This window comes from Agelaius phoeniceus, chromosome 17 (assembly GCF_051311805.1).
Source record: "Agelaius phoeniceus isolate bAgePho1 chromosome 17, bAgePho1.hap1, whole genome shotgun sequence".
Taxonomy (NCBI): Eukaryota; Metazoa; Chordata; class Aves; order Passeriformes; family Icteridae; genus Agelaius; species Agelaius phoeniceus.
In genome coordinates, this window is record NC_135281.1 from 2,262,104 (window position 1) to 2,403,505 (window position 141,402).

General features: G+C 49.0%; 4 protein-coding genes across 5 annotated transcripts; 2 read left to right on the forward strand and 2 right to left on the reverse strand.

Moving 5' to 3' along the window:
* Positions 1-735: 735 nt before the first annotated feature.
* FAM83C (family with sequence similarity 83 member C) lies at positions 736-23,445 on the forward strand. Its single transcript, XM_054644669.2, has 4 exons — positions 736-1,399; positions 8,346-8,513; positions 12,778-12,902; positions 22,101-23,445. The coding sequence occupies exons 1-4, from the start codon at positions 845-847 to the stop codon at positions 23,029-23,031; spliced, it is 1,779 nt and encodes a 592-aa protein (XP_054500644.2). The 5' UTR covers positions 736-844; the 3' UTR covers positions 23,032-23,445.
* Positions 23,446-24,281: 836 nt separating this feature from the next.
* Positions 24,282-31,293, forward strand: EIF6 (eukaryotic translation initiation factor 6). The gene is made up of 6 exons (XM_054644596.2): positions 24,282-24,665; positions 24,755-24,840; positions 25,590-25,765; positions 26,984-27,160; positions 28,659-28,840; positions 29,970-31,293. The coding sequence occupies exons 1-6, from the start codon at positions 24,559-24,561 to the stop codon at positions 29,977-29,979; spliced, it is 738 nt and encodes a 245-aa protein (XP_054500571.1). The 5' UTR covers positions 24,282-24,558; the 3' UTR covers positions 29,980-31,293.
* A 2,225-nt stretch (positions 31,294-33,518) lies between these two features.
* MMP24 (matrix metallopeptidase 24) lies at positions 33,519-76,196 on the reverse strand. Of its 2 annotated transcripts, XM_054644566.2 has the most exons (9): positions 76,011-76,196; positions 72,981-73,129; positions 66,997-67,113; positions 64,689-64,993; positions 48,475-48,636; positions 39,923-40,137; positions 38,493-38,631; positions 37,317-37,583; positions 33,519-36,039 (listed from the first exon to the last, which is right to left on the reverse strand). In XM_054644566.2, exons 1-9 carry the CDS (start codon positions 76,107-76,109, stop codon positions 35,702-35,704), a joined length of 1,791 nt encoding a protein of 596 aa, XP_054500541.1. In that variant the 5' UTR covers positions 76,110-76,196; the 3' UTR covers positions 33,519-35,701. The 2 variants fall into 2 exon arrangements, with proteins under 2 accessions (XP_054500541.1, XP_077043584.1); XM_077187469.1 differs by lacking the exon at positions 72,981-73,129 and having other exon boundaries at positions 76,011-76,140.
* Positions 76,197-82,604: 6,408 nt separating this feature from the next.
* LOC143695425 (uncharacterized) lies at positions 82,605-84,993 on the reverse strand. Its single transcript, XM_077187530.1, has 4 exons — positions 84,594-84,993; positions 84,015-84,169; positions 82,724-83,059; positions 82,605-82,655 (listed from the first exon to the last, which is right to left on the reverse strand). The coding sequence occupies exons 1-4, from the start codon at positions 84,865-84,867 to the stop codon at positions 82,605-82,607; spliced, it is 816 nt and encodes a 271-aa protein (XP_077043645.1). The 5' UTR covers positions 84,868-84,993.
* Between the last annotated feature and the right edge of the window lie 56,409 nt (positions 84,994-141,402).

Consider the following 141,402-nt stretch of genomic DNA (forward strand, 5'->3'; position numbering starts at 1 on the left):
CTGTTCCTCCATAACTCCATGATGCTTTTGGGAAGCTGGAATTAACTAATCCCCAATAAGCAGCATGTGGGCAGTATCATCATTCACACAGCACCAGACCCCTAAGGCTGAATGTCCTTGAAGGATTTCCAGGGAGATGCTGAATGAGCATGTGAAATATTGCTCTTCTCGCCTGCAGCATCTAATGACCAAGATTCCTGCTGGGATTCTTACAAACACCATGACTCTGTGTGTCAAAAAATAGACTGTTCTGGTGTAGCAGAGCCAAGCTCTCAAGAAATGCTAAGGAGGAGCATTATCTGTGGCTCAGGGATGAGTAAGTTTCTCTGCTGAGTCTGATTACCCACTTGGGATATTTGTGTTTCATTATAACTGACACTAAGCAGCGTGTTTGATTTGGAACAAATTTCAAGCAGGAACAAGTTCCAGCATCTGCATTTCCACTGTGAGCACAGTGAGGGACAAAACAGGTTAGAGCCTGCTAGGCCAAGGGTGAGGACCTCTCTAGGGACGGGAAGGGAAGGGGAGAACAGCAGATTAATCAGTTACAAGGAAAAGGAAGGAGCAGCTTGAAGAGTTGATATTCTTCCTCTTGCAAAAGGAACACTCTGAGCACCGAGTATCAGGTGTGAGTCTGGGGAAGCCGGGTGAGGGAGCTGGGAAAGGCGGCTCCTCCCCCGGAGTGGGAGGCTGTACCTGGTGATTAAGGAGTTGAGCTTATGCTGAATCCTGGAGGAACCTGTTGGGAGGAGCTCAAGAGTGCAGGAGGGGCAGAAAAGACGTGAAGACGGACACAGGACTAATCCAGCAGGAGAGACACCTCTCGGCATCAGCAGCTCCAGTCATGTTCAACTACCTGGCAGTCGAGGTGAGGCCCCAGCTCCACCGCAGCTATGGGAGCCAGCAAGGGGTGTCTGGGCCACTGAAGAGCCGCCTGGAGCAGCTGAAGAAGCCGTGGTGGAGGGAGCCCACCCCGCTGGTGCTCCAGCACAGCGAGACAGCCAGGCTGGCCATCGACGCCTTCCTCGAGCAGGGCGAGCGTGGCTACCTGAGCGCCATCGCCGAGGAGAGGGAGCTGCCATTTCTTTCCACCTTGGACATGGAATACATCAGCCATCAGAGGAACCAAAGCTTCCCAGAACCCAGTGCAATGAAAGACAAAGAAGCTGACCCTGGTGATGCAGACACTGGAGACGGGTTCTCCCTCAACTCTGAACTGACATCGGGCACCTACTTCCCCCTCATGTCAGATGTGCTCCCTCCGGAGCTGGAGCTGGGGTGGCCAGGGACACCTCTCCTCACGCTGTCTGGCCAGACTCAGGCCACTGTGATTTTCCAAAGAAACAAAACCAACAGCATTAAGGATCTGGTCCGGTCTCTGATCAGCCGGGCACGGACGGTACGTACAGAGCTGTGTCCCTGAGGGGAGCCTTGTGCCACAGTGCCCGGGGCTGCTGCTGCTCCCACACCTGTGACCACACGCTCCACGCTGTCGCTGCTCTCTCCATGTCTGGCATGATGTGATTGCTTTTCCTGCAGCCGACCTGTAGCTGCTCCTGCTCCTTTCCTTCCTTGTCATTTCTTTCTGCCTGGGATTTCACACCATGCAGGCAGTGCCCTCGCAGGCTCTCTGTGTCCATGGCTGCAGGGATGCACAGCAGTCCCAGAGCCCAGTGGGGTGTTTGGCAGGGCCTGCGTGCCCCTGTGTGTCCCAGCCAGCTCTGTGCCCCTGGCTCTGCAGTGTCCCTGCCTCTGTGTGTCCTCCCAGCTCTGCTCCCTCTGCATGGCCAGGGCTCTTCTCCAGCCCTGGACATCATTTTAAGCTGGACGAGACAATACCACTGGTGAGCTGCTGTCACAGAGAAAATCTCAGAATGGTTTGTGTTGGAAGGAACCTTAAGGACCATCTCATTCCATGCCCTGCCATGGGCAGGGACACCTTCCACTATCCCAGGTTGCTCCAAGCCCTGTCCAACCTGGCCTTGGACATTACCAGGGATGGAGCAGCCACAGCTTCTCTGAGCAACCTAGGCCAGGACCTCACCACATATGACCTGAGTAAATTTGTGGGACTGAAAATCCCTGCCAGTGGTTTGAATTAAGTTAGAATCCTGTCTCCTAGGTTTGATGTCTGTTCCTCCCCAGGGATGAGTAAGATCAGCCCATTTTGCCTCATTGCACAGTTTCTGGTGTGTTATTACAACCCTTGGATATAATAAAAACTGGATGATTACAGTGCCTGCCTACCAAGCACAATGCTGGCATGAATTTATTCACTCAATTATGCTGCTTGTTGTTTCTTTCGCTTTGCCACTGTACTCTGTGTGAAAGCAGCAGCTCAGACAACTATCTCAGACACATTTTCAGCTTTTTGTCCTCTTCATGGTTCTTTTCAGCTGTTTCACATCAATCTTCTTTTGTAGTATTTGTGTTGAGTTATTGAAGAAACATTTAGAGCAAAGTTCACTTTAACCAGTCCACTTCTGGCAGCTTCTCTTATCACTCCAGTAGTTTCCTATTTAACTTCAGTCACTCCTCAGTCACTCCTTATATTCATTGTTGCTTGTGTAAAAGCTGGAGATAAGGAATCACCTGGATGACTGCAGCTCAAGTGTGTTCTTCTGTAACCCTCAGCTGAGCTGAGCAAATGAATTTATGTATTCCCAGCAGCTCAGATTGCTGCACACCATTAAAACATCCTCAAAGAGCCAGATATCAGTGAAGTTTGGGTGTGATATGAAGTGAATGGGGATCTTTTTTCTTTTGCCCAAAAGACCATTTTGCCACATGAACTGCTGCTCAGTTGTAAGCAGCCCTTGCTTAATGCCTGAACTTCCACTGCATCTTATAGGCAACTACAGGAAGTTTTGGTCCAGGAAATAAGCGACAAAAAGCTTTGTTTGTCCTTGCAGGCAGGTGATTTATGGTAGCTTAAATGATCTGAAAAGTTCTGTGATACTGACCCCATCCTTGTCAGGAGTGGGGATTAAGGCACAGTCATGGTTGAATGCACAGAGTAAATGACTACCAAGAAGTGTCCTCCCCTCACTCAGCACGTGTCCCGGATCTTCAGTGATATAATGATCTTTTAAGCCACAGGAAAAACATCTTGCTGCTTTCTCAGTTCACAGGAACTTCTCAGTTTCTATGGGCAAGTTGCCTGGGCAGTGGCTGCTTTATTGTACTTTCAGTACATTCTGAGCTTTTTGCTTTCTTTGCTTGGGTTGACAAAGCCCTGACAATCTTCTGCCCTTCATGTTTGAGTTGGAGGTTTCCCACAGTGCTTTTTACTGTTGTGTAAAATTTGAGAATGAGTTTTTAAGTATCTTACTGATTTATTGCTGGTGTTCTACTGGCTTCTGGATTAGCAGCTCTGGCCAGTGCTTCCCATGATTAACTCTATGATTGATGACAACTCCAGCTCATTCACAATCTCAGTTATACATATTTAAGTACTTACTGAGTCATTTTGCTCAACAAACCATCCAAAAGGATGTTACTTATGTGTCTAATTGACAAAAGAGCTACTACCAGAGGTAAAAAATTCCTTTGCTTGAAGTGCCAGTATGAACCATTTGGAGAACCACCTGGTTTTTGGTTTGCAGCTGCTCTTTCTACGTTTCCAATATTTTTGCCACTAGACTTTTTGCTGTTGTCATAGATCCCTCTTTTAGGGAGTTTCTCCTCCCATGGGGGATACAGTGCTGGTGTGATGTGGGAAAGATGTTGAGATCCCCAACTGCTCTTCCCAGGTCCTGCAGACAGGGAGGTGTGTGTCTTGAAATGCTGTTTGCTTCTTCCCGGTAGAGTCATCAGAACAACATCAGAACAGAACAACATCAGCTGACATCTCTTGCAACAGCATGTTTGTGCTGACAAATTAGCAAAAGGAGCATTTGTTTCATGGGTATCTTTGGCTGGTGAGGTTGGTCTTTTGCCTTCGCTGTGTTTAACCAGCTCTCTTTGAAGACTGATGTTCAGATTTGAGCTTTTCTCTTTGCAGACATAAGAAGATGCAGCACAGCCACACCTTTGCCTTCATTTGATAATACTGTTAAAATTTTGTTCTTGCTGGATGAGCTCCAATCTGGTTTGAACTGTCCATGCTGCTTCTTTCACCCCTCTTGTGCCCCTTGGACTCTGTCTGTGCCTGGTGGGAGAAGGGTCCCTGATGGTCCCCAGGGAAGCAAGAGATCAAATGGCACCACTGCAGTAATGACCCAAACCACACTGCTATTGGCAAATACCAGTAAAACCAGCTGTGCTGGTTAGAAACCAGACAGATGGCAAACCCCAGTGGGGATCTGGTAAGTGCTGTAATTCCTAAAGTGATGACTCCAGTAATTGCTGAATTGTGAGTTTCCAGAAGTTCGTTTGGAAATGTCATGGTTTAACCCTACAATGGCAAGGTGTGAGTTTTTTTAAAGCCTGTGGGGCAGCTGTGTTTCTAACATCCTGACCTGCCAAGGCCAAGCCATGGGCTCAGAGGTTGGGGTGGGCATGGTGAGGAGCAGGGATGCCCCGAGCCAGCCTTGCAGCCCCCACCACTGAAACAGAGGGGCTGGAGGCACTGACACAGGCATAGGTTTGTATGGCCCAATTGACTGGAATGCCCACAAAGCTTTAAATGTGAGACATGAGCTGTTGGGAACCTGAATTGCAGATGGTACTTGGATACTCAACTCCCACTTCTTTAGGGGGTTTAAGGGGAAAAGTCTTCCAGGGTCTTCTTCCCCCAAAATTTCTTGGCTTTGGGGTTGATCTGATGTTATTATAAGAGCTGCCTGCTTTGATTTCCAAAAGGGTGTGCTGATCTCAGTGCCCTTATGGATACCCACAGTCATAAAGAGCAGCCCCACATGGGCATCTCCGCCTGCAGGGAGGGCACAGCCTCCCCTCTGTGCCCACTGCAGCACACACGGGGTCTGTCCTTCCTGCCAGCACTGGCTGTGCTGCACACTGGGAGCACTGGGAAGGAAGATGTGAGCAGAGCTGCAGCCTGCTCCACCTCCAGACCAAGCCAAGACCCGCTTTGGAAAGCCTGAGTGTGACTATCAGGGCTCCACCCAGCTTGCACAAGCTGGCCCTGCTGCCTGGGGCTCTGGCTGCATCCAGCCTGGCATTGGCTGCCACGGGTGACTCTGGGCTGTGTGTGCTGCCTGCTCAGCCCCATCCCTCTCACAGGGAGCACTGAGGCCCCAGCAGTGCTGGTCTGGGGCAAGGATCAGCCTGAATTGTGGCAACCAGCCCTGCCAAAGCCTGCAAGCACTGGTAGAGGAAAGCAAGTGGCGTGGATCTCCTGCGCACCCCGGGTACAGGCCTTGCCCCTCAACATGTGGATCTGGGGACAAAGGAGCTTTGGTCTTCCTTGACTCCATCCCGCTGACTTCCCAAGCAGACAGACTTCCCCAGGACAAACCTGCCTCAAACCTAAGCTTGAGGTGAGCTCAAATATCATGAGGTGAAGTCTGGCTGAGAGGGACTTGCCTGAGGCTTTACACAAGGTCTGGGCTATCGTTTTTTCATGGTCTTCATCATCAGAGGATGTGTGACCCATCAAAGAAATTTGGCCTTTGGCTGGAGGACAGTGTGGAGAGATGTGGCAAAGTCCTTCCATACCGTGGGTCTCAGTGGTACCTTGTGCTGATAGACCAACAGCAACATTAATTTGGGAAGTTGAAGATGCTTCTCAGTGCTTGCAGAGCTCCTCCTGGACTGACTCTGCTCTCTATGAGACATGGGCATGTTTCAAGAGGGGAGAAGTTTGCCAAACCCTTGTAAGGCTTCTGGGAAGACAACACTGACAAGGGCTACAGAAGAGGTGCCCTTTGGAGTCAGGTTCTAGAGCCTGTATCTCCCAGGGCCAGGGTGAGAGCGTGGAGATGTGGTTTTGGCCTGGACAGCAGGAATGATTTTTAGCTCTTGACAGCTGCCTCGTGTCCCACGTGGATATCTGGGATTGCACCATCCTCTGGGAAGGTTCTTCCCCAAACCCTATTTGTGGTGAGCTGGGCCTGGGGTCTCCTGCAAGATGTTGAGGACCACTGACAGTGTGTTGGGCATCATCACAGGGATGGGTTTTGAGGACAAAACCCATAGTATCTTTGTCCATCTGCAAAAGGGTCAATCCCCAAGGGAGTAGGAATCAGCCTTCTGACATTGTTGTCCTCTCCACTTTGGCCTCTGTGCAAAGGTCTCTCCATGGCCTGTACAGGGTGAGAGCAGCCAGCCCCCAAGCAGAAGACTGGGCTGGAGAGCACAGGGAATGCTCAGGGGCCCTGCTCTGCCTGTGACTGCTCTGAGGCCATGAGTGTGAGGCTGGAAAGAGGCAGTTTATTAATGAAAACGGAGCAGAGGAGCTGCTGGGCAGGGAGCAATCTGGGCCAGTGTGGCAGTCTGGAGCACAAATCCAAGGACAGTTAAAGCTGGAGCTCCTCTCCTCTTTTCTGAAGCTATTCCAGATCAGCCCCATGCCATGATCGCAATTTCCCCTGTTCCTATTTACAGCTTGAACCACTGCACATTTAAAATCTGACCTCACTGCCATCTGCTGCATTTAGCTCTTGGTTTGAAGGTGAGCAGCAGGTGAGCAGCAGTGGCAGAGGAAGGCTCACCCTGCAGGGGTGAGATCCATGGGGTGATTTGGATTATGGAGAGTTGCATTTGTGGCCATGCACATAACACAGGCAGCGGAGGTGCTGGAGCACAGGCTCCCTCCTCATGGGGGCACGATGGCAGCAGGGCTGATTGGGTTTTCTGTGCCAGGTGTGGTGCAGGGCATGAGCACTGAGAAGCAAGAATAGGTTATTGGAGCTTCACTCCCAAATTTAGTGAGTTTTGAGTCATCTTTATTTGGGCATTCTCTGGCAGGTGCAGAAACACAAATCAGGGTTATACACCCAACTTACCAGCACCAGTTACCTTATTCACTATGATATGGTAAAGACTGGGACTAAAGTACTTGGGCAGTAGTTTCACTGGTTTTTTTTAGCTTTTGAAAAGAAGTTTGGCTGATGGTAAATCCTCCCATACACTTTTCCATTATGCAGTGTGTTCCCATCTGCCATGAGTTCTCAGTGTTAACTGCTGATGCTTCAAGGTCTGAGTCACCAGGTGCTCTGCACCCTCAGGTGCAGTGACAAATTATCCTGCTCAGCAAGTGCTCTCCTGTCTGTTCCTTCCTTGTCCAAGGTGTCCCCCTTGACCCTGACAGTGACAGCCAACAGATGGATCCCAACAGTCACTTCCTCATACAAATAAAGGCCCCCTCAGTGTTGTCTGTTGGCAGCTTCATTCCATGAGGAACAGAGCAACAGGGTCTCCAATCCCATGTGAATCTATTTATGCCTGATTTCCCTTGATGCATTGTTCTTGTTGCAGGTCATTCCGTACTTTGGATTGTCTGGTCCTGGGTCAACTCACTTGTAGTAGCTGCTTGTCATGACTTACCTTCTGTTTTCTGTATTTTCATTCCAGTTTCTGTAGAATTCATGTAGCCATTACATTCTTCTGCCTACCACTCTATCTCCACAGTGGGATGGATTGCCATGGTCTTTTTCAACCTCATTCTTTAAAGAACTGCCAGTTCTCTTTAAAATTCTTTTCCTATTTAAAACCCCTTCCTCGAAGACCTTATCTTCACTTTATTGAGATACATATATTTTTATTTTTTAATAATCTTAGCGTTATTCCTTCTTCCTCCTGTCAGGTTTCATACCCATCACTTGCATCCCTGGCTGCATGAGCAGGAGTTCTGCCAGCAGGGAAAGGGGAGGGATCCTTTCCACACACATTATTCTCAGATTTTGTCTAGGCACCCCTAGGATCTAATCTTGACACGAGGATTTGCACATACTTTATCACAATACCTTCTCCCTCACCTGGTAGTGTGTCCATCCTGAAAAAAATTTGTACTTTTTTGTATTAATCTGCCAGTCATGTAGAGTCACTCTTGCTGATTCAACAATGATTTTGCTCAGTCTCAGCTCTTGTTTATATTCTTTATTCTTGGCATATTTTCTTAAGGCAACACATACTTATTGGACCACTGAAATTCAGATTTTGTGCATGTGTTACCCTTTCTGTGAATAGCAGATGAGACAGGAGGTACCCAGGTGGGAATTGTCTTCACAGTTATTAAAATTTGATTTTAGCTGTGAGAGCAGGGTAAGGGCTGTTAAACACAAAGATCCAGAATCTTCTCCATTCACGTGCCCACGGCATCTCAGTAACTCAGGAGGTTTGAATAGTTTATAGCACATAGTTTAAAGCACAATTCACTTGGACATGAGATTTCAACAGTCTCTTGTGTTTCTTTCCCCCCACACCTCTTTTCTCCTGGCCAGGTGATAGCAATTGTGATGGATCTGTTTACAGACATGGAAATTCTGTGTGACCTGCTGGAGGCCTCAAGCAGACGGCACATCCCCGTTTACCTGATCCTGGATGAAGAGTACTTGAAGCATTTTGTGGAAATGTGCAATAAGATGGCTCTTACTCAGGACAGCTTCCCGGTAAGTTTTCAGTCACACACTGGATATGATAAACAGGTCTTGGAACTGATAAAAATGATGTACCCTGTGTTCTGTTCCCCCTGCCTGGTCCCTAGGACTCATCCCTTCTCCCCAGAATCTATCCCTTCCCTCCCTGTCCCAGGCTAAGGAGCCAAGGCTGTTTGCTCTAGGAAATTGAGATCTGTCTGGAAGCACAGAGGAAGGCATGCAGGAGCCTCCTAGTCCCATATATTGATGTTTTATGGTCCTCATTTCAGTTTTCCATGCAGGGAGTGTGAATCTGAAGCCAATGAGATGCAGTGAGTTGCTGAACACTTTGCTGGGCTGGTGCAGAGATGCAGGGGGATGCCTGGAAATTTGGTTTAAGTGAACCTGTATCATCTGGACATGGGGGAGAAAGAACACAGCCCCTGCTCTAGGACATAGAATTGCAAGACTAAAATTGCTCATAGTTCAGATCCCTGAGCTCAGGGATTTAAATTCTGCCCAGAGCTGCTGCAGAGCAATAGCTGGGAGGGCAAGGGAAGCAGTGAGTCCCCTCAGATGTCCTGCTGCAAACCCCATCGCTTCCTTCTGCTGAACGCACAGGTTAAAAATCTCATGTTAAGATCTGCTTTTAGGCTTTGCAATTCATTTGTGGGCCCATGATTTGGATTTATGAAAAACCTGATTCCTGCTCAGTGGGTGCCCATCACCCAGCATGTGGTGCCCAGAGCAGATAAAATGTAAAAATGAATGTGATAGTGCCACAAGCTCTCTTGGAAACTTGCAGACTCAGAGACACACCCCTGTATCCTGCTGATCCCCATTTCTGGCCACCACCTCTCAATGGAAGTTGTTTTTTTTGTTGTCATTTGTTATTCCTGTAAGGCCAGCAGTGCTGGCTGTGCTTCTTCCCTAGGTGTGCAGGATTCCCTGGAGCACTGACTCCACTCCAGCCTCCAGTTTCATGGGTTTTCCCTTCATTTTTGTGGGGAACACTTGGAAATTTTCCAGTTAGCTCAAAGGTATTCCTAGCTAAAAACAAGCTAGGGACAATGCAAAACCAATGTTTTACAGGATATTCCAAATAGATGCAGCTAGGATGTCTTAATTTTCCCTATTTTTAACCTGTCTACAAAAAGGTTAAATTACAGAGGCCTCTTTAGAGAAGCACTCAGTGCTCTGGTCCAGTTGACAAGGTTGGACTTGATGATCTTGGATGTATTTTCCAATCTAAATGATTCTGTGATTCTTCCACCGTGCTGGTGAAGCTCTGCCCTGTCTTGTTTCTTACAAGCCAGACCCATTTCATCCTGACCCTTGAGATGGCAGCTCTTGGGGAAAACTCCTCCATGTTGGAGCATGTTGGCTTCCATAAATAGCTTCCACACTGAAGTGACCTGGTGCATTCAGATGAATTCCATCTCTCAAAAATATATTTTATTCCTTCTTGTCTAAGAGGTGGCCATTGTTAAAAATTAAAATTAGAATGAGTTTATATCCGTGGAGATGTCTGTGTCTCTTTGTTATGCCTGATGTCATGTCGTGTGCTTGAATGGGTAATTAACACCTGCCTCCCCATTCCATGACTCACTAGCAGCTCTCCATCTGAAGTGTCTCTTACCTGATGCACCTGTGCAGTCCATCACCTGCAGGCTGAATACACATCTGAGTGGAATGAGGGTACATATTTTATTCCTGCCTCTAAGTTGTGACAGGATGTGGCAGTAAATCTCCATTTGGAATAATTGGTGACAATTTGGGCTTGAATGGGGAATTTGGGGTAATTGCTCCTCCAGCATCTTAGTTCTGAAAACAACATGTGAGTCTGCTGGTGGCAAATTCCAGTGCTGAGCATCAGAAAATCCTGTGTGGAGCACTGGCAGCAGGGACAGCAGAAGCCTTAACTTGGAGTTTTCAAACATCTGTTTGCTGAACCTGGAGCTACTGTTTGGATGGAGCAGGAGTAGTACCAGGGTGTCTTTCCTGCAAGACTGCAGGATTCTCATCTGTTGGGATTATTCAGGGTCTGGATTGAAAAGAGGAAGAAGATGATGATGAAAATGAACCAGATATCAAAAACTCACCCAGCCTTGGAAAGGATAAAGGGAGTGAAGAAATACTGTGGTGACAAATTTATGGAATTTACCTGAAGTTGTTTTATTTTCCCCAGGAAGGAGGTGGGGGGGAGGAAGCTCCTCCCAGTGAAAACCAGTATTACTGAAACTTTGCCACTGGAAGAAAAAATCCCTGTGCTGACTGGCCACAGGATAAGGTGAAGACCTCACTAAGTATCCAGTGTTATCTTGGTCTGAATCAGCAATTTGTGGTGTCATTTCAGAGGATCACAGGTTAATGCAAGTTGGCAGGGACCTTAGGATGTCATCAGCCCAGCCTCCCACTCAAAACAGTGTCACCTGTGAGGTCACTTTACCTGGTCTCATCTGGCAGATCTCCAAGTGAGGAGACCTCACAGTCTCTCTGGGTAAATTGTTCCAGTGCACGACTGTCATTATGGGGAAAAGATTTCTCCCTTCTCATACGTGGCAGATGAGGACATGTTCTGGGACATAAAAAGCCAACAAGTGAAAGCCACAATGTCAAAATTCTGAAGCTTCAGCTCTGTAACTCTGTAACCTTGCTAGATGTTTCCATGAATTCAAGAGAGGACTGGACCAGCACTTGGAGAAGAGATCACAGTGGGCTTCCCATTGAGACAAACCACAAGAAGCTCAGGAAATCCCCTGAGCAGAAAACAGGGGCAATATTAGGGGCAGCATCATAAATGATTGCCCTCTCCCTGCTGTCCCCAGCTGCCATTGCCCACTGCAAGAGAGAGCCTGGATGGGCTCTGGGCAGGAGCAGATTTGCTGCTGCTGCTGCTTGTGCCTTTCTCACCTGGAGACCCTCACTGCAATGTGGGAGCCGGGCCTTTCCCGCCTGGCGGTGTCCCCGGGGAAAGCTCAGCTCCTGCCCGCAGGGACTCTGACAGCAGAGGAAGCTGCAGGGTCCCTGCCCCACTCCTCACCCCGAGGGTCCCTGCCCTGAGCCCCATGGGAGGAAGGCGAAGGGGGCACTGGGGTGCCCAGGGATAGCTCTGGAAGGCTGGAAGGGGCGTGGGACGCGCTCTGGGGTGAACATCTGCAGGCAAAGCCCTGCTGGTGCTTGTCTCTTGCCTGGCCTGGCCAGAAATCTGCTGGGGGGCGGAGGGGCAGCGCCACATTCCCTGAGCACCCAGCTCTGCCAGGAGCAAATCGGCCCCACCAGCTGCTCTAGGGCTTTGTCTGTAGCTGGGCTGATGCTCGGCAGGAATGGGCTGCCCACAGAGGGGTCTGCCCAATCCAGTGCAGGTGGTGACAGCTTGTGACAGCTCCTGCTGTACCAGAGATGTGACAGGTGTCAGGGGAGCTGGCCTGGAGGGCAGGAAGGGATGACCTGGCAGCCCCATGGAGGTGTAGCCTTGGGGATGTTTATTTACGTGCCAGATGTTTTGTTTGGCACTGTATCACACAGAGCAGGTCACTAACAACTTCTAGTGATTGTTCTGCTCTTCTGCCTTCCTCACCTGAGGTGCAAATAACTTCTATTATGGGCAAACATCTTGCATTATGACAGAGGCTCCCAATGGATACCAAGAGCCATATTCCCCAGTTTATTCTGGGCAGTTGGTTTTACAGGTCAAGGTTGTATCAGAGAAGTATTTGCAGTGGAGCATCAGGTCTGCTTCAATTGAGTATAGCAGCTGAAAATGTTAATATAATTTTTAAATGTATTGGTAAAAGGAATTCCTTAAAATGTAGATATTCCTCTAAGTCTTTTTTCATTGAGTGATGTTTTAGTTTTAAGCCTGTAATTGTATAAAATCAGAGCAGCACACTCTAGTGATTAGAAACTAGCTAGTTGTTATGCATCAAAATTTACTTAATGCAGAGCCATCAGCGAGTGGGGTGCTGAATATCATTAATAATCTGGAAGAAATTGGATAGTTTTACATACGTCAGAGATTATCTGTAGGCTCATAGGATTCTCCAAAGTTTTTTTTCAAACCAGAATTTGCACTCAAGTGCAACTTGTTAATTTTTGCTGGTTTTTTATCCTGTAGAAGCAGGCAGTGTCACAAAATATTTGGTATGTAGGAGCCAAGAAATACTTAATGCCTTGCTGAGTTCTACCTCTCAGAGCAGAGCATGAGCTTGAGGGAGTCCAGCAGTGATGCACAAGGGAACACCTCAGTTTAGGTCAGTATATGGCCCCTGACCAACTCTCCCTGCTTTGGTTTCAGAACATGCGCATAAGGTGCCTGAGTGGAGACACGTACTACAGCAAAGCAGGCAAGAAATTTGCAGGCCAGGTTCTGGAGAAGTTTGTCCTGGTTGATTGTGACCAAGTTCTTGCTGGTACATACAGGTAAGAAAACACAGCAACTACTGTGGCAGAGACTGGTGACACTGAGGAAATATTCTTTACCAAAATACTGAATAATGTAACTCCTGGTGCTGCATGGTGGTTCAACAGCTACCCTGCATTCACCTCAGTCAGGGCTTTCAGAGTTTTCCAAACCTCCACCTTACCCACCCTCCCTGCCCTTTTCTTACCTGAAGTGAAGACCTCAAACTTTTCAGAAATCTCTCCTCATACAGTGGCTGCTGCATCCCTCAGCCTTTTTAATTCTGTTTTTCTGCACCCTCTGTGACCTCACTACCTCCTTCTTGAAGTGCAGAGACAAGAACTGCATGTGGCCCCCCTGATATGCCGCACCTAGGTGTTCAAGAGGGATCAAAGATGCTCAGACCCTGGATTGTGACTGTGGCCCTTGCTGGCAGGGGCCAACACTCACTGCATGTTTTAGTTGCCATGGCACTCTGAGCTGATGTCAGACAACTTCCTGAGCTGTTCCAGGTTCAGCATCATACAGATAATTTTCCCCAATGGGTACACAACATTTTTCTTTACTGAAGTTCATCTGCCACATATTTGTCCACTTGCTCAGTTCTTCTGGATTTGCTCACCTTCAGTGAGGTATCCAACCACCTGAAGGACCTGAGGATCACCTGAAAGCCTGGGAATTTCACTGCACCCCTCCATGCCCGAGGGCATCCATGTGCTCATTGGCTCCCTCACCAAACTCCAGCAGGTTGGTGAGCTGAGCATGCCTTTGCCTTCTTGTCCTTTTCCAAGAGGCTGTGATTCTCCATGCTAGCAGGAATCTTGTTCTTCTCAGCATGCTCTGCATGCCCCAGGGTAGAGGGCAGCTCCAGGGGTGTGTGGGCCTCAAGACTGCACTCAGAGCCCTCTCTGTAGGTGGGATCAGAGGGGAAACCTCTCAGCCCTTGGCCTTTCTGGTGGTGCTGATACAAGGAGTGAAGCACATCTCAATGTCACCAGCACCAGCGATGGATGCAGGAAGTTCATTGAGGTTCTCAGCTATGGCCTTGCCATCACTCTTGTGACACCCAGGCCTCAAATGAGCCCACGATTCCTTGACTGCCAGTACAGCATTTGTGAACAACCTACAGCCCCAGTCATCCTGGGGATTTTTGGTCTGGTCCCTTTCAGCTCTTTTTGACAGATTGCTGCATTTTTACATAGTTACCTTTCTTGAAATTGAACCTCCACATGCTGCATTTATTTAGTTTGCTCTCCACTAAAGAGTTAAAATTGTGTTGTGATCATTCATACAAACGGGTTCTTCCACTTCTGCCCCTGGAACCAAGTCTTATGCCCCATTCCAGACCACATCCTGAATCACATCTTTTCTTGTGGGTCAAACAATTTAGACTAGTTAATTCTGGCATGTAATCATTTATTGCTTCCAAAAAGTTTTTCTGCATGGTTCATCCCAGTGAAGCATTAACCTGTATGTGTATGAATGGATGAAATCTCCCCCTGTTGCTGCCCATCCTAATTTTGCAGCCTCTGTGATCTCAGTTAACATTTTCTCCAGAGTTCTGATCAAAGAGTCAGAACTACTGTTCATGTCCTATATTTTTATTACTAGACTCTATTTAGTTACTTTGCCACTTGCAAATCCTTCCCACAGTATTTTCACACTGTTGAACATTATATGATCCTTCACAAACAGTGCAGCTCCTCAGGACTGCCTGCTCTGTGAATTTGTTGTCCTGGCAACACTTTTATCCTCCTTCCACCAGATCTCCTTGATCACTGCTCTCCCTCTCCCTTTCCCTCAGTTTCCATCTCTCTGTGAGCCCATGCTGGACCCTCAGGCTACCAGTGTCTTCATCAGTGCTGTAGCTTTAAGCTGCACCTTCTCCTCTGGTGATGACTTCATCAACTCCAAGAGTGGAGGTCTCACCTCATCAAACTCAGGCAAAATGAATGAAAAATGGGAGTATATGGTTGAAACTGGTTGTGTCAAATCTCAAAACATCATGGAGAGCAGTGTCTGGTGGCATTTTTACCATCCTAAGACACTGAAAAACAATGGAGTGAATCACAGGTGGAAAAGCCCTTTAAGAGCCTTGAGTCCAACTGTTCCCTCAGCACTGCTGAGCCCACAACTAACCCATGTCACATATACTTGTCTTTTAAATACCTCTATCCATCTCCATTGGCTGCAGGGGCAGGGATTACGTAACTCATCAGGATCACTCATTTTTGGATGACTAAAGTTGAGCATGTGTCAGCTGGATTGAACTGCACAGCTGGAGGAACATCTGATTTCCCTGTGGCCCAGAGTCAGGGTATTGCTTAAAATGCAGGTGCAGCTCTCTGGGTCAGTTCCTCCCTGTGCTGTTAAGGGCAGGGACTGGGGGTTCTCATGTGCTCCCTTTCTACAGAGCTCTGCAGAGCTGAAACTTCTGGAATTCTGGAAGATAGTATTTCAGTTGAATAGGGTTTTACATCTGATTCTGTGCTGTGCCAGTAAGCACAGGATGTTCTGTACTAACAGAAAGAGTCTCTTCTTGAGGAGTTTGTTCACTTGTCAGAAACACTTTCACAGCAGAAAATCAGGATGTCTGCTTCTGGTATAGTGCAACCTGTATAGGAGATATTTAGATTACTGTCTCTGCAGATGGGAAAGCCAGATGCAAAGGATGAGAATAGTTACTGAGTAAAGCCAAAGATCCAGAGTGGAACCAGGGGTGTCTCAGGATGATACAGGGACAAGGGTAAGAGTGTTCTTACCCAGCAGCAGGTTTTACAGTTCAGCAATGCTGTGTGCAAGGATCAGAGGTTTCAGGACTCTGGGATCTTATGTTGTATGTGCTTCTCTATGTTCAGTTTGCTGTAGGACACTCTTTCCCACCATGTCTGGCCTCCATGATACCCTCTGGCAATGGGTTATGCAGTTTAATTTATGTTTTGTGTGAAGAAGTGGTCTGTGGTGTTTACAGTAGACCTACTGCCAGATAATTATACTTGATGTCCTTAAATTCCCACAACCTGGGCACAGAAAATCAGTGTTTCCTATTTACTTTTTTGACTGCATCCATGATTTTGTCCTCCTCCATTATAATGCCTCATGTGAATCATCTCTTCTCCAGGTGAAGTATCCTTGGCTTTTCAGTCATTTCTTGTATCCAGAGTTTGAATTTATTGACATTTAATTGTCCATCATTGTGTCACATATTCCTCCCCTTACCATAAAATCCTCTTGCAGCTTCTGTTTATCCAGTTTTCTTTTGATCCACAATAATTTTGTCATGAGCTCTGACATGGACAGTTTCTACAGTTCTTTAGTACCTTCCTCAACATGTTGAACAGCATTGATCCCAGTACAAAACTTGTGGGTTTTCAGTGGGTAAATGGAACCCACTGCTAGTGTTTGTATTTTTAATCAGCTGCTACTTGTTGGGAAGACCTTCCTTTGTATGTATTTCTTGATCACTTAATTTTTCCAACAACAAAAATTGTGTTTGCTGAGTGACCATGTCAAAATCTGTGAAAGTTCAAGTTTGATACATCAAGCACATCTGTGTGTTTGCTGCCTCCCTCAAAGATCTGCTCTGCAAGAGGCTTTTGAGGCATGGCTTCCTTCCACAAAAACATGCTGAGTCTTCAGCATCATGATTATAGTTATTTATGCATCTAATCATTTTACTCTCTATTTGCTTCTACCAGTTTGTTCAGTATGGAAATAGGACTGGCTGGTTTGTAGTTTTCCAGGAGCTCTTTAAAAGGTTCACATTTAAAACTTTCCATTCCTCTGCTGCTATGTTTAATATTAAATGATAGGTTATTCTCTGGTTTATAATTGGAAAATCGCTGACTTACAGTTTATGAAGGCTTTTTGCTTTAATATTTTCATTTAATGCACTTTTCTAACTATGGTGAGATTTTCTGATGATTTAAAATGTCTTTATTTTTATAGGTACGTTTTCTCTGAGACTCTAACATAGCATCTTTAAACAATCTTCTTGCCACCTCAAGCATTTAACCTTTTTGATTGCTCTTTTAAATTTCTTTTAAATAGCATTCCTCACTTTCTCTTTGAAGTTAAACATTACTGTTGTGGATTATTTTGGTCCTGAAAGAATATTTGATATGGCTAGGTCATGGTTATTTTTGCTGAGTGAACTTTCCAACGAAACTCTCTGAACTGGTAATGTTGTTTCTCCTTTTGTTGGCTTTCTGGTTAGTTTTTCCAACAAGTGGTCATTTATAGTGTCTAAAATGCAGTTTTGGCAACTCTCCTCGTTGTGGCCCCCACTCATCCTGGCAGGATCTCCCTTTATCCCTCTGCTTTCTGCCTTCTTAGTCTCTCAGCACCCCCTCAACATGGCTTATTTACCATCAGCACTCTGCTCAGAAAGTTCCCAGTACAGCCACCGTGCACTTTTCTAAACACAGCTTTATTTGTTCAGATGTTCTCCATTGATTCTAATTCCTTACCCAAGTGTCACTGATTTCCATCCTGTCCTTTTATCAGAATACAGTTTTCTTGCATTTGCTTTTAAAGTGAAGTGGGTGATCCCTAACTGTGTGACCTTCTACACATCCCAGCTTTGGTCTGTAGCAATCCACTGCTCCCTGCTATCCATCACTCCAGCCTGGCAGCTCTGCAACGAGATGAGCAATGAAGAAAAGGATCCAACTATGCAGAAACAGTGTAACTGTCCCTCTGCTCTCACAGGTTTATTCATTGCTACAATAAGAACCACATGGAGCTCTGTCAGGGGGTTTAGGCTGGATACCAGGGAAAGGCTCTTCCCCAGAGGGTGCTGGCACTGCCCAGGCTCCCCAGGGAATGGGCACGGCCCCGAGGCTGCCAGAGCTGCAGGAGCTGCCAGGGATGCCCAGAGTGGGGCTGTTGGGGGGTCTGGGCAGGGCCAGGGGTTGGATTGCATGATCCCAGTGGGTCCCTTCCCACTCAGGATGTTCTGTGATTCCATGATTCTTTAATTTATTCTGATAAATATATCAGGATAAATTAAAGAATGCTGCCTCTTGGTACAGATCAAGCACATTTTTGCAGCACTCTCTAAATATGGAAGCCAAGCTCACAGCTCTTATCTTAAACAAATGTAGGCAAATTAGTTTAGACCCTTCAACTCTTATGTGTACACTGACTAACATTATATTTCTTCTAAATAAAGGAAAAAAACCCCTAGATTGAGGTATCTAGGCAAAGCAATAATCTAAAATCTTAAATGTAATTAAGTATATAGCTATTTAGGTTTATTGTGGGTAACAGAAGAAATAGGGTGTTTATTTGAGCACTTAAGATATTTACTGTTTCAGCAGGTGAGAAGAACCCAAGGGCCAATAGGGGCTAGAGCTAAACAGGATCTTGAACAGGAAATACAGACTAGAACCAGACTGGTATTGTCAGCCTGAAAGAGAGTTATGTGCTGAGTTGCCTTAGAGGAGATTAAATTTCTCTGCTGAAAATGACAGATGGTCACGGTATGGTTGTGTCCTGCCACGGGCACAGAGAGGAAGGAGCCCAGTGTTTGCTGTAGGGAGAAACTCAAGATCTGGGGTTGAAGCTGACGCAGCAGCTGAAACTGAAAAATGAGAGGCGAAAGTTTACAAGAGTGCAAAAGCTTCCACACATGGCTTCAGGAGAAATAAAACTGAAGTACAGAAGTATTTGGCAATGGACAGATAAAGTTCCATGGGTTTGAAGTTAAAGGAAGCCTGGAATTTCTTTCAAAGAAAGGTGCTTATACTCACAGGTATCCATGGCCCAAGCAAGAGGAAAGTGCTTTGAAGAGGGATTTTCAGATCTAGCTTGATGAGGACTCACCTCAAGAAAGAAATTCTAATTAAGCAGAAAGGGAGTGTGTAAGGAGTGGGAAGCACAGTGCATCAGCAAGGGAACCCCAGGTGACACATGCAGCAATGCAGTGACATTGCCAGGAAATGAGTGATGTGCAGCCTTGCTGGGCACACCTGAGCAGGGAAGAGCAAGTCCTTGGGTGTGTAAATAAAAAGTGAATCCAGAAGAAAGAGACAAGGTCTGCTGCTGGAAGGATGAATAAGAAGTAAGAGATAACAGACATGCGTGCCCAAATTAGTGAGTACATTGCACTGGTTTGGATCAAAACAAAGATGAGAATCAAGGAATGGAAATTATTTCAAGTGTGTTGGGAGCAAGCTAAAAGAGGTTGCTGCAATAAAGGCAGGTTGTTGTTACCTTATCAAAGAAAATGTCACTTGAAATCAAAGGTCTAGTAATGAGTGTTATGTGGTACATGCATTTTGCCATGAGCAAAAACAAAACACAAGTTTGTGTTGGCATATGGAAAGAAAAGAATGGCTTTGTGAAATAAAAATGAGTTTGAGAAACTATTGAAAGAAGCAAAAAATCTTCTGCTGCAGATTGGTATCCCGTCTGTTGGAAAGAGCTAAAGCAGAGAGGCTGAGTGTGGAGATGTGGAGTCACCTGTTCAAACAGCTGAGGAAAGGCAAAGGCCACCGTGAGCCCAGAGCAGAGCACGGCTGCACAGGGGGGCACGCAGGGAACTAATCCGGGTGTCGAAAATGCTGCTGAGACGGAGACTTGTGGAACACCGCAGGTGCTCTTGGCGCTCCCGCCCGGCCCGCGGCAGAGCCCCGCGCAGGGGGTGATGCTGCACCTCCATCTCCCGGCCAAGGGCTGAGCTGCACCGCTCCCGCAGAGTGGAAAGCAGGGCACGGAGGGGATCCGATCCTGCAGCCATCCTCTGTGAGTCTTTGTGTCCCAGGGTGATCTAGAACGGCTGTGAGCAGCAGTTTGTTATAGGGAAAAAATAATGTCAGGAAAATCCTACCACTTTTAGAAGCTCCTATGATCTTTTAGCATCCAGGGTGGCCTGCGGCAGGAGGAGCTGCAAAGCCCACGTGGGTGTTGGGTTGTGCAAGGCACAACACCTCTTCCTGTCTGCATTAGATTTTTAACTTGTGCCTCATTTTTATACCAGAAATCATTCCCTGGCTATGCCAGTCAGGGAAGAAAATGTTCTTTATCAGTTTGTAGAGATGGGAATAGCCACGGCTGCAAGACCACATTGTCCCATCCTGGAAACCTGTGCTGTGGCAAGGAGGGCTGTGCCACCAGGGGACTTGGATAATTCCTTCCCCATCCTGTCATGACACAGAGTGAGCAGGTCCTCATTGGACTGGCATGGGAAACTGGGACACAGGAATGCCCAAACTGGGGCAAGAGGCATCAGTGGAGCCAGGAAGTGCCCTGGGACAGACGCCCTTGACAGTGTCAGACCATGAAATCTCTCCTGTCTGTACTCCTGGATTTCCTCAAAGAACTCTCAGGGCTTTCTGAGAGATAACATTCCTTTGCCAAAGTTGCCTTTCCTGTTATCTCCTATTTCCTATATGGCCATTAATTGTATTCTTTAGAAGAGTCTCTACTAATTTGTCTATCTACACAATTTATGTCTATCTAATTTGTGAGACTTAACTGTCTATAACATAAAATCATTATATCACATTAGCACCCTGGCAGTCTCCTGATAGCCAGAGCCCTTTCAAGTGGGAGATAGCAGAGCCTGGTTAGGAGCTGAGCTATTTCATCCTGGCATTCCCTGGCTTCTCTTATGTTGATGATCCCTGCTCCTGCCCAGGAGCTGATATCTGCTCTGTTGATGTTTTCTTATCTCTTCTACAGAGATCTCAACAGGAGACTGATCTTCCCTTGAGTTCTGTGCCAAGGGGGCTCAGGGCAGCCCAAGCTCCTGTACAGTAAATGGATGCAGAGGAATTATCTGAACTTTCCTGTTGCACATGGACCATGTGCCTCAAAAAAAGCTGAATATTTCTTCTTTCCCCTTTTGCAAAATGTGACCCAACCTTTTTCAAAGATGATCTCTCTGGAGCTTTTCCTCTGTCATTTAGCAATCCTAGGTAGTTTCTGGTTTGATTTTTTCACCCTAATACCTCTGTGAAGGGGTGCATTTGCTTTGAGCCTCCAGGATGGTATTTCTGAGTTCTCTTCATGCCACCCACAAAGATCTTTTCATTCTTTTACTACTTTTGCATTCTTACCTAATTTACCTGGTTTGATATGAAGCAGCAGAGTATTTTTGTCCATATTATGTTTCTCTTTGGTGTGTGATTGCTGAATGTAAACATACCAAACACCAGTCTGACTTAAAACAACTGCAGAGTGTGCTCAGGGACTGGCCAGGAGCTGTGTTTCCTACTAGAAATTCCCAAATAGCTTTCTTGTGAGCTAAGCATTGATGAGGTCGCAAAACACAGTGCCAGTATCTTGTCCTGAAATGACATTTACTTGAGAATGTAATGTCTCACAACAATTGCTCTCCTGGAGCTCCTGTAATTTTACCCTGCTCTTCAGAATCAGTGTCTTGCTTTAGCAGCCAATAACACAGCCCTCAGCTGGTACTGCCACCTCTGAAAATTCTGGTTTATTTGACACATTTAGTGTGCTCGTCTGGTTTGACTATAGCAAGAATAAAAAATCAGCTGATGACTGGGATGACCAGGAGCCTGGGGATCCCACTCTGGAGAGGAACTTCCCTGCTTAATCAGAAAAAGGAAGATGAAGAGAATGTGGTTACCATCTGTACCTTATTGGGGAAGAGCTAATTAGGTTACAGTTTGGGCACAAACAAGAGGTAGGGTTAAACAGATAAGGAAAATTTGCAGAGTGCAATTAATGGAAGTTTTCACCCAGCTAGGGCAAAGTTTGGTTTTAGGGTAGAATATGATGAGCTCCCAGAAAAAAATCCCAAAACACTTAACTGTGAGGGCAGGGACTGGACTCGTTGAGCCAAGAATTAACTTCTATTGCATTTGGGAATCCCACAGCAATACTTACAGCAAACATCATCATCCTTCCTGTCCTGAGTATTCCTGTAGTCTCTGGAGACCTCCACTGCTCAAGGCAGTTCCTACAAGCCCATCAGGGATGTCAGGACATGAGAACACAGCTCCTGCCAAGGAGAGGGAAGAGCAGGGGACCCCAAGCAGAAATCAAACAACCACTTTAGGGTTGTTCTTTTGTACTTATTGATGAGCACATTCATTTCCATGAGCAATCTCACAGCTGCCTACTTAGAGGAAGTTGTAACAACACAAATCAGATAGGAATCCATCACTGGAATGTGAAAATCCATGCTAGGCATTTTGGCACTCTGTGAACTGAAGTTAACGTGTGTTTTGTTTCTTTTCCTGCAGTTTCACCTGGCTTTGCAGCCAAGTCCACACTGGCCTGGTGACCCACTTCCGTGGGCAAATTGTTGCAGAGTTTGAAAAGGAATTCCGGTACTTGTACGCAGAGTCCAGAGCAGTGACCAGCTTCTGTGTGCCAGATCCCGGGACGTGTCTCTCCTCTTGGAATACCTCAAAAGTTGACAACTGTCTTCTAAAACCCACTCAGGGGAATGATACTGAGACCCTGAGCCCCTCCAGCAGCCTTTCCAATGTGAGCATCAGGAGCATAAAAGTGTCTCCCTTTATGAAAAACTCCAACTGCAGTGCACACCAGGAAAAGCAAGATTCCAGCTCTGATTCTAGCAATAAGAAGGGGAAGGAGGACACATTCCTGAAACCTACTTGCCCTAAACAGCAAGAAGAACCACCAGACTCAGCGAACAGTCCTCCAAATAAACCTACCCCAGCCTTGTATCCCAAATCAAACCTCATAATAGCAAGGACATTCCTGCAGCCAGAGCCTTACTCCAATAAACCTGGGGACCAGGGGGACACTAAGGCCAGCAGCAGCCACTGCTCCCCGCCGAGAGTGGGGCAGCCGCTGCAGTCCCTGTCAGAGGGCACCAGCAGCAACGGGACCAGCCTGAAGCAGAGAGGTCCCATGGCCACTTCTGGAGAGCTGCCAGCTGAAAATGAGAACATGGTTTATGGGGTGGAAAAGAGACAGAGCCCTGGACATGGCCATTTTGACCTTTTCTCCCCATACAACCACCTCAAACGGGATAAAAAGTCCGTAGTGCCTTGCTATGACAAGTTCCCAGAGGATGTGCTGCTGGAAAAGAACAGCGCGTACGGGGCGGAGAAGAGAATGACTCTGGGGCACAGCAAGCTGGACCTGATCACCAAGTACAACAAACTAAAATCCAAACACATACACAGTCGGTTCGAACTCTGACCTGGGCCTCCAGCTGGCCTCTGCTCTGATTTTCCAGGGGTTGCTCTTCCCCGCCAATCATCATGCCTGGGGCTCAGAATCAAAACATTAGTCTTGTTCCTGTTAAAAGGTGTCTAATCTATGTAGATGACTGATTCAGACGAGATTAGCAACTGCAGCTCAAATTTTCAATTACATGATTGTGGCAGGAGGGAGAAAAGCACGTAAAGATAATCCACATTCTTTTTACCCATTTGGGAAAGAACCATTTCCCTTCAAACTTACAGCAAAGCCATTGCTACACCTGGAAACTGGCCACTGAGGTCTTCAGGGTGAGCCCTGGTTCTCTCCATGCTGAGCAATTCCTCTCCCTGTATCCATATGGTGAAAATGAAATGGCCAAAGGCAGGGGGATGTGAAAAATAAAGGAGTTGTTCTGCTGGAAAAAGCTGTGTTGGGTCCTGCTGGAGGGGGTGAGCACTGAGTGTGGCCAGCACCCTGCTGTGCTAAGCCGTGCCAGGCCAGGAGGGGACAGGGACGTGTTTGGGCACATGTTTGGCATCCGCACACGGCTGACACTGGCACGGCAGTGGTGTCAGCACACGGGTGGGGTCACACCTGAACACAGGTGGCCCCTACACACGAGGGAGGCACTCAGGTGGCAGCTGGGTCGCGGGTGGCCTGTCAGCTTACAGGTGACATGGCTGCTGTCCTACACCACAGGTGTCAGCAGGGAGGGGGTGCCCAGGCATGGCTCCTGTTGGGACAGGGATAGTGCCAGCACCGGGGGAGCACCAGGGCATGGGCCGGGCTGCACACAGAGGGGGTGGCCCACAGTGGCCAGGGACAGCCATGGCACAGGGACAGAGGCAAGCACAGCACGCCCGGCAGCGGCACAAGGACAGGGACAGCCATGGCACACCTGGTACGGGCACAGGGACAGTGATGGACACCAGGGACAAGGACAGCGATGCCGCCCCTGGGACGGGTTGTGTCCCACAGGGCCGTGGCGGGGCCCGAGCTGGCGAGCGGTGCCCGGGGCGGTGCTGCCGCCACGGGACGGTCCCTCCAGGCCCGGTGCCGGTCCCGCTCGGTCCCTCCTGGCCCGGTCCCGGTCCCGGTCCCGGTCCCGGTCCCGGTCCTTCAGCGGGTCCCGCCCTGCTCCCCCTCACGGCGGCGCGCCCTGGGCGCTCTCACCTCCCGGGCGCTTGGGGGCGCTGTCCCCAACAAGAGCGACCGGCGCCGCTCGGCCCCGCGTGCGCCCCGCCGGAAGCGGAAGCGGCGGCGCCTCGTGGTTCCGGCGGAGGCGCTCGGAGCCGCCGCGGCCCGGCCCTGTTCCCGTCCCTGTTCCTGTTCCCGTTCCCGCTTCAGCTCCTTCCCAGCCCCGGCCCCGCCCAGTTCCCGTTCTCGCCCCAAGCTTGGTCCTGTTCCGGCTTCCTTCCCGGAGGCAGCTCCGTTCCCATTCCCGTTCTCAGCCCCCTTCTTAGTCCCGTTCCCGGCTCCATTCCCGCTCCTATTCCCGGCCCCTCTCGCATTCCCGTTCCTGCCATGGCGGTCCGCGCCAGCTTCGAGAACAACAACGAGCTGGGCTGCTTCGCCAAGCTCACCAACGCCTATTGCCTCGTGGCCATCGGCGGCTCCGAGAACTTCTACAGGTGAGGCGGGCCCGGCCCGGGCGGGCCCGGCCCGGCCCGGCCCTGCCCGCGGCCCCGCGCGGCCCTGACGCGGCGCTTTCTCCTTGCAGCGTGTTCGAGGGGGAGCTCTTCGGGACCATCCCGGTGGTTCACGCCTCCATCGCCGGCTGCCGCATCATCGGCAGGATGTGTGTGGGTACGTGAGCCGGGGGGAGCCTCGGGGGTGACGGGGAGGGGTCGCGGTTCGGTCGGAGCCGCAGCGGGGCTGAGCCGTGCCGGGGAGCCTGTGGGGCAGCGCCCCTCGCCCTCGAGGGTTGTTTGAATACCTCGAGTGTGTGAGCAGAGGGAAGGATGATCTCAAAGGTCTTTTCCAACCTGGCTGGTTCTGTGAAGGACGGAGGGAAACAGAGACTCGCCCGGAGCCGGAGTGGGGGAGTGTTGGCTCTCGGGGCCAGGTAAGCTCGGCTGCTCCTCGGTGCCCAGGGAGGGGGAGGCATTACCGAATGTGAGAGTCAGGGAAAAGCCTTTCACGTGTCTGTGCCTGGTGAGACCTATTAGGTCTGATCAGGTTCTTGCTTGTTCTTTAACCATTCAGTCGTGCTGCCACAATCACACAAACAGTAGCCCTGGGCCTTTTGTAGGGCAAGTGGCATCTGCACGGAGAGTTCCTTGTTAAATGTCTCACTGAGAGCCTCGGGGCTCCTTTTGTCCTGTTGGGAGAGAGAAGGGGGTAAAGATGTGCCATTCACCCACACTCTGTGCTTCAGCCTGGATTTTCATTTCCTGAGGTGCTGGTTATTTTCACATCTCCTGGGCTGAATTCTGGGCTTGGAAGAAATGCACAGAGCACGAGCAGCTCAAGCCATGTCTGAACAGCAGGGCAGTGCTAACACACCCTGTGGGAACATTATTTTCATTCTGTCCTGTTTCCTTTTGTCCTGTTAGGGAACAGGCACGGGCTGCTGGTGCCGAGCAGCACGACAGACCAGGAGCTGCAGCACATCCGGAACAGCCTCCCTGACTCCGTGCGCATCCAGCGCGTGGAGGAGCGGCTCTCGGCCCTGGGCAACGTCACCACCTGCAACGACTACGTGGCTCTGGTGCACCCGGACCTGGACAGGGTACAGGGCTCTGGGACGCTCCCACATGCAGAGCGGGGCTGGGAAATGCTGCCCAGGCTGAGGCTGGAGTGGTGGATGTGCTTTGGACAAGGGAGGGAGTGGGTGGTGGGGGGTGGAGTCCTGTGTAGGGCAGGGCAAGGGGGAACAGCTCCCCACTGACTGAGGGCAGGGCTAGATGGGAGAGTGGGAAGAAATTCTTCCCTAACAGGGTAGTGAGGTTCTGGCACAGGGTGCCCAGAGAAGCTCCAAGCCCCATCCGTGGAAGTGCCCAAGGCCAGGTTGGAACAGGGCTTGGAGCAACCTGGTGTGGTGGAAGGTGTCCCTGCCCATGGCAGGGGGTGGAATAAGATGAGTTTTAAGGTCGCTCCAACCCAAAGCGTTCTGTGAATCAATGATCTTTGGGTGCATAAAATTGGATGAGGTAGAGTGTGCATGGGTCTAATCAGGAGCATAAGGAGGAGTGCAGCGAGGAACACAGGAGGAGTTACAAGCTACAGCTGAGTGAGCCAGAGCATGTCATAGCTGAAAGAGACCATGAATGTGCATCATTACAGGGGTCTGAAAGAAAAATAGAAGGTTCTTGTATGAGGGTTTAAAATAAGGGCAGAGGAGACAATGTCACTCCCATTTTATGTGTGAGAACAGGTACCTTTATAGCACTGAGAGAGATGTGTTGTGTGGCTGCAGGTCCTGACAGTGTTTGCTTCCAGATTGTGCTAAAGGTGATGAAGGAATGGGACTTAGTGGCAGGAGTGCAAAAAGAAAAATAAGGGGATGGGAGAAGGCTTTGTACTATATGTTTTAAAAAAGTGTAAAAAGTAATGTAAGATGGCCAAAGAGAGAGAAATCAAAGTAATTCACAGTGAAATCAAGAGAGGAAAAGAGTTGTTAGAGTTATGAGGAGCATAAGACCATTTTGTCCCAGTGGTTTGGGAGCAAAGAGGACTGGTTTGCTGAGAATTGATACAAGTGATGTACTGCCAACAGAGAGAGGGGATTTGGGCACTTTCCAGCAAAGGCAGGAGGTTGTGTTTACAATGACACAGGAAGCTGGGAAGACGTGGAGTGTGGAGCTTGGCTGTGTGTGTTATTGTGGCTGGGTTGCACTGGGCTGTGCAGTGTGGGAGGCTGCCAGCTGAGGGCTGGGTGCAGGAATAGCTTGACTTCCCACTCCACAACTCCATTTGGCTGAAGGCTTTATCCTCCTTCCATTTGCAGGAGACAGAAGAGATCCTGGCAGATGTGCTGAAGGTGGAGGTGTTCAGACAAACAGTAGCAGACCAGGTGCTGGTTGGAAGTTACTGTGTGTTCAGTAACCAGGGAGGAATCGTGCACCCCAAGACTTCGATCGATGACCAGGATGAGCTCTCTTCTTTGCTGCAGGTCCCACTCGTGGTAAGGCCTTTGTGGAGTGTTTGCTCCTCCCGTTCCCTCCCAGCTCAGGGGATGCAATGTTTCTCCAGCTCAGGGGCTCCCAGATACAGTTTTTCTGTGAAGTGATTTTGGGTGGGAGGTGAGGAGAAGACTTGAACCAAGTCTTCCATACAGTTTCTTGTCCTTCCTGAGTCTGAATAAGCTGCTCAGTACTTTTAGCTGCCCTCTGAAACGTTGCTCTGCTGGGATCATGCACATTGTGCAGATACAGAATGTGGGGCTGTTTGTGGTTTGGCTGAAGCCAGTTGTAGCATCCCATGAACTCTCTCCCTTTGGTCAATCCCCAAGCCCTCAACCCTGGAAACATCATTAACTACTTACCATAGAGTTAGGCCTCCCAAAGGGAAAAACAGACTCCCCCACGGACTTGGTGTCACAGCTTCCTCTGGTTTCTCCTTCCCCTGTCACTGGCTGGGCACCCTGGTGGCCACCCCCCTTCCCCTGGGGGCCAGGCCCCTCTGCCCAGCCCTTGGCTTGGCCCCCCACCCCTTCCCCTCTATAAGCTGACTGCTCCACGTGGTTCATCCTCTTTTCCCGAGGTTTACCCTTCAGCTACTGTGTTACCCTGCTGGAATAAAACCTTGCAAAAGAGCCTTTCTTGCCACTATCACTGTGCCAGTTGTGGTGAGTGTTGAGTGGAGGTTTGGCTGCATTGCCTGAATGTTCACTCAGCTTGCCTTTCGACAGGAAAGGCTTGTTGGGGACAAAAATAGGCAGCAGCACCTGCCATTCTAACACCTGCATTTTTAGCCAGTGTTTAAAAAGATTAAGTAAGAAACTCCTTTGCCTGCTCAGTTGGATGTGTGAATGCTGTTATCCTTCCCGCTCCTTGGATTCTCTGTCACTGAATGCCACACTAGTTTCTCGCCAGAAAGTAAAGGCTGTTCATTAATCATTTTGTCTGACACCTTCAGAACTTTGCTGGTGGCAGAGTTGCTCTCTTCAGCAGTGTGAGCTGAGCCCCCCAACAAAGAGCTGTGCCAGGACAGTGTGAGGAGGAGCCATGTAGGAGCTGTGCCAGGGCAGTGTGAGGAGGAGCTGTGCCAGGGCAGTGTGGCAGTGTGAGGAGGAGCTGTGCCAGGGCAGTGTGAGGAGGAGCTGTGCCAGGGCAGTGTGAGGAGCTGTGCCAGGGCAGTGTGGCAGTGTGAGGAGCTGTGCCAGGGCAGTGTGGCAGTGAGGAGGAGCTGTGCCAGGCAGTGTGAGGAGGAGCTGTGCCAGGGCAGTGTGAGGAGCTGTGCCAGGGCAGTGTGAGGAGCTGTGCCAGGCAGTGTGAGGAGCTGTGCCAGGGCAGTGTGGCAGTGTGAGGAGCTGTGCCAGGGCAGTGTGGCAGTGTGAGGAGGAGCTGTGCCAGGGCAGTGTGGCAGTGTGAGGAGCTGTGCCAGGGCAGTGTGAGGAGCTGTGCCAGGCAGTGTGAGGAGGAGCTGTGCCAGCCCCGTCTCACGGCTGCTGTGTCCGGCAGGCGGGCACGGTGAACCGCGGCAGCGAGGTGATCGCCGCGGGGATGGTGGTCAACGACTGGTGCGCCTTCTGCGGGCTGGACACCACCAGCACCGAGCTCTCCGTCATCGAGAGCATCTTCAGGCTCAACGAGGCTCAGCCCAGCACTATCGCCACCAACATGAGGGATTCCCTCATTGACAGGTAGGAGGATCCACCTTTGGGCAGAGTCGTGGGCAGAACAGGCAAGATTTTGTTATAAAAGCAGCTGGTTTCACAGTTGATCTGTCTGCTTTAATTATCATTTTTTCACTTCTACTCCCCTTTTGTTGGTTACTGGCAGCAATTACTCATTGGGTTATGAAATGTGCTGTTGTAATGAGAATCCTTTTTGTGAGAACTAACATCTGTTTCAGCCAGCAGATTTTCTTTCCTAACTGTTCAGTGCTCAGCTATGGCATGAATGGGTTTTTTTGAAACAAATCTTGTTTTAAAAGTTAAAATACCAGTGACTTTGCTTGTCATCTTGGCTTTTGATCACTGTAGTTATTCAACTGTTATTTCAAATGCTAGCTGTAACCATTTCTGGAGCTAAAAAGACTGTGGAACTTGTCAGCTGCTGCTGCCATAAACCTCTTACATTTAAAACTGCTAACTTGAATTTTTTTTAAGCCTTTTTGCTAAAGGCTTTGTTCAAGTTACTTTTTAATGTGAGGCAGGTGTTGTTTTCCATCTGGAGTGATAATGGTATGGGACCTTCCCCATTCATTAATGTATGTAAATATTTTTCATAAGCAAATGTTTTTACATTTAGGCAGAAACATAGATGAATGTCCTGTGGGAACTGATTTTGGGCCCTGAGTTACAACCCTGAGCACCAGTGATGTGGTGCTGAAAGTGTGTTCCTGAACTTCCTGAGCATTGTAACTTGGTTGCTGAGTTCTCAGCCACAATCTGGGAATTGTTTATGGCATAATGAGTTCCTTCAGTGGAAAACCCTTTAAATTATTCTTTGCCCTGTTACACTTTGGGTACAAAGTCTTGATGTCTGTGAGCATATCAGAGCTGTAATTAAACCTGCTCTGAGCTGTAGATCATTACCTGGGCCAGGCTGAATGTGCATTTTGCCTTTGCCAGCCTGAGAGGTCTGATCCTGTGGCTGGCTCTTAGCAACCAAAACATCTTGCTTCCCTCTTATCATAGGTCCTTTCCTAGGAAGGGAAATTTCTTCTGGGGCTTTGTAGTGGGAAGGTGAGAACTGACTGAAGCTGGTATTTTGAAATACCTTCTGCATTCTGGCACAACTAAACCTTCTTTCTGTTTTGTCTTTTAGCCTGACATGAGCAGTGTTGGTTCCTACTACCCAGAAAGCTCCTAAGGAGTGAAGTGTTGAGCTGCACTTTGGATCACAGACATCCAGAACTTCTGATGATGTTTCTGCAGGCCTGGCCCAAAGGAGAGGCTACAAAACCAAATTTTTGTCATCTTTTGTAAACTGTTACCACAAAAACTGACAAATAACATGCATAAGATACAAATAAGGAATGCTCTCTATCCCTTTGCTCAGTTCTTCAGCTCTGCTTTCTGGTTCTGTGATGCCAACTGAGCCTCTCAAATTACCCCACAATATTTACTCTTGTGGCTCTTGGATGTTGATCACTAGAGATTATTTTGCCTTAAGTCTTGCACCAGTGTCCTGCTGCACAGAGTTTGTTTTGGCACTACATGTGCTGTCCTCTCTTTCCACACTCCTGCTTGAGTGGTGTTTCTGCTCTAGGTACATGTAAGACTCCTTTGTATGTCCAGCACCAAAATACAGTAGTTTACTTGCCACAAAATAATTCAAAAATCATCACCTGCTCTTTTGCCCTGACTTGCAGCTGTTCCCATGGGATGGTGATTCTGAAGTGATCAGCTTGGATAAAAACTGGAGTTTTTCAGTGTCAATCCAAGGGCTTTTAACAATAACAGTGTGGGAGTCCCTGGACCTCCAGGGTCAGTGTTTGACCTGGTGTCACCTGTGCTGCTTCTGAGGCACCTGCAGGAGAGGGCCCAAAAGGCACACTTGCCAGTGGGCTTCATTTGTCCTGCAGGAGTTCACCTCCTACAATGGGAAACTCTTAGGAATCAGCAAATCCCAATAGATTTGGACCACCTTATCTGGAGTTACCTTGGAGACAAAGGTTAAATAGCATGGTTCTGAGCAGTCAGTCAGTCAAGGGCTACAGTTTTGGGAGCTTCCTCATGAAGAGCTCTGCCTGTGTCAGATGAAAGTAACTGTAGGTGCTACTTTCAGGCAGAAGATTGTAATTTCTTTCTACACAGCTGTTAGTCAGGATATCTCATTTCAGTTGCTTTCCTGCTTGTCCATTAAGGGTGCACTGAAGGCATAGAAATGCCTCCATTTCCCATCCTGAGGGGAAGAGGAAGCTCTCACTTGTCTCCACACTGGAGCAAGCTGCCTTGCTCTCAGCTGAGTTCTCTCTCTCTGTATGGGCAGAGCTCTTTTCAGCCCAGGTGCTTTGGGCTTTGTAGGAAATTGAGTAAATTTCCATTTTTGTTTTACTGTCGGATGTTCAGGAAAGACTTTGTAAGATTTGGCTGATAAAAGGTTACCCCTTAAACTTCAAAATAAAGATTGCCATGATCATCTGTGATCAGATAGCAGCCCTTTAATATGCACCACCTGTCTTGGCCCTGACTCCAGGTCTCCTCTCAGCCTGCCTCAGTATTTAGAGTGAGAAGCTGCTTCTCTTGGGCCATCTCACAGGGCTCAGCTCTTGGGTGGAACAAATGTGATACCTGTTTTAAATGTGGCTCTGTGGGTATCCTGAGCTAGTGAGATGGAGCTGTGTACAAGGAAAACACACTATAATAAAGAGTGGGTTTAGAAACATAGATCATGAGAGAGGATGAATGTGGTGTTTCAATGGCAAATTGTGTCCCATGAGACCTGTGCAGCTCTTTAAAGAGTCCACAGGGATAGGGAGAAGGTCCCTTGTTCTGTTGTATTTTCAAAAAGCATTTGGGGACCTTGGGTCAGTGATCCCAAGGAATGAGGGAAGTCCTCTTGCCTGGTTTAGGAAAGGCAGTGGATTAGGGCAGGGGATTTTGGCCATACTGACTTACTCAGACTAGCGAGGATAAGGACTGGATAGAAAGGGAAACTGCAGCTGAGTGTGAAGTGAAGCACGTTGTGGTTAAGAATCCAAATTTCACCCAGTAGTGGTGAACTCTGAGCAGTGCAAGAGCACACTCCTGACTGAAGCTCCACATTGGAACAGACATGCTCTAGGTTCAGTAATGGTCAAGAAAGCAAACAATGTCTGGAGTTAATGAGGAAAACAAAACCCAAAGAGCCCAAAGCAGCATTAGCTGGAAATCCATGATGCATCTTTATCCTAAGCTCTGTGTGTAGATGAGATGCAAGTGTTGCACAGTGGTTGCCAAGTGTTTCTGCAAATAGATATTCTGGAGTAATGCTCATCTACATTAAATTTTGGGTCTCAAACTCCAAAAGAGGCTGGGGAAAGAATGGATGGAATTCTCATGCTGCTGCCCATTGCTTGCCCTGAGATTGCTCTGCAGTGCCAGAGCTGGCAGGAGCGGGGTGCTGAGGAGGAGGCTGAGTGCAGCACTGAGTCACAGCAAGGGTGACATGAGAGCCCAGGTGAAGGGCTCCAGAATGGCAGGATTCCAGGTGACAGCACAAGCACAGCGCAGCCCCTGACTGCCCCTTTTCCATGTGCTTTCATCTCCAAGGCAGCAGAGCATGTGTGCTCATGATGCCAACAGGTGTTAAGGAATAGTCAATAAAATCAAATTGTATGTTCAATAGTCAATCAAATCAAATGTTCCCAGAGCTGGGTTCCTATGGGTTCTTGGGATTCTTAAATATTGAGCTACAAAGGTGTGAGTTACATAGCATGACTAAAGCCACCTGGTACCTTTGCCATCAGGCAAAGGCAACGTGTGACTTCAGGTGCTGGGAAGGGTTGCAGGAATGATCAGAGGAACTAAAGGAGTGCTGGACAAATAGGTGATGCTATGAGAAGGGCTGGAATCTAGCCTTGGGGTGAATGTGACAGGAGGGAGAAATGAAAGTCTCATAACTGGGTTCAGTGGGAAGGTCTTGAACTGTGTAGCTGTGTGTGCTTTAATGGCCAAAAACTTGTTAGAGGATGTTAGAGGAGTGTGGCTGGCAGCTTGTCCAGGGTGTTCCAAGGTCCCTGGGCTGTCCAAATCCCCATGCTGCAGAGCAGGATCACAGGAACACAAAACAGCCTTTTGCTTGTTAGAGTCGAATTAGCAGTGCTGATCCCTGCTCCCGTGTGGGAACAATGTGTCCTGCATTTCTGGACAGGAGCTGGAATGCAGCCCCTGCCCACAGAGAGCTTTGGCCAGGCTGATGGGCAGTGAGCCCAGTGCTCCTGTAGGATCCCAGCAAAGAGCTCAGGGGTGGGAACTGTCCCTTACACAAAAAACTTGGATCTGTGCCCAGATCCAAGTTACCCCAGGACTGCCCATGGGCTGATCTTAGCAAAACAGAGGTGATAATGAATGGGATTGTGCTGGAGGAAAGCTGCCTCCCCTCCTGCAGCCCCCCGTGGCTGCAGAGGGCTGTTCTCACCTCCTGGAAACTCCCATATGTAACACCTGCCCCAGGAGGGGGCACAGGGCAGGTAGAAAAGGCCCTGGGGTATTTCTGTGGCTTTGGAGGAGCAGCTGAGGCTGGGTTTTGGCAGCCCAGGGCAGCAGCTCACCTTGCTGCAGCCACCCCAGGCACAGGGCACTGCGCTGCCCGATCAGCTCCTTCCTTGGGCAGCCCAAAACCCTAACTGGGGTGAGGGGGAGAAAATACAAACAAACCCAGACACTGCACTCCGTTGTAAATTTTTTTTTTTTAATAATTTTTTTTTAATGATGGCTGTTGGAAGTTGCTCAAAGGTTTGGGCTGTCGCAGTCCCGGCGAGATGGCAGCGTACAGATGAGACCGAGGTGCCAGGTGGCCGTGGTGTGTCCCACCACACCTCTGGTGCACAGAGCAACGCGGAGTAGCGTGGGGCTGTCTGATCAGGAGCTCTGGTTTCCTTTGGTCCTTCGCACTCCTTCACTCACCATGAGACGTTAGCACGTTTTGTCACTACAGTTCAAAGTTTTGCATCTACGAGCTTCTCACTTACTTTGTAATATGTTGGTAATAGTTTATGTTTAAACACAATAAACAGCTTGGCTATGGAAATCAGTTATGAAGGACAAAATACAGTTTGAGACCACATATTAATGCAGTCCTAGTGGGCTTCACCAGACGAATCTAAGTGTCTATCCTGCTTCACCAGAGCAATATTTGAGCACTAATCAGCAATCCAAATGCTAACGATCTCTCTGCTGCTTTGTTCCTCATTGTAATTAGGAATAGTTTTAGCATGTTTGTTGTCCTTGGGGGTTTTTTTCAGAGCTGACATTACAAATCTGTAATTTTCTATACTAAGTGGACATTCTGTGCATTGCACTTCATTGCACTCAATAAAATTCAGTTATAGGCAGGGGGTTTAGGTTAATCACCTGTTCCCCATGGTGAGCGGGCAAAGCAATTCCTGTGCTGACATGGATGGCACTTCTGTACAGTGCTGGGCTTCACCATTACACTGCACTGCAAAAGGCTCTTCCACTCTTATTCAACATGGTAAAAATATCAGCATCAACATGAAAATCAAAAGTTTGTGGCTAGGGCACAATGTCCTGAACCATTCACAACTGTAAGAGGGACAAGCAGAAGCTACTGTTGTAGGAAGAGATCTGTGGAAAGTCACTAGCTGAAAGTTAAGGTATTTTTCTTGCCTTTACCTGATTTTTATGGCTCTGTCAAACATGGTAAACTCATTCTACTGTGTGGCATGCTTCCTTTGGTCCTTGCCAAATATTTGCCTGTGAAGAAGTGGGCAAAACAAACCCCCAAATTCTGAAGGCATACAATATTTGTAACATCTACAGGGGTTAGATTTAGTTTTATAAACAGGCCTAATTCTTACCGAACCTTGATTATTTCACCAAAATATAATGACGACCTCACTCCAAACAAACATTTCCATTCTTCTGAAACCCAACATACAAATTCCACAATCTAGTTACACATGCCACGGAACAACAACTCATCTTTTCCCAGCGTCTGAACGGGCAGAGTGCAGTCTGTCTATACCCATTCCCCATATTTTGGTAACCATTGGTTCCTGGGTTCTTGCTGGCGGGAGCTTAAACCAACTTACATGACATTTAAATATTTCTTTCATGAGTGGCTCCCAAAACAAAAACCATGATTGGTTTGGTTGTTTTTTAAGACCCAATTACTTTGTCTTCAGATTGTCCCAGTCTAGGGCTTGATGTTGCCAGGTGTCTGGTTTGGTGCTTCTTGAGCTTCTGCTCCGCACTCCGGTACCTCTTTGAGTGCTTGGTGGTTCCTCGTGCACTGTGCTGAGTGGCAGCATTGATTAGTTATGAATGTACAAAACATCTGACCAGCAGGTATTGGAAAATCGTATCCAGGTAGATCCCTGGATTTTTTAATAAACTAAGAAGATTTTTTAGAATGATTCAGCATCAGAATGTCTTCTGCTTATGACACTGAAATTGTTCTTGTTCATAGATTTCATGATCTTAATTCGTTTATGAGACAGCTATTAAAAAAATGGTTCTGTTCAGAGGTGGTTTAGCTACACTGGAGAATGCTGGGTTTAACAGGGAGCACTGGTGCAGGGAACTGAAGGAAGTTTCCCAGATCAGTTGAAACCTGTCTCGAAGACTCTGGTGCTGGCAGAGCGAGCCGGTGGATGGCACCGCGGCTGGCAGGTGACCAAAGCAGTACAAAGGAAAGAGGCTCCACACTGCAAGGCTGCCTGCCTGTATTTTTTCCAGTTTTCCTGCTTATTTCCATCCCAGGGTGTCCAAAACTTGTAGGTCACTGAAGTAGTTTTGTTTGGTAGGCTTTTCAATGCATTTTTTTCCACTTTTTTGTGTGTGTCCATAGTCCTCATCAGCTCAATGAGTTGAAATGTGCAGCAGGCTGTGTCATACCCATTCCTGGACAGGTCTTTTGTAGTACACAACATTTTGCTGCACCTCTTTGTTTTTAAACTGGAAGATTGTGTATACCAGGACAAGGATACACAGAGACAGGATGCAGGGGATCACCACTGCGATGGCATTGACAGTGCTGGGCATGTCATTTATTGTCACCATGATATCCACGTCGTCGTGCGGGAGGCGCCGGTCCTTGCTCCGCTCAACTTCCTTCTGGTTACAGCCCATCCAGTCCTTGAGGATCGACCTGGGGTAGCCTGGCTCCACACTCAGCCTCTGGTTATCGAACTTCCAGTACTCCTTCCCTTTGTAAAAGTAGGTGTAAACTAGGAGACAAAACAGAGAGTATTTCTCACTATTTCCCATTGGTGAGCTGTGCTTGTGGGAGGACATTAGGAGAGCCTGAAGATGGACACTACCTAAGTCAATAAAACACATTTATCCACAACATTCCCAAGCTATTGGAAAGTGAAAGTGGTTTTGGAGGTGGGATTTAAAGGAGAAGCTGTAACCCTGGCCAGCATGTTCAACATTGCCTATGGAACACCATTCCCCTTGGCCAAGACAAGCCGGGAATTAAAAAAGAAAACCTACTATCTTTAAAGGAAGGGTTCTGCAGTGAGGTATTTTTTAACTAAGGCATTTGTAAATATGTGCTCATCATTGCTAAGTGATTAATATCTTCTGCAGGGTGCCAGCATGTGCCTGGGTATGACAGTGTTTGGAAGAACATCCTGTTTCTGTTCATTCAGCCTGAGGGAGCAAATGCTGAGTAAGATGAATCCTTTTGCCACAGAATCCCAAAGATTTGGCCTGTGTTAAGGAGCAGTGTTGTTCTGCTGCTAATAAAAGGGTGATGCTTTATGGTACATGTTGTTTGAAGCACCTCCCTCTCCCCTGATGACCCATTTTCTAATGACTCTCAAGTTATTAGAAAAAAAAGTGAACAGGAGAAGGGAGCTGTGCTGAAAGTGTTGGTCTCCTGCACTGTTCCCCAACTTAGCTGACTCTCACTGCCATCCCTCCAGCCTGGCCCAGCCCCACAGCCCTCCTCTCACACCACAGCTCCAAATTTGAACACAGCCTCAATGGCACAAACCCCTTCTGTTGGCTCTTTCCCTTACTGGAGGAGGAAATCTTCAAATCAGAGAAAGAAATGTGTTGGAAGGAGCCTCTGGAGCTCCAAGCCCCTACTCAGAGCATAACTTCAAGGCTAACTACTGACATCAGACAGGCTGGAGCCTTTAGCAGAGAGCCAGAGCTCACTACAGGTAGATTAGGAGGAAATGTAAGTTCCAGCACCCCCAGAACCCTTCCAGGGCCCAGGAAAAGTTGTGTAGAGTCTGTTGTGGCAGAAAAAGTCCCATTCCCACAGAGCTGGATTGTCACAATGTGGTTTAGCAGCTGAGGAGGTGTGTGGGTTGGGATGAGGGTCAGGAAGAATCTCAGACTGCCGCTGCTCACAAAGCCCACGTGACCCCAGGGCTTCTGAGACTTGATTCCTGGATCAGATACACTCAAAACACTCCACATCCAACCACCCAGCTCCCAGCACAGACCAGCTCTTCCCGATCTAACAGGTGCAATGTCTGCAGACACATACAGCCTTCCTTGCTGATGAAAGCCCCCTGAGGAGCCTGAGGGATTCCTCTCCACACGGTGATGGGCTTGGGGTAGCCTGGGTCCGTTGCTCTCTTGTCCTCGTTGTACCTCCAGTACCTGTCCCCTTTGAAGAAGTAGGTTTTGCCCACGGGCTCCCAGCGCAGCGCGGTGTCGATGCCCTCCCGGGGCAGGCAGCTCCCCAGCTCCACCAGGCTGTGAGGGTAGCCTGGCTCTGCCGTCACCTCCTTAAAAACCCAGTACTTATCTCCTAGAGGTGAGTGGGGACACAACAACAAACACATTGGCCTGTTAGGAGTCAGATTGATATGAACCTAAACCAACCAGCGGACTGCAGCATCTTGAGGGCTTCCAGGCTTAACTGCAATCTGTGAAAAAGCTGCTCCTCCGCTTCATTTTGAATCTGAAACCTCATTTCAACTGCTGCTTCTCAGCTCTTGTTTTGGGAGAGCTCTTGAACAGCTCTTTCTCATTTACCTTCTCATGCCAGTCATGATTTCAGACTTGTCTCATCCCCTGTCTGCCATCCTTTGCTCAGGCTGAGCTGTTGATCAGCCCAAGCTTTTCACACATTTCTGTTGCCTTTCCCTGAGCCTCTCAAGTTTTAGCACAGTTTAGAAAGGTGAGGTACTGGAGCTGCAGACACAAATGCAGAAGCCCAGGTACTGTGGTTTTGTACCAGCCATGCTTTCCAGCCACCCTTCCTTGCTCACCACTTGCTCTCAAGTTACAGGATCCTGTTCAGGCACTGCCACCATACAAGGAGCTAAAGTGGGCCCCAGCACAAGGTTGGTCATTTTGTCTCTTTAGGAGACAATTGTCCAGAAATGAGGTTTGGGAGTGCCCTGCACCTGGAGAGGGCTCAATGCCCTGGCAAAAGGTGTTCAAGGAGATAAGCAGAGCACTGGCACTTGCTGGGAAATAGGAGCTGTTTCTTGTCACATGAAAGCCAACTTCCCCTAATTGATATTAACTCTATACAGAGATGGTCCTGGCAAGGCCAGCCCACACTGAACTGTATTTTAAGGATCAGCGGCTGCTTGAAGTGCCCCCTCGGAAAAGGGCAAGGGTGCAGCGTATCTGTTTTCCCCATTTTCATGCCACAGAAGCAGCCTGAGCTGAGGCAGGAGTGTCTGGCTCGTGCTGAACTGTACTGTACCTTTGAAGAAAACGAATTTGCCATCAGAGCGCTCATAGGCAGCGTCGATCTTGGCAGGGAGGCCCTTCCAGAACTGCTCAATCTGCATGGGGTACCCCTCCTGCACGCGGTTGTTGCGCAGACGCCAGAACCAGCGATCCTGAGGAAACCAGAAGCCTCTTGAGACTGAGCACTCTTGTCCTGCAGTCAGACTTGGCTGGGTCCAGCATCCAGCACTGCTAATCCTTGCCTAGGCCCCACAACCATTACAGATACAATTCCTGCTTCAGGTGACAGCTCCAACCCAGCCCAACACTGTCTCCAGTGTGGGAAGTGCTGTGGGGGGAAGATGGCAGGACAAAGGGGGAGATGTTGATTGATGGGGCTGTGAAAAAGGGTGGAAAGAAGGAGAGGGGAAAGGAGCAGGGGGGAGCGAGTCCACAGCTGTAAGCATTGTGACCTCTCCAAGTCTTGTCACTGAGGTGCCATGCTTGTCCTGGTTCAGCTGAAGCTTAGCTCCTGGAGCCCAGGAGAGCCAGACAGCCTGAACATCACCTGGTGACTGTGTGAAACACACAAGGTTTAAAGGCACAAAGGAGGTATGAAATATCCCTTTAGATATTCTATCATTACTTAAAGCTGCAGGGGATGCTCAGGGATGAGCATGAGCAGGACAGAAGCTTTGACACTTCTCCAAGATACCATCCCAACCTTCAACTAGTTTCATTTCAGGAATCTTCTGCAACTGATGTGGTTTGTCCATTTAATAACCTTCAATATGTCCCTTTCCACACTTCACACCCATTGGGCAGAAATAAAACTGCTGGTATTTTGGGAATGGGATCATGGATGTCCATATTCTGTTGGTACTCTAATGGGTTATTGAGCAAGGGCTGTAGTTTACAAGAAAGGTTGACTCCAACTCCCCAGGTAGGCTGAGTGCTCCCGGAGTCTCCGTTCCATGGAGGTCACCTCTGAGACAATGAGGCCTGCTCCCAGAGAAGCTGTGGCTGCCCCATCCCTGGAAGTGTTTCAGGCCAGCTTGGACAGGGCTTGGTCTGGTGTCCCTGTCCATGGCAGGGGGTGGGACAAGGTGATCTTTAATGTCCCTCCCAACCCAACCCACTCTAATGGTTACCCGTGGTACTGGTATTGCTTCCTGGCTTTACAGGGGGCTCCTCTCAGGCTTGGTGGCATCTGAATTCTCTGCCAATGCACCCAGTTCACATTTTGGAGCACAGGATGCCTGGGCATTCTGTAAATCCCATCAGGCATTGTTTCCAAATATTACAGAACCAATCTGCTCACACTTCCTTCCAATATTTCTCAGTCATCACCCTCAGAGGAACAGAGCTATTTTCACAGACATTTCAAATCTCACTACCAAATACTTCTGTAACCTTTTCCAGCAATAAAATGAAGACTCAGGGGTGAGTGGGAATTCTCAGTACCTTGAAAACAAACATTTCTCCTCTAAAGAGAGCCACAGTGTTAAAGTTGCCATCACAGATGTTTGGTTTGGAGCCAGGGAGGGCTGGCCTGTCACCCAGGGGAGGACTGGGGGGTCGTGGCTGCCTCTCGTGTTTTCTTTCTGAAGTGGAGTGAATTCTGCGAACAGGAAGAGTTGGTAAAGGCCTGGTTGGCTCCAGGGGCTCTATAGGAGGACCTAGAAGTGAAAAGGAATATATTTAGCAAAGTGGACAAGCTTGTTTTTTCTGTAAGCTTTAAAAGGCTCCAGGCTAGATGGACAGCACTGCCAGGGATTTATGTACTCCTGATGCAGAGCTCATTCCCTAGAAATGGGGAGCAGAACAAGATGCACCCACATGTGAAAACTATCCCAAAACACACAAGTGATAAGAACTGAAGAAGAGCCAGAATGTTTTTGTAGGTCTTCCCAAGGAGGCTGGAGCTAAAAGGAAGAAAGAGCCACACCAGTCATGTTCCCAACTGAAATGAAAGGTGGTAACCCTTGAATAGAACTGTTTAGTAGACCATAAAAAAAGGCAACAAAAAACCCTAGAAACCAAAGCAAAACTAGGAAAAAAAAAAGAGGGTGTGAAAACCAATGCTACATTGTAGGGAGAACTGCAGGGAACACTTCATTATACAGCAGTGACCAACCTGTGCTGTCCCTGGCGAGCAGCTGTGACAAGGGACCTCACCCCACTCAACTGACAACCTCCAGCACAGCTCTCCCTTTCCATCCTTCCCAAACTCAGCTCTGGGATCTGACAAGGCCAGACAAATAAAAATACAAGTGAGATAGACTGGAGCAGAGGTCTTAAACAGCCTCTTGCCATAGGATGTTTTCATGAACTGTTAGTGGTAAATCTGGATCAAATCTCACTCAGAGAGTCACGATTCTTGTTGCTTCCCAGAGAAGGCCATGAGTTAAGATGGCAATAAACAGAAGGCCACCAGAGGAAGGGATTTGAGTGGGCTTGAGATGTGAAGATGGTTTATTTGCAAGGATCATGGTTTCAATTTCACTTTGACCCTGTAGGATAAACCCCCACCTGTGGGGGCTGGTGTCATGGGTGCTGTTTCAGTGTCACAGACTGGGGCCAAGGTGCTGCACCCCAGCTGGAGGTGAACACTGGCCCTGGACAAGGCTCATCCTCACAGCCTGGAAGAGTCACAGCACCTGCAACCCAGGGCACCAAGGTAAAGGTTTTACTTAGCCCTAAAATGCCACTGAAGAACTGGCATGGCAGAAGCAGTTGTACACACCGTGGTCAGGATGATGCCAAGCAGCAAAGATTCAGATAAACCAGGGATTTGCTTTAAGGAAAACGTTTGCTAGCTCAGTGGAGAGAGATCTCAAGTCAGGTCCAACAAGGGAAGCTGGCCCTGTATGTACTCACTGCTGGCCATGGCCAAACCAGCCCTGGCAAGGCTTCCCACACATACTTCAGGTGGTCTGCAACCTGCTTGGATGTAGACTTTGCCATTTCACTTCAAATATTCCTCTTACTGTCCTTCTCTGCTTGCCACGGATGTTTCCTTGCTACATTTCACTCATTTTTGTTTTCATAACCTAGGCCTTCTAATTTATTCTGATTGAAGAATTGTCTCTCTAGACTGCCTTTTCATTTTTAGCTGCTGCCTCCACTTAGTCCCCGAGTGTGGCTTAGGGTGGGAGGTGATCCTGCAGCTGTGCACATGCGAAGAGCAGAGGAGTACACTGAAAACATGGAAATCCTCAGATCCAAGTGCTACTCAGGCAGAATTTGGTGTACAGCTATGGGGATGGGAAGCAGAAGCACAGCCTGTCCATTGTAGAGAAGGTGCTCCCTCATAAGGGAGGCACTGCAGAGTCCAACCTGGCACAAAAGCAGAATGAGCAGACCCCATCCATTGGGAAAGGCCACTGGTCATTCCTGTTTCCAGACTCCATCACAGTAACCTGCCTCCAAAACAGCTCAAGGCTGGATGGAACAGGTTCACCTGAGTGTGTGAACAAAGAGCCACTTAAGATGGGCTGGCACTGTGGTAATTAATGCAGAGACTGATCACATCCACCAGCCTGAGCAGGCAGCAGAGCACACAAACCACATCCTCTGCCACCACACTTCTGAGCAGCTTTAAAGAATCAAATAGAGGAGAAGTATCTAATTAGAAAAATCTGAGAGTGGTTATTGCATGGGACTGCAAATGGGCCTGAACACAGTCACCTAGTTATCATGTGTGATCCCAGCACCAGAGCCAAGTCCATCCCTGGGACTGATCCTGCAGCCACTTCCCCAAGGGAAGCAGGTAAGAAATCTCCTGGAGCTGGAAACCTCCGTTCTGGAGGGAAGCAGCTTGCTGGGACTCTACAGACACTGTGTGGAGAAGAAGAGTTTCTTCCTCTCTATCAGAAGCAAGGCAAAGAATGTCAGAAAGCTTTTGGGTCACAGCAGATCACCTTTAGAGTGTGACTTCCACCACTGGCACTTAGCCTCCTCCCTTCATGCTTCCTCTGTTGCAGCCCATCTGAATACCAAGGTGACCTGTGAAGATAACACAGAGAGAGGAGGCATTTAGGAGCCACTGTGTCGATAGTTGAGGACAAAATATAATTGTACTGTCCTCCTGGCTATTGACAGAGTGTTCCCTCAACTGCACAGCACCTGCCTGGAGGCTCAGCACCTGCCTGGCTCAGCCAGTCCCAGCCAGCAGCTCCCCAAGCCTGCCAGCACAGAGGAGGCTTTGGGTCAGCTCAAGGGAGAGAACCACTTGCAAACAAAGGCCTGTCCTTGTCTTATTAATCTTCACTCTGAGAAGAAAACTATCCTCCAAACTACTGTTATCGTTTGAATAACTCAAGGGAGGTTTTGGTTTGAAAAAGCTGAGCTGCCAGTGTGTTTCTGCAGCTGTCCAGGGACACAGGCAAGGCTCCTCAGCCTTCTTCCAAACAAAGCCTATGATCCAAGGGAGCCAGGGAGAGCAAGAGAAACCACCTGGAGCTGCTCTGCAGGCTCCAGGGCAGTGCAGAGAGGCCCCTGTTCACACTACATGATGTAGCTGCCAACAAGCTACCTCAGGGGCCAGAGATTGTCCACAGAACTCCAAGTGCAGGAAGGACTCCTTGTCACTTGACAAATTCACCCACAGAGCACTTCTGGGTTCAGCCTTCAGGGCTGAAGTGAGTTAAGAGGTGCCAGTTAGCCTGGGACCATGCCACAGTGCAGAACAAGCCCCAGCACCCACAGAACAAGGAGTGGACAGTCAAGGCCCCATGAACATCACTGGGTGGCAGGAAGGGTTTCTCAAGCCCTTCTCACACAGACATTCTCCTCTGAATGATGGCTGGCAGCCAGGTGACAGAGCATTCACCTGGGAGACAATAGTCCAGAGCAGACATCCTTGCTCTAAGCCAAAGGAATGCTTTCCTGGGCTCTGGAACGAGGTGATTCACCTTGCACTTGGGTTCTCTGCTTTGGGTGCCAGAAAACTGGGTCAGAAATTCCCAGGCTTAGACAGGCAAATGATGAGAGCTTAGGGCTCTGCAAGATGCTCCAGTTTCCTTCTGGAAAAGCTTTCAGAAGCCTGACATCTGCTCCACAGAAAAACAGAACATTTTTCTATACTCAGAAGAATCTGTAGGATGAGAAAAGTATTTTCTGCCCAGCCATAACACACACCAGTGTTTTTCCATCAGCTGAGAAACCTCCCAAGAGAGATGGGCTCCCTCTCAGCCTCCCCTTTGGAAGAGTCACCCAGGTGGAGCCCAAGGACAGCACTGGGAACCAGGCAGTTGCTCCCTGTGTTTCAGAGGAGTGGGAACGAAGATCTGGCATTCAGCAGGTGAGGCTCTGTGGATGCACCAGAGGTGGAGTCTGGTGTTTCCTGCTGGGTCCAACAGAGTCTGTGGACAGGAGGAAAGGTGCAAATGAAGTGATGCAACATAGAGATGGTGTCTGGTATCTCTGCAATGTGCCAGAGATGTGGCACCAGGGCGCATCCCTCCAGATTCCTGGCTGCCAAGCATTTTCCTTCTTCTCTCCTCCTACGAGCACAGGACCAGGGGCACAGATCCACAAGTCCCAAATCCTGCAGCTTCTACAGATGAGGTCTTGGATGTTACGCTGTTTCCTCCCCATGTCCAAGAGGACATTTTCAGAGAACATTTCCAGGTCCCACATGACAGCAAAGCTTGTTCTGATGGTCCCACTCACAGTGCAGTGTCACCACATGGAAATTCTCCACCAGGTCTTTCTGCTGTTCCCTCACAAGCCATCTCACACATGGGTGCAGCTCACAAGTGCCCTGGGATGGTCACAAGGGTCTGTAGGTTACAAGAATCTCCATGGCTGCCACTGGAAAAGGGGGGGAGGTGATGGAAGTGCTGCACGGAGGGGGTGAGGCCGGCAGAAGGCCCTGGCTGCTCACGGACACTGTGCCCTGCTGATCTCCTGTTCCTGGATGTCAGAGCTGGTGCTGTCCAGTTCCTCAGCCAGGGCCTGGAGTGGTTTCATGCCCACTCTGGACCTCAGCCCTCAGGGGTGCAGCATGTGCCATGACTGGGATCTCTTCTCCTGAAGATGTGTGAGGCTGAGAGTTCCTCAGTGAGGTTTGGGATGTCCCAGATCTTTGAGGCTGTCTCCAGGGTTAATGGCCAGGTCTACCTTTGAGTGATTAGGAGACCTCCCCTTTGTGACCTCAGGCTCTGACAGGCCCTGGAAGGCTGGCCTGGCCAACCAGCCCTGTGCACATGAGCTTTCCCTGTACCTCAGGTCAAGCCCTCAGACAGGGCCACAGGAGCCACTCCCATGGGAGGCTGCCTCATCACCCACTGCAGACCAGTACAGAGAGCAGGATGTGAAGAATCATGGAATCACAGGATCATTCAGGTTGGAAAAGCCCTCTGAGGTGATCAAGTCCAACCCTTAACCCAGCACTGCCAAGCCCACCACCAAATCATGTCACCAAGTGCCACATCCACACATTTTCTGAATGGGATGTGACTCCACCACTGCCCTGGGCAGCTGTTCCCATGCCTGACTATTGTAAATCAAAGGCGACTCCGACAAAGGGGAGAATGATGCATCTGACTCCATCATCAGAAGGCTAAAGAATTACTTTATTATACTATACTATGTACATTGTATCTAAACTGAATCTGCCCTGCACTCACTCTTGCTCACACCTGCACAGAACTGCACTCATCTCTGATTCTCTGGTGCTGTCCCATGACAGTCCCACACACACACACCTGGCCCTGATAGGCCAAGGGAACAAAACACCCTCACTCTGGGTAAACAATCTCCATATTGCATTCTACTTTAGCACAACACAGGCACAGCAAATGGTAAGAATTGTGTTTTCCTTCTTCTCTGCTTGTCTCACAGCTTCCCTCTGTTCAGAGGGCTTGTGAATACCACACCTGACCACCCTCCTAGTGAAGAAATTCTCCCTAATACCCAGCCTAAAACTCCCCTGACACAACCTGAGGCTGTTTCCTTTTGTCCTGTCAGCTGTTACCTGGGAGAAGCCTGAGCCCCTCCTGTCAGGACAGGGGCCAGGGCTGCAGAGTGACCAGCTCTGTGACACAGCCACAGCTGAGCCGCTCTCCCCTCTCCACCTGCAGCCCCAGCGCCAGCAAAGCTAAGAGGCAGCTCAGCAGGACATCCAGGGGACCTGCAAACTGGTGTCACTTCCAGTTTAACTCCTTCCTGGGCATGTCACTTGTGACACAGGCACATAAATACAGAGGGGGAAACCCTTCTGAAAAACACACATAAAGTAGAGCCCTGCTATTTCCTTGTTTTATCAAGGAATGTGCTGCAGGAAGCAGCTCTCAGGAGATGGGAATGTTGCTGACTGGTGTTACAGCTGGCCTTGCCCTCAGTAACTCAAAATGGAAGTAATGTTTTAAACATTGACCTTATACTTATCCAGCATGAAGCACAAACAAGAGTTCACATCACCTACTGTCTCTGAGAGTGAGTTTTGAAATAAATTCAGCAGAAAATAAATTAAAAATTCAACAAGTCATTATATGACAGATCTGGACATGTTTCTTTTCTAATGGATAAACACACACACAATATAAACCACATTTGAAATGCATCATTCTCAAAAGGCAACAAAATGGACTTCAGCTTTAGTAGAGCCTCTGTTCTTTGTTCTAGCAACTTCAGTGGAATTAAAAATTGGAAGTTTTGATTATAACTATTTTTTAAAAAGGACCCTACAGGCAAGACAGTGGCTCTGTGTTTGACTTTGCAGAGTAGGTTACTAAATAATACATATTGAGCACATGCTGCTGTTGTAGAGAATGTCAAAGCAGCAGGAAAGCAGGAGATTTTGGTTTTTGGAGAGGTTCTCTGGTAGATGGGCTTTTGGTATTCCCAAGGCACAACAAAGCAGAGTGGCACTGTGGAAATAAAATACATTAGTTGAATGTTCCTGCTAAAGCTACAAGAAGGATACTTCAGCAGGCTACAAGAAGGATATTTCTCAATTTTGAAATCAGATGAAGGGTTCTGTTCTTTCACCATTAGTTCCAGGGAGAAACATCACATTTTCCATAATTTGTTTGTGAACCATAAGTGTAAAACCTAATTTTAAACTCAACTTTGTTTTTTGGACTGTAACTCTGTACCAAGGGCTGAAATCTCTACCTGGGGAAGGAAAGCTCCTGCTGCAGAAGCTGCTCCTTCTTCTCCCCACAGGATGAGTTCCCTCTACAACCCCTAACACCACCCCCAGCCCATCCCAGCTCGAGGGCCTCAGAGCCCCATTCTGGGGAGTGCTGGTCCCAGCTCAGCCCCTGCTGATCTTGGTTTGAATCCCAGAAGTGAAGCAGGAAGGCTGTCAGCTCCTTATCTGCTCCCTTTCCAAAAGCATGTCTGAAAACAGAGAAACCAGTCATTTTTTCTTGATTGTACTTCCACTGTCTGCAATAAATTACAGGTTTTTTTCTTTCTGATTAATCAAAGTTCACAGGAACTAAATCAACATTTCAAAATAGAAACAGCATAATGGCATTTTGGCAGCTTTCAAAAATTAACACTTATAGATCTATTACTTAATGAAAGTTTAACACTGACTACCCCAGCACTTTATTTCAAAACCCTCCATAGTCTCTGCTATCCTGAGCACCAGAACATGTAACTACTTTAAACTGTGTTAAAGTATTCATAATTAAACAATACCACGGGACAATTAACATGCAACTTCACCTGGTAATGATCAATAAGAAGATGCAGCAATGAGATGAGATAGTTCCCCTGGGTGTATTTTAAGTCATCTTATTTTAGATGTAGGACCTTTCTTGGATATATGTCTCACAGTGAGGCTGGACTGCTCTCTACAAATGCCTGGTTTTCCCCATTGCTCTCACAAGTCAGAGAAATTAGCCCAGAAAAAGACTTTTCCAGGCATCTGCACTTAAACAATGAATCTCAATCCAGTCACAAGAAACAAACACCAAATTTGACTCAAACAGCTGAGATGCAATTTAGACATCGAAATTCTTGCTATGCTACTTTAGAGTCTCACAGGTCTTGGCACACATTTTATTAGCAGCAATTTCAAATTCACTGGCAGACCATGGGCAGAAACATTGAGTGTCAGGCCTGCCACCAATCTCTGCAGCAAGCCCTGAGAAACACCAGCTTTCCCAGTGACCACCATCTTACAAGTATTTTTTCTCACCTTTAATTCATACCATATCTGCTCTGCTGCTTCTGGGAGCTAATGTTTGACTCCAGCTGCACAGTTACACAGCACAACTGCTCTGTGCTGCATTTATTAGGTAACCTCTCTGTCAAAGTTGTACTTTCCACTAAGAATGAAATCAGGGTTGTTTGATGAAACCTATTTATCACAGGTTGCCACAGACTGGCCATTAGTCTCAGTCACCCCTTGTGGTCCTAAAACCTGGATTTCTCTTTGCTCTCAGAGTCTCCTTCAGCTAATAATTCTGTGAATTCCTGTCCTCACACCCTGGTATCCATGATCCCATCACATGGCACCACATCACATGCAGCCTCTAGGTCTTCTCCCATAATCTCTCTGCCCCTTTTCTATTTCCCTTGAGCCCATTATCTTTGTGGCACATGCTGTACAACATGTTCAGCTGGAGATTAAAAGAAGCAAAGTGTTCCCTAAGCAGATCCAAACTTTCTTTCCCTTACCTGATAAATAATGAGAAAAAAAGAAGAGTAAAAATACTTTTTACCTTTCCTTGATGTTCCAGGCTCTTTGCATTCTTTTCCTGTATTTGCACTGGTTGTTCCTAATGGACAAACTTTGGGTACAGCAAAGCCTCTGCAGTACTCCTTGATTTGGGGACACAGTGAGGGAGGGAGCAGCAGAGGGATCACAGAGGTTTGGTTATCCTGGCTTGTGCAGTCACCTGGCACTTAGTCCTGGATGAAGGGCTTTAAGCAGTTCCCCACTCAGCTCTGGCAGGAAATGCAGCCCCCATCTGCAGCACACGGAGGGGAATTGCAAAGCACTCCCTAGGCTCAAAGCTGGTGTAAGTAAAGAAGTAGGTAGGGTTGCTCACCATAGATTTTCTGAATTCCTTGGAGGTCATCCTGGGGCAGTTTGAAGTTGTGTGTCTCCATGTACTGGTAGAAAGGAGCCATGATAGCACTGGGATCATTGGAGTGCTCCAGCCCCAGCGCATGCCCCAGCTCGTGGACAGCAACCAGGAAAAGATCATTCCCTGTGGGGGGAAGGCACAGCCAGGTCAGCACCACACAGCCATGGCCTCAGCCCATCCCAAGCCCCTCTTGCCCATAAAGCCAGAAGCAAATGCTTTGCTCTCCTACTGCACAGCAGGTCACAGTGGCAGGGTCAGCTCCTGGAGATGGGTTTAGTCCCAAAAGCCTGCACAGCCTTTAGCCATTGTCAAAGAATGGGCCAGAGGCTGCCAGCCCCAGAGCAGGTAAAACAGGCAGTGCCTGGAGTGAAAGGATAGTGACTGTAGACTCCTTTGTAGAGAGTTTACAGAAAATGGCCAACAAAATGGTCACTGACACCACTGGCACCTTATCAGAGTGCTGCCAGGAGAGGTGAGAGCACGGACAGTCTGCTAATCAGTGGTGGGGTGAGTGCTTTGTGCCCCCTCTGGGTCCTCTGGTGCCATTCTCTGACCAGCTCTGGACCAACAAATGGTAGGGGAGGTCTGCAGGCACCTGGCAAGGCAGGAAGAAGGACAGAGAAGACCAGGGTAACACCCACTGTCCCTCATGGGCAGCTCCATCTCCTCCAGCAAGGGCTTTTACTCTGCTAGACCCCTGGCACTGCCATGTGTGCAGGAGCTGAGCACAGGCAGCTCCATCCTGCCCCACTCCCACACAGGGAAAAGGTTGGGTTGGATCCCAGTGGCAGGAGACAGAAGGAAGAAGGAGGAAAGAAGGGTCAGGACTCTTCCTGGCAGGAGGAAGAAGGGCTGAGGAGCCCTGTCTGGGGCAGAAGCTGGGAGCAGTGCCAAGTAGGGGTACCTTCAACTCTACAGGCACACATTCCTCTTCAGTCCCACGGGCCTGGGACCCTCATCCCTTTGATCTAGAGTGGTCCCTGGAGGTCCTACTCCATAAGGGCACTGGAAAGTGGCCCAGGCAGTGCTATGTAGGGATGAAGACACAGCCAACAAGGATGGATGTAAGGGTCTCCTCACGGCAGTAAAATGTCTGAGCTGTCAATTCTGCCTGAATTTGGGCTCCTCTGGTTTTGGGTTTTTATGGCAAGGCAGAAACCAAGAGCGCTTGCAATCAGACATTTGCAATCAGTTGTCAGTATCTCCAATGAGCTTCCTCAGGCCTCCAGCTGAACGAAGCTCAGTTCTGTGCTGAGCTCTACCTGAGACAGGAGTTGCAACAGTGACTCACACAGAACCATCCCCACTTTTAAAATAGCTACTGCTTCACTGTTACCCATAAAAAAATGACAAAGCATGTTTTTATGGGTAACAGTGAGTCTGTGAGCCTCCTCAGCAGGGAGCTTTGCCAGCATCTGAAGATACCTGAAGTCAGTACCAAACAGTGCTCCCCCAGCCACAGAAACCACCCCAAAATGGTTAAATGCTCTAAACATTTGAGTTGGATGGTGAAAGCATCTGAATATGCAAGACATGTTAAAATACACAAATGCATTTCAAATAAATTTTCAAATACAATTGTCCAAAAATATATAAAGCCTAAAATTTAGCCACATATTTATGGAAAATTTTAGAATTTCTGTATTTGGGAAATTCAAATAAATACCTACTTAGTAATTTTTTCTCATCTGTTGCTGAAAACTCTGGTGTGTGCAGAACAGGTTAATACAATGCCCAACAGCACAGTACAAAATCCATGAAATAGTTTTATGGTAAAGTTCAGAGGACTGATCATTCTTCACAGGTTTTCAAAAACACTCAGGCTTAGAAGATGACCCAGATTCCAAATGGGATTCAGAGAATCAATGTCCTTTTGCAAAATTGAATGGACTTAGTCTCCTGTATCAGCTAAATGCCAATGAAAGCATAATTTTCACTGCTACCACAACTACTCACACGTGGAAGTCCACAGTAAAGGTCACTCAGTACAGAGCTGACCTCATGAGACTCTGCTCAGCACAGGCTCACAGTCTGTGCCCGTGCTCAGGGACATCTTCCTTCACCTTCCCTTGGTGGCATTTTCCTCCTTGCTAAAGTACCCGCAGTATTGGTGCTGCCAGCAGATCTAGAATGTGTCTCTGTGTAACTCTACATATAAATCTATGGACGTGACTTGACTCTATGAGCTAATCCTTCACCAGGAGCATAAGATCAGACACTATCTTAAGTTAAATTAGTTTAAAATAGCTTTCAATCATTTGTTTCTGCCCAAAGTAAATGCCAGCCCCTTTACAGGTGGAAAATGAATCCCACAGACTCACAGGATGGTTGAGGCTGGAAGGCACCTCTGGAGATTGTCTGGTCCAATGCCCAGCTCAAGCAAGCTCAGGTAAAGTCAATTGTCTGGTCAGGTTTGAATGTCAAGTTTCTCATACTGTGGAGCCGTGCACAGGGCACTCCAGGTGGAAAGGTAGGATCATCTCCTTGCTCATGACTCATGTTCAACTTGCTGCCAACCAGGAGCCCCAGGTCCTTCTCTGCAAAGCTGCTTCCAGTCCCTGGGCCACCACCAGTCCAGGGGCAGGGCTGTGCATTTCCCCTTCCTCACCTTCCCATGGCTCCTGTCAGGCTGTTCCTCCAGCCTCTTGAGGTCTCTGAACAACAGCATCACTGGGCAGTGTTATCAAACACTCCTCCAAATTTCCTGTCATCTTCTCTGGTAGTTTCTGGGGTCCTCCGTCGCAGGAAGGAAGTGATGAATGACTCCATGTTCTTAGAAGGCTAATTTATTATTTTATGAAATTATATTAAAGAATGCTATACTAAACTATACTAAAGAACAGAGAAAGGATACTTACAGAAGGTTTAAGAAGATACTAATGAAAAAACCATGACTCTACAGAGTCCCAACACAGCTGGACCATGATTGCTCATTAAGTCAAAATAATTCACTTGTGGGATAAACAATTTCCAAACCACATTCCAAACAGCAAACACAGGAGAAGCAAATGAGTTAATATTGTTTTTCTTTTTCTCTGAGGCTTCTCAGCTTCCCATGAGAAGAAATCCTGGCGAAGGGATTTTTCAGAAAATATGACAGTGACAATCTTCAAACTCACTGAATGTGCACTCTGCTGCATCACTGATGTCATTTCATCAAGGTATTAGTCAGCACTGATCTCATGCAACTCCTCTGACACAAATCCTGAACTCGTCCATCTCGCAGTTACCGCAGCCCAGGATGCAACTGATCTTCACACTACCCACATTGCTTCAGCTGTCAGGTCCAGCAGATCATCGTTGTTTGTTTTTGATCCCCAGTGAGATAACCAGTAAGAGTTCTGTGATGATCAGCAAGATGAAGGCTCATTCCTGAAGAAGTACCTCAACCACCATGGTCAGGCCAGCCAGCTCTTCCCCCATGGAACAGATACACACCTTTTCCCAGCTATGCTTAGGAAATACTTGTTCCTGGAAAAACAGCTGTGGAGAACAGCTGCTGCTGTCCACTTTTAAACCACCATTCTGGCTGGCAGTTGTGTGTGAGGATGTCACAGAGCACAGAAAATGTTGGCTGGGAAGTTTTGTAGCAACTAGAGATAAGAAACTCAAAGAAATGAACTGTCCGAGTTCCAGCACAGCCACAGCAGGCAGGTCAGCAGTGAAGTGGAAAAGTTCTGCTCCTCCATGGCCAGGAGACCACTCAAACCAAAGCAGGGATAAACCATGGGCAATGGCTGGAGCAGACGAAGTAGAACTCAAGAGAATTCCTAGGAAGTGAACTGATCTCCACAGAAAGCAGGACAAGAAGCTCCTCTTAGTTCTCTCCAAGTGCCCTGATTCTCACTGCTGTGGTTGCTTCTCATCTACTTTTGCTGAAAGGCATCCATGGCAGAAGCACACACAGCTCCCTCTCCTTCTGCTCCCTGCCCTGGCCAAAAATTTCTCACCTCTGTTTAATCCCCTCATATTTCTATTCTGGCCTCCTCCCAGACACATCTGTTGACCTTTTCCTTCCAGCATGTCCCTGTTGTCTCCTTTCTCCATCATGCTGCACACTCTAAGGAGGTCCCAGGTCTGAAACAACTACATCATTCTCAGAGAACACGTGAAACAGCATTTCATGGGAGGAGGAGATGGGAGAAAGAAGTCTTAAGACCATTTCAGAAGCCCAGAGTTCTCAAAAATCCAGCTCTGGATTCATCATCCTGTTTTCTCTTGAAGGGTAACTCAATCAATAATATTGTTAAGCAACAAGTTCCCTTTGATTTGCTAATGGGAGTAAATTCCATAGCATGGAAGAGAACACATTGTTCCTTTTGAAGGGATAGGCTAGGATTTGCTCTGAAAAGAAAATATTGAGGTATAAAACCACCAGTGTGGTTCTCTCCTTCCACAGAACTCGGCCTGGGGCTCTGAGGACTGTGTGTTCTCACCCACTGCTGAGCTGGAGAAGTCTGGAAAGGAGCTTGTACCTCCCACATTGTTTCTGTTGGTTCTTGAACATACAGGAAGGTCTCTGACCTCCCAGTTCTCCACATTTCTTATCCAAAAGCATAGTGTCCATCTTCTTGGAGAAAGATTCAGATGGATGCTAGGCTAGCATCAGCCTAGCTTGATGCTTTGCCATGGAAACATGGTCAAGCAATGGGATACAGCTCCCTAATTTCCTGCTCAACCCACTCAAGTAACAAGAAAAACTTGCACTCAGAGTATCTGAGGACCTGGGTAAAACAGTAGGGTTAGGAAGGATCTGTACTTGGAGGAAACAGTCCCAAGAAGAATACAACTTTTGCTCATTTGCACCATCTGTACAAAACGAACAGGTCTGGTCAGAGACCTCCCTGAGCTTCCTCCTTCCCAGTTCTCAGGAGGCAGCCAAAAGTCCACCAGCCAGCACCAGAGAGAGGATGACCCTGTAAAACTGGAGGGAGTAAGTTGGCTCATTGAATGAAATAGTTTGACCTGCTATACTAAACACAAAGAAACACAGTTAATTTAGCTTTGAAGTTGCTGATGCGTTTTCCTTTCCAGCACGTTATCACCACAGCAAATGACAACTGAGGACACACCTATAGCACTATAAAAGCATCCTGGGATGACGCATAGGTGAATACACTGCTTACCTTACATCCAGCTCAATGGTTCTATACAACTTGAAACATAGGTTTAAGTTTAATTTTCTTAATTAAAAACAGTATGTGTTCAGGATAAACCTCATTAGCTGGTGTGCTCCCAGATGAGCTACCTTACTTTAGATAAACTGCAATATAATCCCACATTAAACCCAGATCTTTGGTGAAAGGCCTCTCAAATTGTTTGTAACATTCTACTTTTCCCTGCAGAATAAAGACATGGTTTTATTACAACAGAGAACACTGGAATCATAGATAAACTATTTATGTATGAACTTCCTGCAACTCTCAAACTCCACCCCTCCTGATTCTTTGATTTTAATCTTCCTCTGGAAAAACCATTCAATAGGTAACAGACACCTTGAGACAGCTTTTCTTCGTGAAGTTGCCAGCACATGCCTTCCTGTACAGCGTAATTCCTTTAAACTATGGAAATCCACACCAAAACAATTCATTTGGCTACGTAACTCACTGAAAAATTCCTGTAGGCTGCTGAAATGCCTGTCAGCACACAGCAGCAGGTCACAGACTCCACTAGGGCAGTGCTATCAGTCACTGCCATCAGTGTTTATCCCTCAGCACAGCTGTGCATGTGGGTAGGCTCTGGAGAGCACACAGCACTGGGGAATGTAAATCCAGGACACAGCTTCTAAGACAACAGAAGTACAAATAATATTGCATTCTGATTAACAGCAGAAAAGAGACTGAATCTCTGCTCTTTGTCATGTTAGTTTTATACTTTATGAACTGTATCACTCTGCCAACAAATCTACATATTGCAGTGTACTCAGACACAAAAAGACATATGAGGGTGATATTTTGAAATTTTATTAAAGTAAGAATGATACTTAAGAAGTCAGATGATTGATTGTGTGTGACAATAGCATGCCTCAGGTAATTACAGAAGAGATGGTGTGAACTAAACATGCTTATGTTCCTTCCACCCCTACAGCCACGTAGAGACAACTGTTTCCCAAGCACAACTTAAAGAAGCTTTAGGGCTACTCTAAGCTATGCCTTGGTTCTTGCATCTTCAGACCTGGCAGGTCTGACCTGTCCAACAGAAGAACATGTGTTTTGTCCGTGCTCCTCCATTCACCTCCACGACATGCTCTGCTCAAGGAAAGCTTTCCAATCTTCTGAAACCCTGAAGAAGGGGTGATACTGCTCTGTGGAATTCTGTGGAAAACAGCTTTTCTATCTAGAAAGGAAGAAAATGCATATTAAAAAGAAATACAGGTGTTCCTCTGTTCATAAGCAATTACTGTTACATGTTGCTTCTTAAGGAATTACTGAAAACTCTGAAAAGTGTCAGAATAGCTTCCCTGCAGAAAGAAGGAATGATGTGCAGTTTTAACAGCAATTGCACCACAGCCATATTAAACTGATCCCCAGGAGACCAAGGGACTGCAGAAGGACAAGAACCACATCATGTTACCAACGTGAAAGGTAATTTGCCTTTATTGCCCAAAAGGCAGTGTGCAAATCAGGGCTGCTAGCTGTGCTATACACCTTACTAATGGTGCAAGCTGTGCTTGATTTGACATGCACAGAGGGGATTATGAGGACAACCTCCTGTAGAAACTCAAGAGGAAAAATACAAACTAATGGTCTGGAATGGTGAGACCAAACCTGACAGAGGGAGCAGCCAGAGGGAGGGGCAGTTGTGCCATTTCTGCTGCTCAGCAGCCTGGCAGTTCAGTGGAGCAAGCGTGTTCTGCTGAAAAATTAAACCCATCATGTACAATTCAGTATCAAAGAATTACTAATCCCAAATTGAAAATTCCTATTTGCCTATACCAGCAGAGAATTTGGTAGAACAGATGATAAAGCAGTAAAGAAAAAAAAAATCATAGAAACACAAAAAAATGTAGGGATGACCTTCATTCCATCAGTCTTGAAAATGAGCTACTGTTGTTATTTTAGAAGTATTTAAATAGCAGAGTCTACTGACAGAATTTAGTTCTGACCCAGCTGTGGAAAAGTAACTACACTGGAAAGTAACTAAAAAACCCCAGGCCTTGGCATAGGCAGTGTGGACAATCCAGTCTGTGACATCTGGAATCCTTTTTTGCCCATCAGGTTGAAATGATATTTAATTCCTGATGCTGGCAACAGAGCAAGTGTTGCTCTGGAAGCTGTAAGAGCAGCTCTGTGCCACAGCCAGGGTGTTCTCTAGAGCAGGAGACTTTCTGTCTTTGTCCTCCCCTAACACAGAAGTTCCTGATGGGGCTGTGAGACTGAGTAGGACTGAGACACAAGAGCTGGATGGAAGAGATCTCCACTCTCAGAGTCATATTCTTGGTGGATTTGGGTAGAGAAGGCAATACTAGTCAAACTGTTTTCAAACTGTGAGCTCTCCTTCAGAAACAGCAAAGAAATAAAGTAATTTAAGCACCTCCCAAGTTTGCTGCTTACGTGTGATGTCAAAATCCAGAGTACTGGGTGTCATTTCCCTGCTGATGCTACAATCTGCCTGTGATGACTTGCAAACTCTTTTCAAGAATTCCTCTATTTTTATTTTCTTTTCTTCCTGATGGCCTGTTGTTTTTCTCCTCTGCCCTTCAGCAAGTGGAATGACACAACTTTATTAAAGATACAGCTCTGTTTTGGCTCATTTCACATCATCAGTTTCTGCTTTACAAAAGGAAAGTGATAAAAAGAGAATTTTTGGCTCACCTTGATTCTTGTGACCTGTTTTTTTTTCACACAGTATTTTTTTTTCTTCTTCTTTTTTAAGGGAAGACACACCATTTTGGTCCTTACTGGCTCTTTCCTGTGAATCCCAGAGTATTTCGTTATCTGTGAAAAGAAGTAAAGTACTTAATTTTGATTATAGGTATATAAATTAATTGGTACATAACTATATTCATACTCTGTGTATTGAAAGACAAATGCAACGGGCTAACATTTTTCTATAAAGAACACTGTGGACTTCAGGTATTGACAAGTACCATCAGGTATATTTACAAGTAGAGTGTTTTGAAAATTTGGAATTTGGAGGTGACCCTTATTAATGAATCTCAGCTGTAATCAATAACTAGCACTGCCAAGCTTTAAAATCCAGCCTGCATTGTGAAGCCACTGCCATGTTTGTTAAATGACAGCAAACACACCAAAAGAAAGCATTACTTACAGAGAAGCTGTCCAGGGGTGGAGAGGAGAATCTGAAGACAGAAATCTTCCCCATGTGCTGATGGGCTTCCTCTCTTCTCCTTCAGGGTGACAGGACAGGGGTGTAATCTCAAACTGCTGCTGATTTAAGCTGCCTGATTTGATTTCTTTTTACTGTGGCTGGCTGCCTTGAAATCATGTGTCTATATCCTTGCTCAAATCTGTTCAACATTAGCATAGGATGTGAGAGAGCTCTGGCTTATGGGAAGGAGTCTCTCTCCAAGCAGCTACAGGATGAAACCAATGCTAAATAGGCATGTCCTGGAGATTAAACACTGAACTGGTCTTCAGTGAACAAAATACCAAGCAACAGCATGACCTGGTGATGTATCATCAAAAGGCCTGAGAGAATAAACTGAAATTTTAATACAATTTATGCCCCACTTGACTTCCAACGTGTACATGAAAGTCTTCCAGGTCTTCTGTGTTAAGGGACACGTGAGTAACTTCAAAGCAGCTCTGGTTTTTGCTCTGGAAAACGCTGATGCTCATTTTCAACAACAGTGTCAAAAGCCTGAAAAATAATGATGGATTCAAAATGCCATTTGTTAGAACAAAACTCTTTAGATGTGAACATGCTGTGTATCTGAGAAATCAAAGAAAGAAAATTAAAAGTCTACTTAGCAGCCAAACAGCACAAAAATTACACATGTTCTCTGTTGTGAGTTACTCATTGTGTTCACACTCTGTAGATTGCCAACCTCAGTACCTCCGTAGAAAATGAACATGAGAAAAAGTGGTAAAGTAAGTAAGAAATGAGACAAAGCAAGGGAAGACGCAGAGGAAACAGGAATTAATCAAGGAGAAAAGACTGCCAAGTTCTGTCAATTTGCTGGGTGCAGGTACAGGGGTTAAGGTGCATTTTCTTTTTCTAGCAGGCACTGCACTTGCACAGGTCAGGTAAGTGGGGAGTAAGCAGAGAGTAGAGAGTCAATCTAGGAAAATGGATGCCAATACGAATCTCAAACACAACAAGAAAGCTACAGCTGGATACTCTGCATTCCTCTTAGTTCCCTCCCGCCACATAAAATATCACAACTGTAATCAAACAAAACAAAGAGGATAAATCGTGTTTAGCCAGCAGTGTTTCCAAAGTGACTGGAAATACCTGGAAGTCTTTGATAAAAAAAATATTCTATGATTAGTTTTTACCTAGAAAAAGCCAAACCTACTGATACATCTCCCCTTAATACCAGGGAATCTGCTGGATATTCTAACATACATTCTATGTTTATAGGATTAGTCTAGTCAATGCTCCAGAAACCTTGTACATTCAGGCATGGAAAAAAAAAAAAGAAAAAGGAACATTCAGAGGTGTTTCTTTAAAAGGATCAAGCAGCTGGCAAAAAATATTGCCAGCTACCTTTTCATGCACCTGTGAGCATCACTAGTCCTCCCTCATGAACAATTTCAATGTTAAACAGTCCTGTTTTTAGAAGGGAACTAGCTGATAGAAACAGAGAATTTTATGAGCTGAATACCTTGTTATGGCTCAGAGCTGCCATGAGAAGTAACTACAATTTGCTTTCAAGTTCTAGGAACTCAAATTCTGTCTATGGCAGTGCTAAAGAATTATGGAAAAATGTAGATTGAAAGGCATGGCTGGAAGCCACCAAGTTTATCTTTCTGCTTCAAGCAGGACTAATCTCAAAACTATATCAGGTTGCTCAGGACATCATCCAGCCATGCTCCAAGTCTCAAAGGATGGAGTCCCCACAACCTCTCCAGGTGCAGCCTCTGAGGAGTTCTACCACTCTGCACCTGAAGAAGTTTTTACCTTACACCCCAGGTGGAGATTTTCTTGTTGCAGCTTGTGCCCCTTGCCTTTTGTTCCTTTTTCTATTCCTCCACCTCCAAGAGAGTGTGCCTCCCTCCTCTCCCTAATATCTCCTCAGGTAGAAGACTTTTATTAGATGCTTCCTCCCCATCCTCCTTCTCCTCACTAGGCTGACCAAGCCCAGCTCCCCTGGTTTCATCTTGCTTACAGGAATACAAATGTCCAAAGAATCAAGGAGGTCTGTGATGTTAATACTGCCAGGACAGAAAACAGTAAACCTCTAGTGAAGACAGTGCTTTGAACACACTGATCAGCAAATGTTGGCTTAAAGCTCTGCATTCCCCCAAACAGGCATGTCATGATCACTGGCTGTCAGTAAGCTCCAAAATTAGCTACCCTAATCAAAATTTTCTCCTTCAGATCCTTGCTGAATATTCACATTCGTCAGCCTAGACAATATTTGGCTGTCCTGAAAAACCTGGTCAGGTTCCTGAACATATGCCACGTCCAGATGGTGACTCCAGGAGTGCTTGCTCTGCGGTGTCCACTGAAACAATGCTACTCCTTGTGGCAGAATCACAGGGAAAAAGCTGTCCAGTTCCTCTGCTCTGTGGCTGACAGAACCTTCCCAAAGGTGCTTCAGGCCCTTTTCCTCCAGAGCTTCTGCAGAAGCTCCTGTGCTGAATTAGCGCTGAATTAACTGAAGGTGACCTGTGAAATCTCATCTCCTGTACTGCTTCTGCCAGTGCCTTGCAAACTCTGGCAGTATTTTTGGTTGGCTTTCTCTCAGAAGCCAAGAACAGGAAGCTTTCCAAAGAAGTCTCTGCAGGAACCCACTGGGATCTGTGGGGGACACAATCAGTTGGAACAATTATAAGATTTGTTTACTTGCTGTTAGCAAAGCTCAGCATTTCTTGCCAACATCTAAAAAGCTGCCACAGTGGTCATCCAACATTTACAGAGAAAACTTGGTACACATGTGGAAGAGGGGCACTGAAAGATGAACCCTGTGGTCTGTACAGTGACCACACGATGTGAAGCTGAGCCACACTGGAGTTGGTACAGAAATAATTCATCAGCTGCAGGTGTTTCCCAAAGGAGCTGAAGTGGCTGCCCTGGGCACACTCCCACCCACAATGCCACATGACAACAGATGACAGGGAGGCTCTTAGAGGCCAACTCTGGGCATGGAGAAAGAATTAAAATCTGGTGATCCCTGGCAGAGTATGGATACCCCAGGTCCTACCTCACCTTAATATTAAAAAGATTCTCTAATCTACCTGCAGGGGGTTGACAGACACCACAGATTTAGTGGTATGGTGTTAGTGACATGCATAACAGCAATGTATTTTTGTTTTTAAGACACCAGGAGGGAGATTTACCTGGGATTATTATTAATACTATTTGTAATGTTAAACTGGAGATAAAAATTTACTTTCTGTAATTAATCTAGATTAAAATAATGTTTGAGTTGTCAGAGGTGTGTAAGAGCTCTATGTGTCATGTGGATATTTAAACTGACAGAACTAACTTTCAGTCACTCAGGATTCCTTTTCAACTCTGGAGTTACATACATCTATAATTATTATTTCCATATAAAGGCTAGCAAGTATTCAATTTGGCCAGTTAATAATGTATTTCATGCATCTCCTCTGTGCTTGAGCCAAGTTAGGAGCCAAGGGAGACAGACCCCAGCACTGCCAAGTCTGTTCATCCCCTTTCAGGCTTTTGCTGCCTGAGCAACATGTCGGTGTTGTGAGTCTTGAGGTGGGCAATTCAAAGACTGCTTGGCTGTTTCTACAGCACATTTCAAGTAAAAAAATGCCCAAAATCTCAAGAAAGGAGAGGAAAGTCTGGTGTTCCTTCTGATAAAACCAGTACTTGGGAACTGAGCCTGTGCTGACATGTGCAGGTGACCAAATGCTGCATCTGAGCAGCCAAGAGGGGCCCCATGGCCAGAGAGCAGCTACACCCCAGGTCCTGCTGAAGGACAGGGGCTTCAAACACAGCTTCACCTGCCTCCACCTGCCAGGCACCAAAGCCTAACAGGGCTGGGACTAGCTAAGCAGCCAACAGCTGCTTTCATCCCTATTGAAGAGCACATTCCAGGAAAACCACGAGGTCAGCCCCCACCACTGTGACCATGCCAGCTGCTCCTCACGTGGGGTTGTGTAGATGATTTATCTCTAAATGTGCCCTCTCTTTTTCAGTTGCATCTTGTTTGCTGCATCACTTCTCTGATTTCCCTTGTTTCCTCTAAATTCCAACGTTCTGCTTCATGCTTCCAGCTGCTCTCATCAACACTTTCATGGGAAAACAAACAAATTCTTTATCCCATGGTCCCAGTTAATAAGAGCCGCTCCAGGAGTTCAACCTCCTTCCTACCTGGTTTTGCCCATCTTCATCATAAGATTATATAAATTAAGCTTCCAGAGCTTACTTATGAGAATGCCAGAGAAGGCAGTACAATTATGAAGATAAATCAGCAACCATAAATTGGAAGTACAGTCTTACTCGGCTAAAGAAACTGAATGTCTGAGTGGAACTGTAACTAATATCCAGGGGGAAGGAAACTTTGCATTCACTTTGAAAGCCTATGCAGGAGTCATTCTTCACAGCAGAAGAAAACAGAAGGGTTGGTGCATGTGCCCCTGTTACCAAGGGCTCAAGAGGACAAGCAACAGCATCACAGCTATTATGATTACACCAATAATTTTAAGGGATGTGGTAGTGGACATGCTGCCCACAAGGGCTAAATCAGCATGATAATAACAATGCAAAATGATAATGAGTACATAAATCCCAACTAACTATATCCTAGCTGGGATGATAAAGTTGTCAATAACCCCAGTGGATTACCACAAGGCCTCTTTACAAGACAGAAGCTTTCATCAACAGGATATATCACATTCTCCACGTACAAATTGGAGATGGCTGTTTGCATAGAAAGATCTGCTCAAATAATTCTTATTTTTCCTGAGTGGATGAAATTTCATGTGAAACATTTCACTTCTATCCATATAATTTGTACTGCTAGTGAAGACTGCAAAGCAGCTCTTCTGTGGGGTGACAGCTGCTCCCAAACACAGATACTCTGGACCTCTGCAGGTGCCACAATACAGTGAAACAGATGCAGGCCCACAAAAGCAAGGATTCAGACTGGAGTAATTGTAATAAAACTGTATGGGTGAGAGAGGTCAGCAAAATGTTCTAAGGATCTATGGCACCAGTTTCAGGATTCTGCTCTGCTGACAGGAGATTTACCTTCGTAACTGCAAGGCTAAGAGAGCTCTAAGGTAGAGGGCTCAACTTTTCCCTTCAACTAAGACGCATTCTTGTCAGGAGTGGAACATTTTACACTGTGGTATTTTGTGGGTTGATGAAAAGATACCATTGTTACTTCAATCTTATTTCAAGACTCTTATAATCATTGAACAGATACTGAATGGTGAAACCAGTTCCTTTTTTGCATGTGAATAAATGAGAGCTTTGCTAATGATTATTCATAGGGCTTTTTTTGTTCTTTTACTGAGGTTTCTTCAATTCCAGACTGATCAACCCTGTTGCCAGAAAATACATATCTTAAGGACAAGCAAGATCACATTTGAAGAAACACTTCCTGTTAAACAGATTATATCGTCCCCTCTAATAACTTATTTTCAATGAAAATTGGCAGTGAACTGAGCAGGAAACCTCTGACCAAGAAGAAACTCTTCAAAGCCCTCCTAAAAGCATTTCAAATAGAACACATCAGAGGTGAGAACCTGAAGCTAGTGAGTACTCCAGCAACAAGGAATAGTGAAACAGAAGGAAACTCCTCCCTAAAGAGGCCTGGATCACCCAGGGAGGAAGCAGGACACCTTCACAATTGCACACCAAAGATAAGGATGCAGGCAAAACCAAATTCCTCACACAACATGTCTATAATGCTCTGACTACAGCCTTACCCCTGTCACCCTCAAAACATCAAACTCTCCTTCTACCACCAACACTTCCCCCACATGGAAGGGTCAAATACAACCCCACCATTCTCAACTTCCTCACTGGTGACTTTTGAAAAGAGCCTGTGCAGCCCAGTCTGTGCAGCACAGTAATCTGAAAGCAAATGCACAGGTGACATCCTCTGAAAAGAAAATCTCAATTCCTCTATCAATTCTTACACAAAGAGCACACCAGCCCCTCAAATACCAATTCATGAACTTTGAGGACACCACTCATGACGGTCATTCAGAACAGCAGAGAAATACATCATGTTTTTGAAAGAGCCACATGGATAAGAATAGCATTAAAAAGCTTTTATAGAAAGAGAGACACTCTACTCATTGTATGCATTGAACTCAAACACCATCCTAAAAACTGCACCAAAAAAAATCCTCAAAGAAGTGTCCACCTATGGTGGAACATTCTACCAAGGGATGGAATATTTTCTGCAGAGCCATCCCTGCCAGCCTTTAAGCTGACTCCCAACCTTGCTAAGCTTATCTCAGAAGGAAGCATTTTGTGCAGAAAATGAGAATAGAAAAAAGCAAGTACAACTTGTCAAAACCTTCCCTTCCACCTTCCTGCAAGGACCTTCTACCCCAGACACCAGCACCCCCAGGTCTCATACATGAGCTTTCCTGGGAAGTCATATCCAATACCTGGGCCTCCCACACTCCCACAGCTGAGCTCAAATAACTGCTGAGACCAGACTGAAGTGGCACAGAGCACTGACACACACAAACACACCTCACTGCTGCAGCTCTCACGTGGTAACCACTCAGTCTCTGACTGTCTCTCACTCCTGATCCTGGAGGGAGCCCTCCAGCCACAAACCTAGGAATAAAACTTGCTAACATTTCAAGACAGCAAAACACTGCTTCTCAGTCACATTATAATTTCCCACAGTCTCCACACTCTCCCCCTCAGCACACCCCACCTCCCTTTCTCAGCCTACACCTCCTGTAATCATTTGCACATGCCAGGAAACATTGCTCCTCTTTCCCTACAAAGACAAGTATTGTCTCATTTCTGCTTTCCTACAAATCAGCACTCCCTCGCTGAACCTGACAGCTCCATTTCCTGTCAGAGATGATCTGATACCAACTCACAGCTCTGAGGGATTTTCCCCATTTGCAATCCAGTCTGAAAGCAAGCTGTCATCTTTAAGCCAGGCCTGAAGGTGGCTTGTGTGCCTGAAAGCTTTTTCTTTTAAAACAACGCTCTTTGGTCTAATGAAAGACATCACCTCTGCATATGTCCTTAGGCATCATGGGCACAACGATACTGCTGCTTTTATATAGTTTAAAAATCAAGACATATTTACAGTCCAAGTAAACTTTTAGTCCTTATCAAAATTTAAAACATGATTTTGAATCCCTAAAGGCCTAAAGACACCTCGTTCTTCCCAAACCATTAGGACTGTGGAAATTGGAGAGATATTTTGTGAGGCCACTGTGAAATTCTGATTATCAGCCTAAACTTTTTACAAGACATCACTATCCTCAATCAAAGGTTTGAAAATAGAACAGAAAGAGCTCATTGCCTTTAGAGAGTAAGATAAAGCTAGAAAGATGCAGAAACTCTTCATGCTTAATAAGATAAAAAGAGTTGTCCCAATCATCAGTCTCCCTTAACTATCAGCCAGCCCCAAACTCTGACAGAATAAGGAATTCCAGAGTGTGAGAAAACAAATATGGATCAAAACAAATGGGCAACTCAAATGTCTTCACTCTCAACGTTCTATTCACCTTTACAACTAACTTTATTTGCCCTTGGAAAGTATTCCATTTGATACAATTTCAACACTATTTTATTCATCTTTTCCCTCCCAGAGTTCTGGTTTTTGTAGCAATTAAGGCCCAAATCTTGATAGACTAAGAAGCCAGCAGACACACTCTTCTCTTCACTCCTAAAATTCACACCATGCACAGCCACAAACAAATAAATACTATTATTTTCCCATTTAAGATAGAATATGTATTTAGAAAGCATCTGAACCACTGTATGGGAGGTGAAAGCTCCACCAAGCAAATACTTTCTAGTTGAAAGCCTGTCAGTGTGTCTGCATCCAACTTATCCTTGCTGGGAAAAATGACCTGCACTCTTACCATCATGATTAGAATTTCCCAGGGTCCATGGCTCATCTGAGTCAAAGTGAGTGTCTCCTCCAATTCCTGGTCCAGGAAAGTATGCATGAGCCAGGAATCCACCTTCTCCATCAAACGGAGAACTGTCTCCATGGAAACCAGAAGCAAAAAAGATCATAATATCTGCCTCCTTTCTGTCATTTTTAATTTCATGGTAAGGGACCTCTTCAAAGGTAAGTGGTGTCACTCTCTGCCAAACATCAAAGGCCTGACGAATGGCTCTCCTTGTATCAATCTCGCCAACCTTGGGGGTGTAGTTGTGTACACTGTGGGAATGAGAAAGAAGGGATGTTTCAATTTGCAGAATACATTTGAGACTTATCAATACATAACCACTCAGTTTCAACTCCCAACAGGAAGTTTTTTGCAGATGCTACTCTGTGCATGCAAAGTTTGGCTGTTACAAAAGAAAGTTACCAACAGAACTACCACCCTGATCTGAATTCTACATTTATTAACAAGAACCTTCATAATGCTTTGGTTGATTTTGGATCATTTCCTAAAAACCTTTCAAATCTGGGTGTAGACAGCTGAGTAACTTGTTTTTAAAATGTAAATTACTTCAGATTTTGTCTGAAGTTATGCTAAGATGGAATCTACTACATGAAAAAAAAACGGATCACTAAAATTCGTTTTGAGAAACAAACTTGCAGTAAACTACACAACCTTACTTATATGACCTGCTTCATTCTCCAAACTACTTAAAATATTCTAGAGGTCATAAGGGTGATGGATCTGCCAGTTTTGTGCAGCCCAGTCCATGAGAGCTAAAGATACAGAGTTTGGGGAGAGTAAGAGGCATTTAACTGCACCTAAATGTCCCATAGTTCTAAACCTTATGTTAAAAATACTGTTCATGAGATGTTTTGTGCATGTGCACATAATAGCCTCATGATCTATTAAACTTGACTTGGGGAATATAAAGTATCTATGTCATGGGAACAATTTTCAGTCTTTTAATGAAGCTGGCTCAATTTAATATAAACGCACTGTAACACATTCAGTGGTGAATCAAGACACCCATCATTTGAATGTACACAACAAACACTGAAATTGGAAAGCTAAACAACTACTGGTTTGACAAGGGCAGCAGTGCAGTCATCTGCAAAGCTCTTTCTCTTGCTCACGCATATGCTCAAGACTTATTTTATTTATATGACTCCATACCACCTTCCCCTACGGCCCAGAAAAAGGTTAGAAGAAGGATCTGATTCTCAGACCTTTGCATACAGAAGGTGTCCCTTTATAATTTGAGTTAAAACAATTATTATTGGTGGAAGCTTTGAACTAGTGCCCAGAACTAGTCCTTCCTCCCCGTCTCTGTAGCCCCTCACTGTAACTTGAAGCATCCTGCTCCTTTCTCAGAATTCTTGGCAGAAGAGACAGAGGGCCCCAGTCCCTGATCCTCTTTCCCCTTCATACCATCATGTTCTTTCCTACACATTCTGGTACTTTTCCCATGCTGGTCACTCGCATTTCTACCTCTTCACCACACACCTTCTTTCTGTCTTAGTCTTACCCAACTCTTCTCCTTAATGACTACATCCCTAATTTTCACTCCTTTGCAATCTCCTTTCCCCCTCCAAAAAATTTAAAAGGCTGCAATTTCAACTACAGGGTGGGTTAATTTTAATTTGAAGTGACATTCCTATTGCCAGGAACATCCACTGACCATCTTTCAGAAACTGCCTTCCAAAAGCTTTCAGCCTGACTGACTCAGAACACCTCTCTGGGAAACAACTGCCCCTCTGCAACATGCCCTTGACACCTGTAGCTCACCCCAGCTGGCCTAAGTCTGGATAAAAACAAGAGTTCTACTACAGGGGCAAAAGTAAAACCTCTGCAAAAATAAATGTTGCAAATCAGTAGAAGGAGAAAGCATCTCATCCCCAAACAGTGATGGTCCTTTTGCTTTAATGGTTTGTTAAAGGTGACACATGATGTAAAGACTAGAGCCTTAGATTTCTAACAGAAGAAAAAAGGCCTTTTACGAAGATTTTTCTACCAAAATTACACAACTGATGGCTGCAATTCAGGTGCCTTTACTGATCAGTTATTTTCTAATAAATAATAACAGACTTGATAACACTCTTCAGTTACTCCAGTGCTCTGACAGTATTCCCCCCCCATCATATTCTGAGAACGAAAGCCCAGACTAGATATTACAGGGAGGATCCAGTTTCAATTTAAAAGTACTTACAAATTATGCATGCCAAACCAGTACAGACCATTTTTTCCCCATCAAAAAGGGGGAGGGAGGGGGCTGTACCTGTAGGTTATGTGCTTCTGTCTCCACTTCTGCCCAGTGAGTGCATACCGCTTTTTCCTCCGGCTGCGACGCAGGTGGGGATGATCCGGAACTCCACATCGAGGCTTCTTCATCCACCTGCAAGTAAAGGGAAAAAAGCAACAAGCTACACTAAGAGTTTGGAAAAGAGATTCCAAACAGCTCAGGGGGTGACTGGAAGACCTCTGAGAGATGGCCAGTGCTGACACCAAGAAGGGTTCAGTCCTCCCTTTGTCAGGTTTATCCTCTGGGTTCTGCTACCCACCTCTGCTGGCAATCCACACACCAAAACCATTTCACTTCTCCGTGTAGAAACACAGAGTCCAGATCAGGTAGTCCCTATGCTCAACAAGAGCTTAATCACGATAATGCCACAAGAGACCCAAATCAAAATTGCAGGTGGGTGTCCCCTGGGATCAAACTCACCTATCACCTACTGGATCCACTCTCCATTTGGTAAAGTGGTCCTGTGTCACTGAAAAAAATCCAGTTCATACCTCACTAGGCAAAACTGAACAAGTGCAAACACAGCCCTCCCAGATAATAACCAAGGCTTTCATCTGGAATGACCAGAACAGATCCCTCCAGTCTCTGGGTCACACACACCAAATTCCATTAGGTTCGCCCCATAACCCCTGACTCTTGATGTCACTCATGATGTAGGAAACTCTAGTCTCTACTGCCAAGTGAACTGCAAGAGCAAAGTCCTTTGCACAGGGATCTAGGCAGTATTATCACAGAACTTCACTCTCCTTCCCTACCCCCTTTACCTCCAGCCTTGACAGATCTTTTGTTTCTTTCTTACTGCAGCTTCGGGGTGGTCAAACACTCGCAGAGGTTGCCCAGAGAAGTGGCAGAATCTCCATCCTTGAAGATATTAAAAACCCAACTGGAAATAGTCCTGGGCAGCCTGCTCTAAATGTCCCTGTTTTAGCAGAGTGTCAGAGTAGATGAACTCAAGATGCTCCTTCAATGATTCTCTGACAGAATCAAGGAGAAATAGACTGTTCCTCAAATTACACTTGCTCATGTGGACACACTCCAGAGAAGCCAGAAGTGGCTTATGGAGGAACAAATCTGCCCATCACTGCATGTGGCAGCTGGGGAAAAAGGAGACCAGGGCAGAGGCTGAGGAACTACAGGTACTAGTCTCCACAGGTGCCCAGTCACATCCTTTGAGACTTCGCAGTGCATCCCAGGAGAGCAGAGCCCAGGAATAACACAAGCAATCTCTGGCCACAGCCTCCTCCTAAGCAGACTGGCACTGCCTCAGCCACTGGACTTCTTCAGACATTTCATGCATTTGATCCACTCACTCTGATGGCAAAGGCAAGTGACACAAAGCCCCTAAGAACACTTTGCAGGACATGCCACTGAAGAGCATTCTAGCCAGTGCTGGCCCATTTCTCATAGGACACCAAATTCTCTCCCCCCTCCGCAGTAAGGTTTCTCCCACATCCTTGGCTATCCAGAGGACAACTTTTGGCCTCCAAATGCAGACATTCCTCCATCAACTGCAGCCAGCCAATGGCAAGTAGTCCACACTTGTGCCTAAACAATGTACATTTTATTCACCAAAAAATATTAACCCCAGACCTTCAGGAAGGGAGAGTCTCCCATCACCAGTAGATGGTTTACAGGACTTTTGGACACCTTTTAAATTAAAACCAACCAGACACACAGACACTGTGCCTCAGCAGAAAATTCTTTCAGAACACACACACCTGCTCCCTATTCAGGCAGCCATGCAGCCCTTTCCTGATTCTGCTTCCTGTATGTAATTCTGGTTGCTTATAAATTTCAATGCAGTCATCTGTTATCATCTCCCCACCAAGAACAGAGCAAATGAGAGCTGTTATACACATTGCACTGTACCTGACAAGAACCCAAGCTGTGTATATAAAGCCAGCACAGATCTTCCCCACTTACATCACCTCACATTTATCAGCACTGTACATCTTTCAGAAATCCAGGCAACCTGTGGAAATTGAATCTGTCTTGCCCACACAACTGCTGCCACCTTCAAATAAAATCAGTACATCTGAGATTTGCTTTCAGAAATATCAATTCAACCTGAACACACTGTGTTTTTCCAAGTGTCCTTTATTTGTGCTCTTTTGCATTGCTTCTAGCACTTTCCGAAAGAGACCTCAAGCTTACTGTCACTTGTATTCTCCCAGATTATTTCCTGAGTTGTCAGGGTTTTTTTCAGTTCCACTCATATGTTATGATACAATGTTTTCACCATAACCTTACACAAGTCATAGTCTGAATCAGGTTTTCACCTCTTGAGCTTCATGGGAACTCCAGTAGCCTGAACATCAGCATCATCAGGCCCTGACTATAGTCAGAAAATGACCTTCTGTTTTATCCTTACCATTATCATCTAGAAGATAAAGAATTAACAGAGCAGTAGTGCTGACACACCAGCAGGACCTCACACCTCAGCATCTGTTTCCTGTAAGAACACCTTGCCAAGTTCACAACACTTGCCCTATGCCCAGTTGGCCACATGAATTCACCCACACACAGCTCCGCCCATTGTTATCAAAGCCAGAACTGCAGAGACCCCACAGAAAGTGAATTCCCTCCAACAGCCAAATTCCCTGCCGGTTTGCCAGCTCCAGGTACAGGCACAGGAGCATGGGGCTGTTCCAGAGGAAGGTGCAATACCAACCCCTGGGCCTTCAAGGACTTCTTGAGCCAAAGCTTCCAAGGCAGAGCTGCTGAGACTCATGCTGCCCATGGCCCCTAACTCCTCATTTAAACTATATAAATACCCCATTTAACTTAGGCCTGTCTGAACCCCCATATTCTTCCACAGTTTGTTCCAGAGCTCAGATACTGCCTGTCTGAAGCCAAGGAACAGAGCTCAGCTACCTGGTTGGAGCTCAGCAGCACTCGAGCTGTCGTCAGCCTGAGCTAATGTCAAGCTGAGAATGTTTATCTGGATCAGTTCCCTGCTTCAACTTACTTCCCAGACATATGGGCCCTGCTCTAATCACATGGTACAAATCCAGCCATCTCCCCTCCTCTCAGCAGAGCAGGTCTGTGGCAAAATATCCACAAAGCTGTAGCTTGCTGCTGCTAATCATCTGTAGCTGAGCTTTATGATAGTCATTCTCTACTGAGTAGTTTGGATACCCCACTCTATTTCCAGGGGAAATCATCACATCAGAAACAACAAAAGACAATTACTTGAAGCAAGATTCAGATACTTATGGTTGATTCCCCCCTCCTTATTTTTTTTAATGGGAACACCAGTAACACTGGATCATCAAAATTTATACTTAGCACTCTTGAGGCACAGACTATTGCATTCCTCCAGCTGCTTGGCATCAAGAAACAAGCAATTTCCAAAAGCAGTGACATCCAGTTCTTGTCCAGATACAGCTGCTCTCCCCAGCTCAGGCTCCAAGCCCTTCACAAGACTCTCCTAAAGAGAGGGAGCTGTCACTCTCAATCCCCTACTCTTGAGCTGGTGGGAGTGGTATCTTTAAACAGCTGTGGTACACCCCAGGGTGAGAGACCCGCACAACAGGCTCAAGACAAAGCACAAGATGCTTCCAACAGAGTAAGATCATTTCTTGGTTCCTTCCAAGGCCATGTGATTGACCATGACAGAGACAAATCACCACTTTTGTTCAGCACTATTGTGCCTTCTCTCCAGCATGCTCCAGGATTATATCCTTGCCCAGTTGCTCACAAAACCACAGTTCAGGCACCAGCTAAAGGCAGACACAAAATTTGCTGAGGCACCATCAGTTGCAGGGTCTGAGGAGGCTGTTTTATGTATTCTCCTTGCTCTCTTTACAGGAAATTGCATATCTTCTACTGAATGGACCCCCACCCAAACTTCCTTTTGGGTACTAAAAAGCATCACCTGTGATGATGCTTCTTTTCATCTCCCACTAGCAGCACCTGCATTGTGCCTTCCACATGCTTGGGTACCAATCTTGGAGGAAAAAACAAGCTCCAGATTTGAGGGCATGTGGGAAAGGAGATGGGAAACTTTAGGCTTCCATACTAAGTGTAAATAACTCTGATTCTTAAAGTCACTTTAAAGAGACAGAACTTATGATACTGACAGAAGTGACAGAAAAATTCCTAATTGCAATCTCAAAACTCCTAACATAGACTGAAACAATGGCTTAGTAAATGCTTGAGTAATTCAGAGCCCTTGGAGGCAGGCTGCCTTGCCAGCTCTCTTCCTTCTGCTCAGCTTCCACAACCAGGTCTGAGGAAGTGACAGCCCAACACAGCCCAGGCAGATGCCCCTCCAGCTCAAACGACAGGCTCACTGCTAATAGCAATCTGAACCTCTTTCTCCCTTCATCCAAATTCTAGGCAAATTCCACCCTGCCATACAACATATGGACCCACTGACTCAGGACAGACGGAGGCAGAGCAACCCAACATGCCTCCAAAGCACACCAGTGTTTGGTTGGAGCTGAGGTCTCAAGCTTTTGAGACTTGAGTTTCAGAAGAGGGAACTATTTGGGTTTTCCAAACATCAGCCTTTGGGTGTTCATGCACTGATCAAGCCCTGCCCACAAATACAAAGTCATAAAATATGGGCAATACCTTCCTTTCTTTCAGAAAAACTTATTAAAGCAGGGACTCCCATTCGCAGTTTGCACCGTTCCCCTGTCAGCCACAAGGCAGAAGAAGCAGCTCCTTAACTTTCCAAACTAGCACCCCAGTATCACAGCCGCTTCTTTCCCCATCCCTTTCCAAATCATCAGCATCCCAAATCCAAGCTTCTACACACCAACTGCACACACAGAGCATTGCTCGATGGCTCTGCTTCAGCATTCACCTACAAACCATGTTATTAATGGCAAACATCTCAGATGGAAAATCCCCACCTTTAAAAAGCACTTTGTTTTCAAGTCATTTGAAAATCATACAGGATTCTCTCTGTCCCTCAATGGAGAACAAGGGGCTTTTCCTGTGAGCCAAAGGAGGGAATGCTACATTCACTGGAGAGATAGTCCCAGCCCAAGGATGATCTCCTCCTGTCCAATTCACTAATTTCTTCTATTTCTCCCTCTTCTTGCAGTCTGGAAGGCATAAAACCAAGCCACTTTGTTCTTTACATTATTTGGTTACTTCATGGCCCTTCCTTTTGGGCTACCACGTCCCTTTTGCCAGCAGTGTGCCCTCTGAGGGGAGATGAAGAACCAGGCAGAGCATGCTCTGAAAGGGTCTCCTAATGTAGCAAGGCAGGGCCCAAGCAAGTTCCATCGGGCTTTCTCTTTTTGCTCAGCATGAGATGCTTTTTTCCTCAGAAAGCCTTAGTAAGACCTTCTCTGCATTCTGCTGTAGTTAGCAGATGCTCCCCAGACCAACAGCAGATGGATCCAGCCACTACACGACACCCGGCAGCAGACAAGGAGCCACTTCCACACCACCCTTTGGAGCCCACATTGAAGAGAAGATGAAAAAACAAAGTCCCTGCCAGTCCCAGGCAATTTACACCAATGCATCTGAGCTATCAAAACCCTGATCACAAACAACAACACATGGCCAACATACAGCAGAGAACATCTAATGTCCAACCAATGGCAACTATGGGCAGCTAAGTAGCCTTGACTACCATCATCAGACTACAATAACTCCCTTCAGTTCAAACTATGGATCTCCACAAATAACATCTATAGAGATGCACAAATCCATTAATTAGGAAATAGATTAGAAGCCATTTCTGGAGCCAGAAATTCAACCTAAATTCAGACAGAGATGGAAGTAAATTAAACCCTTGATGTCTTCCACTTTGAAAAGCTCACAGGATTCACGCTTTGACTGTGCACCAGCAATGGGAATCTGTGCTCAAAGAACGACAGTAACAAGAGCTTCTCCTCACACTCACAAAAAATACTGTCAGTATGAAATACATATTTCATACTGAAATATGACAGTGCATTAAGAAAGAGAAAGACAAAAGTAGCCTATATTAATCTTACTCAATAGTTGTCTGGTCCAAAACTCCTGTTACTGGGATTCCATAAAACTGTTGCATAGTGGCAACTGCAGACTGCACAGCTTTTCCTGACTGCAAGGGAGACATTTGGCTGTCAGATGGAAGTAAGTAGCCATAAGTTTTTAACCAACCCTGAAAAAGAAAGAAACAGATGGTAAGATGCCACAGTAAGTTTTCAACATAACAGTTCAGAACATTTCCTCAAAAGAAAAAGTGACAAACTAGCCCAAAATATTCAGCCATCTCTCTTTTTTTGGTTAGGTTTGGTAATATCAGATGATTCCTAGGAAGGGCTGAAGACCCAGCTTAATATCATCACCTGTCCTGATAGGACAGGCAGACCTGCCACTTAAAAATGAGCATCATCTCTACTGAGCAACTGGGGCAGACTTAAGTCTTTGGAGCACCAGAAATGCCCAAGAAGCTTTGTTGTTGTTCCAGGGACTTCCTGTGCACCCTGTCCTCTTGCCATCACGAGACTCCTCAGTCCCCACAGCAGCAAGCTCCCAAGAGCCCACTACACACTGCTGTCTCTGGACCATCATTCCAAGAAAACAGCTTAACAGTTCTGAGAAATCCCTGGAAAAACAAATTCACCTTTGCATTTGCAATGAACACAGGAGTAATTCTAAAAAAACCCAAATGAACCCAAACAAACTAACAAACAAACAACAGCAACAAAATCCCCAAAAAACCTAAAACACAAACAAAAAATCGAACAACCTGTTTAGGTGGGTGTTTCCTCGACTAATAGCTAATACCAGCCAACTGTCAGAACAGGAAAATAGCCAACTCTCCTCAAGGAGTTCTGTCCCTTTTCCCTGCCTCCACCCTAGAATGTAGCCTTAGATAAAACTGCATATCAAACTTGTCAAAATGCTACGGACAGCATTTTCAAAAACAAAAAATTTTTCAGAATTTTTTCCTCTCCTGTCTTCCCCTCCCTCTAATAAAGCCTCTTATTTGGCCCTATCATAAAGCAGAGCACTAGGGCTCAGGAGCTCAGTCCCTGGGTAGGGACCGGGTGCCCGAGGTAGCTCGCTCATGCCAAGGCCGCAGGGCTACCATCTAGCAAGCATGGTGATTATCAGCTCTATAGTGATTGCAAGCTCTCAGGATTTCAGCTCTGCTTGCTAGGTAGTGGTGCCCTGGGCTGGAGGCTGCAGCAGACGGAGAGAGAGGAGAAGGAGAAGGCGCAGGCTGTTCCACGGAGATGGCTTTATTTGGGGAGGTCCGTGAAGGGTCTCTGCTCTTCTTCTTTCTCCCCTAATGGAGTACAGTATGCTTCTTTTATAGGGTTGGAAAGGATCCAAGCTTGACCAATGGTAAGGGGTTAACATGACATTGCCTTATAGGGTTACAGAGATAGGTTAAGGGGTGGAGGACAGGAAAACAGGAATTTTCTTTTGCTGTTTCAGCATTCCTATTGTTCATATCCTCCACGGTGCTTTTCCTAAATCTATGGGGTTTACTACATCCCTCACTATTTCCTCATATCACATTTGATATGAGTAGAAATCAGAATATTAAGTAACAATAACAATAGCAACAACAATAGCAGTAGTAGAATAAAAACTTGTTTTTATGAACTTTTCCCCATAACTTTTCATGCACACTCCCTAGTGCTTCATTCTTCTGGTTGATTCAATTCTTAGACCAGGATAATTATGAGACCAGCATATATCCTATAAGCTTTTCCCCAATCAATCTGACCCACAGGACAGTCCTCACCACATCAGCACTGATAAATCATCTGCATGATCTGCTCTCCCACTGACAGCATGATCACTCAGGGAAGGGGGAGGGAAGATGCTTGCTCTCCCTTAACATAACATAGCAGCAGGAAAGGGGCTCAAGTCAGGAGAAGCAAAAGTGGGAGAACAATCCCTGTTTCTTTGTGGCAATAAGAAGATGCCAGAAGCTATTAGGGAGAGGGAAGGGCCCTGTTTCCAAAGCAGGAGAAAGAATCATAGAAGGGCTAGAAGCCCATCTCATTCCACTCCCCTGCTATAGGCAGGGACATCCGCCACCTTGGTCTTGGTTGCTCCAAGCCCTGTCCAACCTGGCCTTGGACATTTCCAGGGATGGGGCAGCCACAGCTGCTCTGGGCACTCTGTACCTCCCCACGCTCACGTTCCTTCCCAATATCCCATCTAACCCTGCCTGCTAGCAGTAGGAAGCCAGTCACTGTGTCTGTCCCTCCAGACCCTCCAAAGTCCCTCTCCAGCTCTCTTGGAGCCCCTTTGGGCACTGGAAGGGGCTGTACTGTCTCCTCGGAGCCTTTTCATCTCCAGGTGAACATCCTCAGCTCTCCCGGCCTGGCTCAGAGCAGTGGAGCTCCAGCTCTCGGAACATCTCCATGGCCTCCTCTGGCCTTGCACCAGCAGCTCCTTAATGGTCTTGTGTTAGGAGCCCCAGAGCCGGAGGCAGTGCTCCAGGTGGGGCATGGACGGGCATGCCAAAGTCCACCAAGGGCACAGACAATCACCAGTGGCTTCAGACAAGGCCAAGCTGCAAAACTGCTCCGAGACCATCTGCTATCCCTGCCTTGGCCTCTGACAAGCACAACAATGCTGGGACATTCCATAATAACCAACATTAGCTCCCCTCGATCAGCGAGAGCACAGTAACCAAAACAGCTCGGAGTGGGGCTGCCCTCGCGTATACCCCCTTCGCTCCCGGCCGCACTCGGAGCGGGAACGGGGCACCACACGATGGCCACCCGGTCACCCCGAGAAGCTGCTCCCGGAGACTGAAGCTTATGATCACACAGGAGGAGCACGGCTGCTTCTCCGGCCGGTCCCAACCTGCCAAGGCGCGGCCGGAGGAGCTGTGCTCGCACACTCGAGCTCAGCCCGGCCCTGCGGGAGGTGATGGAAGGTTTCTGGCGGAGGAGGCGGAGGAACCGCTGCCCGCCCAGCTTTCCGGCCCACCCCGAGACACCCAGCGCACATCGCGGCCCCGGGACGCCGGTGGCAGCGGCGGCCCCGCCCGGCCCCGCTCGCGGACCTACCCGGCCGGTGCTGGTGTCGGCGGCGGCGCGGAGCAGCGCGCAGAGCAGCGGCAGCAGCGGCCCCGCCGCGCCCAGCGCCCGGCGCGGGCAGCGCGCCATGGCCCCGGCGGGGCCCGGCCCGGGTCGGCACCAGCGGGGCTCGGAGCGCTCCGGCCCCGGCGCCGCGGCTGCGGCTGCGCGGCTGCCCGGAAGGAGAAGGGGGAAGGGGGACGGCGAAAGAGGAAAGGGAAAGGGAAGGCGGGCAGCGGAATCCGCTGCTTCCTCTGCCGGTCGGCCCGGGGCTGCCCCGCGGGGAGTGCGGCCGCGGGTCGCCGTGACCGGCCGGCGTGTTGCAAGGAATATGCAAAGTTTTCTTAAGAAAGGCTGTTATTCGGTGTGACCATCTCCGGAGAGAATGTGATACCAGCTGCGGGTAGCCGACAGCAGGACAGCTGGAGGGGCAGTCAGCAGGGACATTCCTCAGGGAATGAGGGCTGTGTCGTGCAGATATTTACTAGCTCTAGCTTGTGGAAGGCCTTCCCAGATGAACTGCTATGTACCAGAGGTAGCGGGCGGCGGATCAAGCCACGAACTTCACCAGTCTCTCTCCTTCCAATTGCACCCCATTTCCCAAGACACTTCCAGCACATCAGGATCAGCAGGACTCCCCATGACAACTGCACAACCAGCCCCATCTCTCATATACTACAAGAGCCCTTTTGTCCTGTCAGGCCAAATCATAGCTCCCTCCTGTTCCCCTGCAATTCGGTCTGCTTGCAGGGAGGGTATTGCTTGCTGCAGGCACCCAGTTCTGCCCCTGAGCAGCTTGGCACCTTGGAGCCTCTTCTCAGCCAGGTAAGCACTGAAAAGTACCCGCAGTCAGAAGAACTTCCCTCTGCTGCTTCAGCCCGGCAAGATCACTCCTGGTTCTGTTCTGCATTTTTTTTTTTTCATGCCCTGTCCTGGAATAGGAATGACAAGCCCACGTTCCATTTGGGGCATACTGTGTAACCAGAGGGGCTGTGAGGACGGAGGCAGGCAGCAGTCTGTTCCTCTGTCCCCTCTGATCATCAGCCCCTGCCAGGACTTTGGGCAGAGAACTCCTTCCTCCCACTCTCCCTGAGCTCCTACAATTCTGCTCTGTAAACTTCAGTGTATTTCTCTGCAGGGACAACCCTATGCTCTCAACAACACAGTCTATGCCAGCTGACATGGAGCTATCAGATGCTTCTGAGAATCCTTACTGTGACTCAAATGCACTACAAAGCTGAACTGATCTTTTTTTTTTCAAAATGATAGAACTACAGAGGTCTGGTTAAACCTTCCTGGGGGTGTGAGTTAAACTCATTTCTTCTCAGCAAGAAACGAGTGTGCTCTGCAGGGACTTCTCACAGCACCACTCTGTCCTGTCTGCAAAAAAAAATCAAGGTGTTGGCAACACAAGGGACAGTTGTTCCCAGCTCGATGGGCCCATGGTGCCTCAGGCCATCGGGGCTGAGATGCCACCTCTAGGTGGGCACGAGAGCCAGGGCTGGATGTAACCATGGGCAGCATCTCCCGGGTTATCCATGATTGTGAGACGTGAGCTGCCATCAAGCAAGCTTAGCAGATGAAGCCCCCCTGGTATGGGGGCCATGGTTCAAACAGAATATGGCGAGGCCTGGCAGATTGACTACATCACGCTGCCTCAAGCCCGCCAAGGCAAGTGCTACATGCTCCCAATGGTAGAAGCCACCACTGGAAGGTTGGAGACCTACCCTGTGCCTCATGGCACTGCCCAGAACACCATGCTGGGCCTTGAAAAGCAGGTCCTTTGGAGGCACGGTACCTGTGAGAGAATTGAGTCCAACAAAGGGACTCATCTCAAGGACAGCCTGATCACCTGGGCTAGAGAACCTGGCACTGAGTGGGTATATCACATTCCCTACCGTGCACCAGCTGCCAGGAAAGGTCAGCAGTGCAATGAACTCTTCACAAACACATTGAAGGCAATGGGGGGATGGGACCCTCAAGCAGTGGGAGCTGCATTTGGCAAAGGCTGCATGGTTAGTTAATAGCAGAGATTCCACCAACCAAGCTGGCCATGCCCAAGGCGAAGCCCTGTGCACAGCGGGTGGAGACAAAGTTCTGGTGGTGCACATGAGAGGAGTGCTAGGAAAGACTGTTGGGATTAATTCTGCCTCGAGCAAAGACAAACCCACCTGTAGGATTGGACTTGGTGGGTGATGCAGAAAGATGGATCAACACAATGGACATCTCCAGGGGACCTTGTTTTTGGGGTGAATTGCCCAAGACACTGTGCCTGTATCCGTATCTGCATCTGTGTATCTATGTATGTATATAATTGGGATAATGTATGGATGTTTATAGTTTAAAAGTCAAAGTTTGATGTAACATGTTGGTATGGGAAAAATTCAGGGTGGAAAATGTTGTGTGTTTGGGGTGGTTTTTTGGGGAATTTTCTCTCCTTTGTTACCTGAAAAGGGGGACGTGGCAAGGAGAGGGCAGTTGATGCCTGTGGGGAATGAATTGCCTGTGGGGCAACTGAGATTCAAAAGAACTGGCCAATGACTCTCCCATTCCACTGGAAGCTTCCAGGGAGGGAAGGCAGGGTTGGGCACTGGCCTGCCCAGGGAAGAACCAGCTGGCCATGCTAGGAGCAGGGCACTTTGGGCAGTTTTTGGTGATGGACCTGGCACTGCTTCAGGATTCTCCTTGCCATCCATAGGTGAGCCCATTAGTTGCTGCAGCTGCTGGTTGACGGGGACTTTTCCACACTCGCCATCACCAAGGAAGATCCTCACCATCTGCGTGGGTGCTTGAGGGGAAACGGGACCACCCCACCTATTCTCTCTCTCTCTGGAGAGAGGGAGCCCCAGGGGCTGCTTGGCTGGAACCAGAGCAGAGCTGGCATGGCCAGGATACTGCAAGAGCCAGGTGAGAAGCTGGGAAAAGCAGAGCCCCAGCTTCCCTGTGTCCCCGAGGCTGCCGTTAACCCCTGGGCTGGCTCAGGGCTCGCAGCCGTGGCCCCTGAAGCCGCCTGGGCCGACAGCGCCCCCTGGAGCCAGGGCAGAGTCACTGCAGCCACTCTGCCTGGCCTCAGCTCACAGCGCCCTCTGCCGGCTGTGGTCAGAACTACAGCAAAGGCAGAACTGCTCAACGGGTGGGAAGAGTCTGGTATTGCTTTGGGGGCGCTGCTGCTTCTCTCCCTTCTTCACCTATATATATATATATGTGTGTGTGTGTATTCTAGTGAAGAAGTGATATTTCTCTTCCCATATCTTTGCCTGGAAGCCCTGTAATTTCAAGTTATAATGATTTGGAGGGAGGGGGCTATCTCTCCATTCCAGGAAGATTCCCAGCTCCCTTGGAAGACACCTGTCTTTTAAACCAGGACAATCTGCTATCATTAATGGAGAAATTGACCTAGGAGGTAAAGGAACTCACAGATATTAGGCTTCAGCCCTTGCCTAGGAATTGTTCCTGATCTTCACAAAACAGGGGCTTCCATGGCTTGAAGAATAGTCTTTGAATGATCTCTACAGCCCAGCTTTTACCTGCCTCAGAGTGCTCCTTCCCACAGTATGTCACACCAGTCTGGCACAGTTCCCGTGCAGGTGACATCCACTGCCACCAACAAAAGGACCACTTTACCCACCACCACTGAAAGGGAGCATGGATCATTCCATTTTTTCCCACATAAGATATGGAGCAGAAATCTCTGTTGTAAATCCTGCCAAATCTTTCTGAATAAGTACATACAAGCCAAGATGCCTTGTGCAGACTCTACCTTCTTGGATCCCTGGTGATCAGTGGCACAGAGTCTAGCGGTGGACCCTGGAAGGACAATGCTGAGCCCAGTCCTTCCTGAGTCCTTTGTCAGTAAACTGGGTGAGGGGGCCAGGCTGTGCCCTCCCACAAACCAGGAGCAGTGGCTGATCTGCCAGAGACAAGTGCTGCCATGCAGAGGGACAGTTCAGCAAGGGGGACGGTCCAATGACAAGTTCTGAGTCCTGTCCTTGGCAAGGAACAACCACAGGCAGTGGTGACTGCTGGGGGCCACCCAGTTGGAAAACTGAAGTTTGTCCGGGTTCTGCTGGACACCAGGATGCCCATGGGCCAGCAATGTGCTCCTGCAGCAATGCAGAACAGCGTCCTGGGCTGCACTGGGAGCTGTGTCACAGCTGGCAGAGGGAGGGGATCCTTTCCCTCTGCTCCACACCAGTGAGGCCAGCCCTGGAGTGCTGGGCCCAGAGCTGGGCTGCCCAGGACAGGACACAGGGGCAGACTGGACAGAGTCCAGCACAGGGCCATGAAGCTGATGGAGGGACTGGAGCGTCTCTGCCATGAGCAGAGGCTGAGAGAGCTGGCACTGCCCAGCCTGGAGCAGAGCAGGCTCAGGGCATCTCATCCCTGTGGATGAAAAGCCAGGGGGAGGCTGCAGAGGGGACAGGGCCAGGGACAGCCCCGGGGGCCTCGGGCACAAAGTGACCCACAGGAGGGGCCCTCCGAGCTCAGGAGACACTTCTGCACTGGGAGGGTGGCCGAGCACTGCCGCAGGTGCCCGGGGAGCTGGGGGAGTCTCCATCCCTGCAGAGACTCAAAAGCCACCTGGACACTTCCTGGGCAGCCGGCTCTGGGTGGCCCTGATGGAGCAGGGGCTGGGCCAGGTGACCTCCAGAGGTGCCTCCAGCCTCCCCCAGCCTGAGATTCTGTGACTCTGAGAACAAACAGGCTGCAGCTTCCTGAGGACAAATGAAAAAGCTCCACACATGGCAGGTTTCTCCTGCCCTCACCAAAGTGGTTCATGGCACATGTCTGCCTTCTGCAGCTTCCTCCCTGGAGTCAGGATGCTCCTCAAGGTCACGCCTTGAGGCTGAGAGAAATGTTTGCCCATTATCATTGGTTTGGGTGAGTAGCATCAATCTTTAAGAATTGGTTATTGCTGGCTTGACAGGAATTGCTTCAATGTTGCTTCAAAATATAATGCACTATACTGGAAGTTAGAGGTCTCTGCACTGGGTAGTAAATAAGCCTGATACAGATTTATTAGTTTAATGGCGATCATAAGAAACTCTTTATTTTTCTATAAATATATCTTTCATCCTATGGAACACAGTTGTATAAAAGTTCAATTACACCTATACCATACTTTAAACATAAACTACTGACTAAATCTAAAACTACATCTAGCTGCAGCCTGGCTCCTCTCTGAGACGTTCAGGAAGCAAGGAGGTCCCTTCTGCACCTTGTGTCTCCTGCCTGCTCCCTGCACAGCTCTCCAGGTGGTGCTGTCGCTCCTGGGCCAGCTGTGACTGCAGCAGGGCCACCTGAAAGAGGCACAAGGCCCGGCTCAGACAAGCCCACGCTGGCAGGAGCACCTGCAGCCCCACGGTACCGGCTCTCGGGGCAGACACAGCCTCCAACTCCAGCCCTCACCAACACTCTGCCCTTGGGCAAGGGCAAAGGAACAGGCTCCCAGACACAACAGAGCTCAGAGCATCAACAAGTCCACTTCCAGGCTGCCAAACCCTTCCCACGTACATCCCTCAGCCACCACAGGTCTATTACAGACACTTCCAATGGGATTTAGGAACCCAGCTCTGATTTCCAGAGCACACATTTGGGCCACTGACCCCTTTCTCCACAGGCTGTGCCTCAGCACGAGGGCTGCTGCTCCCCTGAGCTCCTGGAGGACTCTTCTATTTCAGACTCGTGGACCGGTAAGTTAAAGTAGTCTGGAGGGAACACTCTCCTAAAAGTTCTGATTCTTCTCCTTTCAGGGTCCACCTGCACATTGGATGGGAGAGAGGGTCACAGAAACCTGTCAGCAAACATGGAGCAAAAGGACCTCTGGACATCAAGGCAAGGAGATCCCTGCTCTGAGACCCTGAAGTGCACCAGACAACAGTGGGGGCAAAAAGTTCTCGCTGGAGGCTGTGCAAGAGAGGCCAGTGTGTGTGTGCAGGGACACGGGGCCAGGGAGGGAGGCAGCGCAGTGAAGGTGCCCTTGTGAAAGCCATGGGCTGCCACAAGAGAGAGAACAAACAAAGGGGTGTGCCACAGCAGGGACAGGGAGAGGCAAGGCAACAAGCAGAGGTCTCCAAAGCACTGCCTGGCCTAAGGTGCCAAGTTCCAGAGGAGCCTGAGGCTCTGCAGAGGCAGCCAACACCCAATTTACCTGCTCACCACTTCTGGGCACAGTGGATAATTCAGGCCTCTCTCCCTTCTCCTTCTCTGCTGATGCAAGTGGTGTCTTAGATTCCAGACTGGTCCTTGAGCCACCTAACAGCTGCTCCTCTTGTGCTCCAACAGCCTGCTGGGTGTTCAGAGAGGAGATGATTCCCATATTTCAAACACCACAGAAGCTGTCCCTCAGAAATCTCAGTCTCAGGCAGCATCCTCAAAGCACCAGCAATGCAGCTGCTGTTCAGCCCTCTCAGTAGAAAACTCATCTGGGTTTAGTTCATCACTCTGCTCACCTGCTCCATTCCCTCCCATACTCAATTCCAAACCCCCAAGTGTTGCCTCCCCTTTTGTGGGCACAGGAGAAGCAGCTCCCCATGCCCGGCTTTTGGCCTGGAGCTGCTTTGAACAGCAAGCTCCAGAGCTGGATCAGTCATTCTGGGTGTGCCAGGAATCAATCTGGCAGTCAGTGGCCTCTGGCTGGAGCCAGGCAGACAGACAAGGCTCTTTACCCAAGCAGGCCTGCACTGACAGGGATAGAGACCCACCTCTTCATGGGAAACATCTCTGGAATAATTCAGGCATGTTGCAGTGGACTGAAGATCAATGTCAGTGCCTGCCTGGATACAAGTCTTTCCCTTCAGGGAGCCCAGGCGTTTCTGCAGAGCCCCTCTGGCAATTTTACACTTGTTCAGTGCAGCACTCAGAGTGCTCCCTCTTCCTTCCTTCAAAGCAGCAGTCCCATGCTTCAACTCTTCCTGCATGGTTTCCTTTTCACTGTCCAATTGCTGCATTCTTTCCTGCTGACTTTGCAGGTTGAGTGTATCCATTTGATTCTTCTTTTCCAGATATCTCATCTGCTGCTGGTACAATTCCCTTTCATGCTGCCAAAACAGGGAGAAAAAGGGTCACTCATTCCCTCTCTCACTTTGCTTTTCATACCAGATCTGCACTCCTGCTGCAGGGGCAGGCACAGGCTGCCCCTCTCTCTCTGCCTCTCAGGATGCTGCAGAGCTTTGCTGGGCCCCCCTCCCCTTGATGCTGCATCTTTCCCAGCTCACTCAGCCCATCCCAGCTTCCCTTCTGCCCTTGCCTGACCTCCTGCAGCTCCACTCCAGGGCTCCTTTGGGGAGGAGCTGCCAGAACTGCAGCCAGGATTTCAAGTGCCCGCTAAGCAGGATTCAGGCAGTGCCATGAGGATGTGCTCTCCATCAGGGAGGAAGGGAAGAGCAAACAGCCGCAGCCTTTCATTCCCTGGGGCTGGGCTGACAGCAGTGCTTTTCCACCTCTCCTGTGTAGAGTTCCCATGGCTCCATGCCCCAGAGCCCCACTGCCCTCTCTGGGAGCAGCAATGGCCAGATCAGTCTGTCATTCTCTGCTGCCACTCAGGACCAGTTCTCCCCTTGCAGGCACACGTCCTGCTGGGGATCAGACCTTGGCTTTCCTCTCCTCTCTCCCCACTGGCTGCTCTCCCATGGCCAAGGCCAAACACCTTTCTATTAACAGCAAACTTGGGACTCTCCCCCCTCCTTCCACATCCAGATATTTAGAAAGCTGAACATGGCATTGGACACCAGGAATTCCCCAAACCATGCAATGTCAATAGGGACACTGAGGACATTGAGAACTAAAGGTTCAAGGGCACAGAAGCCGAGCAGGGAGGAAAATCAGCAGCCTCAGCATTAACTGGCTATGCCATGACTACAACATCTTCTCCTCCTTACTCAGAAGAATGCAATTAGAAAAGTTTAACTGGGGAAAGGTGCTCTTTAGAACTATTAACACAAGGCCCAAACACATAGCTAGGAAATGGCCCTTTGTGGCATCTGCCAATCTCACCAGCACATCCTTCCTTTGCTTCTCCAGGATTTCTAATTTCTTCTTCAGAGATGCCACCTCCTGACGAAGAGCCACAGCCTCTTCCTGCCTTTTAGTGGCCTCTTTCTCCAGGGCAGTTTCTTGAGAAATGTGCTTGACTTCCTCCTTCCACCAATCTGCAGCAGGAAAGGGGAAAGGAGAAGGAGAAAGGACAAACAAAGTCAAGCTAAACTGATGTGCATCCTGCAGAGACAACAGCACTGTCTTCTCTACCTGCCTGTGTTTGCCAGGCCCTAAGCCCACAAAGGCTCCAAAGCTGACAGAAATGAAGGAAACTTCCGGGCAGAGAAAAAGGCAGGAATGAAAGGGGCAGGGTTCAGAGGGACAGAAAAGTGTGTTTGCTCTTGGCCTTGTGCAGAGTGAGCAATCTAAGAGAGACAAAGCACAGGGGATGCCTGTGCAGCCCTGCTCCAGAGAGGCCAATAGCCTGGAGGCTCTGGCAGGGCCTGGAGTTTGGGGGAATGGAGCTGAGGCATCCAGCTACAGCTCCTCAGCTGGTGAGACAGCATGGGGCAGTGAGTGGCAGAGGAGAAGCTGTACCTTGCTCAATTTCCTCCAACTCCTTCTGCAGCTCCAGGTTGCGGGCTCTGAGGTTGTCTCTCTGAGCTTGTGTCTTCCTCAGCTCCAGCTCCACAGCCTCACACTGTATGGCCAAGGCAAGAGCTTTGTCATCAGAGCTCTGGAGCTTCACACGCAGCTCAGACACCTCAGCCTGCAGCACGTGCACAGAGTCCCTCAAAGAGCGTTCTCCTGCTTGAGACTCCTCCAGCTCCTTCAGCAGCTGCTTCTGTTGAGTTGCCTGGGAAGCCTCCATCTGCAGCACTGCGTCCTGCAGGGCCCGGATCTGGAAGATGGATGCACAGAGCCTCAGGGACAGGGCTACTCCTGAGGCAGCAGAGTGGGCCGCAGGGAGAGCAACAAAGAAGAAATTACTTCAGGCAAAAAACATGCCAAACGCAGAAGGCACAGAAGCAAGGATGCCAATGGAGACAAATGGAGAGAAAACAGGGAAAGGGAGGCAATGGGCATCCTTGGGCTGCAGCTCTGAACAGCAGCTGAACTGGCTGTGCTGGAAGTGCCCTGCCCAGCCTGCCACAGCCACCTCTGTGTCCCCACATTGCTCAGTGCCTGGCACAGGCACCAACTCTGTCTGGGACAACACTGCCAACAGAGGGACAGAGAAGCTCCAGAGGAGTCTGCTGCTGCTTCTCCTCCCACATTTCCTGCTGGGACCCGGGAGAAAATGGGGGAAAACTTCTGCAGCAGAGACCAGATTCAGGCTCAGCCTCAGGGTGCAGCAGCAGCCCTGGGCAGAACACGGCAACTGTGGATGCTGCCGGCAGGGGAAAGAGGTTGGGGCCTCCAAGGCAAAGGTGCTGTTGTGTGTCCCTGGAGAAGAGGATGCCACTGCACAGCTTACCTGTGTGTTGAGCTCCCGCAGTTGTCCAGCGCGGTTTGAGGAGAGCTGTTTGGCCTGCTGAAGAGCAGATTGACACTGAGACACCTGATTGTTCAGTGCCAGGTTCTGTTCTTCCAGCGTTCTGAGGCACACATTCTTTTCCTCCAGAGACAGAATCAGCCTAGAAGGAAAGCAAGCAACTCATTACTAAATGGTATCACATTTTATCAACTCTTAGGACTCACACCACCTCAGGGGGAAACTGCTCTGCCTGATGAGGTTTCTCTAGACAACTTGGCTGTTTAGACTTGACTGTTCCCCCTGCAGTCCCAGACCAGCATGTGCCTACTCTGCCTTTGTCCCTGAAAGAACAGCGAGTTCCTGCCTGCATGCCATACGTTCTTTCTGAGCTGGGAATGTGAATACAAACCTAACAAAGTCTTACAATGAAGACATTAGGGGAGAGGAACAATTTTCTTCTGACTAACCAGGCTCCAAAGCAGGGAGGCTTGGTCAGCATGGAAGAGACATTTCCTTTCCCCATCTTACACATCCAGGTAGGAGGAGCAGCACCCTAGAGCCAGGGAATCTCTGGCAAGTTCCCGAAGATTTACCAGCACCCATCCTACTTTCAGCTGGAGAAACAAAGGCCAAAGTGGCAACTGAGACTTGGAGCACAACCTGATGGAAGACGCAGAAGGCTCCAGGCAAGCAGGAGTGCCCTGCCTTTGCTTTGTCTTCTTCTTGGAGGAAGAATCCTGTGGCACTTAAACCTGGCAGGATTTGATCGGCTACATGAGCCCCCCATACCTTGGTCCTGTTCCTTGCATTCTTTGCACAGTCAGAAATGCCTGTGACTGTGCAGGGTGGCAGGGACCCTGCTTGACCCCCTGCAGGCAGCGGGGGACATTGGATGAGGAACCATGCAACAGAGACATTCTTGTTTCTGGGCTGCCTCCAAGGCCCAGCTGGCCTAGAGCAGCACTCAGGGCCTTAAGATGGTTCTGCCCAGAAAAAGCATCAGATGCCAGGCTGATCCAGATCCCAAAGGCTTCAAGTTACAGGCCCCAAGGTGGAGCTGATGGATGTATGCAGCTCCTTACAGTGCACCTCAGGCAGTGTCAACACACCCACCTAACAACACAATAACCCCTAGAGGGAAAGGGCTACCCCCAAAGCCTTTGTCTTCAGAAAAACTCTATCTGAAGGCTTAAAAGAAAAGAAAGTGAAACTCAGCATTCAGATAATGAGACGTGTCTGCACGGGGAGTGCAGAACCTGCCATGTAGGAAATGCTGCCAGAGCCCCTGGCAGGTGCAAAGATGGCAAAGAGGGAATCCATTCAGCACAATGCAGAGTCCCACAGGCTTTCATTTACCTGGCCTTTTCCTTCTCTAGGGCATTGACAGAAGCCTGCAATTCTGAATTTTGCTGTGCCACTTCTTCCCATTGAATCCATTCTCTCTCCAAGTAGTCCAGATGCACTTGCAGCTCCTTGTTCTGATGTTGTGCCTCCTCCAGCATCTTCTGGATCTTCTCAAGCTCCAACAGCTTCTGCCTGGACTCTTCCTGGGCCTCCCTCACATCTTGCTGGGCTCTCTGTGCAGTCCTTTCCTGGCACTCTTGGGAGGCTGCCAGCTGAGATGTCAACTCTGCCACCTCCAGTCAAACAGAACAAAGCAGTCAGAGGCTACAGCCACAGCTTCTCACACTCAGCCACAGCACAGGCTGTGAGCAAAGGTAAAGGACAACTTTCCACTCCTCCCTGTCCTGAGAGCACCAGATTCACAAAGGATATGGGCAACTTGTTTCAGTCTCTAAGTGGCCCACCAGCAAGGGCACCTGAGAAAGCACCTGCCAAAGCAAGGCCAGCAAGAAGAGGCCAGCAGGAATCCATGCTGCTGCTTGCTGGCCAGCAGCACAGAGGACTAGCCCAGCTGTCCAGAGCAGCAGCTGACATTCAGCAGAGCCCCGAGTGTCCTTCAGAGCAGCTGCCATGGAGCCCCCAGAGCACGAGACAGCCCCAGGGCTCACCCCAGCAGCTGCTGCTCTGCCATGGAAAAGCAAGAAGGCCACAGACCCCTCGCTGCATGACTGCAGTGCCACTGCTCTTTCCCTCACCTGCTTTTCTAGAGCCTCCCTCTGCTCAAGGAGGAGATTCCTTTCCTCTTTGAGGCCTTGTAGCTCTTCCTCATGCCTCCTCTGTGCTGCCTGGGCTTCACTGTGTGCTTCCTGCAGCTCATCTTGCAGATTTGCCTTGATGGTCTGGCAACAAATTACAGAGCAACTTCCTGGGACCTGCCCTCAGGCTCAGCTTTTTCCACTTGCTGCCTCAAAATGCCATTTCCTCAGCTGCTTCTTTTGGCTGCTCTACCCAGCTCTGCTTCCACTGCAAGCCTTCCTTCCTGGGGCTGAGCTCTGGAGCTTACCAGGCTCTGTGCTCCCAGGGCCTGAAGCAGCCCTTGCTTCCTCAGTCCCAGGAGCTGCCTTTTGTGCCCTTGTCACTGCCCTGCCCTCTGTTGCCTGCCTACTCACACTTACCTGCCCCTTCTCCTGCTGCTCTGTCACCTCCTGCCTGAGCTGCTGCACCTGCTGGCGGGCTCGGCTGAGCTCTCCCTGAGTTTGGAGCAGTGCCTCTGATAAAGCACTCTTCTCCTTCTGCTCTTCCAGCAGGACCTGCACAGGAGGAAAGAGCAGAGGGCTTCACGCTCCTCCTGCAGCATCCGTGTGGCAATGGGCAAAGACTGATGGGCTCACGTGCTCTCAGAGCACTTGGCTGCTGCTCCCCTGGGCCACTGCCTGCCCTGGGGGAGACACAGCTTCCCAGGAAGTGACTTAAAACACAGCCCAGAAGACATCTCTGTGTTACTGTTCAGAAATACTCCAGGCAAGCCTTTTAAAAGATTTTTCTCTTGTCAGCATTCCTGCTGCATGCTCCCTATGCCCACAAAAGAAAAGTCCTACAAACTCACCTTGGCCATGAACATCTACCAGTACACACCAAAAGGGGAGCAGAAGGAGAACAGTGAAGATACCCTGAGGTGCATCTTAGAACAACAGAGCACAAGAGCAGCACAAAAATCTCAGCTGACAGCTGATGTTTCTGCCTGGCTTCCTATGAGAGGGCTCATTCCTGGGGCCAAAGACAGCCCCGTTCAGCTTTCACCTCCCCTAATTCAATGCAGGAGACACGGAGGGCATGTTCCACACAGCCCCATATCCTGCCATCTCCCACAGCTCCAGCCTTGCAAAAAATCACACCAGCTCTCCTCTCACAATCATTACCTCTTGCTTGGCATTCTCAGATCTCTTTAGTTCTTCTTGTTGGGCCAGCAGGGTGGCAACTTTCTGCCTCATCTCAAACAGCACCTTCTTGTGCTCCTGCTCTCTCTCTGCCTTCTCTTTTTCCCATTGCTCCAGCGTCTCCTGCATCTCTGCACGGTGCCTTTCACGCTCACTTGCCTGAGGAGGGGAGGAAAAATTTGCAAGATGAAGCCCCAGGCAAGCTCCTGGCTGAAAGATGTGAAGCTCCATCCCTCCCACAACCCCCAACTGGAAAAGACAACAGCACTGGCTTTCTGCACTCCAGAAGCTGTGTCCTGTCAGGGAATTCAAAAGGAGGCTCAGCAGGTGCAAGAATCAGAGACATGTGGAATCTCTTCTGCTGGCAAAGACCTTCCCAAGCACCGAGTCCAAGCACTCAGAGGAGGAGGTGTCACCTTCCCCTCTCTGATGCCCCAGTCACAAGGACTGAAGGACCAGGAACAAGGGGCCTGTTCCATTTGCTTCCAGCCCAAAGCTAATCCCTCTGTCCACCATGGAAGCACAGGGAGAAAGGAAACGAGTTCCCACGCTTGCAGCCAGCAGCACTGTTGGCATCTGCTCCATGCTGGCATCTGCTCTGTGGCAGGTGGCACTCGGGGATGATCCTGCCCTGGGCTGCCACGCTTTGGGTGGGCACTGCCCAACCTGCTCTGGAACTCCTCTTACACCCTCACTGAAGCCATGGCTGCATTTACTGTCCCAGCACCATCCTGGGGCCTTCACGCTCCTCCAAGTCTCAGCTGCTGGCTCTGCTGCCCGGCCCAGCAGCGGGAGGCCTCTGGCAGAGGATTGCTGCCCTTTCACACCCTCAGCCTCTGCTTGTGCGGCACCAACCCACAGGGCTGGCTTGGACAATTCAGAAGCATATTGTCCCCTACCAGGTCCTGCAGGAGCTTCTTTATTTCCAGTTGCTGAGCAGTTCCCTGAAGCCTGAGGCTTTCCTGATGCTGCTGCTCTGCCTGCAGGAGCTGTTGAGCTGTGTCTTCCTGTTCCTGCCTCCTGAGAGCTCTCTCTGCTTCCAGCTCACCTTGCAGGCACTTCACTTCTCCTGCAAACATGACCAACAGCAAGATTCACGTTCTTGCCTGACTTTACTGACCTCAGGCCCTTTCAGTGCCTCCAGCCCCACCACTCCTCAGAAGTTCTGTGGACAGAGACACCTTTACAGGGTGCTCAGCTTGTCTAGTCAGGGGCAGCAGCACAAACAAAGCACACGAGGTTCTCACCTTCTATCACCTCTTTGTCCTGTGTGACTGTGAGCACTTGAGCTTCCAGATGGTTCCTGGTGATCTCCAGCTGTGATATCTGCTGCTGAGCAGCAAACAGCCTGGATTGCAGGCTCTCCTTTGCTGACCTACAAGTTGCAAAGATGGACAGACGTGAGTTGCTTGCTCCAGACACCCACAGCCGGTTATTCCAGGACGACGTGGCTCAAGATCCCCACGCCTGAGGATGGAAAATGGGTCAGCTGGAAACTCCTCCTGAGAAGGCACATCTGGGCCATTTCCAGAGCAGAGCAGGGCCTGTGAGGGACTGCCCAGGCCTTCCTTATGGCCTGCCCTAGCACAGGCAGCCCAGCCCAACTTGGCCTCAACAGCCAAACCTTCACTTGCTGTTTCTGACCCATGACTCTGGGTAGCTGTGCCCAAACAGGCTGGAGCAACAAGCAAAAGCCCAGCCCCTGCTCACAGCCCTTCTCTCATCAGCACTTCCAAGCTGCTCTGCAGGGGGACAGAACAGACTCTTGTCCTGGCTGACTCCTGACTTTTTAATGCTCTTGATAATGGACAGAAAGGTACATCATCTTCCAGACACCCGGTATTTAACGAGGCTTCAGAACTACTTTGCAGATACAGTAAAATCTCATGGTCATGGCAGCACCTGTGAAAAATCAGATCACCCTTTTGTCTGAACAACAACTACCTGAATGCAGAGACTGCAGTTTCAACTCTTGCAAGGTCCAGGAGTAGACTTGCTGCCTTTATTTGAGTGTTGCTGAACAAGCAGGCAGTAGCCCAAGGGACTTGTCCTTCTTTACACAGTGAGAGGGACCATGCAAAGGCACCTTGGCAGGTTTGGCAGCTGGGTGCCCACCAACAATCAGCAAGAATGCCCAGAGGCTGTTGAGAATTCCAGAGAGCTTTCCCTGCTGCTCTCTAACCAGCTCTACATCCTGTCCCACATTTCTCAAGAGTGTGCTTGGAAGCAGAAATGTCTCAAGATTGTCAGCAGGAGCCTCTGGCTTCACCCTGAATGGCAGCGTGCTACTCCCAACGTGCCAAGGTAAGAGCCTGGAATGCTGAAGATGAAGCTTCCTGGTCTGAAGATCAGGATCATGTCAAGCGACTCAGAAAGGAACGAGGGATGTTCAATGCCCAGAACGAGGAACCAAACCCAAGAGAAACTTGAGGTTTCACTCAGCATCTGCATGGTTCAACTACTCCTCAGTTTAGGGCTGGCTGGATTGCTTTTGACATCCCACAGGAGTGTGCTCGGTGGCACAAACAGGAGCCCAAGGCTCACGAGAGCTTTGCTGGCTTTTGGTGCCAGAAAAATAACCATCACATTGTGGCTTTTTTTTTTTTTTTCTTGAGACGCTTCCATATTGTGTCCACGGAATGTAAAACCATCTGAAAAGTTTCAACTCCCTGCCTTTACCTGGTCTCCTCCAGCTGCCTGGCAAGGTCTTGTCGGAGCCACTCGGTGGCTGCCAGTCGGCTCTCAAGGTCAGCCTTCTGGGCCAGCAGCTCCTCCTCTCGCCACACCTGGGCCACTTCATGTCCTTGGCCAGAGGATTCCTGGCTCAGCAGCTCCAGACACCAGCTCGATGACTCTTGCTCCTGGGAAACCTGCAAGTGGGACAAGGTACAGCTGGAGCCCTTCCTCGGGAGCCCTGTGCAGAGCCAGCCAGTGCCACCTCTCAGGCAGCCAGAGGACAAGGAGCACCTGTGCCCTGGCCTCAAAGATTCACAGCATCTGCCCCATGCAGCTCTGATAGCCTGGCCTGCCAAAAGCCTCTGGCACTGTTCCCTTGGGAGTGCTGTGGCAGGCCCTGCTGCCTTGCCTGGGCCCAGACAGCTCCTTCCCAACAAACATCCCTACTCCAAACTGAGTTGCCACCCTAAAAGACTGCATCTTCCACAACTGCCGCTTGGCTATGAAAATTTCTCTCTGGATCTATTTCAGTGCTGGACATTTTCAGGAAGGTTGGGGAAAACAAATTTGCTTGCTGAATCAAGGGAAAATATACAGAATTTCCCCTTTCAAGAACAAAACGTACATCAATGTGTCACCTCCTCACATATTCCAAGTAACTCTCTGGAAGGAGAGCATGCCTGTGGCACAAGTGGCTCTTGTGCTCAGCAGACATTTAGTGACTGATGAATGTCTGGCTGATGTGGCCAAAGCAAAACCTCTGATGTGCATTTGCCAAACCTACCACATTGCCCAGACCTGAGAGTGTCTGACAGAGACCCTCTGCAACACAGCCTTCTCTTGCAGCTATCCGTAACACCCAATCCAAACCTCCCCTGCCACAGCTTGGGACTGTTTCCTCTTCTCCTGTCCCTTGTTCCCTGGGAGCAGAGCCTGATCCTCACCTGGCTGCAGCTTCCTGTCACAGGGACTTGTAGAGAGCAAGAAGGTGCCCCCTGAGCCTTCTTTTCTCCAGGCTGAGCCCCCCCAGCTCCCTCAGCTGCTCCTGGTCACACCTGTGCTCCAGACCCTTCCCCAGCTCCCTTCCCTCTTTTAGAGGCTCTGTGGCTGCCCAAAGCAACACATTTTGCAGAAGCATGCCACACTTTGCTGATGAACATGCATATCCCTGGCTAAGAAATGCGTGTGCCCTCTTGAGCCAGGTGTGCACAGCAGTGTGCCTGTCTTCTAGTGCCAGAAAGAGCATGTGGCTGATCTGGCTGCCACAACTCCCACTGCCACAGGTGCTGCCTAGCAATAAGGTGTTCAGAGCCCTGCTACCATCATCCCTCCCTTGCTCCAGCACATCCCTCTGAAGCTGCAATTCCTCCAAAGTCTGCCTCTTGACTTCCAGCTGCCTCTGCAAGGATGGCCCTTCTCCCTCGAGTGCAGCCAAGTCCTCCACTGTACAAGAAGGGGCAAGACGAGTTTTCAAGGGAAAACCATCTCATTTCCAAAACCAACCTCCATCCAGTCCTGCTGCTCTGCCTCTTCTGCCTGGGCTGACACTTCCTTCTGCTGCTTGGTGTTCTGCTGCTGCAGACAAAAGGCTCCTGTCTCCGGGATTCCAGTGCATTGCAGCAGCATTTCCTTGGACTTCTCAAACTTTGCACAGTCACTGCGGAGACAAGGCCCAGTCAGAAGAAGCAAGAGGCCTGTAGAGTCAGCAATGCCATTTTCAGCACTCCAGGATGGAGCTGGGGGCAGTGGGCTAAGGAAGACCTTGCTCTTTCCCTCCCAAGGAAACCTCCAGAGGCAAAGGGAAAGGAAGGCAGGATTTTGCCTTCCTTCAGTGACAAGCAGTGGCTGGGCAGGGGCATGCAAGGAACAGAATTCAGGAAGCAGCACGGCAAGAAGAAGGAGTATTCTATTCCAACATGTCTCTGCATCTCGCAGACAGCCTTGGGAGTCCCAGTAGAGCATGAAAAACTCAGACAATGCTCGAGAGCCACACTGAGGCCTACACATGGTAGGCAGGTGATTTCTTCACCCAGGACACCTCTGACCTCCCAGACCTGGAAGCAGATTGCCTCTGGAATGTAGGAGGAGGAGGAGGAGGAAATGCTCACTTTCTGATTTCTTCTAGCAGAGAGTCTATGCTCTGGTATTGGCTTCTGATCCTCTGGGTTCTCTCCTCTACTTGATCAAACTGTTGCCACATGCGCTCACAATTCTCTGTAGCTTCCCGAGCCAATTCAAAGGGATGCTGTTCGTCAGTGGATGTCAGAGTTGAGAGGATGTTCCCAGGATTGTCGGTGCAGATGATGGAATTGGCCATGCTGTCACCGTCGTCTACCAGCACCTGAAAGGCCACATCCAGCTGTTAGTGAGGTATTCTGTTCCTGTTCCAAAGTAGCACTGAGATGCCTCTTCTGATCCCACAAGAACCAGTGTCCATTCATGGAGAACCAGTTTCAAAAGGCCAGCCAGCTCAGCATAGTTTACTCACCTGAGGGGCTCTGGAGGAATGTCCCTGGTAAGAAAGCCCTCGAGCTCCCTGCAAGTGCACAGGCAAGAGCACACTCAGACTGCATGGCTGCCCCTCAGGCAGTTGCCTCTAAGTGCTTCCCAGCCTGTCCCAGAGCACAGCACTTCCAGCTGAGCTCCTCCTCCCCTCCTTGGCAATATTTTCAGCCCAGGAGTTTGAGAGCAGCGCAAACCAACATGCTGCAAGGTGTCTGATCACTTCTAAGAACACCAGAAGGGGAGCTGCCCAGAGCCCAATCCAACCTGGCCATGAACACTCCCAGGGATCCAGGGGCAGCCAATGATTCTCTGGGCAACCTGTGCCACGGCCTCAGCACCCTCAGAGGGCAGAATCCCCTCCCAATATCCCATCCATCCTTGCCATGTCTCACTGGGAAGCCTTGTCCTGTCCCTGCAGGCCCCTGGCTTAAGTCCCTCTCCAGCTCTCTTGCAGCCCTTTCATGCATTGGAAGGGACTCTAAGGTCACCCTGGAACCTTCTCTAGCCAGGACAACCCCAACTCTTGCATCCTTTTCCCTTGGCACAGGTGCTCCAGCCCTTGCAGCATCTTCCTATCATCCTTGTGACCTCCTCTGGGCCACTGGGGATCATTTTGGAGATGTCTGGGAGCAACTCATTCTTGACTCTGGGAAGCGCTGAGGCTGCGCTGTAATTTGGGTGAGGGGAAGGCAATGAAAAGCTGCTCCCTTGTTTGTGCCCACGGCCTCCAGTGGGACAAGGAGAGTGGAGGAGATGTGGCTGTGCTCTGGGATAGCCAGGAGCCCCCCATTCCCTCCCAGGCCTGTCCCCAGGGCAAGCACCACAGCTGCTGCCAGCTCTGGAACAGCCAACTGTTAATCCCTTGCTAATCCCAAAGGGAACTGTTCCCCGAGGCACAGCCCAGGCCCACCCAGGTCCCTGCTGGGCTTGGCACAAGGAGAGCAGCGGCTTTGTCACTCACCCTCCGGGTCTCCATCCGCCCCTCGCACGAAGAGACAGATAATATCAGAGACAGATAATATCAGTGACCAAAGGCCCTTGGTCTTTGCAGGGTCGAAACCCCAGTGCCCAAAGGCCCTTGGCCTTTGCAGGGTCTAAACCCTAAATATCCAAAGGCCCTTGGCAATTGCAGGGTCTAAACCCTGATATCCAAGTGCCCTTGGCCTTTGCAGGGTCTAAAGCCCAGTGCCCAAAGGCCCTTGACCTTTGCAGGGTCTAAACCCCAAAAACCCAAACGCCCTTGGCCTTTGCAGGGTGTAAACACCAATATCCAAAGGCCCTTGGCCTTTGCAGGGTGTAAACACCAATATCCAAAGGCCCTTGGCCTTTGCAGGGTGTAAACACCAATATCCAAAGGCCCTTGGCCTTTGCAGGATGTAAACACCAATATTCAAAGGTTCTTGGCCTTTGCAGGGTCAATAGCACACAATCTAAGTGCCATTGGCCTTTGCAAGGTCCAAGCCCCAAAGTTCACAAGCTGTTGACAGCTCCAGGGTCCAAACCCCAATAGCCAGGAGCTGTTGATTGTTGCCAGGATCCAACCCCCAGCATTCCATGGCCTTTGTGACACTTGCCAGGGTCATACCCCCAATGTTCCATGGCCTTTGTGATGGCTGCCAGGGCCCAAAGCCCAGCATTCCAGGGGCTGTTGGGAGTCCCTCCCTGGCTCTCCCCCCATCCCTGCTCCCTGCTGGTCCTGGCACTGGCCCTGCTTCCCTTGGCTCCCCAGAGCCCTCCTGGGCAGCTGGGCAGGGACCTGGCTCAGAAGTCAGTTTTAAGGCTCAGCATTCTCAAGACTTGCAGGCTCTTTAGGGATGCACTTCATTCCTGAGTCACAGGAATTCTTCTGTCTTCCCTGACAAAGGGCACATGAAAGAAAAAGCCTAAAAAGGTTCTTGGTGCCTACAAATATTCATGGAAAATAAAGCTTTGCCTTTAGAACAGCCATATGAGGAGGAAGAATGGTGTTTCAGGGGCTTTTCAAATTTCTACAGAGAAATGCTGAGAGCTGCAGTGTTTAAGGCTCATAAAATGAGACAACCACAAGTACATTTTTTTCTCTGCTCTCTGTTTGGCAATATATCACTAGGTCTTGTAGGCAGAAGAAAATCTTGCTGCTTCCATCAAAGATTCCTCACTAGGAACAGATCTTCAAGAACCAAATGGGTCTGCTTGCAGAAACTTTGGCAGGTATTTTTGCCCTCATTTTCGGTTGCATTCATCTGTGTCCTAGGGGGGATTTTTGTGCCCGCGTTGACAGGAATTGGCTTCTGAGCAGGGCACAAATCCTGTGTGGAAGAGCAGAGCTGCAGCTGCCTTCTGTAAGGCCTCTCTCTCCAGAGAGAGAGATGTCACTGCCCAAGGATGTCACTGCCAAGTTAAGGTTCAGAGAGTGATGCAGCTTCAAGTCTCTGCTTCCACAAGAGCAGCTTTGGGCTCCTTGCACAGCTGCAAAGGAGCAGCACAGCTCCTGGTGAAGGTCTGACAGCTCCTGCCTGGTCCTTGCGCAGCTCTCAGTGGAGTTCTGCCGCTGCTGTCGCTCTTGGGCCAGCTGTGACTGCAGCAGGGCCACCTGAAAGAGGCACAAGGCCCGGCTCAGACAAGCCCACGCTGGCAGGAGCACCTGCAGCCCCACGGTACCGGCTCTCGGGGCAGACACAGCCTCCAACTCCAGCCCTCACCAACACTCTGCCCTTGGGCAAGGGCAAAGGAACAGGCTCCCAGACACAACAGAGCTCAGAGCACCAACAAGTCCACTTCCAGGCTGCCAAACCATTCCCACGTACATCCCTCAGCCACCACAGGTCTATTACAGACACTTCCAATGGGATTTAGGAACCCAGCTCAGATTTCCAAAGCACGCATTTGGGCCACCGACCCCTTTCTCCACAGGCCGTGCCTCAGTATGAGGGCTGCTGCTCCCCTGAGCTCCTGGAGGCCTCTTCTACTTGAGCTGCTGGACCGTCAGCCCAGCCATGAGGGGAATGTGGTGCTTGGGTGTTTTTTGTGCTTTCTTGAGGCATTTGAGCACCCCAAGCCCCATTTTACACATCCTCATTGTGAAAAACAAGGTTCACTCTCCAGTAAAAATTTAAAAGTTGAATAAAGGACAATAAGAGACAAAGAGAATAAAGCAATGTTTTTGTGGCCAGGTGCTTGGCATTCAGCCAAGAGCACACCTGCTGTTTCAGAGATGTCCCTTACATACACTTTCTATTGCATCAGCCTACTGCATAGTCATAAGCAATTATGCATATTTAAACTTTTCCCCAAATTACTTTACATGTTCTAAGAATTGTTTAGCATGTCTCCTCCTTGGGCCCACCTTTTCAGAGCATGTGCATTTCGTGGCGGTGATTCGAGTTCGCCCTTGTTATCACCTCCTGTTTGGGCTTTGGTCCATTTTTTCTAGAGATGGTGGGCGCTGATAATTGGCATGTCAGCAGCAGGGGTCTCCATCATATGTTTATTGAATGTTATCCCAGCCAAGCAGGCAGTTTAACACAAACATGCTATATCAGCTATTTAACTACTATGTCTAGGTTTAGTTAACAACAGAAAAAAACCCTATGTTTTTATAGCAAAGTTACTCTAATACACATATAGAATCCATCTTAATATTTGCAAAAAGCCAATATTGTAATATGTATTTATAACAAAACTTTCCCCAACAGCACCCATATCTGCACCCCTGATTGGTGAACAGAGTGCTGGGGGTTGGTTCCACAGGGGTCCGGCAGAAATTTTGGACACAACGTATTACATATCAGTGCCCCACATGCCAATGCAAAGTGACTCTGAAAGGCAAAGACATCGTCTGAACAGGACTCAGTGACACTGGTGATAAGTGTGACCGTGTGACATAGACAAGGAGCGTGTGTGCCAGGGCACAAATGCTGCTCTGAGCCCTGGGGCCCAGGGAGCCCTGATATCAGCAGGTGTGGCAGAGTCCCTGCCAAAGCAGAGTCCCCCTGAGGCCCCGGCAGCGCTGGTGCCCATCTCCTGCCCCAGAGACCTGTGCCTCCAGAGGGCTTCTCTGCCAGAGGGCAGCCAAAGCCGACTTTGTGCACTGGGGCCTGGGCTCCATCCTCCAGGGGCTCTTGGTAGGAGCACCTGGAGCAACTGGTGGCAACACTTGGTACGTGTCAGATGATGTTGCTCCTTCCTGGAATGATCTTTTCAAGGAAGGGATTAGCAGTAGCACAGAAAGACCAGTAGCTACAGAATTTCACAGGAGAAAGAGACTCCACCAAAACACTCTCATGTTTCCTTGTGCTTTTCTGTCTTTCTTTCACTCGGAAAGGGAAAGAATTGGCCCAGCCTCTGCTATTCAATGCTCCACTTACTGTGTGTCTTCCTGTGGCAGCTCACGTGCAAACACAACTGGCTGCCTGCTGAGCATGGCAAAGGATGGCCACAAACAGGGAGGTCCCCGGTGAACATCAAGACAGACACCTGGGGAAGTGCAGAGGATAGGGATAACTCTGGCAGGAGAAGCTGTTCTGTGTCTCTGATGATGCTGCCAGCCCCCTGAAGGCACGGCCAAGACAAGTGCTGGAAGCAGCCATGTCCTCTCTTTTCTGCTCTCAGATGCACACGGGACAGACTTGTTGCCCACAGGTCCACCAGACTTGATCCAGGAAAAAATGGAAGCCCCTGCATTGGTAGGGAATGGGCTCCAGCAAGAGCAAAGCAGGATCTTCCAGCAGCAAAGCCTGAGCTTGTGAAGAGGGCCATGTCCTCAGCAGACACCAAAGTGCTTCCCTCCATCCCTGAATGTTGGCCACAAGTGCCTGCCTTTCTTCAGCGCCTGCTGCTGCTTCCTTTGTTCCAAGCCCATCCAGGATTTAGGTTGGAAGCTCATGGACGTGTTTTTAAGGTGCCTGCACAGAGGAGAGGGACGGCAGCTGCAGTGCAGGGCTCGTGCTGCCTCTCACGATGGCATCAATGCCGCTGCCTTGGGACGCCTGCCAGTGGAAGGCGAGTCTGCCCTCAAGCACAGTCACTGTAGTCAGTCAGGGGCACAGGCTGCAGCAGCAGCTGCCAAGCATTGCTGTGAGGCTGGCAAGCCAAGAGAAAGCCATTGTGGCCGAGTGCGCTGAAGGCTTTTGCTAAATCACACGCAATAGTGCCCAGAGTATGGCCCCTTTGGAATGGCAGCTGGTGCATACGCCTCCTGGAGCAGGTGCCGGCGTTGGGGCTGCTGCTGTTCCTGTGCGCGCTCTGGTGCTGTTTCTGTGGCGTCCAGAGCCGCTTTGGCAGCAGCGACTCAGCAGCCCTGCTTGAGGAGACATTGCCGCCCTGGCCACAGAGGCAGAAGCTCTGTGGGCCCAGAGCTCTGTGTCAGCAGGGCCTCATCCTCAGCACCATGGCCTGGGCAGCTGCGGGGGCCCGGGCTGGCCACCAGCCCTGCTCTGCCCACTGCCCTGGCAGCAAGCAGTGACCGTGCCCCGGCAGGGCCCCCTTGCCCTCCTTGTCCCCAGCCAGGCCAGTCTGGGCACCTCGGGGGGTCCCCACCCTCCTGCTGAGGCCCAGCCTCCAGGGCTTCTGCCCCAGGCGTGGGAGCCTCTCTGGGGAAGCGCCCGGCTGTCAGGAACAAGGCTTGTAATGAGTTAATGTCTTAGTTTGTTCATCAAGACTATAGAAGGGGGAAAAGCCAATAATAGAAAACCCGCAAGAATAGATGTGACCAACTAATATGTTGCAAGATGAATATAACGGGCTAATATATTGCAAAATAACTGTCATAAGGCTTAAACCACAAACTGTCAGAAGCTAATATGTTGAAAGGCTAACTAAGCAAATGTGTAACTATATGTAGCTATGTGCCTATATATGGTAAAGGCTATTGTAAGACCTCAAGGAAGAGGACGGGAGCCTTTGTCCAGACGACCACCAGAAGGCAGAATAAGACCCCCTAGCAACTATCGGCACAGACGCAGAGAATGCCGGAAGGACACCCAACAACAACAGATAAAAAGGAGGACTGAACTGCCAAGTGCTGTGGGCCGTTGGTTGGAGCTGTGACTCCCTGGCTACACCCAGCGCTCCCGGATGGGTGCAAGCCTTTTGTTGGCTTCACTCAGTGCTGTAATTTGCCTATAATCGCTTGCTTTATCAATTAATAAATTACACTTTATTTGGACTCACTTGTCGGTGATTGGTTCCTCACCGCAACTTATAACAAGGCTGACACCCAATTCCTCAGGGCTTCCCAGCAGCCCGGCCCCTCAGGGGCCTCCTGTCCCTTTGGAGCCTCCTGCCAGCCACTCCCTCCCACAGGGCCCTTGTGCCTTCCCAGCTCCTTGTCCCATCAGGGCCTCCGCAGCACCTCATCCCTTCACGGCCTCCCAGTGCCCCATCGTCCCCTCAGGCTCTCCCCCAGCCCGGCCAAGCTGCCCGGCAGCGGCGCAGGCCCGAGGGAGCTCCAGAGGAGCCACATCGAGAGGCACCTCAGAGGCGTCAGCAATGCAGCCAGCAAGACACGGGCAGGAGGACACACATGGCCCTTCCTGGCTGGGCAGGAGGGCTTGTGGCCATCTCCAGGCACCAGTCCAGCAGGGATCCCTGCAGCTCCGGCCCCTGCCCGGCCGCTCTGTCGCCAGCACAAAGGCTTCAGCAGAACCACCCAAGGCCAAGGGGCTTCTGGCCATTTCTCCTTCCCCACTCCACACCTGGGCTGCTCGCTTGGCACAAGGACCCCTTTTCCCCTCTTCCCCCGTGCCCTGCAGACATTGGGCACCAAAGAGAGCTCCTGGGAGTCTGGGTATTAGAACACATTCTATATTTATATCCTAAAGAACAACAAAAAAGAAGGAATAAAACAATCTTAAAGAAAAGAAAAGAAAAATCCCCCCTGGGGCTCAGAAGGCCCCAGCAGACAGAGAGCCTCTCAAATCAGCTCTCCTCAGAGCTCCAGTAGCACAGCCAGCTGTGGCCCCAGAGACAAGGCCGTTTCTTGTGGGCCTTGTGAAACTGATCTTGCAGCTTCTGCAAGATGGAGCCTGGAGCTCGGAGCTCTCTCCACAGCCCAGAGGACAAAGGCTGTTTCGAGAGCCAGGCTTCTGGTGGCAGGGCTGATGTCCTCTGCCTTGTCTTCAAGGGCTGTGAGAGAGAGGAACAGAGGCACGGTCAGATCCCGGATCTTTGGGGAGTCGAGGAGACCCCCGAGGCAGGGCCATGCCAGCCGGCTCTGGCCATGGCCAGGAGGGAGCAGGGAGCAAGGGGATGAGCCCGAAGCTAGCGGACACTATTGCCCCACGTGGGCCTGAAATGGGAGCGTGTGCTGTGGCCACGGCAGCCCTGCTGCGCACAGGGAGCAGAGCCATGGGCTGCGGGGCAGGGATTGCAGGGCAGAGTGGGGAGGGGCAAGGTGGGGTTTGGTTGCGTGGAGTAGGACAGGGCAGAACAGGGCAGGGCAGGATAGGGCAGGCTTAGATGGGGTTGGGTTGGGGAGGGAGTTTTGGGGCAGGGCACAGGAGGGCAGGGCTGGGTGGGGCGGATAATGAAGGGGATCTTTGGCTTGTGGTTTCCTGATGAACCTGATGCCTTCCTGTTGCACGATCTCCTGTGGGCTGTCCAAGTATGGCAGGGCTTGGTGCAAGTGCTCAGCCCTTCGGCTCCTCTGCCAGCTGGAGAGAGCTCCAGGAGGGTGCATGTTGCAGTGTGGGCTGATGGTTGGTTGCTGCAGTCTTCCTAAAGTGTCCCCACAAGGAGAGCACACCACCAAGCACACAGCAAATACCACGCTCACACACAGCAGCTTAATATCGACGATGGCAGAGGCAGGAAGGGTCATTGTTTAGGTTTCCAGTGCTGGTTTATTTCACCTATGCTCTGAAAGGGTCCAGGAACAAAGACAGTGAGATACAGAGGTCCAGGGTTATATACTGCTATAAAGGGGCAGAGCCAACAGCAACAACCAATTGAATCATCATTTTAAATGGTTAAGATTTCAGCTGAGGGTTAGAGCCAATTCATATTGAAGTTAGATACACCAGCGATAGGTTAATGATTATTAGATTCTTAAGCTAAAGCTAATTGTTATATTATGAGCTCATTTGTAAAAGAAAGTGGAGCAAGTGAACCATTATAGGAGCCATTATTGAAACCAGGAGGACAATGCCCATCACTTGGACTCTATGTCAATCCATCATGAAGCAGAGGGACTTGGATCATGCCAGAGGGTCCCAGAGACCTGACAAAGACTTTCCTGACTTAATCCCTGGGACCACTGACCCAATTTGAGATCACCCACCCAATTCAAGGGAAGAATTGTGGAGGCATGAAGGACTAATAAACTCATTTTAATACAGAGAGGGGATTGGAGGTGCTGGGGGTATGCATATGTATTATTTTGGGAAATAATGGAAGGCAAAAATCCTTGTGTGGCACAATCACACATTTGGGGACGATCCCCACGGTGCCACCCTCCGGCGTAATAAACATAGCACTTTCTAACTTTGACAAGTTAGAGAGTCTTTGTCTGTGATTTTTGCTTTTAACGATTCAATTGGCGAGCCAAGGCAGGAGGAGACACTGCTCAGCTGTGAGAGCAGCTCAGGACATGGACGTCCTCGGGGTAAGCCCAGGGATATTCCTGGAAGAGCAGCCTCTGCTGCCCAGCCTGTTCATCCAGCAGGAGATAAGGACCCCTGACTACTAAAACTCTGGACAAAACAGTATGTTTAAAAATTTAAACAGTTTTGAGTAGTGATCTCTAAGGCGTACATGTGGTCAGGAAAGGCCATTTGGTAAGCTGTGGGAGACGTTCCATGCGCAACTTGTGCCTCTGTAGTGTGCTTGCAGGCTGAAGTTGCAGTTGAAATCTGGTTGTCAGCAGAAAGAGTTGTTGAACCATTGTACTGAGCTTGGGCTTTTGTTGCTGACAGAAGGGGATTTTGCCATTTGTTTCATCGTAGAAGGCCCACTTGGGTAGCAATTGGGGCTACCAGTCATAAGGGCAAATCCTGGTCTAAAGTGGTTCTGTTGTTGTGAATGTGTCCTGACAGTGAGAATGATTGTGAGAGCATTTGTTGAGACATGCTGTTAGCATGATGCAAGTTTGGACCCACGGTTCCCTTTTTGGGTGACTGAAACAGCTGGGGAAAAACAAAGTGAGTGGGGTGCATGATCCTTAATAAAATCCCCTCCCCACTGTGACAGTGTGTGTGTCTGCGTTTTAGTTATGGGGGACAGAATTTATGGTAACAGGTGGAGTTCATGGTAAAAGGGTGTTTATGTTTGTGGAATTTGAAATATACAAATTGAGTGCTTCAGTGTAATGTATTTCTATATTGTTAGATTGTATGAAGTGTTTCCTGCGGGAATAAGAAGATTGTGTTGTTGTAGTCGCATTTGGAGCTGTGATGTATTTTTGAGGCAACGTTGCCAACTTGTGTCAAAAGTTGTAAGTGTAGCACACGTTGAGTGTGAAGTTGTTCAACTGGTTTGTTTGGAGCCTTTGCTAAGGGCTCACTTGTGGTTTTAGGTACAGGGTTTGTGTTTGTAATTATAATAGGGGTAGTTTTGGTCTGAGAATCCAATCTGGCCAGACAGACAGGAGGAACTCCTTTGCTTCATTGGTTTGGGCTCGATGGGAAGCAACCAGAGTAAAGAGATCCCCAAAAGTAGTCCTTTAGGGTGTATTTGACACACTGGAAGGAACTAGTAGGGTATGGAGGGATAGAAAATAAAAGGACCCTTGTGAAATTTTCCACACAGTGGTGGCCACTCTATAGGCTCGAAGAGGGGGTCAGGTGGCCCCCAACTGGAACCCTACATTATGAGACTTTGTTACAGCATATGTTGTTTTTGAGGCGGGAGCAAGAATGGGAAGAGGTGATGTATGCTGACATGTTTTTCTCCCTCTGGAATTACCCTGAGTGGCAGAGGGATTTTGGACTCAGGCCTCCCTCTAACCCCTTTGTGTTGGCTCTGGAAAAAGATAATGAAGCTAACAGGGGAAGGCTGAAATGGTGTTGTAATGCATGCTCCATAAATCAGTGCTGCACACACCCAGACGAGGTATACCCAGCTGACTCACTGAAGCAAGAGTTGGGGGATCTGTTTGAACCACCCCCTAGGAAGCAAGGGGGACAGAGAGAGGCAGCAAATTTGGGAACAACCTCAACCTCAATTCCAACTCTTGTTCTACCTTGTGAGACTACACCTTCAACTCCAACTCCAACTTTTGTTTCACCCCCTGACATCCCTGTCCGGACTTCAGCTTTTGTTCCACCTGCTCAGACTTCACCCTCAAGTCCAACTCCAGCTCTTGCTCCACCCTCTAACACCTCTGTCCAAACTCCAGCTCATATTCCATCCCCCACTCCAATTAAAGCCACTACTATTTCAGCCCCAGCTCCAGCTTTAAACAAAGCTATTACTATTTCAACTCCATCTCTGATTTTAAGCCCAGCTGGACCAGCTCCGGCTTCTATGTCAAGTTCAACTCCCGTTTCTATTCTATCCCCCACCTCAACTACTCCTCAAGTTTTCCAACTACCCAGCAGAGACAGCGAACGAGAGGAGTCCCCTCCAGAGGGTCCTATAGCCTCCTGGACTTGGAAACACACTAAGAAAATGATACAAGCACCTTTGAGGGAGGCACTAAGCCCTGAAGGGAAGACAATCTTAGTGAAAATTCCTTTTTCTACACTGGATTTAGAGGGTTGAGGAAAGCTTGCTAAACGTTATCGGAGTGACCCGATAGGTGTTGCAAAGGAATTAAAGTTTATGATTCAACAGCATTGACTTGATTGGTCAGATCTCCAGTTGTTATTGGATGCCTTAACTGAAACAGAAAAACAATTGATGTTAAAGGTAGCAGGGGGCTTAGCAGAAGAGGCTTGTAGAATATACAGAGTGATAGAAGAGATGACATTCCTCTTCAGGATCCACATTGGAATGCTAATGATGGTAGTGATGTTGAAAGACTAGAGGATTATCAAGACTTCATAGTAAGGGGGTTAGAAAGGGCAATTCCTAGAACAATGAAGTGGTCAGCCTTATATACAATTAAGCCAGGTCCCTCCAAAACACCTTCTGAATTTCTAGAACATTTGTGGGCTGCAATGTGTCATTCTACAACCTTAGATCCTGAATCTGAGGAAGGGATACAACATCTAGTGAGTTTATTCTTAGGACAATCTGCAGGGGACATTAGACGCAAACTTCAGAAGATACAGGGTCTGACAGCATAAGATTTAGAGACTTTGCTAGAGGAGGCATGGAGAGTATTTAGTAACCAGGAAGAAAAGTGCAAAGAAGGGATGAAAAAATTATTAGCAGTAGTAAGGGAAGAAGAAAAAGGGAAATGTGGACAAAGGCTACAAAGGCAGGGAGCACCTTGGCTAAGGAGAGATCAACGTGCATTCTGCAAGAGAGTTGGACACTGGAAGAACCAGTGCCCAGAACGAAGAAAAGGTGATGAACAAAGAAGAGATCAAAAAGGGGGGTGGAGGTTGCCCATGTTAAGGAAGACTGATGTGGACCCGAGGATCTTACCCTAGGAGACCCTCTGGTTATAATGAAACTTGGGAACAAAGAAAAGGAAATGGATTTCCTGATGGACACAGGGGCAACATCTTTGGTGCTAAATAAAGCTTTAATGCCAGTAACAGATGATGATGTCAAGGTAAAGGGGGAAACTGGCCGATTTGAAAGAGCTTATTTTTTGTAGGTCATTGAAATATAAACTTGGGAAACAGTGGGGAATTCACAAGTTCTTATATTTACCCAATACTCCATCAGCACTTTTGGGTAGAGATCTATTGGAACAATTAGAAGCAAATGGAGAGATTACTGTGGAGGTTAAGGAGGTTAAGTGATGCTGTTGAGTCAGGGACGGAATGAAAGACTCCAGTCTTCAGAAGGTGAATCAGAAGGCAATTTAATGAAGGCAGCAGGTCTTTTATAATGTGACTCACTAAGGTGAGACTTGATTGGTCTCAAAGTAAAAACCTCTCACACTATTGGTGAACTGTGAAGAGCACACTCTGGAGAACCATATCTATAAACAATGGTTACAGAGAGAGAGAGAATAATTGTTTTAAATCTTTTCTCTAAGTTTCCCAGGCTCAGCCTGGGAGAATTTATCTCTGTTCTTTCTTTGACTGAACTGAGAATATCCACAGTTAAGGACCAACAATATGTTAAGCCTGATGCTAATAACCAATGAGGCTAAAGTTGAAAGTGAAGATGAGATTCATAGGAAAATTCTGGATCAGGTATTTCCTAGGGTGTGGGCTTCTAACATACCAGGGAGAGCAAAGAATGCACCCCCAGTGCAAATTAGGCTTAAAGAAGGAAGACAACCGGTTAGGGTCAAGCAGTACCCTTTGAGAAAGGAAGACAGAGAAGGGATTAGCCCAGTAACTGAACACTTTTCACAGATAGGGCTATTGAAAGAGTGTCAGTCTGAGTTCCACACTCCTATTTTACCTGTTAAAAAGCCTGATGGATCATACCAAATAGTTCAAGATTCAAGAGCTGTTAATAAGATAACTGAGGATTTATACCTGACCCCTACACTCTGTTAACTCGTTTAACATCTGAACTAACATAGTTTACTGGTTTTGAGTTGAACGATGGTTTCTTTTGCCTTCCTCTCCATAAGGGAAGCCAGAAAATTTTTGCATTTGACTGGGAAAATCCCAAAACTGGACACAAAACCCAGCTCACATGGTTAGTTTTGCCTCACGGCTTCAAGAACTCCTCTACGACATCTGGGGAACAACTTGCAAAAGATCTGGAATCCTGGGAAGCTCCATCAGAAGAAGGAGAGCTGTTACAGAATGTGGACAACCTTCTGGTAGCTACCAAAACTCAAGAGCCATGTATAGAGTGGGTGGAAAGTCTCTTAAACTTTTTGGGCCTACAGGGGTATTGAGTATCCCAGAAGAAAGCCCAAATGGTGAAGCAAACAGTTGTTTATTTGGGCTACGAGGTTTCAGTGCTGGACAAAGAACTTTAGGACAGGATCTCAAGGAAGCAATATGCCAGACCCCAAAAGCCCCAGACAGTAAAGAACTGAGAACCATTTTAAGCATGACCGGGTGGTGCAGGCTGTGGGTTTATAATTACCGACTGTTAGTCAAACCCCTGTATGCCTTGATCACGGAAGGAATCAGAGATCTCCAATGGACAAAAGAAGCAACACAAGCCTTCAGCCAACTGAAGAAGGCCTCGTGTCAGCTCCAGCCCTAGGACTTCCAGATGTGAGCAAACCATTCTTTTTTGTTTTCTCACAAAATGCAGGGAATTGCTTTGGGAATGCTGGCACAAGATCTGGGCCTGTACCACAGGGCAGTCGCCTTCCTCTCTAAGCAACTGGATGCAGTGGCTAAGGGATGGCCAGGATGCCTCAGAGCGGTTGTAGCAGTGGCAGTGAACATCCAGGAAGCACGTAAACTCACCCTGGGCCAGAAGAGGACTGTGCTAGTGTCCCACACAGTGTCTGCAATGCTGGAAGTAAATGGGGGACATTGGGTCTCCCCACAGAGATTCTTGAAATACCAAGCCATAATGGTAGAACAAGATGATGTAGAAACTGTGGAATCTAACATTGTGATACCCAGCTTCTTTCCTCAGTGGTAGTATGGGAGAACCAGTGATCCATGATTGCCTGGAGGCTATGGAAGCTACCAACTCCAGTCACCCAGATCTGATGGACACCCCTCTCAAGGACACTGAGACCTGGTTTTCTGATGGAAGCAGCTACGTTGTCAGCGGAAAAAGGCACGCTGGGTATGCAGTTACCACAAGCCAAGAGGTAATAGAGTCTGGATCCTTACCAACCAACACCGTGGCACAGAAGGCTGAAATAATTGCCTTAACCTGGGCTTTAGAGGTGGCAAAAGGAAAGAAAATCAATATTTACACAGACTCGAGGTATGCGTTTGGGGTAGTCCATGCGCATGGAGCCATCTGGAAGGAAAGAGGACTTGAACTCACAAGGAAAGAGCATTAAACATGCACAAGAGATAATAAAACTGTTAGAGACAGTCCAGTTACCTGAAAAGGTAGCCATCAGGCCCATCAAGGCACACCAAAAAGTGAGCTCTGAATTCAGGGAAGGAAATGAGCTGGCTGACAGAGAGGCAAAAGAAGCAGCTAAAGATGAGGTTGTTGAGACACATGAGGCAGCCTTAATCATAGATGGACAAAATTCTATTGAAGGTAAGCCAAGGCAGAGTAAAAAAGAAAAAAGGCTGATTGAGAAAGAGAATGGAAGTTATAATCAAGAGGGATGGGCTGTTACAGATGAAGGGAAAGGAAGGCTTGTGATCCCCTCTTCCATGCTTTGGTCATTAGTCAAAGACGAACATGAGAAAATACACTGGGGAATAGATGCCTTGTATAATTACTGGAAAGACAGAATCCTAGCCAGAAACTTGCAAAGTACACTGATTCAGATGACTCGTCAATGTACCCTTTGACTCCAAACTAATCCCAGAAATATTCCTGAACCAAAACTTGGGCAAACTGGGGAAGGCTATGGACCTGAGGGCAGCAATGGCAAATTGATTTTTCAGAAGTACCCAGGAAAGGGGGGTACCGATACCCATTGGTGTTAACAGATACCTTCTTAGGGTGGCCAGAAGGTTTCCCTACGAGAACTGCCAAAGCGCGGGAGGTAACCAAAGCATTGTTACAAGAAATAATACCGCATTTTGGAGTCCCAGCCACAATGTCTTCAGCTAGAAAGCCACATTGTATTTCAAAAATTGTGCAGCAAACTAGCCACCATTTAGGCATAGACTGGGAACTTCATACTCCATATCATGCTCAGTCAAGCGGTCAAGTGGAAAAAATGAATCACTTGATAAAGCAGCAAATAATAATACTGAGACAAGAGGTGCAGTTACCTTGGCCTCAGGTTCTTCCATTGATGGGGTCTCTGAGGTCGAGATGACCCCGAGGTGTTAGAATGTCTCTTTTTCCCAGCCCCGAGACTGAAGAAGAAGAAGGGATTCCTTGGCTCTCGTTCTCAAGGTTGTTCATTTTTTCTTATCTCTAACACTCTTTCTCTGACCCGCTGAGGTCTGTCTAGCGGGTCGGGTTCAGGCACACTGACCGCCCTCAGGGTGGTGCTATCTTATTATACTAAAAACTAGGTGCACTTTATTTACAATAATTTTCCAATACCTGTCACCTATGTTAGACAGTTTGTCTCTACTCTAATAAAGCAATGCAAAAGTGCCACCATCACAGCAGAAGATGGAGGCTAAGAAGAAGAAGAAGGAGAAAGACAGAACACGCCCAGATTCCTCCATCTTGCTTCTTGAACCCCCATTCTAAAAACCCCCAAATTCTACATTTTTATCTGGTGTTAAATTCACTATCATTCTATTCAAACTCTTGTGGCTTGTACATCTTTGCACAAAGTTGGTAATTGTTTCCATGGGTTAAAGTTGAAGGCATGGGTGTCTTTGACTTCATGCCAAGGTCTCTGAGCCCCCTGCCAGGGTCTCGAGTCCTTCAGGGCAGTCAGAGGAATATCCTGGGTTCTGACATTCCATTAGCATTATTATGAATCCAGACCAAAGCAAGAGTAAAGGAGAAACTGAGTGCCTTTGAAATACTGTATGGAAGGCCATATGGAATTCAAGAAGGGACAACACCCACTCAAGCAGGGGAAGAAACCCTACACAAATATGCGGTGGCCCTAAACAAACAACTTAGAGAAATTGAGAAACATGTGGCTGGGGCTCGAAGCAGAGAATTAGATGGACCAGTACATGATGTACAGCCTGGGGATTATGTATATGTGTCCCAGGGTGACGTTATGATGCTTGTATCCCCATTCATGTGTTCTGTTAATGTTGGATATTATGTTCTGTACCTTTAAGACTGGCTCTGAAGAGGGAAAGTTTTGTTTTGGTTTTCTTATCAGCCTGGCGGGACACAGAGACTGCAGCTCTTGCTTTTTCTGCTTTTGCTTTTCACTTTGCTCTCTCTTGCTCTTGCTTGCTTCGCTTCTGCTTGCTTCTGCTCATTAGCTAGTTTAGCTAAACTGTCCAATTTCTTCCTGGACTGTTTCTCCTTTCCTTTTTCTGACCATTTCGAACCTGCTCCGGACTGGGACCTGGGAAACGCCAAGATTCTGCATCTTGTGGCCTGCAGCAGCTGCCCCAGCGCCGGAGGAACTGAGAACAGAGTGACCACCCCCCCAAGAAAGACTTTCTGAATTTGTCATCTCTTTTCAGAGCGGTGTCATCTAGTATTGTTCATTTTGTGTGCTGGGTGTTCTGTGCCTATTACATAAACAGGTTCTTTCCACTCCTCTCCGAGGAATCCTTCCCGAACCGGTTGGGGGGAGGGGCTGTGTGGGTTTGCTTAATGGAAGGGCCCTAATTTGGAAATTCTCCTCCAAATTTGCCCTAAACCACGACAATATGTTAAGTCTTTTGCAGAGAAGACTCTGGAACTGCAGTGGGAAGGACCATTCCAAGTGCTTCTCATCATCTTTACTGCAATCAAGTATAAGGAACAGAGTGCCTGGATCCATCATTCCCAAGGGAAGAAGGCTCCCGAGGGACTCTGGAAAGTTACACCGGGTGACAGCAAACTGAAATGAAAACTTTCTCGGGAGAATAAATAAGGTATGAGTAATATGATAAGCATAGTTTAAGAATAAAAGTTTGTAGTTATAATGGATAATCAGGGGAGTGTAGCCTGGAGAGTTGGGGCATATGTGATTATTATTATAGCCACAGCTAATGCAGTATCACTTTTATATAATGTGACTGGTATAGATAAGTGCCACGTGAAAGACTATGGCTCTGACTCCTGTAAGTCTCTGCATCAGATGCTAAAAGTTACAAATACAAGTGTGTGGGAAAGGAGAAATATTTGGGGATGGGAATATGTGTTTGTCCAGGATGGGTTCCATGAATTTCATCAAAAATCCATGAAACTTATTCAGATTGGCCCTGGATGCTGTGACAAATGCTTAACCAATTGCCCAAAATTTAGACACAAAATAGAAGGTTGTGCAATCAAGGATTTTAAGATTGATTATATTATAACTCAGTTTTGTACTGCTTCCCAAATGCATAGGGTTAAAATTACTCAACCAGTACCAACACTGAGAGAAACCATGACTACTCAAATCACCCTAGATCCCATGGTTCCCATAATGACCAAAACTGGACCGCATACTGTTAAGAAGGCTGGAATTCAAAAATTGCTGATTAAAATAGGGTAGAGATGGCAATGCAAGTAAATGCCTCTGCCATTTGGCCTGAGTGTGCTCCATTTTTAAGAACTGATTTTATGGACTGGACTATGTGGCTGCAGAAGTGTATGCTTTATATATCCAGACAGAAGAAAGACCTTACCGGATTATTGGGAACGGGACTAGGGCTTCTAAATACAATGGATTCTGAAGTATTAATGAAGAAATTGACAGCACCTGGTAGTGATATGCTTAAGTTGCAACAACCTTTGCAATCTTCCTTGTGGGCATTAGGTACCAGCCAGGGGAAATTATCCAAAATATTGCCAGAATGGGAAAATACAGAAAGGACAAGATCATCAATTGATAATTGATACTTTAGGCACAGCTATTTTATGTTTTGGTAAATGAATTGAAATTTGCCCTGGGTAGCTGTCAAGGGTGAACTGGAGGTGTTCGTTGGTCTGGAGCAAAGTGTCCAGACTACATAAAGTTGCGTTCTAAGTTGCAAGGCAAGATGTATTCTATTACTATCCGTGTGGGAGTTGTCTTTTGTCAAGTGGGCAGTTTGTCTTATCTCTCTCTCTGAGTGATGACAACCACTACTCCCTTGGGAGGAGACATCTGCTGATAACAGGCTTTTGAATGGCACTGCATGACTGATAAAAACCATAGCATCCCATTGTGAGATGCTCCACCCAGAGGGAGGAGCCAAGCATTGCTACACAGATATAATCCAGAAGTTCTGAAACACCAGCACAGCTTCTCCACTAAATTTCCCAGAAGAACAGCAGCTGCCTCTTCTTCCACTAGATCTTCAGAAAAAGCATACACCCTTTTCTACAAGATCTCCTGCTCCAACAGAACCACACCTGACACTTCAAGAAGTCTGCAGCCACATTTCCAATTAGACTGCTACCAACACCCTGACCAACAGGGTGTCGAGTTCTGACACTGTCAGTGTTGTTCTAGTGCATTGCATTGTTTTATATTATCCTTTTATTTTTTCTTCCCTATTAAAGAACTGCGTTTTCCTGCTCCCATATTTTTTGCCTGAGAGCCCCTTAATTTAAAATTCATAGCAATTCAGAGAAATTAAGAAGATTTCCATTCTCCATTTCAGGGGAGGCTCCTGCCTTCCTTAGCAGGCACCTGTCTTTCGAAACCAAGACAAGTAGCCAATGGGATGTAGATGCATGTAAAGTCACATCCCGCTAGGGTCCAGAGATGAGCTCTAGCTCTTATAATGGGTTGAGCCATCACTTCTTGTGCTGTTGTTATACTTTTGATTGGCTGATGGGACCTCAACACCCAATCAGTGATTAAGAGTTGATCTTTTAGGGTGCGATCCCATTGAAAAGTCAATCCATGAAATCTGGGTGACGTACCCAGAACTACAAATTGAAATGGTAAAGCAGGATCCACCCAATGAGCCTGCCTCATGGATGGGGCCTGAGATACCTTTTGGATAGATTCCCAGGCCTCTGGCGTGATGGGTCCTCACAACCTTGCAGGATGTTAAAGAGTGGTGCAAGGTCCTCCATTGTGATTCCCAGCAGTGGACAAACCAAACTTCTGCTCTGCACAGTTGATGTAGGTCCCTTAGGGTTCTTGTGTTGTCCTTGATGGAGAGTTGCTAGGGTGCCATGGTCTGCTCGCCGATTTGAAGTCGCAGGTAGGTCCATGGGCGGGTACACTGGATTTTTCTCTTGGCTCAAGAATCCCTACTTCTTCGGCAGTTTGAGTAGTCCTTTTGAGCACAAGCTCAACATAAGAGTTAGGAGTTAGTCTCGGCACAGATTAGGATATCATCCATATAATGTAAAATTATTGCATCTGGAAATGTTTCTTGAATAGGTGAAAGGATGTGGGCCACATGCATTTGGCAAATGGCTGGTGAATTCTTCATTCCTTACAGAAGAGCTAACCAATGCCAATGTTTGAGGGGAGCTTGTCTATTTCAAGATGGTCCTGAAAAAGCAAATCTTAGCACATGTCAGGGATGGAGTGGAATATTAAAGAGACAGTCCTTGATGTCAATAATGGCTAATTTCCAATCCCGGGGCAACACTGAGGCTGAGGGCAGGCCAGGCTGGAGGGCGCCCATGTCCTCAATGATGGCATTGACTTTACGAAGGTCCTGTAGGAGCTGCCATTTATTTTTTCCAGGTTTTTTGATAACAAAGACTGGAGTATTCCAAGTGCTATTTGATGGAACAATATGCCTTTTGAGTAACTGTTCTTCTCTCAGGGTTTTGAGCGCCTTTAGCTTGGTTTCAGTGAGGAGCCACTGAACCACCCAAACTGGATCATCTCTTTTCCATGTGAGCAGAGGAGTGGTGTGCTCTGCACTGTCCCCAGCTAGAAATCCTGTGGTGGAGAAGGGATTTCTAGCCTGGTACCCCATTGTGATAGTATGTCTCTGCCCCACAGCATGACAGTTGCCCTCACTAGAAATGGTCTAACCATATCAATTTGGCTGTCAGCTCCTTCCCTGAAGACTGTTCTTTTACTTCTCATAGAAGTGGCTGCTCCTCCAGTTCCTGAGATGACACTATTTTTGGGGACAAGCTCCCATTCTTCTGGTCACACAGGGCAGGCGATGATGGTGGCATCCGCTCCAGTGTCCACCACTCCTAAGAGAAAGACTTTATCCCCTTTGCTCAATAGGCCACATTCTGTGATGGGTCTGTCATGGCCCACAATCTCTGCCCAGAAAGCAGTAGGATTTTCAGGGACAATATCTGTAGAATCCGGTAATAAAAAAGCCTGAGCAATAGGTGTATGTTGAGGCAAAAACCAAGGGGGACTAGTGCATGCAACAGTCACTGTAATTTCATCATTCCATTGTACAGTTTGAACCTCCAGTAACACTTGTAAATAATCAAGTCAGAAACTAGAGTCCCCAATAACTAAAATGTCCCTTGGTGTTGTGAAATGGCCAGATTTACCAGTTGGAAGGTGGTAAATGATTTCATTAGAGAAATGGATTGCAAATGTGCTTACCAGTATGCTTCAGGTCCCCGGTTGAACTTTTGGATAGGATTCCTGGAGTTTGAATTCCTTTTTATAGTAGGTGTCATCATAAATTACTTCCCTGCATGTTGGCTCTCTAAGGTGGTCAGGAGAGAGGCGTGAAATGGCTTGGCATTTGCTATTGTTGCACAGGCCCACCCAGCACTCAGCTGAAAGTTGCCCAGACGGCGTTGATGATTTGGTTGGTAAGCTGGCTGATGATAGAGCTGTTGGTGGCTTTGAACGTGGGGACAGTATTTATAATGTTCTCTACAATCTGAACAAGATGCAGATGGACAGTTTGAGGAGAGGTGCCGCTGAACAAAATCAGTGTTACATTTGGACCTTTAATTGCTATTTCCACAATGACTCCCACAAAAGGAGTTCAGTAGGCAAGAGGAGGAGAGACATCATGTGCTGGACGTCATGCGGCACAAGAGCATGGGCTGAGAAAGTCACATTAAGTAAATTTTTAAAGTAAGGTGACCTCCATCCATAGTCTTTGCAAGCCTTGCAAAGCTCTTTTAATTCCTTGTAAGGCATTGCTTCCCATTTTGGGCTCCTTCCCTGTTTGAACACAACTGGCGCGGCTAATTTCCCAGCTATCTCCCAATTTCCATCCCAAGCAGCAAACTTCCGCACCTCTGTCCAGTTATCCACAGGCTCGGTATCAGAGCTTGAGGAATCACTGGACTCCTCTGTAGAGGGGGGTGTTTGAATAAGAGGGGTGCAGGGCCTGCAGTTGACTGCTAAGGCTCAATGCCATGGGGTGCCGGTAACCAAGATGGCTTCCTTCCACTCACCATCATATCTACTTCCAGTCCCAGGGACATGGGAACCAGAAGTGTCATTGTTGCTAAGGGTGGAGATGGAGGAGGGAAGGGAGACAGGGCCCGCATTGGAAAGGGAGGAGCCCGACGGAAGAGTGGGAGCGGGAACAGGAGGAGGGTTACGTACGCTATTTTGATGTGACAAGGTGAGAAATGTTGGTGAAGAAGGGCTCCAAATGGCAGATCCCCTCATGAGATCAGTGCCATTTTGGGCAGCAGGATTTGGCAGAATTCAGTCAGAAGGGCGGGTCCCCTCACGGGCCGGTACCCATTTTGACACATAAGAATCGATGGAGAGAAAGGGTAAATGGGCAGAGGAAGGAGGTTTAGGTTAGAACCCAGGATGGGTTGTACGAGCCCATCCTGAGAAGGGGACAGAGGAGGGCAGGAGATGGCAGAAGGCTGGCGGCACTCCTGCGCCTTTGGGCGGGTTCCAACTCCTGGCCTCTCCTGAGGGGACAAGGGTGATGGTACATGGGGAGAGGGATACAACAACTGGGGCTGTAACCGGTGTGTAGGACTATTAACAACTCCCAAATTTTCCTCAAGCCCGGAATCGTGTCGTAAATTAAACGAAAAATAGGGTAAAACTTCCCAACTTGAAAATTCCCCTCTGATTGTAAGAGATACAATTTCCTCCCCATTATTTATATCCTACAAACTAAGTGAAAGAACAGAATTCTGTGTTGCATCATAAATGTTTGAAGACTCAACAAATAAAAGCCCTTAAATTTGCCATTGAAAAGTTAACATTGTTATCTATCATGGTCTTTTTAACTTGTATATAAACTTCCTGCTATGAGAAGGAAAGACTGGAACCCATCTCACACACTCTGCCCCCTAAGATATTAAAAGGAAACAAGAAAAATTGACCCCAACCAAACCAACACTCACCACATTGGTGGGTCAAAGGAAAAAATCTCCTAGAGGCTCCTGAGGAAGGAACCGGTCTTCTGCTTCCTCAGGAACTTAGAGGAATGTCGCTCACCCCATCCGAAAAGTCCACAGAAAATTGGAAATCTTCTTTGGGGATCAGGAGCACCGAATGGACCGTGAAAATCCCAGGGCCATGGCCTCTTGGAGAGGCTTTTTAGGGACACTGCAGAACGAGTCCAGGTTTGGGGCTCCAGATGGCTCCACTCTGAAAGGGTCCAGGGACAAAGACAGGGAGAGGTAGAGGAGCCAGGATTATATAGTGGTACAAAAGGGCAGAGCCAACAGCAACAAGCAATCACCTGAAAGTGTGAGCGGGAAAAGGATTACAGTGACCAAAAGGGAAACACAAGGATAAACAGACAAGGGTACAGGCCAATGAGGGTACAAAGAAACTGCTACAAGCTTGACCATATATGGTTAACAGGCGGTTGAATAGTCAATGGACCAACAAGTGGAGTGGCACTAGGGTTGATTGACAGCATGTCACATGAGCCCATGGGAGGGGTTAAAATCTAGAGGACATTCTTCCAGGGCATAGTTTCAGGAAGTCACCTGGCAGGCCCAGAGGTCTCCACAGGTGCAGTGGGTGCAGGCTCAGCCCCTTGGCCAGGCGCTCCATGCAGCCAGCACTGGCCTCTCCTTGCCACACAGCCCTGGAGCCAGGCTCTGGAGGGAGCAGCAGACTGGGCTGGGGCTCCATCGGCGCCCGCCTTGGGGCCACAGGAGCCTGGAGCAGAGCCCGCGCGGCCCAGGGAAGGCAGCGGCGTGTGGGGCGCAGGCTGGCGGCCCTGGCTGCAGCGCTGGGCAGGGGCGCAGCTGCCAGCTGCACTCACTGAGCAGCGCGGCCAGGGGGCTTCTGCAGCCCGAGGCTGGGGCTTGCAGGCCGTCCTTACCAGGCCCTTGCCGAACCTCCAGGTCTGATCCAGCCGCAGCACGTGTTGGAGATCCTTCCTGTGCAGGAATGTGGCTGAACAATGCAGTGTTTCCCGGGAGGCCTGGAGAGCAGCAGAGACCCCCAAATGGCACCACAGCCCAGGGCACGGGACCCGCACAGGTGCCTGTGCCAAGGCCAGGAGGAGGCTGCAGCCCACAAGGTGCCAGAGCAGGAGGCAGGCTTCTGGTGGAAGGGCTAATGTCCTTGTCCTTTTCTTCAAGGGCTGCCAGAGAGGGTAACAGAGCCACGGTCAGATCCTGGATCTGCAGGGAAATGAGGACACCCCCTGTGCCTGGGCCATGCCAGCCAGCTCTGGCCATGGCCAGGAGGGAGCAGGGAGCAAGGGGATGAGCCCAAAGCTACCGGACATTATTGCCCCACGTGGGCCTGAAGTCTGTGCGTGTGCTCTGGCCTCACCAGGCAGGGCGTGGCAAGGTGGGGTGGGGAGGGGCTGGGTGGGGCAGGGCATGGAGGGGAGCCCGTATTTGTGGCCTGGGAGAGGCTGGGCCAATGAGGATGGAGAATGACAGGGTAGAGCAGGGTGGGTTTGGGTGGGGCAGGGTGAAGTTGGGTGGGGTGGGGTGTGGCAGGGTGTGGCAGGGCTGGGTGGGGCAGGTTGTGGAGGGAAGCCAAGGCCCATGGCTCACCAAAGAACCTGATAGCCACCCGTCACAGAGACACCTGTGGGCTTTTCAGCCACAGCAGGGTGTGGCACAGGTACTGGACTTCTTGGCTCCTGTCCCCTGCCAGCTGAGAGAGCACCAGGAGGGTGTGCTTGGTGCAGGCTCACCCCTTTTCCAAGGGCTCCGTGTGGTCAGCACTGGCTTTCCCTCCCTTCACAGCCCTGCCAGGCAGTCAGCAGCCGCGGGCACTGGGCTCTGGAGGGGGCAGCGGGGCGGCTGCTGCCCGGGGAGCCGCGATGCCACCCTCCCCACAGCCCAGCTGGGCCAGGCTCCATTGGCACCCAGCTCAGGGCACAGGAGCTTGGAGCAGAGCCCACAGTGAAAGGAGCTGATGAAGAGGTAACTCATATGTGCATGATTTCAGTATTAATGGTCAGCAATATTAAGCAGCTGCCAAAGAAGCAAGATGTGCTTTTGCCATTTTATGATAAGAGAAAGAGAATGCACCAAGCTAAGAGGAACAGAATGTGTTGAAACCACTGAAACAGCCAACGATGGACTGTGCATGCTTCAGAAAGAAAGCTGATAAGTGCAGACTGAATAAGACTGTTGGCCTTCATTGGAATGACCCCAGTGTAAGACTCGGAGCCTTCTTCAGTGGCACCACCAGAGTACACTGAACTTGCTGTCACATATGCTAATGATATTAATGTCTTTTGGGAAGTAATTTTATAACCTCTCCTAACCAAGGAATGGAATGAAAGTACTTGAAGTGGAACCATATATTGTGCTGTGCAAAGTGCTGAGTGTGCCTGTTAGGAGGAATGCTGGAAAATCCCAGCCTTACAGAGATGGGGCCACTGAGAGGCATTTTAAAAATTTTATTCCATTACCAGTCTCACAGAAGGGTGAGACATAAGAGATGGAAAACCTAACACCATTCTATCAGAAGCCCCCCTATTTCCCAGTTACAATTCCTTATAAATGTTTTTCAGCCACTTCCTTTTGCCACACAGTGCTGCTAATACTTCTAACACCAACCACCTATTATTTTACCCCACGTGGTCTTGCTGCAATGCATCTTTCACAGTTCTAGTTCTCCAGAATATCAGGTCTTTTTTCAAGGCCATCTTTTGAAACTTGTTTCTTGTTCAATCTCTCTCTCAACAATGTCATCTTTATTTCATGGCCTTCCTAAGACAGCACACCTTATCTCAGAGTTTGCATACAGATGTACAAGAGCCTGTGAGCTTTCAGTCAGGTTTTGAGAATCCTTTACAAATCCATTTCTCACAGAGGAGCAATCCCCACATAGCCAGTGCCTAATAAAGCAAATGCCCACCTCACTGAGTCAGTCTCTTTGGTGGCTCTCGGCTCAGTGTTGGAGCCAATCAGTTCTTTTCATAAAATGTTAAAACCAAGTAGTATCTATGAACGAAAACACAGCATCTGGTTGTGGCAAAACAAACACATTGCTTGTCCTTCCTTCAACCTTTGTATTTGTGGACAGGTTTGTTTTCTTGATTGCTGGATTAGGTACACACTCTTACATACACTGCAATGATGAAGACAAAGCCCATCCCAGTCGGTGCCAGTATCACAACTGCAGGATGTAGCTTAGGCTGGACAAGCCTGTGGCAGTTGGGGACCATCCAAGCGAGTTTTCCCACCAGTGATTCTCTCCATGCCTCTTCATTTGTTCTAGGACATGATGTGCCTTTTCTATATTGTGATGCACGCTGATCAGTGTCTTCTGACTTTTCTTCTTCCGCTGTTGTAGCAGTTTGTGCAGGCCACGGTGTTCCAACAGTTTTTTGACCATGGTAATGTTCATTTCAATTGGTGGTTGAGAAAAGTTGACATGTAGGCTCTGTAACACAGCTTCTGGTATGTAATAGTTGAAATCACATCCTGTTCTGTTAGTAAAGTTACAAATACCGACTTCTGAGTGCTTGGCGAGCTGGATGTGTTACCTACTGTTAAGTTGTCACAGGGGGTTCTGAAACACAGACGTCCTTGCCTTATCCATATGAGGATGGATTCAGGGTCATTGTTGAAGGAGATTTCCATGTGACAGACCCTTTGTTCTGGGCTGTTTCAAAGGGTTACTTTCACATAGTCTTGAAGGGTGGCTTGTGGTGAGGGGGAAATCTCATGGTCATTTTTGCCAGGAACTGTCCCTGTTTCCTGCCCTGGGACATCCACAGCTTGGGGGACATCAGGACAGGTGTAAGCCCCACCTGGGATCCCACCGAGGGTGGGGCCAGGGCTGCCTCTTCCATTCCAGGGCAGGAATGGGAGGGGTGGCTGTGGGGGTGTTGGGGTGTTCATGTTTATCTAGCCGGGGGTATGGCTGCGTTTTAACTTGGCACTAGAATCGGATCTGCCTGCCTTCAAGGTTTCTGCTGGCTGATCCTGAGATCCACTGCTGCTTGATCTGATCTGCCTGCCCTCTCTGTTTTCTGCCTGCTGCTGCTGACGGTGCTGAGATTGCTTGCTGCCCATGAATTTACCAAAGGAGCAATTTCCCCTCTTCCCCCTCACCCGAGACTCCATCACAGCTGGGAACGGTGCCGCGCTCCCGTTGGAGCGTCCCCTGCTGGCTGGGGGGAATCATTGCACCTGCCCAGCCTCCCTGGGGCCTGCCAGCGCCCTCTGCCGGCTGTGCTTGTAACTACACCAAAGGGGAAAGTGGTGCTTGACCAGTGGAAAACTCTGTTATTGTTTTCTCTTGTTGTTTGTTGTTTGTTCTGCTTCATATATATAAATATATAAAACATATATATATATATGTGTATATATATAGCAGAGAACTGTTATTCCTTTCCGTTTCTTTTTGCTTGGAAAGCTTGTAATTTGGAAGTTGTAATAATTTGGCAGGAAGGGGTCATCTTCTCCGGTCCAGGAAGGTTCTAGCTTTGCTTGGCAGACATCTGTCTTTTAAAACCAAGACAATTACTTGTGCCCAGTATATGTCATGAAAGCATGGAGAGGAAATGTGAAAAGAGAATAACAGCTCTTGGGTAACCCATTTTCATACAGGATAAAGAACCTCCTTAATTGGCACCATGTGGTCTGGCTTACCACCTTTGGCTGGCACATGTTTGTGGCTATATTTTTCCAATTTGCAGCTCCTTATGGAAACAAGGGTCTTGTGACTAAGAGCACTGTGGCTGTTGGTCGCGGCACAGACTATGCCCCGGCCAGGTGACAACGACAACAGGGGCGCGACAGATCCCCCTCACAAGCTCGGCAAATCTCAGCACAAGCAGTGGTTTGGCGCAGGAGGAAAAAAGGCAGCAGCACGGGTCTTGGGGGTGAAACAGGGGTGTCTTTATTTCATGACCAGCTCCCAAGACAAAGACTTGGGGTGAACAAGAGCCTATATAACATCACTCAAGAGGAGGGGTTTAGGGTAGCAAACCAATAGGGGAGGGGTTGAAGGCGGGACATTTTACACTTGAACCAATAAGGGAGCAACAGGGAGGGACATAACGTGGGTAAGCCAACAGGGTTCTAAAAGATACATGTGGGAACTCAGCACATCACTCCGGAACTCCAGAGTTACTGAGAGAACCCTTGGAGGGGGGGTCGGAAATCCTGGAATGTTGCCAGGATCGTCTGGTAGCTTGATTTTGATCCTTCTAAGGAGGTGACACCTGTTTGAGGACGTGAGAGCCACTTGGGAGTGAAGAGTGCAAAAAAGATATAAGTACAGGGTGAAATATCGATTTAGGGGTTTTTGGTACAGGGGGGTTATGGAGACAAGATGGAGGGATCAGGGCGTGTCTCGTCCTTCTTCTTTCTTCTTCTTGTCATCCATTTTCTGTGGTGATGTTGGCACTTGGGGATGGGTCCATGGTGAAGGTGCACTTGCTAATGTGGGTGAAAGGTATTGGGAAATAAAGGTAAATATGATATATGTAGTTTTTAGTATAAAAAGACACGACCGCCTCATGGATGGTCAGAGTGCCCTTGGCTGCCTTGCAGGTCAGACATCTGTTGGGCAGAAAGAAAATTCTGTAGGTAAGAAATAACAAATAATCTGAAGACCAAGAAACTGAAGAGTCCTGACTCGTCCTTTGAAGCGCGGGCTGCCCCAGAACCACCCTACCCGTGTCCGGGCAAAGACAGACAGCTGAACCAGCCAGATACAGAATAGACAGGGAATTCTCGAGAAGAAAGGGCAGGTTAAGGGGAGGATTGACACTCAATGGGAGGGGAAAGCAAGGAAGATTCTGGGGAAACAAAGGCAGGGATAGGAAGGATTGACAACTGGGAGAGCTGGGGATTAAAACTTGGTAGGGAGTGGCTAGGTACAGGCGTGCAACTTGAAGATACCAAAGTAAGGGTTCTGCGCTCCTTTGCCTAGGATGTGGGGACTGAGTAGGTGTTTGTGAGTGAGCCAGGGCCCCTTTCTCTCTGGGAGCAGCTTATAACAAGTGAAGGAGAAAGGTTTGCTTACAGGGACAGCCTGCAGAACCACCATGCTAGAAAGCCCTGGAATGTTGCTGTTGTATTAGGAATGGGTGAATGAAGTGACATATAGACTCCAAGGTCTCCGAAGGCAAATGTGAAGTTTATTAGACACCACACATTCTTTATAGACAGTTACGATAAAGCTGGACCTGGTTGGTCCTTAATCAACACCCCTCGCACCATTGGCTAATTAGGAAAAGCACCATTCTCGTGAACATCTTACAAGAAGCATCACATTCAAAACACCAACTGCAAAGATTAATCTTGTTGTTTTAATTCTTTCTCTGAACTCTCCCAAAACTTCCCAGAGCAATGCCTGGGAAAGTTTTTCTGACTTTCTCTCTCTGACCAGACTTTCAGTAACCACACTGAAGAACAAGAAGGAAGGGATCCAATGCCTGGGTGTCTCAGTTTGAAAGACAGGTGTCTGCCAAGGAAGGCAGGAAGCTCCCTTAGAATGGAAAATATGAGCCCCTTCCCTCCGAATTCTTCTAACTTTGAAATGACGGGGCTTTCAGGCAAAGATAGGAGAAAAGGAATAGCAGGTCCTTACTAGCGTGTGTGTGTATAACAAGGCAAACAAACACCAAGCCCGGCAGCACCGACGAGCAGACGCAGAGCCCCAGGGCCGGCCTTGTCCCGGCTGCAGGCACCTTCCCCTGTGGTGCAGCTCCAGGCACAGCCAGCAGGGGCGCTGCTGGCTCCCGGCCGGGCAGGGCAGGGCAATGACCCCCCCGGGGCTGCAGGGGGCGCTGTGGCGCGAGCTCGGCCGCCTCTCTGTGCACGGCAATGGCGGGCGGGGGTGGAAGGGATGGAGAAGGGGCTGCCTTTGGAACCGTCAGGGACGGCCGGTCCTGCTGCACCTCCAGCTGGTGAAATGGACTGCAGCAGGAACCTTGGAAGCAGCAAGCCATGGTAGGAAAAGCAGTGGCAAGACAAAAGATCTACAGTGGCAGAGAATCCTCCAGGCAGTGACCGCAGACCTGCTGTCCTTCCTCTGATCCCGAGAGAGTGAGAGGAGCAGAGCCTAGCCCCTCACCCCCTGGCCAAAATCTTGTGGTGTCCCTGCCCTTCCCAAGAGAAAACCCCTAAGGTAAGACAGCAGCTCGGTGTACCCTTCCCCCTCCTCCTCCCAGCCATGTCTTTTGCTCTCTTAAGTATCAGTCTCTTAGCAACAAATGGGAGAAAATTCCTAGGAGAAAAAAGAAAAAATAGCAGAAATCCTGACCTCCAACACTAAGACAAATGGCAGTAATGGAGAAACTTTTTGCAAGGGATGGACAGCATAATGACCCTGACAAGGTCAGGTGCACAGTGCAAATGGGGTGGAGCCTTGTGCTGCATGGGCCATCGGAATACTCCAGCTTCATGGGAACAATGCATTTAGTGGATAACCAAGAGACTGTGAGTTCTGATACACACTTATGTTGCTGCTGTGGTTGAGTTTCAAGGATGAACAGGAAAAATTCAGAGAGAAGATGAGAAAGGAGCTAAGCAAGAATAGTTCCCATGTGACACCAGTGCACACCTGTGAGAAACAACTGCTCGCTTTGAAAATTTAGAAAAGGTTTATTAAACCTTGACAAAAATACAACAAAAGGACTACAAAAGGAAAAATTTGCAGCGCTGGGAACTGCCCCTCATGCATACCAGGTGGCAGGTTCATCTTCAAGATGGATGCTCAGTCTTTTATACCCCTGGGGGTTGCATCAGCCAGCCCTGGCCCCTCCCAAGGTCTGCCAGCCAGCTCTTCTTTGCCATTCATCATTGGAGACTGCTTTCTTGTAACTGGATTGGAGATCAGGTGTTGCCATGCCACCCCCCTTAAGCACCAAGCTTGTCCATTCCCAACTGCCCCATGCAAGGGGCACATGTGCAGCCTTCTTTGTACCTGTCCTAGACAACCCCGGCTGTCTGATGGTAACAATACAGGGGGGGAAAAGGGAACTATGGGGAGAGCAGAGGACATCTAAACTACAATAACATAACTATACATCATTAAAGCTTTTCTTAATATTCACACAATAGTTATCCCTGAATTGCCAGAGCCAATCATCTCATTATCCATCTGTAACAAAACCAGAGGCCCCAGTGTCAGTGCCCAACATCCCCAGCTAGGGAGAGGGAGTACACCCCATGAGTTGACCTGTGGCTCTTCCTGGATGGCCAGGTAGAGGCCAGGGAAAATTGTGTCTTTTGGGCTGTGTGAGAGCCATAGAAATCTGAGGCTTTTGTTGGCATTGGTGCACAGTGTACTCCAATCCCATCAGGACATGTGGGGGCAGAGCCCGTTTCTATTGCTGGGGTGATGGGGGATCGCAGTGAAATGATACACGGAATAAATAGACTCCACACCCTGATGTAGGTATGAAGTGGACTTGTATTGTCAGCACCTGGCACCAGCACAATAGCTCTCGTGAAAACTTGTGCCCTGAGCCCTGGTCTGAGCCACATCTTTATTCACAGAGGTGTTCCATATACATCACATTGCACAACCTTTCCGTGCATATTCGCCCCTTGCCCCGCCTCTCCTGGCCTCAGATGGTAATGAGATCCACGCCCTTCTGAGCATGCGTTGTTCACGGTGGTGGTTGCATGGGGGTCTTTTGGTGGTCTCTGAGGCTGAAGGCCGTGGTCTTCCTCATGATTGATCTTTTGAACTTTTGTCCTTTGCACGCCTGCTTTGGTCCCTTGGTGCTTATCTGAGTACGTCTGTTGATTTTGATCAGCTTGGAGACAGAGGAGCCCCTTTATTTAGGTTTCTTGCATTCCTCAGTCTTCTCCTGGTATTGTTCTTTATGCAAGAAGCTTCAGAAATTTGCATTTTCCTATGCCCTTTGTACCATGGCAGAGGTTTCTTAAGTAAAAGGTTAAAATTCAATGCACAAATCTACAAGCTAAAACTTAAATGCTTAATTCATATTGCTAATTTAAGCAATCCCCAAAACCTCCATTTCAGCAGCAGTTGACCCTGCTGGAAGCTGAGGTGAGTTAGACTGGGAAAGAGTGGAAGACACATCCTATTGTGACTGGCCCAGAGGCCCCGTCTATTCTGGGCATAGATTTCCTCCGGAATGGTTATTTCAAAGATGCAAAAGGACTCAGGTGGGCTTTTGGAACAGCTGCTGTGGAGGCAGAGGGCATTAGGCAAAGGAAAGTTCTTGCTTGGGATGTCTGAAAATCCTGCTGCTGTTGGACTCTTGAAGGCAGGAGAACAACAAGTACCAATTGCCACCTCAGAGGTGCATCACTGGCAATATCAGAGAAATTGAGATGCCATGATCCACATCCACAAAATGATCCAAGAGCTGGAGAGCCAAGGGGTGGTCAGCAAGGCCCATTCACCCTTCAACAGCCCCATTTGGCCTGTGCATAAGTCTGATGGAGAATGGTGTGGGGAAATATCGCGAGGTCTTGAGATATCGCGAGGTCACGCAGAACCCTTCCCCTTTTACTGTTACTGACCGTTACCCCCTGTTATAAAAGACCCTGTCTAACTGTTAATAAAGGCCAGTTACTGTCCACCACATTGGTGTATGCATGTGCTTGGCCCGTGTGGCAGAGGCGCCGCCACAGAACCGTCCTCGACCCGGGACGCCACGCCCCAAGCGGCGGCAACAAGTGGTGCCGAAACCCGGGACAATCCGGGAAGCGGGAATCGCCTGGGCGAGTGGACGGTGGCCGGAGCAGCAGGACTGTCTCCAGCGGGGAGGACGCTCCCGGAGGACCAGCAAGAGGGAAGGGTCTCCCACTGGCATTCGGCGAAGGAGGAGGGCTCGCGCCAGGAGTGGCGAAGGAGAAAGGCTCGCGCCTAGGACCAACGCAGGAGGAAGGCTCACGCCAGGGCAGCGAAGGAGGAAGTCTCGCGCCAGAAAATTGGCGAAGGAGGAGGGCTCGCGTCGCAGCTGGCGGAAGAGGAGGTCTCGCGTTGCGATTCAGCGAAGGAGGAAGTCTCGCGCCAGGGCCTGGTGAAGGAGGAAGTCTCACGCCGGTAGCCAGCAGTGGAGAGGATGGAGCCCCTTGTTAAGGTCATTTTTAAAATTCACAGAGACTGGGGCATAGATTGTGAGCCAGGTGATTTTGTCCTCGCAGTGTCGAGGCTCCTGTGCGCTGGGGTGATCAGGCATCCGGAGGATATCTTCCGCCCGGAGGTATGGGATAATTGTACTGGGGCCCTAGCGGAGGAGGCTATGTCCTCAGGCTCAGGGCGGAGTCTAAAATCATGGGGCAGGCTCATGCAGGCACTGAAAAAAGCTCGGCCAGTCCAGTGGGAGCAGGGAAAGTGGAAGGCCACCCAGGACTGCTTGCAGGAGGGGCCCCGGCAGGGTGCGGATGATCGTGGGTCCGCTGAGTGTGGGGATTCGCAGCCGTGGGAGCGCTCTTTGCAGCTCCCGAGCCCAGGCACCCCATCTACAGGGAAAAAGCTGTCGTTTTGGGACGGGCTGCTAAAGGAAGCGCGGAACGCGGCCGTTGGTTCAGAGGTGCGGGGTGCGGCCGTTAGTTTGGAGGCGCAGAGCGCGGCCGTTGGTTCAGAGGCGCGGAGCCCCGCCATAATCTCGGGGCTGCAGGGCCCCACTGTTAGCTGGGAGTCAGGGGGTGCTGCCATTGATTCGGATTCCGAGGGAGCCTGGACGGGGCCTTTGCCTCATGTGCCGCAGGGTGACGAGCCCCAGAGGGAGGGGGTCACCATGGCGACCCGCGGCCGGCGGGGCTGTCGAGGTGGCGCGACGGGGGTTGAGCTGCCGGGCTCCCAACCGGCCACGGCCAAGAGCCACCGCCTCCAGCGGCTGCGCCTACGCAGGGCCGGCGGGCAGCCTGGGCGGCGCGGGGCGGCCGGACCCTTCCGTGGGCTGGTGGCGAGCGGAGCCGGGCAGCGTGGTACCGACATCGGGGCGATGCATCGCACCACGGAAAGAGCCGTGCGGGGCGGCGGGAGTCCTGCCCCGCCGCCCTCCGCAGCAGCGGCGGCTGGGCCGTGCTGGGGGTGCTGACGGAGAACGGGCAGCAGCAGCAGTGGCCCGGCAGCCAGGGTGCTGCTGTTATCAAGCGCTTTTCTGGCTTTGAAAGCACCATCACTTCATGTAGAAAAAATGAAGTGCCCAACTGCATCATCAGTGCTGCATCAAAGCAAGGTTTTGCTATCTACATAGATGATTCAGAAGATAAAGAAAACTACAGCTGCCAAGTGTCTGAAGAGCTGGAATTAAGCCACTGTGAACTGCATAAACTTCGGACAGAGACTTTGTACTTGGCAGTGAACTTCCTGGAGAGGTTTCTTTCCTGCATGTCTGCTCTCAGAGGGAAGTTACAGCTTGTAGCAACAGCAGCAGTTCTTCTGGCTGCAAAGTATGAAGAAATCTACCCACCAGATGTGGATGAATTTGTCTATATACCAGATGATACCCACATAAAGAAGCAGCTGCTAAGAACAGAACACTTGCTTCTCAGAGTGCTGGGTTTTGACCTAACAGCCCCAATCGTCAACCAGTTCCTCCTTCAGTATATTCAGAGACGTGGAATCTGTATGAGGACAGAGAACTTTGCAAAGTATCTTGCAGAGCTGAGTCTCCTTCAAGTTGATCCTCTTCTGGAGTACCTTCCTTCACAAATTGCTGCAGCAGCCTACTGTTTAGCAAACTATACAGTGAACAGATCTTTCTGGCCAGAAGAACATCTTAACATCGTGACACTGGGCCACCCGGGAACTAGAGGAAGGCCCACAGGTTATGATTAAAAATGACTTAGGAGAATGGGAAACAGGTTGGAGGCTGGTACTCACAGGGCGAGGGTACGCAGCCGTTAAGAAAAATAATAAGATCAAATGGTGCCCACTTAAGTCGATAAAACCAGACCTCCAGGGCAAAAACTAAACTAATGAAATTTATCAAACAGGTCGCAGGCTCTGGGTTTTTTCAAAAAAAAAAAAACCAAAAAAAACCACCAAAACCAAACCAAACCAAACCAAACCAAACCAAAACAAAAAACCCAAAACTAACAAACAAAAAAACCAAAAAACCAGTTAGAGATAGTTAGCATTCTGTTTGTAAAACATTTGCAGTTACAAGTTTATTGCAGTTGTGTTATATCGTTCAAGTTAGTTGCATCTTGCTAGTAACATGTTTCCTACTTGTCAGTTTTGCTTTATGTTTTTAACTGGTCATAAAAGGGGGGGGAAATGTGGGGAAATATCGCGAGGTCTTGAGATATCGCGAGATCACGCAGAACCCCTCCCCTTTTACTGTTACTGACCGTTACCCCCTGTTATAAAAGACCCTGTCTAACCGTTAATAAAGGCCAGTTACTGTCCACCACATTGGTGTATGCATGTGCTTGGCCCGTGTGGCAGAGGCGCCGCCACAGAACCGTCCTCGACCCGGGACGCCACACCCCAAGCGGTGGCAACAAATGGAGATTGACTGTGGACAATTGTGCCTTGAATGAAGTGACTCCACCGCTGAGCGCTGCTGGGCCGGACATGCTGGAGCTCCAGTACGAGCTGGAGTCCAAGGCAGCAAAGTGGTGTGCCACTACTGACATTGCCAATGCATTTTTGTCCATTCCTCTGGCAGCTGAATGCAGGCCTCAGTTTGCCTTCTCCTGGAGAATCATGCAGTACACCTGGAACCAACTGCCCCAGGGGTGGAAACACAGCCCCACCATCTGCCATGGACCGATCCAGGCTGCACTGGAAAAGGGTGAAGCTCCAGAACATCTGCAGTACATCAGTGACATCATTGTGTGGGAACTGGGAAATGGAAGTATTTGGGAAATGAGAAAAAATCATCCAGATTCTGCTGGAAGCCAGCTTCTCCACCAAAAAGAGCAAAGTCAAGAGACCTGTCCAAGAGGTCCAGTTCCTGGGAGTAAAGTGGCAGGACAGACAATGCCAGATACCCCTGAGGTAATCAACAAGATCACAGCAATGTCTCCACCGACCAACAAGAAGAAAACATTGACTCATGGATGGTAGACAATGCTCTGTGGAGGCCGTTCCTGGCTGGAAAGGTGGAAAAAGGCCAATTGGCAGCATAGGGGAAAGGCAATCTGGGCTGCAGACAAATGGCAAGACATTGCCAGGCGGGTAGAGAAGCTGCCTGTGAAAGTCTGTCATGTGGGTGCCCACGTGCCCCAGAGTTGAGCTAATGAGGAGCACTGAAAGAATGAAGAGGTGCATCAGGCTGCAAAAATCGAGGTGTTACAGATAGGTTTGGATTAGCAACACAAGAGACAGTTGTTCCCAGCTCGATGGGCCCATGGTGCCTCAGGCCATCGGGGCTGAGATGCCACCTCTAGGTGGGCACGAGAGCCAGGGCTGGATGTAACCATGGGCAGCATCTCCCGGGATGTCCATGATTGTGAGACGTGAGCTGCCATCAAGCAAGCTAAGCAGATGAAGCCCCCCTGGTATGGGGGCCATGGTTCAAACAGAATATGGCGAGGCCTGGCAGATTGACTACATCACGCTGCCTCAAGCCTGCCATGGCAAGTGCTCCATGCTCCCAATGGTAGAAGCCACCACTGGATGGTTGGAGACCTACCCTGTGCCTCATGGCACTGCCCAGAACACCATGCTGGGCCTTGAAAAGCAGGTCCTTTGGAGGCACGGTACCTGTGAGAGAATTGAGTCCAACAAAGGGACTCATCTCAAGGACAGCCTGATCAACACCTGGGCTAGAGAACCTGGCACTGAGTGGGTATATCACATTCCCGACCGTGCACCAGCGGCCAGGAAAGGTCAGCAGTGCAATGAACTCTTCACAAACACATTGAAGGCAATGGGGGGATGGGACCCTCAGGCAGTGGGAGCTGCATTTAGCAAAGGCTGCATGGTTAGTTAATAGCAGAGATTCCACCAACCAAGCTGGCCATGCCCAATGCGAAGCCCTGTGCACAGCGGGTGGGGACAAAGTTCTGGTGGTGCACATGAGAGGTGTGCTAGGAAAGACTGTTGGGATTCATTCTGCCTCGAGCAAAGACAAACCCACCTGTCTTTGCTCAGGGACTGGATTGGACTTGGTGGGTGATGCAGAAAGATGGATCAACACAATGGATATCTCCAGGGGACCTTGTTTCTGGGGTGAATTGCCCAAGACACTGTGCCTGTATCCATATCTGCATGTATGTATGTATGTATGTATGTATGTATACAATTAGGATAATGTATGGATGTATATAGTTTAAAAGTGAAAGTTTGATGTAACATGTTGGTATGGGAAAAATTCAGGGTGGAAAATGTTGTGTGTTTGGGGTGGGTTTTTGGGGAATTTACTCTCATTTGTTACCTGAAAAGGGGGACGTGGCAAGGAGAGGGCAGTTGATGCCTGTGGGGAATGAATTGCCTGTGGGGCAACTGAGATGCAAAAGAACTGGCCAATGACTCTCCCATTCCACTGGAAGCTTCCAGGGAGGGAAGGCAGGGTTGGGCACTGGCCTGCCAAGGGAAGAACCAGCTGGCCATGCTAGGAGCAGGGCACTTTGGGCAGTTTTTGGTGATGGACCTGGCACTGCTTCAGGATTCTCCTTGCCATCCATAGGTGAGCCCATTGGTTGCTGCAGCTGCTGGTTGACGGGGACTTTTCCACACTCACCATCACCAAGGAAGATCCTCACCATCTGCGTGGGTGCTTGAGGGGAAACGGGACCACCCCACCTATTCTCTCTCTCTCTGGAGAGAGGGAGCCCCAGGGGCTGCTTGGCTGGAACCAGAGCAGAGCTGCCATGGCCAGGATACTGCAAGAGCCAGGTGAGAAGCTGGGAAAAGCAGAGCCCCAGCTTCCCTGTGTCCCCGAGGCTGCCGTTAACCCCTGGGCTGGCTCAGGGCTCGCAGCCGTGGCCCCTGAAGCCGCCTGGGCCGACAGCGTCCCCTGGAGCCAGGGCAGAGTCACTGCAGCCACTCTGCCTGGCCTCAGCTCACAGCGCCCTCTGCCGGCTGAGGTCAGAACTACAGCAAAGGCAGAACTGCTCAGCGGGTGGGAAGAGTCTGGCATTGCTTTGGGGGCGCTGCTGCCTCTTCTCTCTTCTTCACCTATATTTGTATATATATGTATATTCTAGTGAAGAAGTGATATTTCTCTTCCCATATCTTTGCCTGGAAGCCCTGTAATTTCAAGTTATAATGATTTGGAGGGAGGGGGCTATCTCTCCATTCCAGGAAGATTCCCAGCTTCCTTGGAAGACACCTGTCTTTTCAACCAGGACAATCTGCTATCATTAATGGAGAAATTGACCTAGGAGGTAAAGGAACTCACAGATATTAGGCTTTAGCCCTTGCCTAGGAATTGTTCCTGATCTTCACAAAACAGGGGCTTCCATGGCTCAAAGAATAGCCTTTGAATGATCTCTACAGCCCAGCTTTTACTTCTCTCAGAGCGCTCCTTCCCACAGTATGTCACACCAGTCTGGCACAGTTCCTGTGCAGGTGACATCCACTGCCACCAACAACAGGACCACTTTACCCACCACCAGTGAGAGGGAGCGTGGATCATTCGATTTTTTCCCACATAAGATATGGAGCATAAGTCTCTGTTGTAAATCCTGCCAAATCTTTCTGAATAAGTACATACAAGCCAAGATGCCTTGCACAGGATCTACCTTCCTGGATCCCTGGTGATCAGTGGCACAGAGTCTAGCAGTGGACCCTGGAAGGACAATGCTGAGCCCAGTCCTTCCTGAGTGCTTTGTCAGTAAACTGGGTTAGGGGGCCAGGCTGTGCCCTCTGAGAAACCAGGAGCAGTGGCTGATCTGCCAGAGACAAGTGCTGCCATGCAGAGGGACAGTTCAGCAAGGGGGACGGTCCAATGACAAGTGCTGAGTCCTGTCCTTGGCAAGGAACAACCACAGGCAGCGGTGACTGCTGGGGGCCACCCAGTTGGAAAACTGAAGTTTGTCCGGGTTCTGCTGGACACCAGGATGCCCATGGGCCAGCAATGTGCTCCTGCAGCAATGCAGAACAGCGTCCTGGGCTGCACTGGGAGCTGTGTCACAGCTGGCAGAGGGAGGGGATCCTTTCCCTCTGCTCCACACCAGTGAGGCCAGCCCTGGAGTGCTGGGCCCAGAGCTGGGCTGCCCAGGACAGGACACAGGGGCAGACTGGACAGAGTCCAGCACAGGGCCATGAAGCTGATGGAGGGACTGGAGCGTCTCTGCCATGAGCAGAGGCTGAGAGAGCTGGCACTGCCCAGCCTGGAGCAGAGCAGGCTCAGGGTATCTCATCCCTGTGGATGAAAAGCCAGGGGGAGGCTGCAGAGGGGACAGGGCCAGGGACAGCCCCGGGGGCCTCGGGCACAAAGTGACCCACAGGAGGGGCCCTCCGAGCTCAGGAGACACTTCTGCACTGGGAGGGTGGCCGAGCACTGCCGCAGGTGCCCGGGGAGCTGGGGGAGTCTCCATCCCTGCAGAGACTCAAAAGCCACCTGGACACTTCCTGGGCAGCCGGCTCTGGGTGGCCCTGATGGAGCAGGGGCTGGGCCAGGTGACCTCCAGAGGTGCCTCCAGCCTCCCCCAGCCTGAGATTCTGTGACTCTGAGAACAAACAGGCTGCAGCTTCCTGAGGACAAATGAAAAAGCTCCACACATGGCAGGTTTCTCCTGCCCTCACCAAAGCGGTACATGGCACATGTCTCCCTTCTGCAGATTCCTCCCTGGAGTCAGGATGCTCCTCAAGGTCACGCCTTGAGGCTGAGAGAAATGTTTGCCCATTATCATTGGTTTGGGTGAGTAGCATCAATCTTTAAGAATTGGTTATTGCTGGCTTGACAAGAATTGCTTCAATGTTGCTTCAAAATATAATGCACTATACTGGAAGTTAGAGGTCTCTGCACTGGGGAGTAAATAACCCTGATACAGATTTATTAGTTTAATGGCAATCATAAGAAACTCTTTATTTTTCTATAAATATATCTTTCATCCTATGGAACACAATTGTATAAAGGTTCAATTACACCTATACTATCCTTTAAACATAAACTACTGACTAAGTCTAAAACTACATCTAGCTGCAGCCTGGCTCCTCTCTGAGACGTTCAGGAAGCAAGGAGGTCCCTTCTGCACCTTGTGTCTCCTGCCTGCTCCCTGCACAGCTCTCCAGGTGGTGCTGTCGCTCCTGGGCCAGGTGTGACTGCAGCAGGGCCACCTGAAAGAGGCACAAGGCCCGGCTCAGACAAGCCCACGCTGGCAGGAGCACCTGCAGCCCCACGGTACCGGCTCTCGGGGCAGACACAGCCTCCAACTCCAGCCCTCACCAACACTCTGCCCTTGGGCAAGGGCAAAGGAACAGGCTCCCAGACACAACAGAGCTCAGAGCATCAACAAGTCCACTTCCAGACTGCCAAACCCTTCCCACGTACATCCCTCAGCCACCACAGGTCTATTACAGACACTTCCAATGGGATTTAGGAACCCAGCTCTGATTTCCAGAGCACACATTTGGGCCACTGACCCCTTTCTCCACAGGCCGTGCTTCAGTATGAGGGCTGCTGCTCCTCTGAGATACTGGAGGACTCTTCTATTTCAGACTCAGGGACAGGCAAGATAAAGTAGTCTGGGGGGAACACTCTCCTAAAAGTTCTGATTCTTCTCCTTTCAGGGTCCACCTGCACATTGGATGGGAGAGAGGGTCACAGAAACCTGTCAGCAAACATGGAGCAAAAGGACCTCTGGACATCAAGGCAAGGAGATCCCTGCTCTGAGACCCTGAAGTGCACCAGACAACAGTGGGGGCAAAAAGCTCTCGCTGGAGGCTGTGCAAGAGAGGCCAGTGTGTGTGTGCAGGGACACGAGGCCAGGGAGGGAGGCAGCGCAGTGAAGGTGCCCTTGTGAAAGCCATGGGCTGCCACAAGAGAGAGAACAAACAAAGGGGTGTGCCACAGCAGGGACAGGGAGAGGCAAGGCAACAAGCAGAGGTCTCCAAAGCACTGCCTGGCCTAAGGTGCCAAGTTCCAGAGGAGCCTGAGGCTCTGCAGAGGCAGCCAACACCCAATTTACCTGCTCACCACTTCTGGGCACAGTGGATAATTCAGGCCTCTCTCCCTTCTCCTTCTCTGCTGATGCAAGTGGTGTCTTAGATTCCAGGCTGGTCCTTGAGCCACCTAACAGCTGCTCCTCTTGTGCTCCAACAGCCTGCTGGGTGTTCAGAGAGGAGATGATGCCCATATTTCAAACACCACAGAAGCTGTCCCTCAGAAATCTCAGTCTCAGGCAGCATCCTCAAAGCACCAGCAATGCAGCTGCTGTTCAGCCCTCTCAGTAGAAAACTCATCTGGGTTTAGTTCATCACTCTGCTCACCTGCTCCATTCCTTTGCACACAGAATCCGAACCCCCACGTGTTGCCTCCCCTTTTGTGGGCACAGGAGAAGCAGCTCCCCATGCCCAGCTTTGGCCTGGAGATGTTTGATCAGCATGTTCCTGCAAAGGCAGCCCAAGGTCAGGGAGCAAATTCTCCCTCTCCCAAACATGGTAGCATTCCACATGGAGCAGAGCACAATGTGGGAAACCAAGCCCAGGGGAAGAATGAGCCTTCAAGCAATGCCGAGGCCTTGAAACTCCTCTAACTCTTCTTTCCTGACACCACAGGCTTCTGTTCCAGAGGAGCCTGAGGCTCTGAAGAGGCAGCCAAAGCCCAATTTACCTGCTGGCCACATCTCCTGGGCACAGTGGATAATCCAGGCCTCTCTCTCTTCTCCTTCTCTGCTGATGCAAGTGGGGTCTTAGATTCCAGACTGGTCCTTGAGCCACCTAACAGCTGCTCCTCTTGTGCTCCAACAGCCTGCTGGGTGTTCAGAGAGGAGTTGATGCCCATATTTCAAACACCACAGAAGCTGTCCCTCAGAAATCTCCATCTCAGGAAGCATCCTCAAAGCACCAGCAGTGCAGCTGCTGTTCAGCCCTCTCAGTACAAAACTCAGCTGGGTTTAGTTCATCACTCTGCTCAGCTGCTCCATTCCCTCCCATACTCAATTCCAAACCCCCATGTATTGCCTCTTCATGTGTGGGCACAGGAGAAGCAGCTCCCCATGCCCGGCTTTTGGCCTGGAGCTGCTTTGAACAGCAAGCTCCAGAGCTGGATCAGTCATTCTGGGTGTGCCAGGAATCAATCTGGCAGTCAGTGGCCTCTGGCTGGAGCCAGGCAGACAGACAAGGCTCTTTACCCAAGCAGGCCTGCACTGACAGGGATAGAGACCCACCTCTTCATGGGAAACATCACTTGAATAATTCAGGGACACTGGAGTGGACTGAAGGTCAACGTCTCTGCCTGCCTGGATACAAGTCTTTCCCTTCAGGGAGCCCAAGTGTTGCTTCAGAGCCCCTCTGGCAATTTTACACTTGTTCAGTGCAGCACTCAGAGTGCTCCCTCTTCCTTCCTTCAAAGCAGCAGTCCCATGCTTCAACTCTTCCTGCATGGCTTGCTTTTCACTGTCTAAGTGTTGCATTCTCTCCTGCTGACTTTGCATGTTGAGTGCATGCATTTCATTCTCCTTTTCCATATATCTCATCTGCTGCTGGTACAATTCCATTTCACGCTGCCAAAACAGGGAGAAAAAGGGTCACTCATTCCCTCCCTCACTTTGCTTTTCATACCAGATCTGGACTCCTCCTGCAGGGGCAGGCACAGGCTGCCCCTCTCTCTCAGCCTCTCAGGATGCTGCAGAGCTTTGCTGGGCCCCCCTCCCCTTGATGCTGCATCTTTCCCAGCTCACTCAGCCCATCCCAGCTTCCCTTCTGCCCTTGCCTGACCTCCTGCAGCTCCACTCCAGGGCTCCTTTGGGGAGGAGCTGCCAGAACTGCAGCCAGGATTTCAAGTGCCCACTGAGCAGGATTCAGGCAGTGCCACGAGGATGTGCTCTCCATCAGGGAGGAAGGGAAGAGCAAACAGCCGCAGCCTTTCATTCCCTGGGGCTGGGCTGACAGCAGTGCTTTTCCACCTCTCCTGTGTAGAGTTCCCATGGCTCCATGCCCCAGAGCCCCACTGCCCTCTCTGGGAGCAGCAATGGCCAGATCAGTCTGTCATTCTCTGCTGCCACTCAGGACCAGTTCTCCCCTTGCAGGCACACGTCCTGCTGGGGATCAGACCTTGGCTTTCCTCTCCTCTCTCCCCACTGGCTGCTCTCCCATGGCCAAGGCCAAACACCTTTCTATTAACAGCAAACTTGGGACTCTCCCCCCTCCTTCCACATCCAGATATTTAGAAAGCTGAACATGGCATTGGACACCAGGAATTCCCCAAACCATGCAATGTCAATAGGGACACTGAGGACATTGAGAACTAAAGGTTCAAGGGCACAGAAGCCCAGCAGGGAGGAAAATCAGCAGCCTCAGCATTAACTGGCTTGGCCATGACTACAACATCTTCTCCTCCTTATTCAGAAGAATGCAATTAGAAAAGTTTAACTGGGGAAAGCTGCTCCTTAGAACTATGAATACAAGGACCAAACATAGCTAGGAAATGGCCCTTTGTGGCATCTGCCAATCTCACCAGAACATCTTTCCTTTGCTTCTCCAGGATTTCTAATTTCTTCTTCAGAGATGCCACCTCCTGACGAAGAGCCACAGCCTCTTCCTGCCTTTCAGTGGCCTCTTTTTCCAGAGCAGATTCTCGAGAAATGTGCTTGACTTCCTCCTTCCACCAATCTGCAGCAGGAAAGAGGAAAGGAGAAGGAGAAAGAGGCAAGCAAAGCAAAGGCAAACTGATGTGCATCCTGCAGAGACAACAGCACTGTCTTCTCTACCCGCCTGTGGTTGCCAGGCCCTAAGCCCACAAAGGCTCCAAAGCTGACAGAAATGAAGGAAACTTCCAGGCAGAGAAAAAGGCAGGAATGAAAGGAGCAAGGTTCAGAGGGATAGGAGAGTGTGTTTGTTCTTGGCCTTGTGCAGAGTGAGCAACTCAAGAGAGACAAAGCACAGGGGATGCCTGTGCAGCCCTGCTCCAGAGAGGCCAATAGCCTGGAGGCTCAGGTAGGGCCTGGAGTTTGGGGGAATGGAGCTGAGGCATCCAGCTACAGCTCCTCAGCTGGTGAGACAGCATGGGGCAGTGAGTGGCAGAGGAGAAGCTGTACCTTGCTCACTTTCATCCAACTCCTTCTGCAGCTCCAGATTGTGGGCTTTGAGCTTGTCTCTCTGAGCTTGTGTCTTCCTCAGCTCCAGCTCCACAGCCTCACACTGTATGGCCAAGGCAAGAGCTTTGTCATCAGAGCTCTGGAGCTTCACACGCAGCTCAGACACCTCAGCCTGCAGCACGTGCACAGAGTCCCTCAAAGAGCGTTCTCCTGCTCGAGACTCCTCCAGCTCCTTCAGCAGCTGCTTCTGTTGAGTTGCCTGGGAAGCCTCCATCTGCAGCACTGCGTCCTGCAGGGCCCGGATCTGGAAGATGGATGCACAGAGCCTCAGGGACAGGGCTGCTCCTGAGGCTGCACAGCGGGCCACAGGGAGAGCAACGAAGGAGAAATGACTTCAAGCCAAACCCAGAAGGCACAGAAGCAAGGATGCCAATGGAGACAAATGGAGAGAAAACAGGGAAAGGGAGGCAATGGGCATCCTTGGGCTGCAGCTCTGAACAGCAGCTGAACTGGCTGTGCTGGAAGTGCCCTGCCCAGCCTGCCACAGCCACCTCTGTGTCCCCACATTGCTCAGTGCCTGGCACAGGCACCAACTCTGTCTGGGACAACACTGCCAACAGAGGGACAGAGAAGCTCCAGAGAAGTCTGCTGCTGCTTCTCCTCCCACATTTCCTGCTGGGACCTGGGAGAAAATGGGGGAAAACTTCTGCAGCAGACACCAGATCCAGGCTCAGCCTCAGGGTGCAGCAGCAGCCCCGGCCAGAACACGGCAGCTGTGGATGCTGCTGGCAGGGGAAAGAGGTTGGGGCCTCCAAGGCAAAGGTGCTGTTGTGTGTCCCTGGAGAAGAGGATGCCACTGCACAGCTTACCTGTGTGTTGAGCTCCCGCAGTTGTCCAGCGCGGTTTGAGGAGAGCTGTTCGGCCTGCTGGAGAGCAGATTGACACTGAGACACCTGATTGTTCAGTGCCGAGTTCTGCTCTTCCAGCGTTCTGAGGCACACATTCTTTTCTTCAAGAGACAGAATCAGCCTAGAAGGAAAGCAAGCAACTCATTACTAAATGATATCACCTTTTATCAACTCTTAGGACTCACACCACCTCAGGGGGAAACTGCTCTGCCTGATGAGGTTTCTCTAGACAACTTGGCTGTTTAGACTTGACTGTTCCGCCTGCAGTCCCTGACCAGCATGTGCCTACTCTGCTTTTGTCCCAGAATGAACAGCGAGTTCCTGCCTCCATGCCATACGTTCTTTCTGAGATGGGAATGTGAATATAAACCTAACAAAGTCTTGCAATGAAGACATTAGGGGAGAGGAACAATTTTCTTCTGACTAACCAGGCTCCAAAGCAGGGAGGCTTGGTCAGCATGGAAGAGACATTTCCTTTCCCCATCTTACACATCCAGGTAGCAGGAGCAGCACCCTAGAGCCAGGGAATCTCTGGCAAGTTCCCGAAGATTTACCAGCACCCATTCTACTTTCAGCTGGAGAAACAAAGGCCAAAAGGGCAACTGAGGCTTGGAGCACAAACTGATGGAAGATGCAGAAGGCTCCAGGCAAGCAGGAGTGCCCTGCCTTTGCTTTGTCTTCTTCTTGGAGGAAGAATCCTGTGGCACTGAAGCCTGGCAGGATTTGATCAGCTACATGAGCCCCCCATAGCTTGGTCCTGTTCCTTGCATTCTTTGCACAGTCAGAAATGCCTGTGACTGTGCAGGGTGGCAGGGACCCTGCTTGACCCCCTGCAGGCAGCGGGGGACATTGGATGAGGAACCATGCAACAGAGACATTCTTGTTTCTGGGCTGCCTCCAAGGCCAAGCTGGCCTAGAGCAGCACTCAGGGCCTTAAGATGGTTCTGCCCAGAAAAAGCATCAGATGCCAGGCTGATCCAGACCCCAAAGGCTTCAAGTTACAGGCCCCAAGGTGGAGCTGATGGATGTATGCAGCTCCTTACAGTGCACCTCGGGCAGTGTCAACACACCCACCTAACCACACAATAACCCCTAGAGGGAAAGGGCTTCCCCAGAAGACTTTGTCTTCAGAAGAACTCTATCTGAAGGCTTGAAAGAAAAGCAAATGAAACTCAGCATTCAGATAATGAGACGTGTCTGCACGGGGAGTGCAGAACCTGCCATGTAGGAAATGCTGCCAGAGCCCCTGGCAGGTGCAAAGATGGCAAAGAGGGAATCCATTCAGCACAATGCAGAGTCCCACAGGCTTTCATTTACCTGGCCTTTTCCTTCTCTAGAGCATTGACAGAAGCCTGCAATTCTGAATTTTGCTGTGCCACTTCTTCCCATTGAATCCATTCCCTCTCCAAGTACTCCAGATGCACTTGCAGCTCCTTGTTCTGATGTTGTGCCTCCTCCAGCATCTTCTGGATCTTCTCAAGCTCCAACAGCTTCTGCCTGGACTCTTCCTGTGTCTCCCTCCCATCTTGCTGGGCTCTCTGTGCAGTCCTTTCCTGGCACTCTCGCGAGGCTGCCAGCTGAGATGTCAACTCTGCCACCTCCAGTCAAACAGAACAAAGCAGTCAGAGGCTACAGCCACAGCTTCTCACACTCAGCCACAGCACAGGCTGTGAGCAAAGGTAAAGGACAACTTTCCACTCCTCCCTGTCCTGAGAGCACCATGTCACAAAGGACAGGGACAACTTGTTTCAGTCTTTACGTGGCCCACCAGCAAGGGCACCTGAGAAAGCACCTGCCAAAGCAAGGCCAGCAAGAAGAGGCCAGCAGGAATCCATGCTGCTGCTTGCTGGCCAGCAGCACAGAGGACTAGCCCAGCTGTCCAGAGCAGCAGCTGACATTCAGCAGAGCCCTGAGTGTCCTTCAGAGCAGCTGCCATGGAGCCCCCAGAGCACGAGACAGCCCCAGGGCTCACCCCAGCAGCTGCTGCTCTGCCATGGAAAAGCAAGAAGGCCACAGACCCCTCGCTGCATGACTGCAGTGCCACTGCCCTTTCACTCACCTGCTTTTCTAGAGTCTCCCTCTGCTCAAGGAGGAGATTCCTTTCCTCTTTGAGGCCTTGTAGCTCTTCCTCGTGCCTCCTCTGCGCTGCCTGGGCTTCTCTGCGAGCTCCCTGCAGCTCCCCTTGCAGCTCTGCCTCCACACGCTTCCAGGTCATCTCCAGCTGAGCCATCTGCTGCTGAGCAGCAAACAGCCTGGATTGCAGGCTTTCCTTTGCTGACCTACAAGTTGCAAAGATGGACAGACATGAGTTGCTTGCTCCAGACACCCACAGCCGGTTATTCCAGGACGACGTGGTCAAGATCCCCACGCCTGAGGATGGAAAATGGGTCAGCTGGAAACTCGTCCAGAGAAGGCACATCTGGGCCATTTCCAGAGCAGAGCAGGGCCTCTGAGGGACTGCCCAGGCCTTCCTTATGGCCTGCCCTAGCACAGGCAGCCCAGCCCAACTTGGCCTCAACAGCCAAACCTTCACTTGCTGCTCCTGACCTATGACTCTGGGTAGCTGTGCCCAAACAGGCTGGAGCAACAAGCAAAAGCCCAGCCCCTGCTCACAGCCCTTCTCTCATCAGCACTTCCAAGCTGCTCTGCAGGGGGACAGAACAGACTCTTGTCCTGGCTGACTCCTGACTTTTTAATGCTCTTGATAATGGACAGAAAGGTACATCATCTTCCAGACACCCGGTATTTAACGAGGCTTCAGAACTACTTTGCAGATACAGTAAAATCTCATGGTCATGGCAGCACCTGTGAAAAATCAGATCACCCTTTTGTCTGAACAACAACTACCTGGATGCAGAGACTGCAGTTTCAACTCTTGCAAGGTCCAGGAGTAGACTTGCTGCCTTTATTTGAGTGTTGCTGAACAAGCAGGCAGTAGCCCAAGGGACTTGTCCTTCTTTACACAGTGAGAGGGACCATGCAAAGGCACCTTGGCAGGTTTGGCAGCTGGGTGCCCACCAACAATCAGCAAGAATGCCCAGAGGCTGTTGAGAATTCCAGAGAGCTTTCCCTGCTGCTCTCTAACCAGCTCTACATCCTGTCCACACTTCTCAAGAGTGTGCTTGGAAGCAGAAATGCCTCAAGATGGTCAGCAGGAGCCTCTGGCTTCACCCTGAATGGCAGCGTGCTACTCTCAACGGGCCAAGGTAAGAGCCTGGAATGCTGAAGATGAAGCTTCCTGGTCTGAAGATCAGGATCATGTCAAGCGACTCAGAAAGGAACGAGGGATGTTCAATGCCCAGAACGAGGAACCAAACCCAAGAGAAACTTGAGGTTTCACTCAGCATCTGCATGGTTCAACTACTCCTCAGTTCAGGGCTGGCTGGATTGCTTTTGACATCCCACAGGAGTGTGCTCGGTGGCACAAACAGGAGCCCAAGGCTGACAAGAGCTTTGCTGGCTTTTGGTGCAAGAAAAACAACCTTCACATTGTGGCATTTATATTTTTT

Excerpts from the sequence above, each read along its gene's own strand:
- LOC143695425 (XM_077187530.1), bottom strand. The coding sequence starts at position 84,867 with ATGGAGGCTTCCCAGGCAACTCAACAGAAGCAGCTGCTGAAGGAGCTG. Across the intron at positions 84,170-84,593 it reads GTTGGAGGAAATTGAGCAAG|ATTGGTGGAAGGAGGAAGTC; the intron begins GTACAGCTTCTC and ends TTCCTGCTGCAG. Across the intron at positions 82,656-82,723 it reads GAGATGTTTCCCATGAAGAG|CCAGAGGCCACTGACTGCCA; the intron begins GTGGGTCTCTAT and ends GCCTGGCTCCAG.
- FAM83C (XM_054644669.2), top strand. The coding sequence starts at position 845 with ATGTTCAACTACCTGGCAGTCGAGGTGAGGCCCCAGCTCCACCGCAGC. Across the intron at positions 8,514-12,777 it reads TTACTCAGGACAGCTTCCCG|AACATGCGCATAAGGTGCCT; the intron begins GTAAGTTTTCAG and ends CTTTGGTTTCAG. Across the intron at positions 12,903-22,100 it reads GTTCTTGCTGGTACATACAG|TTTCACCTGGCTTTGCAGCC; the intron begins GTAAGAAAACAC and ends CTTTTCCTGCAG.
- MMP24 (XM_054644566.2), bottom strand. The coding sequence starts at position 76,109 with ATGGCGCGCTGCCCGCGCCGGGCGCTGGGCGCGGCGGGGCCGCTGCTG. Across the intron at positions 67,114-72,980 it reads TTGGACCAGACAACTATTGA|GTGGATGAAGAAGCCTCGAT; the intron begins GTAAGATTAATA and ends CTTTACTTGCAG. Across the intron at positions 37,584-38,492 it reads CAAATTCGTTTTCTTCAAAG|GAGATAAGTACTGGGTTTTT; the intron begins GTACAGTACAGT and ends ACTCACCTCTAG.
- EIF6 (XM_054644596.2), top strand. The coding sequence starts at position 24,559 with ATGGCGGTCCGCGCCAGCTTCGAGAACAACAACGAGCTGGGCTGCTTC. Across the intron at positions 24,666-24,754 it reads GGCTCCGAGAACTTCTACAG|CGTGTTCGAGGGGGAGCTCT; the intron begins GTGAGGCGGGCC and ends TTCTCCTTGCAG. Across the intron at positions 24,841-25,589 it reads CATCGGCAGGATGTGTGTGG|GGAACAGGCACGGGCTGCTG; the intron begins GTACGTGAGCCG and ends TTGTCCTGTTAG.